This window comes from Saccoglossus kowalevskii, chromosome 9 (assembly GCF_978046115.1).
Source record: "Saccoglossus kowalevskii chromosome 9, keSacKowa6.1, whole genome shotgun sequence".
NCBI lineage: Eukaryota > Metazoa > Hemichordata > Enteropneusta > Harrimaniidae > Saccoglossus > Saccoglossus kowalevskii.
Window position 1 is genome coordinate 5142963 of NC_140649.1, and position 123633 is coordinate 5266595.

General features: G+C 35.4%; 2 protein-coding genes and 2 long non-coding RNA genes across 5 annotated transcripts; 2 read left to right on the forward strand and 2 right to left on the reverse strand.

The window, feature by feature from the left end:
* Nucleotides 1-50520: 50520 nt before the first annotated feature.
* Nucleotides 50521-51290, forward strand: LOC146738067 (uncharacterized). The gene is made up of 2 exons (XR_014930492.1): nucleotides 50521-50937; nucleotides 51033-51290. It is a non-coding gene; the product is annotated as an uncharacterized LOC146738067 (long non-coding RNA).
* Nucleotides 51291-59677: 8387 nt separating this feature from the next.
* LOC146738068 (uncharacterized) lies at nucleotides 59678-65439 on the reverse strand. Its single transcript, XR_014930493.1, has 2 exons — nucleotides 65351-65439; nucleotides 59678-59848 (listed from the first exon to the last, which is right to left on the reverse strand). It is a non-coding gene; the product is annotated as an uncharacterized LOC146738068 (long non-coding RNA).
* A 3911-nt stretch (nucleotides 65440-69350) lies between these two features.
* LOC102810051 (E3 ubiquitin-protein ligase HECTD3-like) lies at nucleotides 69351-107092 on the reverse strand. 2 transcript variants are annotated; one of them, XM_085503075.1, is made up of 20 exons: nucleotides 106731-107092; nucleotides 94969-95138; nucleotides 93633-93861; nucleotides 90540-90655; nucleotides 87212-87322; nucleotides 85567-85649; nucleotides 85070-85172; nucleotides 84009-84071; nucleotides 83111-83269; nucleotides 82553-82658; nucleotides 80319-80436; nucleotides 79466-79569; nucleotides 79024-79146; nucleotides 77531-77620; nucleotides 76962-77168; nucleotides 76292-76421; nucleotides 75761-75835; nucleotides 74651-74729; nucleotides 72050-72121; nucleotides 69351-70522 (listed from the first exon to the last, which is right to left on the reverse strand). In XM_085503075.1, the coding sequence occupies exons 1-20, from the start codon at nucleotides 107022-107024 to the stop codon at nucleotides 70438-70440; spliced, it is 2517 nt and encodes an 838-aa protein (XP_085359201.1). In that variant the 5' UTR covers nucleotides 107025-107092; the 3' UTR covers nucleotides 69351-70437. The 2 variants fall into 2 exon arrangements, with proteins under 2 accessions (XP_085359201.1, XP_085359200.1); XM_085503074.1 differs by having other exon boundaries at nucleotides 85070-85193.
* A 51-nt stretch (nucleotides 107093-107143) lies between these two features.
* LOC100370336 (ATPase ASNA1 homolog) lies at nucleotides 107144-120261 on the forward strand. Its single transcript, XM_006825556.3, has 7 exons — nucleotides 107144-107478; nucleotides 109828-110033; nucleotides 114484-114574; nucleotides 115069-115219; nucleotides 116289-116396; nucleotides 116827-117030; nucleotides 118215-120261. Exons 1-7 carry the CDS (start codon nucleotides 107342-107344, stop codon nucleotides 118341-118343), a joined length of 1026 nt encoding a protein of 341 aa, XP_006825619.3. The 5' UTR covers nucleotides 107144-107341; the 3' UTR covers nucleotides 118344-120261.
* Nucleotides 120262-123633: the final 3372 nt, after the last annotated feature.

Consider the following 123633-nt stretch of genomic DNA (forward strand, 5'->3'; position numbering starts at 1 on the left):
GAAGCGATATGATAAACACACAAGAACAGCTGATTTGGAACCAGGAGATAGGGTCTTGGTCAGGAATTTGTCGGTGCGAGGAAAACATAAGATTGCAGACCGATGGGAGAAAGAACCCTACATAGTCATTAGACAGACAAGTCCAAACATTCCTGTGTATGAACTGCGACCCGAGGGTAGTGGTAACCATAGAACTCTACATCGTAATATGTTGCTCCCGTGTCACTCCTTGCCAGTTCAGTATCCTGATAGACCCATGCGTCAGTCAAAACAGAAGTTACCCAGGCAAAGAGTAGTGAGAACCCGCTCAAGGCAGAAAGACAGCAGTTCTAGTGATGGAGATGAAACTGATTCTGACTCAGTCGAGTGGGTGGTGGTTCCAAATAGAGTGCATGCCCGGGAGAACTATCCCAATAAAGCAGCAGAAGGACAAATCCAGCTGGCAGAATCTGAAGCTTGTAGAGGTATGGCCGAGTCTGAACCATTGTCATGTGAAACTGAGGAGATTGGTCTGATCCAGTCAAGTGGTAGTAGGGAGGAGCCCACTGCTGAAGAACCTGCACCTGATGGAGATTTAGCCAGTGATGTACCATTTGTGGGTCAGAGTGTGAGGAGATCAAAGAGAGCACCTAGACCACCTGTGAGATATGGGTATGATGAGTTTATAGCCAGTACACAGCGGTGTGATGGTGCGCCGAAGCCATCTGAGACAGAGAAATATGCGGTTATTAAAGGTGAACTTGAGGACTGTAAGAAGCAAGTTTGTAAGCTGATGTCTGAATTGGAGGCATGTCGTAAGACCAAAGTTGGAGATGTAGTTCCAAGCGCAACTGAATCCATCATGCATGTGCCAGTGTTGGAATCTAGTCATAGGAATGTATTGTCGCAAGTGAGTCAGTGGTTTGGTGTCACTACTCAGTGAGTCAAAGGCTAAGGCTCTCATCATGCTTCTAGTTGAGACACCATAGTTGTCGTTTGGCATCTGCTCTTTATGTGAGAGAAGAGGATAAAGGATGTTCTGGAAGTAGATGGGATAAAGGATGTTCTGGAAGTAGATGGAAGTGGAACTTCGGAGAAGCAAGATGAAGAAGGGGGTCCCAGTTCCTTTTACTTTAAAATACCAAATTTAGCACACTTGGAAGTATATGGTGTTGATATTTGCATTTTTGTTGTATGTAAATTAGCTTCTGTTGGGGAGATATTGTTAGTTTTTTTTATATAATTAAGTCAAAAGGTCTAGCCGTCAGTGTGAAGATGAAGTTGACATGAAGATAACTAGTCAATGGCAAAATGAGAAGATAGTGGTGATGAAGAACAAAGTTGTTTTCTCTGTGAGAGTTGTCGATCGATGGTCTTTGACTTTTTTTGTCAAAGATTAATGCGGTCGGGGACGACCTTGGGTTTGGAGGAGGAGAGTGTCGCACCCATAGTTTTCTCTTGTAAACTTTGGGGCAACAGTCGCTTCCTGTCCCTTGTTGTGAGATTGTGTAAGTTGTTGCCACATTGTTTGTAAGTTTGTATGCTGTGCTCAACCTTGTGTGATAGTGACATCCCCCGTTTTCATGAATGGTCTCGCCCATCATCGGTTGTTTACTTCTAGAACACTGTCATGTGATCATGGCGAACCTCGTAGGAAACAGTGGAATCTGTACAAAGTTGTTATGAATGATGTGACTCGCGCATAGCAATGGGCTGAGTACGCTTCAACGCTAGATCAGAACTTAGCGAGAGGGACGAACAGCGCGAGAATGAAGGAACGAACATCGCGAGGAGGAGGAAACAGGAGAAACAGCGCGAGGACGGGGGGAACGGGTACAAAAACAGTGGAAGGACGGGTAGCAACGGAAAGGCTGTGGGGAAGAGTGAGTGTTGGACAGGCTTATCGTGACACGAACACTGCGCAGTACATGATTTGTATTGTTTGCGACAAGTGCTTGTAGGAAATTGAGTCGGACTTGGTTGTAATACAGCGCAACGTATGTACAGTACGTGTGTATGAAGTCTAGTGTGTGAAATCTTGCTGTTCCTGTGGTGCCGTATATTGTTGTTTTGCCTCGCTGTGACAGAAATCCCCCAGGAAATCGCCGTTTATGTGTTCTGACGTGGAAAAGCAGCTAAAGACCGAATAGTGAACATTGACTTGTGAGTTATTTATCAGTGCACTTATTTCTGTTTATTCAGACTTTTCTTGGGTTATTTCCCCTTTTTTATTTGTCACTGTGTGTATCTGTGTATGCGCGTGAGAGACGTCAGTGTCTTGTTAGCTCAAATGTCAGTTTGTTGTTTCTTATTGCTTGCATTTAGACGTTGTACTAATATTTGGGGTCACTTGTGTTAGGTGGTGACAGTATTTGAGGAAATTTTACCCATTTGTGTTTAGTTGGGTTTCTCTTAATATATTTCTGTGCCGCGCGAATTTCCTTTTGCGTTTATCGATTCCACTTTTAGCCAGCTGACATTATACGTAGCAAGACTACCCGTATGTGTGAGTGAGTGGCAACAGGTTGCACGCTATTCTAAATAGTGTGATTTCCTTTATTTATTGACACAAAAGTAATTGTATTTCATTCGAGTGTGGCAAGTTTACTAGTCTGAACATAGCCTATTTATGTGTACCTTGCCTACATTGATATTATTGAATATAGCCAATTTATTGTGTACCTTTAGTGTGTATTTCTCATTATATTGTCACCTGTGTTATGTACTTATAGCAGTGCAAGGCTTGTTGAAGTGCATTTACGGTGATATTGAACTTGGATAGTTGTTATATTGTTATATTATATTGCCAACATAGTTATTATTGACTGCTGCATAGTATCTAGCTATGAGCTGAGTTTTGCTGTGCATTTTTATACAATGTTTGTGTACTATTGTGTATGAAATTTAACACATTTTGTTGATATTTTGCCTTATTTATTAAATGCTCATGTTGACTTGTAACTGAGATTTTGTTGTCAGCCTATTGCTTCCTGTGCTGTCCTGTATCTGTTTTGAGTCATCACCTCAACCCATCAAAGCATTTTTGAATACCGACTCGTGACACCACGAATCGCCCCTGAAGATAAAATTCTATCGTATACTCTCACCAGTGGGGTCCCAGAGCTAGCTGGCCCTACACCAACAGCAGAGGAAAGAAACGAGAGGTGTGACATATTACATGTGATTTTCAATAGAATCATTCTTGGCATTCCACAAAATAATTATAAATCAATCTGTTTGTAACTCTTCGTAATTTTGTTTACCGGTATCACGGTTACTTTTTTAGTAACCGTGCCGGTATTATTAAAGATGTAATATGGACGAGAAATTGATTTTTTCTCACGGTCGTTTGATATTACATGCTATAGAAGAGATTGTAATGTGATTTATCAGAATCTAAAAGCATAACTCTTGTAACGCACTAAATAATATTCGTTCAGTGACACAACAAAACACGATTCTACGGTTTGATATTGTACGTACAGGCAAAATCAATGTAAATACAAAAAATGTAGCGTCATAGGTTGATAATGCGCATGCGTTATTACCACATTCGGAGCAAACATGGCCACGCTGCAGAAAACTAAAGGATGGCCTTTCGTAATGAGTCCGTTAAAAACGCACCATCGCGAGAAGGAATGTCAAGAAAATAAATATCTTTGACGACATAGAGCGATGGGCCATGAATAGGTCAGAAGTGAATTTGCAAACCAATTTGGGGTAGTGGAAGATTTTTTTATGGATCGGTAAGTTGACTAATTATATATATATATATCAGTTCTTTTTATTTAGATCATGGCAATTTTTTGGTCAGAGCGCCCTCTAGTTTTGTGGAGAATCATGTTCATTTGGAATGCTCTGATTGGATGGAAGTTCAAGCCTAGCAAGGTGTGATAGAATTGGCCTGTTATGTTCAGATTCAAATAAGCATGAACCACTAATTTGACAGGGAAGTGATACTTATAATGCAGCAAGCTGTTCTAATTGCTGTTGTGGTAGAGTTTTTCTATTTTCCTGTCAAATGCATTTATTGGTCCACTGAAAAATGAAAATAATGTTCCCTGTAACTTAGACTCTTATTGATCAAGGCATTTTAAAAATCATGGGTGTTAACTCCCCTCAAGTTATGACCCGTTGTCCCCTACAGAATAATGGTTGCATCTAATATTAAAATAAAGATGGCGGAGTATAGCGTTGATTCATCTCGTTCTACTCTGGATTACTTGGAGTCAATAAAGATCCTAGAAAGTTAGTATTTATATGCCTGTGTGTTTTTTGTTTGTTTGTTTTTTCACTGTCTTTGACTTTCCCAGTATGTTTGTTGCTGTTGACAACAATTCAGTCCTCTGCCAGGCTTCAGTCAATGTTTTTCTTCACTACCTACCCAACTCCTCGTCGGGCACTATGTAGCTGGTGTGGTATATTTATCACAGACAGTAGGGCAATTGTCACATTTAGTGCTCCAAGAAAATATTCTCTGTCCATGTGTATTTATATAAATAGATGCAGTTTCTTTGGCTTGAATAACGATCACTGGCTTCGTACATACAGGTATACTGGTTTACCTGTTTCTAGTTGAAATATAGCCAATCTTATTAACCAAGACAGTTGGACATTTGCCACATGTCACAACACTCATTTCCAAGTGCCATAGCTTGAAACAAGTAGTCAAATCTGATATTGGCTGGAGCTTTAGTTTATATGGACATGGTAAATGGCAAACTAGATGGTCAGAAAGTAATAAAAATAATCACAGCTTTACTCCACCCACCCCACTATGAAGTAAAAGGCTGTTTATAAGGCCATGTATGATGGTTTCATTTTTCTTATGGAAAACAATTTTAATTAAAAACTTCTATGCTCCTGTACCCAACCGTGGGGGTTCATCACACTAAACAACAGGTGTCACTATTACTAAGATAAATGTACTTTTTTTTCATTAAAATTACTGATATATATATATATATATATATATATTCTGCAAACAACTACTTGGTGTTCACAAAAGAGCAAGTAATATTGCTGTTAGAGCAGAGCTTGGTAGTTATCCCCTAATTACTGAAATTTGTACCCAAATGTACAAGTTTTGGTTCAGAGTAAAAAATAACGAATGTAGTAATATAGTACATTGTGCTTATCAGTCAGAGTGTACAATCAATAGTAATTCATGGGCAAACTTTGTTAGCAAACTACTTGAAATAACTCGATTAAATGAAACATTTTTAGAAACAATCTTAAAAGAATTTACTATGAAAAAATTTGGTTGCCAACTCTATCCAAAAAGGAACATAATAAACTACGTATTTACAATAAATACAAATCAGATTATGAATTTGAACCATATCTGAATAAAATTAATAATTTAAATCACAGAGTAAGTGTAACCAAATTTAGAATTTCAGCACATAAATTACCAATTGAAAAATTAAGATACCAAAAAATACCCTCAGAGCAAAGATTTTGCACACTGTGTTCTGATCAGTCTGTTGGTGATGAAATGCATGCTCTTTTTGACTGCAAACTGGATGAAATTGTAAAGGCACGTAGCTACTTTTGGAATACTCTATCATTATACAATGATAATATTTTAAAATTACCAAAAGAAGATATGTTTGTGCATATTATGGGAATAAAAGACAGTTTCATTGCCAATAGTCTAGGAAAGTTTATTAACACAATTTTACAATGTAATACCTAATAGTTGTTAGTGTTATCTGTTTTAACATTTTATTGTATTTTTTATATCTGTATTTCTTGTTATTGTGTTGTTGTTGTTTTTGATTATTGACCATGGTTAATGTATTCCCAATTCATTTATTTGAGTCAAATAAAATATACTATACTATACTATACTATATTAATTAATGTTCGTATATTGTTGTGAGTTTTGTTAGTGAGTGCATGTTTTCTTTGTTATGTAACTATTTTAATTCCTTCCGAAGAGTTTTAAGCGTTCTTTAATAAATTGCCAGTTGCTTGTCACCGAAATATGCGACACCGACAGGACAGTAGTGGTCTATTGAGCGACTGCCCAAACCACAGTCAGCTGGCGCACACGTGATAATAAAATAAATACGGTATTTACTATATGGGGGCCGCCATCTTGAATGACGCATAAAACTAAATAAGAGACAAGTTGTGAAATGCGTTTTTCAGATTCCTACAAATCAGGACAAAAATACTAATCTTTCACAAAAATACGGTCCGTTGGGGTTATATTAAGCCAACCGTTAACAAAATTCGTCATTTTTGTGTTGAAAAATCCCTTGCATACGAACACCTAATTACGCGAAGAACAGAGAACACTGAACCGGGGTATTTGAAACCGAAATTGTCATCTAAGCGTTAGGCCGTCGCTGATTGGCTGCTGAGCTGGAATGCCAATTTTTAGTTTTAAATACCCCTGGAAATATAGTATTTATTTTATTATCACGTGTGCGCCTGCTGACTGTGGCCCAAACCGACCATAGACTGACATGTTTTTTGAAGTTTGAAGCATGTATCTGTGTTAATTTTGGTGTTTGAGATGAGAATACTCTGTTTTTGCTGTTTATATTGTCAAGTAACTGATTGTTGATCTAAATGTTATTTGTATTGTCTACCATCACAGGTACATATTATTTATGCTTTTACATGGGTTGGCGGGGACAGTTTTAGGTGGCTTGCAGTTTCAATTCTGTATTCAAAGCAATCTAGTCAAAGCTGAATAAATAAACTAGCAAGCCATGTTGTTGGACCCTCCAGTTAAACTACTCGTATGATGTTGTTACCTGGTAACATTATTATAAAAAATATAGTATTGCTTTTAAGGCACAATGCTTTTCTTGCACTATATTTTCCTATGAAACTTGTTTGAATCCTACATTGTTATAAATAGTTAGTTTGAATGATGGCCTCATCATATCACTGTAACATGCTGTCTCAGTTTTAATGAAAATAAACTAATCTTACTTTTTAATTAATTTTTTTCAGACAATATATATTCAGAAATAAAGCATATGGCATACTGCTAAGATTCTTAACAAGAAAATTATCAAAGTAGGTAGTCTAGTACAAATTTCTGTCTCTGTCTGTCCGTCCGTCCGTCCGTCCGTGCCAAATCTCATTCAACCACTATCTTTTAAGTCACAGGATGGATTGCCATGAAACTTGAAGCACAGTTGCTATATCATGATCACATGGCTTTAATAAGTAGATGTTAGTACCAATCTATGCATGTTAATTAGCTAATTTACATAGTTTTACTAATCAATCAGTTTTCACAAGGGCAGTCCATGTTTGTGTCTGTGTATGCGTGCATCTGTATCAAGCCATATCTCCAACATGCTTAGGCTGAACTTTACACATATATTATACTAGATCCAATTCTAATTAAGTGATTAAAATTTTACAGATATTAGTATATACATAGATGACCTTCCCCCATCCTATGCTATGATCTTCCAACCACATGCTGAAATCTCTACCCTCCCATCTTATACTGCGATCTGCCCTATCTATGCAATGATATCCTCATCCTACCGGTAATACAAACATTCAATAATGGTTTAATGTGCATGGTAATACTTTGTTTCAATGACTTCTCCTTGACATTACTTCTCCTTTTTGTGCCCTGAAATGGGAATGCATCCAAATAAAGACAAAAATTACAGACAGTTTTATAATTGTTCTCATTACAGGGAATATTACATCATGTAGGCAATGAACACGAGGGACCTTGACATGAGTGCCACCATGTCCCCTCAACAGAAGAAGCTAGTGGTGATGGCGAGTGGTTGCAGAGAGGAACCAAGGCACTTGATGCATTGTGTCATATTGTATTTGAAGAAGATACCCTACTACTTGAATGCTAGGTGAGCTTAACAATCAAGATATTTTGAACAGGTCTATACATTATTAAAAGGAAATTGTATTGATGAAAGTATGAAACTAAAATCACTTTTTTTACTACATTTACAGGGAGATATTGCAATATGCCAGTAAATGGTTAGCATGTATACACCCTCCCAGTTTATAGAGCAAGAAACCCTCTTGCAGCAATCGTCCACAATGTGCATTACAATAGGGAAATCAAGAAAAAACAGAATGGTGAGTACAAAATTAACTTTATATGTCCCTGTCGGACATAGTCTTAAACTGCAAGTCACTTTTTTAGCTCTGCTGTTGACAAAGTCAACTACGTGGAGCTCTTCATATTACTGATTGGCGTCAACATTTTATATTTTTGCCTTGCCCGTAGTGTAAACGAAATGTAAGGTATAGTAAGGGGAAGATTTTGGCATTGTCTCCGTTGTTGTTGGCATTACTTGTGGGCACATTAACTCGAGTAATTTGTACCCTATCAGATTCAAATTTATATATGTTATAAACAAAAGTGTAAGGATAACAAAGTTCAATATTGGTGCACTTTACATGCATAATTATGGAGTAATTATTGTAGTGCACAAACAAATTTCAAGTTCTACAGGTCCCGTAAATCGCCTAATTAATGGCTGACACAGTAAATAGATTACTCCAGGAAGTCATCCTCTCGTCAATGCGTCCTTCCACACTAATTGAACAAAAGTCTGTTTTCTGAATCACGACTCTTTATTCCATATAAGAATGTAGAATGACGATTAACTGAAATGTAACACAAACACAATAATAAATACATATATAATAATAAAATAAAGTAAATGTAGAATGTCTCTTCCAAGTAACATAATATCCATATGCATGCATGGACAAGTGTAAGTTCTATAAATAGCTCTGAGAAATACAGTACAACTATTACACAATGGTTCTACTGAAACCAACATAGTTTTCTAACATAATACTATGTAAAATAAATGAATAAGTATAATCAAACTTATTTAAATCTACACTGAAGTCTTGATTGTTCTGGCTATAGTGAAGTTGTTCTCACTTGAAATCAATGAATGGAGCAGTAAACAGTAGTTTCGTTCACGTTAGAGATCTCGGCACAAGAGACAAGGGACAGAGTCGGCACTTGATCTTGGTACTGATAGATGCTTGGGACCTAAACTCAGAACGTGCCGAGATTTGCTGCCTGAACGCTCGGCACATACCGCAATCACGCCTTCAGTGGTAAATTTAAGAGAACATATGCTGATTCATACTAGTATGAAATGATGATGACAGGAACGCAGATTTACTAGTATATGGCTAGAAGTAATGAAAGCTGTAGTAATGAATGCAAACCGTCGTCAGCGACACATATTTATGTGCTGCTGCAACCGGTATTTTCTCGCAATGCTACATTGATGTGAACAAATAATTGTGAACAAATGGATCTAATTTCAGTAGAGCAATTATTATGATAATCATATGCATATTGTTTTCCATGTTTGGGCCAAATAACAGATAGAACGATTAAGGGCGTGATTTGGGCACAAGCTGAGTCTGTCCTAAGTGGGTCCCGAATAACGTGAACACAACTGCTGTAATCTATCTGCAAACACAAAGGATTAAAAATATCGACACGTGCCGAGATCCTGTAACGTGATCGTAGTAAGTGTATGCTATATTTACACCATACTGGCACTAAAATTAAACCGTAAAAAGAACATGTGTGAAATCACTGAACACTCACCATGTTTGTAAACCTTCCTAGGCAATCAATTCCCAGTGAAACGGTTTGCAATAGCAAGATATTGATGGATCTCAAAGGCGTACATTTGTACCTGCAGTTGGTTGAGTCACACTGCCAACCCATCTGTTTTTAATCTCAGATAAGAACTAAGCTTGACACTATGAATAATTTTAACCAATAACTCATGGTGGGGCTATTCACCACATGGTTTTGTACGTGCCAATAACTCTTGGTGGCGCTATTCACCACATGGTTTTGTCCAAGCCAATAACTCTGGGTGGTGCTATTCACCACATGGTTTTGTCCAAGCCAATAACTCTGGGTGGCGCTATTCACCACATGGTTTTGTCCAAGCCAATAGAGACGGGTTCTCTTGTACCAAAACCACCACCCCATACCACTCCTAGCCCAATTTAATTGCGTATGTCCCTTCTAAGGACACCTATAGTTATCTAGAGGGGGTATAGGGAAGAAGGCTTATTACTGAAACAAACGTACACTAGTACAAGTTCGTACTAAAACAAACACTCAATTCTGTCTCAAACCTCAAAATAAGCATAGCTCTAAACCTATTTGATAAATTGATAGCACCCATCATTAGCTATGGGTGTGAAGTACGGGGAGAGGAAGTCACTAAAAATAGCGATATTATTGAAACTGTTAACTATTCTTTCTTCTGATTACTCCTGAGGGTTAAAAAAATGCTACTAAGCTTGCAATCTTAGTGGAAATGGGAAGATACCCTCTTGCCATAAAAATTATCACACAAATAATTAAATTCTGGCTCAGATCAAAACTCCCATAGACGCCCAAGTTAATAAAAAGCACCTTTGATGAAGTCAATACAGTAAAAACTAGGTGGACAAGAAATGTCGACAAAATAATCAGTGACATAAGGCAATAAAACAACAAATAAAAAAAAAAGAAACCACACCAAACCAAGACTATCTCTGCTTTACTGAAAAAAAATTATAAAATAAAATGGAAAGAAGCTCTATTTGATGACAACAGAGCAAATGGTGGAACAAACAAATTGGCAAATTATAGAACATTCAAAACACAGTTTAAAATGGAAAAATGTTTAATAACAATGAGTAATATTAAACTGAGACACGCCCTATGCCAGTTCAGAATCTCTGATCACAAACTTCATATTGAAACTGGCAGGCATTGCAGAACTCCAAGGAATGAAAGGGTATGTAAACACTGATAAAAAGCAGATTGAAGATGAGATACATTTCCTTATGGACTGCAGTCTGTACAATACACACAGAATTGAATTATTCAAGTACTGTAAGGAAATTATACAAAGTTTTAGAAAGTTAAATGAACTAGAAAAATTCAATGCAATCATGAAATATTGTTCAGGAATAAGAACTGCACAATACATACAAAAATGTATGCAAATGAGATGTGAGCAGCTCCACCAAAATTAAAAATATTCTTTCCACCATAATTATGACTCTAATGTGATTTTATTACCTCTTAATAATATTAGCTAGTGTATTGTATTGTACCGTATAAGTTTATTATGATCTTTTGCGTGTTTGTAATATTATTTAGCTTTATTTAGCATTCTGTGTAGTTGATTAACATTACTGTATCTTAGTGTAGTTTATTTTATTTTATCTTATCTATTTTTATTGTTATATGACCATAGAACAACTCACTGTAGTTCGTTTTAGTGTTGAATAAATAAATTATTTGACAAATTAATTTATTTTTTAATTCAGCTAATCCTTGTTTGAGGTAGTGATGTCTGGGGGCATTGAAGCATGTACTGTTCCAATGTACTATTTAACATCTAGTATGTTAGCTTGTAGCATTTAACTGGTACAATTGTATAAAACCATTTTAATTCCTCTCCAGGAATTTGACATGTTTCAATAAATGTAAGGTTATCCTGATATTACTTGTTCTAGACCTGAGTGTTTTTGGGTAAATTTTTTTTCTAAGATTGGGGAACACAGCATTAAAGAACTGGGTAATATTCTTTCCACATTAGACGTAAACAAATTTCACTGGCTAACTCAGGTGACTGTGTATTATTGTTGTTGTTAAAACAACACTTCATACCTTTGTAATTTTTAAAAATTATTATCGTGGTATAGTAGTGGTTTATACCCCGGTACAAGGAGCAGTATAAATTTGATATCTTAGAACATAACATGTTTCTGTTTTAGCATGTTTGGTCTTATATTGCTTCAGTGATCAAAACATTCAATCCCATTCCCATACACAAGACAGAACCTATATTTCAAAACTGTGATTGGAATAAACATTTTTCATGATGTTGAATAGTTCCTTAAAATAAAAGAAAGACAGTGATTGGTGTGCTTACTACAGGCTAATTACTGCAATGTATTTTACAACAACTTTCTTTTGGTAACCATCAGGTGCTACAATTTTGTTCTCAATAATGATCAATGTATGTTTCTAATTTGTGTTTATTGAAAATCAAATTATTTTACTAATAGATGTCATCTCTATTACTTATAATAAATAAAATGTGGCTAATGATTTTTATCAAATTTACCACTGCATGTACATAAATCAGATTAAATTATTACCAGTAGCTGATTTGGATGGCTGATAGACAGTATGAACCTAATAAAATGGTCCATGATTTAACAGTAGAATGTATAGTTTCCTTTCTCAAACAAGTGAATTTTTAACCTAATGAATATTTCTATTTAGTATCCACTGGAATTCAAACCAGTGAATGTTTTTTAAATACACACTGCCCTCTATGGGTTGCTTGGAGAAAGATACAATATAATTTGAACTAATTGAAATTGAAGATTGCATAGCAATTGTTAGTTTTCTAGAAGTTCAAGAAAGATTAATGTCTGATAATTGTAAATGTAGTTCCACCTTGTTCAAATTCCACCATTTAAAATCATGAAGTGAAGAATATCATTTTTCAGGCATGCCTTAATATATTGTGTGCACCACAGTTTTGGAATCAGCTGTCCTGAAAATTCATTTATTTAATATTTTAATCATTCATATTGTGAAAGGTGCAGCATTTGAATATTGCATAATATTGCATATATAAATACAATATTGTATCTTATTGTTCACATTTGTCCAGCCATCCCTTTGTGCTAGGCAGCATTATTCAATTTTTGAGACTAATTGAATCCCACATCCCAAATGCCTGGGTTGAGATTTCTCATGGAAGGAATATTGTTTTGAAATAGAAAAGTGATTGTGTTTACGAATCATTAACATACCATTGTAGCTATCGGTATATAAGGGGATTATTAGGTTTGGGCCAATTGATATTTAATGCAGTTTACCAGACAGGTATTTTAATTAGTTAATTAGGCAACCAAGATGACCTCCCTTGTCCACATAACTATATACATGTATTTTCAGAAAGCTTATTGTATGAATTTTAAAATTTTGTAAGTATTTTTTTTATGGACATTGTAGTTTGAAATATGCACAAAAATGTTTGTTTTTTTTGGTCAAAAGTGATTTAAAACAAATTCGCTTCTAAACCATGTCTCTGTTTCCTGTCAAAATTGGTTTACGGGTACATCTGTTTACTATGAAGAAAGTTTCGTCTTGAAAACTGTCTACCTGGGCAGCAGCTCAAATTTCACTAATTCAAGTTTATGCATAAACGCCCAGGCTAGTTGTCTGTACGATTGTTGTAACACTGTTCAACCAAAAACAATGCCCCGACGGCGTTTTGAAGATAAACACATTGTCAATCATTTGTGAAAATTTCAAAACAAAAGGTCAAAGCGTAAAGTTTATAAGAGATAATTGCTAATTTTTATAGTTAAGTAAAAATATATGCTGATTTACATTGCTATTGGATTTAACAGAGTTCCACTAATGATTTTAATTTCAAATTTTCACAGAATACAGATGTTCATACAATGCCATAAAAAATTAAAAAAAAGTGAAATTTGTCAAAATTTGCAAAACAAACTGCATCTCTACCTTAAGAGGTGTCAGAATTGAAAAAAAAATAAATGCTCGGCACCATCTAAAAAAAATTTGTTATATATATATATATATATATATATATATATATCTGTCAGATTTGTTAAATTCGAGTAAAAATATGGAAATTTAGATTTTAAGTGAATATTTTTGGTAAAAAATGTTATTTTCAACAACTAGTTCGAAACCGTAAGTCCAAATGCTTTCATATTTCCAGCAATGATACGTTGGATGGTCAGATTTGTTAAACTGGTGTCAAAATAAGCAAATTTGGATTTTTAGTGAACATTTTTCTCATTTTTGGTAAAAAATGTTATTTTTGACAACTGGTTCAAAACCGTAAGCCCTATTTACAGAGGGCTTTCAACTAAATATAAAACATAATACAGCTTTAAAGTATACTTTGAATATGTAATAGCACAAGTGAGTTAAGTAACTGGTATTTTTGATGAAAAATGCGATGATTATTCTGCTTATATCAGGTCCCTTAAATTGCACACATAATAATTTGGACGGTCATTATAAATAGAACATTGATACAGTCATTAGAAACAACTTTTAGATCTTCTCAGCTCATTTCAGAAGCCACCACATATATGGCACAACAATTGATCTTGCATTCAGCAATGTCTTATGTAAAACTGGAGTAATTGACTTTCTTATACCTGATCATAAGATTATTACTGCACAGATTTATTGAACATTTGTTCTTGGGTGTAACAAAAAAATTACGTATATGTATAACGTATCAGGAAAGATAACATTTCAAAAACATGACCACAATTTTCAAACAAAAACATTTTTTTTTTTCTCGACTATTTCGCAGGTTTTTGCACATCCATGATTTCTTAAGTTTAGCCTCAATGATGTTTGTCCAATGAAATGCACTATCCTTATGAACACTATAAAAGTTCATAATTGCAACTGCAAAAAACTGCAACTGCAATGTTTTCTAAATGACTGACTATGAATATTACAACCACAATGCCACTTCACTGATTCTTGTTCCATGATAATGAAGACAGCGGACCTATTTCGACTTGTTTTTCAGTAGATTAATGAATTTTTTTCACAACACAAATCATCACTGTGTACATGTTATGCTATCAAATCACATATGCAATCTATAAACGACAACCATTACAAGTTTTGAATATTATGGTAACATCCATGTGAAATATAGGAATCTGAGTCTTTGATTTGCACAGAAGATCTGAAGTTTGTGGACTCTTGGTGATACATCACTCAAAATAGGGAATAATATATAATAGCTTGTGTTGCATGCTCGTAGAATTATGTTTTTTGATTATTTTACCTTTTGATCTTGAAAATTAAATTATGTAGTTCCTGATAATAAAATCAACGAAGATCCCATAAATTTGCATGCACAAAGTTTCTTAAAAGTGGGAATAAATATAACCACAGTTTGGCAGTGCCATATTTACAATTAAATAATTGTATTTAATGTATTCATGGTCATTAAAGCGTGGTTGCTACGCATTCCCTGTAAACAAATGTGTATTTTACACGTATTGTGTATGTCATGAGTTCCATATTGATTAGGACAACTAGTAGTTTGACCAATCATTTTCATAAACAGATTAAACAGCAAATACAGTGTTTATGTTAGCAACATATTTCTTAAGAACATTTCCCATCATTTCCAATGCTACTGGTACTACCAGTACTGCAGAATTTACAGTTGATGGAAAATGTCACTGATATTAAAATATCCAGGACTGCCTCTGTTCTGGAGTACTTGCCAAGACCAACTCAAACTCTCTTTATATTCATTTTCACAACTCTAACCAATTACAAAACAGTAAAAAGACTCTAGGGCGTAACTTTCAATCATAAAGCCAATCATACTAAGTACTGAATACGTCATATCTTTTGATTAAACGTTCACTACATTAATAACTATGGAAACCAACTGTCAGAATAGCGGCGGTTATCTCGTAATTAGTTCCAAATCACTGAGCCAAGTTCCGTCCAAAACTTCAAATAGGCCTAAACGATGACAGACATAACACAGCAATTCAGCTAATAATCAGCTAATTAAGTCTGTCAACAGATACGCAAAAACAAATTCATGACATATGAGCGAATATCTCCACCTCAGATCCCGGCCTCATATCCCTAGGTAACTGTTTTATTCAAAATAAACAGTGAGGACAGAAATGGTACTTTGGTATAAATATGGGTATAGATTTTGCCACTATCCAGTTATAAAATTGGCCACACTTTTGAGCACTCAGGGGCACTTCCCTACCCAGCTATGTATCAACTGCCCCCCCCCCCCCGCGTGCATGCCCGTGAATGTGGTTATGCAATAGAAAGTAATGTCTACACGTAGGGTTATTCAAATCGAGAAAACAAAATACAGTTATATTTTTTCCGACATATAAGATAAACGGAAAAGAGGTTACTAATCAATCTTCACGTTTTATATTTTTGTAATTTCTTCTGTGAATCTCTCCGGCGAACCTACCAGCGAATCTCCGGTAAGGTATACTTAGTAGTACGTGACGTTCAGAATTCCCCCGCCCTGAATAATCGCGAAGAAGAGACTGACGTGTTAACTGCATAAATATGTATAATTTCCTTCCTGAATACAGAACTTAGTTGATCTAATCGTTAAGGCGTATGATACATTTTGATGTGAGTTAATTTGTAATGAATAGTTCAGCCAAACACTGAATTATATCATGATGGTGGTATGATGAATTATATTTTTTTTCAAAATGATATTTCTGGATTTCATAGAAGTATACTTTCATTTTTTGGCCGGCTAATGTTGGATGTGCAAACCTCATTCGGGAACATGTATATTCGGTGTTTAGAATAAAGATGGGCAAAATGCTAACAGGGCAATCGTTTTTATTGATGTGTTGAAATTACGCCAATAGGGTATGCTTTTGATGTTTTTGTTAATTGAATGTTTTTGTTGTTGTTGTTGTTGTTTTTAAAAAATTGTGTACATAATTGAAATTTATTTAAAAAGCTGAAGAACCCTTGTATCATCAGAGGGACTGTGCATCATCATAAGAATAGCGGATTTTGCACGGAATAATGTTTACTTTCTCACTTGACTGAACGCTTAAAACCCACAATAATGAATAAACTTTATAAAATAGTCGGATGGTTGAGGTGATATACTAGTATCACATGGATATGTGTAGTTGTAGTCGGATGGGTGGGTGATATACTAGTATCACATGGATATGTGTAGTTGTAGTCGGATGGTTGAGGTGATATACTAGTATCACATGGATATGTGTAGTTGTAGTCGGATGGGTGGGTGATATACTAGTATCACATGGATATGTGTACTTGTAGTTGGATGGTTGAGGTGATATACTAGTATCACATGGATATTGTAGTTGTAGTCAGATGGTTGAGGTGATATACTAGTATTACATGGATATGTGTAGTGTAGTCGGATGGTTGAGGTGATATACTAGTATCACATGGATATGTGTAGTTGTAGTCGGATGGTTGAGGTGATATACTAGTATCACATGGATATGTGTAGTTGTAGTCGGATGGGTGGGTGATATACTAGTATCACATGGATATGTGTAGTTGTAGTCAGATGGTTGAGGTGATATACTAGTATCACATGGATATGTGTAGTTGTAGTCGGATGGGTGGGTGATATACTAGTATCACATGGATATGTGTACTTGTAGTTGGATGGTTGAGGTGATATACTAGTATCACATGGATATTGTAGTTGTAGTCAGATGGTTGAGGTGATATACTAGTATTACATGGATATGTGTAGTGTAGTCGGATGGTTGAGGTGATATACTAGTATCACATGGATATGTGTAGTTGTAGTCGGATGGTTGAGGTGATATACTAGTATCACATGGATATGTGTAGTTGTAGTCGGATGGTTGAGGTGATATACTAGTATCACATGGATATGTGTAGTTGTAGTCGGATGGTTGAGGTGATATACTAGTATCACATGGATATTGTAGTTGTAGTCGGATGGTTGAGGTGATATACTAGTATCACATGGATATGTGTAGTTGTAGTTGGATGGTTGAGGTTATATACTAGTATCACATGGATATGTCTAGTTGTAGTCGGATGGTTGAGGTGATATACTAGTATCACATGGATATGTCTAGTTGTAGTCGGATGGTTGAGGTGATATACTGGTATCACATGAATATGTGTAGTTGTAGTCAGATGGTTGAGGTGATATACTAGTATCACATGGATATGTCTAGTTGTAGTTGGATGGTTGAGGTGATATACTAGTATCACATGGATATGTGTAGTTGTAGTCGGATGGTTGAGGTGATATACTAGTATCACATGGATATGTGTAGTTGTAGTTGGATGGTTGGGTGATATACTAGTATCACATGGATATGTGTAGTTGTAGTCGGATGGTTGAGACGATATACTAGTATCACATGGATATGTGTAGTTGTAGTCGGATGGTTGGGTGATATACTAGTATCACATGGATATGTGTAGTTGTAGTCGGATGGTTGAGATGATATACTAGTATCACATGGATATATGTAGTTGTAGTCGGATGGTTGAGGTGATATACTAGTATCACATGGATATGTGTAGTTGTAGTCGGATGGGTGGGTGATATACTAGTATCACATGGATATGTGTACTTGTAGTTGGATGGTTGAGGTGATATACTAGTATCACATGGATATTGTAGTTGTAGTCAGATGGTTGAGGTGATATGCTAGTATTACATGGATATGTGTAGTGTAGTCGGATGGTTGAGGTGATATACTAGTATCACATGGATATGTGTAGTTGTAGTCGGATGGTTGAGGTGATATACTAGTATCACATGGATATGTGTAGTTGTAGTCAGATGGTTGAGGTGATATACTAGTATCACATGGATATGTGTAGTTGTAGTCAGATGGTTGAGGTTATATACTAGTATCACATGGATATGTCTAGTTGTAGTCGGATGGTTGAGGTGATATACTAGTATCACATGGATATGTGTAGTTGTAGTCGGATGGTTGAGGTGATATACTAGTATCACATGGATATGTGTAGTTGTAGTCGGATGGTTGAGGTGATATACTGGTATCACGTGGATATGTGTAGTTGTAGTCGGATGGTTGAGATGATATACTTATATCACATGAATATGTGTAGTTGTAGTCGGATGGTTGAGATGATATACTAGTATCACATGGATATGTGTAGTTGTAGTCGGATGGTTGGTGATATACTAGTATCACATGGATATGTGTAGTTGTAGTCGGATGGTTGAGGTGATATACTAGTATCACATGGATATGTGTAGTTGTAGTCGGATGGGTGGGTGATATACTAGTATCACATGGATATGTGTACTTGTAGTTGGATGGTTGAGGTGATATACTAGTATCACATGGATATTGTAGTTGTAGTCGGATGGTTGAGGTGATATACTAGTATCACATGGATATGTGTAGTTGTAGTCGGATGGTTGAGGTGATATACTGGTATCACGTGGATATGTGTAGTTGTAGTCGGATGGTTGAGATGATATACTTATATCACATGAATATGTGTAGTTGTAGTCGGATGGTTGAGATGATATACTAGTATCACATGGATATGTGTAGTTGTAGTCGGATGGTTGAGGTGATATACTAGTATCACATGGATATGTGTAGTTGTAGTCGGATGGTTGAGGTGATATACTAGTATCACATGGATATGTGTAGTTGTAGTCAGATGGTTGAGGTGATATACTAGTATCACATGGATATGTGTAGTTGTAGTTAGATGGTTGAGGTTATATACTAGTATCACATGTATATGTGTAGTTGTAGTCGGATGGTTGGGTGATATACTAGTATCACATGTATATGTGTAGTTGTAGTCAGATGGTTGAGGTTATATACTAGTATCACATGGATATGTCTAGTTGTAGTCGGATGGTTGAGGTGATATACTAGTATCACATGGATATGTGTAGTTGTAGTCGGATGGTTGAGGTGATATACTAGTATCACATGTATATGTGTAGTGTAGTCAGATGGTTGAGGTTATATACTAGTATCACATGGATATGTCTAGTTGTAGTCGGATGGTTGAGGTGATATACTAGTATCACATGGATATGTGTAGTTGTAGTCGGATGGTTGAGGTGATATACTAGTATCACATGGATATGTGTAGTTGTAGTTGGATGGTTGGGTGATATACTAGTATCACATGGATATGTGTAGTTGCAGTCGGATGGTTGAGACGATATACTAGTATCACATGGATATGTGTAGTTGTAGTCGGATGGTTGGGTGATATACTAGTTTCACATGGATATGTGTAGTTGTAGTCGGATGGTTGAGATGATATACTAGTATCACATGGATATATGTTGTTGTAGTCGGATGGTTGGTGATATACTAGTATCACATTGATATGTGTAGTTGTAGTCGGATGGTTGAGGTGATATACTAGTATCACATGCATATGTGTAGTTGTAGTCGGATGGTTGGGTGATATACTAGTATCACATGGATATGTGTAGTTGTAGTCGGATGGTTGAGATGATATACTAGTATTACATGGATATGTGTAGTTGTAGTTGGATGGTTGGGTGATATACTAGTATCACATGGATATGTGTAGTGTAGTCGGATGGTTGAGGTGATATACTAGTATTACATGGATATGTGTAGTTGTAGTCGGATGGTTGAGGTGATATACTGGTATCACATGAATATGTGTATTTGTAGTCGGATGGTTGAGGTGATATACTAGTATCACGAGGATATGTGTAGTCGTAGTCGGATTGTTGAGGTGATATACTGGTATCACGTGGATATGTGTAGTTGTAGTCGGATGGTTGAGATGATATACTTATATCACATGAATATGTGTAGTTGTAGTCAGATGGTTGAGATGATATACTAGTATCACATGGATATGTGTAGTTGTAGTTGGATGGTTGGGTGATATACATGTACTAGTATCACATGGATATGTGTAGTTGTAGTCGGATGGTTGAGATGATATACTAGTATCACATGGATATGTGTAGTTGTAGTTGGATGGTTGGGTGATATACTAGTATCACATGGATATGTGTAGTGTAGTCGGATGGTTGAGGTGATATACTAGTATCACATGGATATGTGTAGTTGTAGTCGGATGGTTGAGGTGATATACTGGTATCACATGAATATGTGTATTTGTAGTCAGATGGTTGAGGTGATATACTAGTATCACATGGATATTGTAGTTGTAGTCGGATGGTTGAGGTGATATACTAGTATCACATGGATATGTGTAGTTGTAGTTGGATGGTTGAGGTTATATACTAGTATCACATGGATATGTCTAGTTGTAGTCGGATGGTTGAGGTGATATACTAGTATCACATGGATATGTCTAGTTGTAGTCGGATGGTTGAGGTGATATACTGGTATCACATGAATATGTGTTGTTGTAGTCAGATGGTTGAGGTGATATACTAGTATCACATGGATATGTCTAGTTGTAGTTGGATGGTTGAGGTGATATACTAGTATCACATGGATATGTGTAGTTGTAGTCGGATGGTTGAGGTGATATACTAGTATCACATGGATATGTGTAGTTGTAGTTGGATGGTTGGGTGATATACTAGTATCACATGGATATGTGTAGTTGTAGTCGGATGGTTGAGACGATATACTAGTATCACATGGATATGTGTAGTTGTAGTCGGATGGTTGGGTGATATACTAGTTTCACATGGATATGTGTAGTTGTAGTCGGATGGTTGAGATGATATACTAGTATCACATGGATATATGTAGTTGTAGTCGGATGGTTGGTGATATACTAGTATCACATTGATATGTGTAGTTGTAGTCGGATGGTTGAGGTGATATACTAGTATCACATGCATATGTGTAGTTGTAGTCGGATGGTTGGGTGATATACTAGTATCACATGGATATGTGTAGTTGTAGTCGGATGGTTGAGATGATATACTAGTATTACATGGATATGTGTAGTTGTAGTTGGATGGTTGGGTGATATACTAGTATCACATGGATATGTGTAGTGTAGTCGGATGGTTGAGGTGATATACTAGTATCACATGGATATGTGTAGTTGTAGTCGGATGGTTGAGGTGATATACTGGTATCACATGAATATGTGTATTTGTAGTCGGATGGTTGAGGTGATATACTAGTATCACGAGGATATGTGTAGTCGTAGTCGGATTGTTGAGGTGATATACTGGTATCACATGAATATGTGTAGTTGTAGTTGGATGGTTGAGGTGATATATTAGTATCACGTGGATATGTGTAGTTGTAGTCGGATGGTTGAGGTGATATACTGGTATCACGTGGATATGTGTAGTTGTAGTCGGATGGTTGAGATGATATACTTATATCACATGAATATGTGTAGTTGTAGTCGGATGGTTGAGATGATATACTAGTATCACATGGATATGTGTAGTTGTAGTTGGATGGTTGGGTGATATACATGTACTAGTATCACATGGATATGTGTAGTTGTAGTCGGATGGTTGAGATGATATACTAGTATCACATGGATATGTGTAGTTGTAGTCGGATGGTTGGGTGATATACTAGTATCACATGGATATGTGTAGTGTAGTCGGATGGTTGAGGTGATATACTAGTATCACATGGATATGTGTAGTTGTAGTCGGATGGTTGAGGTGATATACTGGTATCACATGAATATGTGTATTTGTAGTCAGATGGTTGAGGTGATATACTAGTATCACGAGGATATGTGTAGTCGTAGTCGGATGGTTGAGGTGATATACTGGTATCACATGAATATGTGTAGTTGTAGTCGGATGGTTGAGGTGATATACTAGTATCACGTGGATATGTGTAGTTGTAGTCGGATGGTTGAGGTGATATACTGGTATCACATGAATATGTGTAGTTGTAGTCTGATGGATGAGGTGATATACTGGTATCACATGAATATGTGTAGTTGTAGTCGAATGGTTGAGGTGATATACTGGTATCACATGAATATGTGTAGTTGTAGTCAGATGGTTGAGGTGATATACTGGTATCACATGAATATGTGTAGTTGTAGTCGGATGGTTGAGGTGATATACTGGTATCACATGAATATGTGTAGTTGTAGTTGGATGGTTGGGTCATATACTAGTATCACATGGATATGTGTAGTGTAGTCGGATGGTTGAGGTGATATACTAGTATCACATGGATATGTGTAGTTGTAGTCGGATGGTTGAGGTGATATACTGGTATCACATGAATATGTGTATTTGTAGTCGGATGGTTGAGGTGATATACTAGTATCACGAGGATATGTGTAGTCGTAGTCGGATGGTTGAGGTGATATACTGGTATCACATGAATATGTGTAGTTGTAGTTGGATGGTTGAGGTGATATATTAGTATCACGTGGATATGTGTAGTTGTAGTCGGATGGTTGAGGTGATATACTGGTATCACGTGGATATGTGTAGTTGTAGTCGGATGGTTGAGATGATATACTTATATCACATGAATATGTGTAGTTGTAGTCAGATGGTTGAGATGATATACTAGTATCACATGGATATGTGTAGTTGTAGTTGGATGGTTGGGTGATATACATGTACTAGTATCACATGGATATGTGTAGTTGTAGTCGGATGGTTGAGATGATATACTAGTATCACATGGATATGTGTAGTTGTAGTTGGATGGTTGGGTGATATACTAGTATCACATGGATATGTGTAGTGTAGTCGGATGGTTGAGGTGATATACTAGTATCACATGGATATGTGTAGTTGTAGTCGGATGGTTGAGGTGATATACTGGTATCACATGAATATGTGTATTTGTAGTCAGATGGTTGAGGTGATATACTAGTATCACGAGGATATGTGTAGTCGTAGTCGGATGGTTGAGGTGATATACTGGTATCACATGAATATGTGTAGTTGTAGTCGGATGGTTGAGGTGATATACTAGTATCACGTGGATATGTGTAGTTGTAGTCGGATGGTTGAGGTGATATACTGGTATCACATGAATATGTGTAGTTGTAGTCTGATGGATGAGGTGATATACTGGTATCACATGAATATGTGTAGTTGTAGTCGAATGGTTGAGGTGATATACTGGTATCACATGAATATGTGTAGTTGTAGTCAGATGGTTGAGGTGATATACTGGTATCACATGAATATGTGTAGTTGTAGTCGGATGGTTGAGGTGATATACTGGTATCACATGAATATGTGTAGTTGTAGTTGGATGGTTGGGTCATATACTAGTATCACATGGATATGTGTAGTGTAGTCGAATGGTTGAGGTGATATACTAGTAGCACATGGATGTGTATTATATGTACATGTCGAATATTTTGTCTTTTATGCCTTGATGAGTCTGTCACAGGGTTCACAAAGAATCACGTGTAACTGCCCCTTAAAAGAAAAATAACATTGCATACTCTGAGGTTAGTATTAAAGCCAATCGGCGAATTTTGCAGGGGCTTCTTGCCAGTAGCCCATATTCTCGAAACCGTGGCGAAATGAAACATTAAGCTCAGTGGTTAGTTTATGCATCTTTTAAATGTGGATTCCAACACAGTTTTGATTCACAGTGCATTCGGCAATCAACTGCAAGTCAGTTATGTGAATATGAATTGCATTGAGCCGTAATGAACAAGTTGAAATCGCATTTAACGGTTGAAATATGATAATTCTTAAAACATCTACATTTCTATGAAAGGCATCTGTACTCTATATTGTTTTTTTTTATGTAACTGTTGTTGTATTTTCTGATTTAGTAGTAAGTGCAATGTATATTTCATTAAATGAGTGAAACAAAGACGTGGAATTCATCACCTAAACTGAGTATAATAATTTGTCAAAATAGCAATAGAAAATAATATTTCTTTGACATTACCCAATCTCATTTAATATACTTATTAGACAACAGAAAGACAGACAATATGCAGGGTTACATCCTTAAATGACGATTCACCGTGAATGGAAGGGGTTCACTGCCAAGTTGAAGCTCCTTGTGTTTGAGAGGTATAGGTACATTCTGCGCTACAGAGTTCTCATTTCAAACTGTTTAAGCCCTCTTTTTAGTGTAATGTAGAACTATGTCTTATTATGACAACACATCTTCATCAAAATGTCGAAATTTGAATATCCATTTTAGTACAATTTACTCAAAATGAAGCCTGAGTTTTAAGACCTTTTCTAATATAAATAAGAAGTGGAGTTTAGAACACCTATTAAAACATACCATCTTACATATTTCGACATTGATTTTGCAAATAAAACATTCGCTTGAATGGTATCATCACATTGAAATAAAATTTGCACTCTGAGAGAATTTATAAAGCGTTATTAGTGTACTGGAAAATGCCATTCTCTGTAATAGCACGGACTGTGACAAAACGTGAAACCGTGAGTTCTATATAAGTTTGTTGAACGTAAATAATTCCATTACAGCATTAAAACATGAAACTTAGTGCTAATGGTCAATTCAAATAATGGGTCAAATATTTTTTTAGTCTATGAAGACGAATCATGTATATTTTATGTAATAGATTGAGTTTCCTGTCACCCAGATTATTTGGAAATCTGTTTTTCAAAGCTAAGTTTAGATAGCACCGCAGTTCTATTCAACCCACACATTTATAATTATAAGCAAACGCTGTTTAATTTTAGAATTATCTTGCAAGCATCATTGTTTGTTGTCATCAGAGTACTTCACTAGGACCTACAGGACTCTATAGTAAACATGTCGCTCTCCATGACCAACTTCTACAAAGTACCGAAAAATTTAATTGTTGAAAACATCACTACCGGTAAGTTGAAGATTATGAACTGGAACTCGAAGGCCTCAAAACACATTCTATGCCCAGGAATATAACGGCACACGGCGTTTGAATCAGTCACAGTACCAATCGTTACATCGCGAGTCATCGAATAGTAGCACCGCAAACCAAGGGTCATTCAATAACCAAACACTCCCTTGCTCTGTCCGACTGTGTGCGACCCGAGTCCACGTCGCGAGCTCAGGTTCTATTTACGAAATACCAAATATATTGATACTAATGGGCCCGGCAACGTTAAATTATAATGTGCCACAATGCCATTGAACAATCAATACGTCACTTCCTGAGTCCTATTCGTGAGGTCGTATATGTGAGGTTCTATTCGTGAGGTATATAGCGTGCGCATACATCAATTGAGCCAATAACTCTGGGTGGCGCTATTCACCACATGGTTTTGTCCAAGCCAATAACTCTGGATAGCGCTATTCACCACATTGTTTTGTCCAAGCCAATTACTCTTAGTGGCACTAGTCACCACATGGTTTTGTCCTAGCAAATAACTCTTGGTGGCAGCTATTCACCACATGGTTTTGTCCAAGCCAATAACTCTGAGGGGCGCTATTCACCACATGATTTTGTCCAAGCCAATAACTCTGAATAACGCTATTCACCACATGGTTTTGTCCAAGCCAATAACTCTTAGTGGCACTATTCACCACATGGTTTTGTCCAAGCCAATAACTCTTGGTGACGCTATTCACCACATGGTTTTGTCCAAGCCAATAACTCTGGGTGGCGCTATTCTCCACTAGTTTTGTCCAAGCCAATAACTCTGGGTGGCGCTATTCTCCACTAGTATTGTCCAAGCCGATAACTCTTGGTGGCGCTATTCACCACATGGTTTTGTCTAAGTGTGCAATGAATATAATATAGCATAGCATGCAGTAAATACAAAGAATGTAAAAGCAATTAAATACACAAAATGTTGATTTGGCCTTAACAATTATTTTTTGCAGTTAAAAAATAATTATTGTGAAAGCTTTTTTTAGTTGAAGAAAAGTAATTTTAATGTTCTGAAATTCAATCTCCCTAATCTGTATCAGGATTTAACCTGAAAATCTATGGTGTAATAGTTTTGAAATCCTTTGGAATTTTCCATTGTTGTGTGATTACATTATACATTTTCGTCTTTTTGGAACCAGTGCCATCATAAGTTCATTATAGAAAAATGCCTTTGTTTTTATTCCCCGTTCGAATGTAGTCCGAAAACGGGGACTTATGTTTTGACCTCAGTGTGTCCATGCGTCTGAGTGTGTGTGCGTCCGTCCGGACCTGTAGTATAGTATAGTATATTTTATTTGACACTAAATAATATATTTTGTTACATTATCTGTGGTCAAAAGACATTAAATATAATAAAACACAAGTACACACACGAGACAAAGAAAATACATAAATAACTAAAGTCTAAGTAAAATTACTTATAGTAAAATAGTATCTTAGAAATGCCTGGACCAATCACAATCAAACTTCACACATACATCATACATGATACTATACATATGCACGTCAATTTGTTTCACGATCTGATTCAAGATGGCCAAATGGTGGCCATTTTTGTGCAAAAAATCATCAAAATCAAGCATTTCTCGGCTGTTTATAGATGGATTTTGTTCAAACTTGGTATATACATTAGACATTATAGGACCTTGATGCCCATCATTTTGTTACTCCAGTTAATATTTAACCTTTGTGTGAAATCACTGTATGGTAATTAGATCTGTTCAAAGTTTATTTTCAAACACATTTGTCAACATTTGACTTCTCAAATAGCTGCAGTGTTTAAAACCTTTACCCTTGTCCTTTATATGTATTGGTACTATCATCATTTTTGTAGATTACTTAGTTATTTTTTTAAACATTATAACGTTATTATTCCCTGTTTGGACGCAGTCCAAAAATGAGGACCTATGTTTTGACCTCTGTGTGTGCGCTGTGCTTCCATGCTTCTGTGCGTGCGTGCGTGTGTTCGTGCGTGCGTTAATTAGTACATTTCTCGTCAGCCCTGGGATGCATGTAATTAGTACATTTCCCGACAGCCCTGGGATGCATGTAATTAGTACATTTCTCGTCAGCCCTGGGATGCATGTAATTAGTAGATTTCTCGTCAGCCCTGGGATGCATGTAATTAGTACATTTCTCGTCAGCCCTGGGATGCATGTAATTAGTACATTTCTCGTCAGCCCTGGGTTTCATGTAATTAGAATATTTCTCGTCAGCCCTGGGTTTCATGTAATTAGAATATTTCTCGTCAGCCCTGGGATGCATGTAATTAGCACATTTCTCGTCAGCCCTGGGATGCATGTAATTAGTACAATTCTCGTCAGCCCCGGGATGCAAGTAATTAGTAGATTTCTTGTCAGCACTGGGATGCATGTAATTAGTACATTTCTCATCAGCCCTGGGATGCATGTAATTAGTACATTTCTTGTCAGCCCTGGAATGCATGTAATTAGTACATTTCTCGTCAGCCCTGGGATGCATGTAATTAGCACATTTCTCGTCAGCCCTGGGATGCATGTAATTAGTACGTTTCACGTCAGCTCTGGGATGCATGTAATTAGTACAATTCTCAACAGCCCTGGGATGCATGTAATTAGTACATTTCTCGACAGCCCTGGGATGCATGTAATTAGTACATTTCTCGACAGCCCTGGGATGCATGTAATTAGTACATTTCTCGTCAGCCCTGGGATGCATGTAATTAGTACATTTCTCGTCAGCCCTGGCATGCATGTAATTAGTGATATTTGTTTTTATTCTCAGTTAATATAATATACAATTTCTATTTACATTTAAAAAAGGAATATGACTCGAGTCAGCAATTCGGAATAGTCATGATATTATAATGTTATATTCATAAAATGAAATAATAAAATATTTTGATGTCTTTAATGATTATCGTTCCGGTTAACTGCATGTTCCTCAGTGTTCATATGTATAGTTCCAGGTTAATCCAGTAGTGGCTCCATGTCGGCTTAGGTAATGTAGTCTGGGAAGACAAGTTCTTGCTGTTCACCAAGCGTTGCCAAGGCGTCATTTACGCACCATTGGGATTTGAATATATTCAATGACCGGGTAAGTACACTGTATTTATACTCGGATGTTACTCACGATTTGATTCGAGCCTTGTAGCATTCTAGGACATCAGTTTGTGATAGGTCTTTAATTTTGTTGTAACGAGTTACATGTATAGCAGATTTTAGAAGTGTGAGCACATAACAGTATAATCGGTGAATTATGGAGGGTTTTTTGTTTAGCGTTGGTCCTAGAATATAATGTATCAGTGAGGTAGTATCCTGAGATAAAAGTTTGTTTGCAAATATTTTGAAAAGTGAAAAGGCAGGCCCAAGTCTTGGACAATCCATGAAAATGTGTACTAGGTCATCTAGGTCATTGCAAAATACGCATTTATTCGACTGTTGAAAACCAGAGTTATATAAGAAGCCGCCTGTAGGATACGCTCCATGGAGTAGCCGCCACTGGAGATCACCATCTTTTTTTGTAGTTGGTGTAAGATAGCAATGAAGAAAATTGGGCTTTTCAGTTGGATGTAGAGCCAATATGTCTTTCCACACAGTTTCATGGCGTGTTACATATTTTATATAGTAATTTTTCCTTGTGAGGAATTTATAAATATCACCTTTTTCTTGTTTGTATAGAGCACAATTTAAAAGGATGTCATTGTCATCGTCTCGATAAACAAGCTCTAGAGAGTAGTTGCGATATTCAATACATATGTCATCAGAAGGAAGAGATTGATTAATAATGGTTATCCACGTTTGGGGTATAGCTTTTCTTATCAAATCTAGAGCTATAGCAAGAACTCGTTTAGAGTAGATAGGAACAATTTCGTGGAGTTCGTCAATTTCTAACCAGTTGTTTCCACCATATCCTAGCAGGTCGCCGATTTTTGTAATTCCAGACTGGCTGAAGTGAAGCAGGTCAAGCGGCCTGTTTTGAACTGGATGTAAAACAAGTGAATTAAAGAAAAGTGGTTCCTGGGAAATATCCTGGTATGTGTCTGGTTCGTCTTTTCTAATTGTGTTAATTGATGACCATGCGTTTATGAGACTAGAGTAAAAGTCAGGAATAACAGTGTTGAAAACAGGAATATCAATAATAAACATTTGTTTATTATAATTCAATCCATGAATAGTTTTAAGAAAATAATCCGTGAGGGTGAAACATGGATGTTTTGACCCAGCATAAAGGTATCTTTGGATATATTGGAGACGAAAAGCTAGTATGCGGGTAGGCAAGTGTATTAATCCATGACCGCCCTCACTCGGTATCATATACACAGAAACTGACGAAACCCAATGACGTCCTTGCCAGAAAAAGTTTAGCAGTATAGTTTGAAGATCAGTACGTTGTTTCCATCTTCCAACCCAAAGGCCTTTTGATTTCAGAAAGTTGACACGCGAATTACTCGCATTTTGGTACACTCGTAACCATTTGTCTAGCTTGGCGAAATCGTCATTTTCAGTGAGAAAAAAGCTCACATCATCCGCATAAGCAGTCATAATGACACATTTACCATTAGAGTTTCAGACGTTGATACCTCGGATATCGCTTTCTGTTCTAATTTTATGTAACAGGGGCTCTATTGCGATTGAGTATAATTGACCAGACAATGAGCATCCCTGTCGTATCCCGCGTTTGAAGTCTATAGGGCTGGTAAGTGCATTGTTAATCCTGACCAAGCTTTGAGTATTTGTATAAATCAGCTTGATGTAACTGATAAACTGATCTCCAAAGCCAAAGGCTTGCAGGGTGTTAATTAGGTATCCATGGTGAATCCTATCAAATGCCTTTTCCTGATCAAGCGAGACGATACCGAGAGGCAAGTTATTACTATTGGTATAAGATATTACGTCTCGAACGAGATTGATGTTGTCAAATATTTGTCTCCCTGTGATGGAATATGTCTGATCTTCATGTATTATAGTTGGTAATGCAGGTCTGAGTCTGAGTGATAATGCCTTGGTAAGTATCTTATAATCTGCGCATAATAAACTTACGGGCCTCCAGTTTTTTAGTTGGTTATTGTTTCCATTTTTAGGCAGAAGAGATATTACAGCCCGGCGGCACGATAATGGCAGTTCACCGTCTTCGATCGAAGCTGAAAGTACTTCAAGGAGATCATTGCCAAGGACGTTCCAAAAACGTTTATAAAATTCTCCAGGGAGCCCATCTATTCCTGGTGTTTTACCGTTAGATAGTAGTTTTACGGCAATGGTTAACTCTTCATGAGAGAGGGGGGCATCAAGGTCATCTTTCATGGATTCATGGAGTTGAGGAAGATGGGAAAGTATTTTATTTTGAGAGTCGCTACATATTGTATCAGGTGAGAAAAGGTTACAATAAAAATCACGGACCATTTTTCTGATCTCAATTTGAGACTCTGTCAATGACCCGTCATTTCGTTCAAGCTGACTTATAGCTTTTCGATTTCCTTTTTGCTTTTCAGTGTCATAGAAAAAGCAGTAGGGGCGTCGCTCTCATTGAGGTATCTGTGTCGTGCTCTCACTGCTGCGCCCTTCGCTTCAGATTTAATAATTTTTTCGAGTATTGATTTCTTTTCTTGTAAAATGTCATGTAATAGCGGGTCTTGTTCAGCTTCGCGTTCAATATTGTTAATCTCGCTGTGAAGATCATGTTTAATATGTTTAAGGTTAGCACTAAGCTTTGTGCTGTACTGTTTCGTCAGCTCTCTGATATTGTGCTTTCCAATGTCCCACCATTGTTGTATTGTTTGAAATCGTGATTTTTCGTTTCTCCAGTGTTGCCAGTATTTGTCAATAATGTCACAGTAATCATTGTCGTTAAGTAAACTGGTGTTAAGACACCATACAGGATTACGTGTATTTATGTGTTTAAATGAGATACAAATTTTAACAATATGATGATCAGAAAAATTAAAATGTGGATAAATTGAACAATGTTTAACACGGGAAATTATAGACTTTGAGACAAGGAAGGTATCAATGCGCAATTTACTGTCATTTCTTGACCATGTATATTGACGAGAACTACGATTTAAGTAACGCCACGAATCGGTGAGTTTAAAGCGAGACAAGATACCTGAAAGAAACTTTGACGAAGCAGGGTGGGGCTCGGGGCTGTCAGCTATATCAAGTAGATGATTTAGAGTGCAATTTATATCCCCTCCAATAATAACAGGATCATTATTTAATCTGTTTAAGAAATGTTTTAGAGTTTTAAAAAAGATCAGACGCTCATTTCCGTTTGTGGGAGTGTACACGTTTATTAAAAGAACAGGTGTCCCGTCAATATGTACATGTACATGTAGCATATGTCCAGGTACAATATTGTTATGATCAATAATGCGGAATTGTTTATTAGGATTGAACAGAATGGCGGCACCCGCCGAGTGAGAGTTAGCATGTGAGAAAAAGGATTGTCCTCTCCATACTACTTGCCATGTTGATTCATCTGTGCGGGTCGTGTGAGTTTCTTGAAGAAAGTAGAAGTCACATTGGTGGTTTATTTTCAGAAACTCAAAAAGCTGATATCTTTTTAAGGAATTCCAACATCCGTGAACGTTCCATGTCAAACCAGAGAAATTAGTCATGATTAAGAGAAAAGTAAATATCGTGCACCTTTGGCAAGAAAACACAAGACATATTTACGCCCGTTTCTGAAAACCAAGTAAGAAAAAGACCAGGGAAATCAAAGTGAGAAAAACATAACCAATCATCGCAAAAAACCAACGGAGCCATAATTGCTGACCATATGAAAAAAAAGAGGTAAGTTATAATATACTTTATTAATAAATTATTCATGTGTAAGATATTAGTTACTCGAAAAATACGAGGAACAGACATGATGAGAAGAACATTGTCAGTTTATTTAAAATAATTTTATTTCTTGACATAGATGGTGAAAAAATCACACATGAATGATAAGATGCTAAATAAGTATGCAATATAGCCATGTTTATTTTATTAATACAAGTCGTTACAAACAGCATTATGTCTTTTTCTTCTTTACCAGTTTTGGAATGCCACGTCTTTTATTTAATATACTAGCACTTGGTTTTCAGTAGCTTCGTCAGTATTATCTTCTTCTTTTTGTGATATTTTAAGGTGGTGAGATACAAGCTTTGCAGTCATGCGTTGCACTCGAATCTTTTCTTTATGTGGCATCTCGGTGTTCTTACGCACGTGATTAATGGAACGAATAAGTGTTTTCAGGTCCGGGCAGAAGGCAGTGGCATGTTCGACTATTCGTTTAGAATGAAAGGATTTTTTCAGGAAAGATAAAACGGATTCATTCGAAAGCATCTTGCCGTGCGATTTAATATCATCAGGTAGTATTTGAGAGAGGTCAGAAATGTCTGACGCAACAGACTCTCGCTCATCCATGTCTTCATTTTGTTCAGTAGGGTTGTTGAATCGCAGTCGATCAAAAGAATCAAAAGGATCAACGAAGGTAGTAGGAGAACAAGGGAAAGAAGAGATAAAGGTATTACCCGAAGGTGTTGAAGTTGAGGGAGGGGTTAGTACCTTCTCCTCATCGTTGTTTTTATCTTTTTTAGTAGCTTTGTCAAGGACGTCATCGAGAAAACTTTTAACAACAGCTGCAGATTCATCTTGAGTTACGTCATAATTGCCTCTTTTTCCAGTACCTACTTTGTTTTCTATATTACGGTTATTTGCATGAAAGTGATCTTGACGTGTCGAGACTTCAATAACATCGTTTGGGTTTTTCGCTATTCCGGTTTGTGTTTCGTTTTCATCATTATCTGTGGTTACTGTAGTGTTATCGATTTCCATGTTGTTTTCATCATCGATATTGATTGCTGTTTTCGACTGATCGTTTTCATCACGTTTTTCGTTGTCACCAGTTTTATTAGTTTTGTTTATGTTTTGATCGTTTTGATCGCCACGTGTACTTGGTCGTTTATCAGTTAATGAGGTGTCTTGTTCCCTACAGTTACGCTGTATATGTCCTTTTTTGACGCATTTATGACATATTATTTCGTCCGTAGACAGGTATATGCGGTAATTTCTTTCTTCATGCACAACATTTAGTGCGCCTTCTATTTTGTCATCGCACATCATATATACCTGTCTACGGAATGATTTCACGTGTCTTAAACGTGGGTTTTTAACAGCCGAGAATGACTCTAATTGAGCTAACCACTCGACCATATCTTTTTAATTCGGCTTCAATAGTATAGTCTGGTATGAAGGGTGGTACGCCAGATAAAATTATCTTTGTTGCCGGTTTAACCAGTGGTTCGATCTCAACATGCATGTCGGCAATCGTGCAGCCATGCATGCACGCCTTTTCAACAGACGCAATTGAGTCTAAAAAACACAAAACCATTCCATTTGCACGAGATGCAGCAACAATATTTTTAGCATCAACAATTTCAGCAATGCTAGATACATATGATTCTATGGCAACCCCATAAATTGATTGACACCTAATGCCATGTTTGCGAGTCAAGCCCTGAAAAGGGCTGCCACGTTGGCTCGCCGTGATGGCAGCCATCTTGGTTTGGCTGCCGGCGTGACTCAGTCACAACCAAAAATTAAAACCAACCAAATAAATGACAGATTTATGTCAAAAAGAATAATAAAGTTAACACAAATAATCACGATACCTTTACGGATCCTATTGAAACAAAGAGGAAACTCAGTGAAGACTCCTCAGGCAGAAAGAACGTGAAATTGTAGGAGCTCAGTCGTACATTACTCGTCAGCCCTGGTATGCATGTAATTAGTAGATTTCTCGTCAGCCCTGGGATGCATGTAATTAGTAGATTTCTCGTCAGCCCTGGGATGCATGTAATTAGTACATTTCTCGTCAGCCCTGGGATGCATGTAATTAGTACATTTCTTGTCAGCCCAGGAATGCATGTAATTAGAACATTTCTCGTCAGCCCTGGGATGCATGTATTTAGTACATTTCTCATCCGCCCTGGGATGCATGTAATTAGTACATTTCTCGTCAGCCCTGGGATGCCTGTAATTAGTACAATTCTCAACAGCCCTGGGATGCATGTAATTAGTACATTTCTCATCAGCCCTGAGATGCAAGTAATTAGAACATTTCTCGTCAGCCCTGGGATGCATGTAATTAGTATATTTCTCATCAGCCCTGGGATGCATGTAATTAGTAGATTTCTCGTCAGCCCTGGGATGTATGTAATTAGTAGATTTCTCGTCAGCCCTAGGATGCATGTAATTTGTAGATTTCTCGTCAGCCCTGGGATGCATGTAATTAGTAGATTTCTCGTCAGCCCTGGGATGCATGTAATTAGTACATTTCTCGTCAGCCCTGGGATGCATGTAATTAGTACATTTCTCGTCAGCCCTGGGATGCATGTAATTAGTACATTTCCCGTCAGCCCTGGGATGCATGTAATTAGTTCATTTCTCGTCAGCCCTGGGATGCATGTAATTAGAACATTTCTCGTCAGCCCTGGGATGCATGCAATTAGTACATTTCTCGTCAGCCCTGGGATGCACATAATTAGTACATTTCTCGTCAGCCCTGGGATGCATGTAATTAGTAGATTTCTCGTCAGCTCTGGGATGCATTAATTAGTACATTTCTCGTCAGCCCTGGGATGCCTGTAATTAGTACAATTCTCAACAGCCCTGGGATGCATGTAATTAGTACATTTCTCATCAGCCCTGAGATGCAAGTAATTAGAACATTTCTCGTCAGCCCTGGGATGCATGTAATTAGTATATTTCTCGTCAGCCCTGGGATGCATGTAATTAGTAGATTTCTCGTCAGCCCTGGGATGTATGTAATTAGTACATTTCTCGTCAGCCCTGGGATGCATGTAATTAGTACATTTCTCGTCAGCCCTGGGATGCATGTTATTAGTACAATTCTCAACAGCCCTGGGATGCATGTAATTAGTACATTTCTCATCAGCCCTGAGATGCAAGTAATTAGAACATTTCTCGTCAGCCCTGGGATGCATGTAATTAGTACATTACTTGTCAGTCCTGGAATGCATGTAATTAGAACATTTCTCGTCAGCCCTGGGATGCATGTAATTAGTACATTTCTCGTCAGCCCTGAGATGCATGTAATTAGAACATTTCTCGTCAGCCCTGGGATGCATGTAATTAGTACATTTCTCGTCAGCCCTGGGATGCATGTAATTAGTACATTTCTCGTCAGCCCTGGGATGCATGTAATTAGTTCATTTCTCGTCAGCCCTGGGATGCATGTAATTAGAACATTTCTCGTCAGCCCTGGGATGCATGCAATTAGTACATTTCTCGTCAGCCCTGGGATGCACGTAATTAGTACATTTCTCGTCAGCCCTGGGATGCATGTAATTAGTAGATTTCTCGTCAGCTCTGGGATGCATTAATTAGTACATTTCTCGTCAGCCCTGGGATGCCTGTAATTAGTACAATTCTCAACAGCCCTGGGATGCATGTAATTAGTACATTTCTCATCAGCCCTGAGATGCAAGTAATTAGAACATTTCTCGTCAGCCCTGGGATGCATGTAATTAGTATATTTCTCGTCAGCCCTGGGATGCATGTAATTAGTAGATTTCTCGTCAGCCCTGGGATGTATGTAATTAGTACATTTCTCGTCAGCCCTGGGATGCATGTAATTAGTACATTTCTCGTCAGCCCTGGGATGCATGTTATTAGTACAATTCTCAACAGCCCTGGGATGCATGTAATTAGTACATTTCTCATCAGCCCTGAGATGCAAGTAATTAGAACATTTCTCGTCAGCCCTGGGATGCATGTAATTAGTACATTACTTGTCAGTCCTGGAATGCATGTAATTAGAACATTTCTCGTCAGCCCTGGGATGCATGTAATTAGTACATTTCTCGTCAGCCCTGAGATGCATGTAATTAGAACATTTCTCGTCAGCCCTGGGATGCATGTAATTAGTACATTTCTCGTCAGCCCTGGGATGCATGTAATTAGTACATTTCTCGTCAACCCTGGGATGCATGTAATTAGTAGATTTCTCGTCAGCCCTGGGATGCATGTAATTAGTACATTTCTCATCAGCCCTGGGATGCATGTAATTAGTACATTTCTCGTCAGCCCTGGGTTTCATGTAATTAGAACATTTCTCGTCAGCCCTGGGATGCATGTAATTAGCACATTTCTCGTCAGCCCTGGGATGCATGTAATTAGTTCATTTCTCGTCAGCCCTGGGATGCATGTAATTAGTACATTTCTCGTCAGCCCTGGGATGCATGTAATTAGTACATTTCTCGTCAGCCCTGGCATGCATGTAATTAGTACATTTCTCGTCAGCCCTGGGATGCATGTAATTAGTACATTTCTCGTCAGCCCTGGGATGCATGTAATTAGTACGTTTCACATCAGCCCTGGGATGCATGTAATTAGTATATTTCTTGTCAGCCCTGGAATGCATGTAATTAGAACATTTCTCGTCAGCCCTGGGATGCATGTAATTAGTACATTTCTCGTCAGCCCTGAGATGCATGTAATTAGAACATTTCTCGTTAGCCCTGGGATGCATGTAATTAGTACATTTCTCGTCAGCCCTGGGATGCACGTAATTAGTACATTTCTCGTCAGCCCTGGGATGCATGTAATTAGTAGATTTCTCGTCAGCTCTGGGATGCATTAATTAGTACATTTCTCGTCAGCCCTGGGATGCCTGTAATTAGTACAATTCTCAACAGCCCTGGGATGCATGTAATTAGTACATTTCTCATCAGCCCTGAGATGCAAGTAATTAGAACATTTCTCGTCAGCCCTGGGATGCATGTAATTAGTATATTTCTCGTCAGCCCTGGGATGCATGTAATTAGTAGATTTCTCGTCAGCCCTGGGATGTATGTAATTAGTAGATTTCTCGTCAGCCCTGGGATGCATGTAATTAGAACATTTCTCGTCAGCCCTGGGATGCATGTAATTAGTACATTTCTCGTCAGCCCTGGGATGCATGTAATTAGCACATTTCTCGTCAGCCCTGGGATGCATGTAATTAGTACATTTCTTGTCAGCCCTGGGATGCATGTAATTAGTACATTTCCCGTCAGCCCTGGGATGCATGTAATTAGTTCATTTCTCGTCAGCCCTGGGATGCATGTAATTAGAACATTTCTCGTCGGCCCTGGGATGCATGTAATTAGTACATTTCTCATCAGCCCTGGGTTTCATGTAATTAGAACATTTCTCGTCAGCCCTGGGATGCATGTAATTAGCACATTTTTCGTCAGCCCTGGGATGCATGTAATTAGTACATTTCTCGTCAGCCCTGGGATGCATGTAATTAGTACATTTCTCGTCAGCCCTGGGATGCATGTAATTAGTAGATTTCTCGTCAGCCCTGGGATGCATGTAATTAGTACATTTCTCATCAGCCCTGGGATGCATGTAATTAGTAGATTTCTCGTCAGCTCTGGGATGCATTAATTAGTACATTTCTCGTCAGCCCTGGGATGCCTGTAATTAGTACAATTCTCAACAGCCCTGGGATGCATGTAATTAGTACATTTCTCATCAGCCCTGAGATGCAAGTAATTAGAACATTTCTCGTCAGCCCTGGGATGCATGTAATTAGTATATTTCTCATCAGCCCTGGGATGCATGTAATTAGTAGATTTCTCGTCAGCCCTGGGATGTATGTAATTAGTAGATTTCTCGTCAGCCCTGGGATGCATGTAATTAGTACATTTCTCGTCAGCCCTGGGATGCATGTAATTAGTACATTTCTTGTCAGCCCTGGGATGCATGTAATTAGTACATTTCCCGTCAGCCCTGGGATGCATGTAATTAGTTCATTTCTCGTCAGCCCTGGGATGCATGTAATTAGCACATTTCTCGTCAGCCCTGGGATGCATGTAATTAGTACATTTCTCGTCAGCCCTGGGATGCATGTAATTAGTACATTACTCGTCAGCCCTGGGATGCATGTAATTAGTAGATTTCTCGTCAGCCCTGAGATGCATGTAATTAGTACATTTCTCATCAGCCCTGGGATGCATGTAATTAGTACATTTCTCGTCAGCCCTGGGATGCATGTAATTAGTACATTTCTTGTCAGCCCTGGGATGCATGTAATTAGTACATTTCCCGTCAGCCCTGGGATGCATGTAATTAGTACATTTCTCGTCAGCCCTGGGATGCATGTAATTAGAACATTTCTCGTCAGCCCTGGGATGCATGTAATTAGTAGATTTCTCGTCAGCCCTGGGATGCATGTAATTAGTAGATTTCTCGTCAGCCCTGGGATGTATGTAATTAGTACATTTCTCGTCAGCCCTGGGATGCATGTAATTAGTACATTTCTCGTCAGCCCTGGGATGCATGTTATTAGTACATTTCTCGTCAGCCCTGGTATGCATGTAATTAGAACATTTCTCGTCAGCCCTGGGATGCATGTAATTAGTACATTTCTCGTCAGCCCTGAGATGCATGTAATTAGAACATTTCTCGTCAGCCCTGGGATGCATGTAATTAGTACATTTCTCGTCAGCCCTGGGATGCATGTAATTAGTAGATTTCTCGTCAGTCCTGGGATGCATGTAATTAGTACATTTCTCATCAGCCCTGGGATGCATGTAATTAGTACATTTCTCGTCAGCCCTGGGATGCATGTAATTAGTAGATTTCTCGTCAGCTCTGGGATACATTAATTAGTACATTTCTCGTCAGCCCTGGGATGCCTGTAATTAGTACAATTCTCAACAGCCCTGGGATGCATGTAATTAGTACATTTCTCATCAGCCCTGAGATGCAAGTAATTAGAACATTTCTCGTCAGCCCTGGGATGCATGTAATTAGTATATTTCTCATCAGCCCTGGGATGCATGTAATTAGTAGATTTCTCGTCAGCCCTGGGATGCATGTAATTAGAACATTTCTCCTCAGCCCTGGGATGCATGTAATTAGTTCATTTCTCGTCAGCCCTGGGATGCATGTAATTAGAACATTTCTCGTCGGCCCTGGGATGCATGTAATTAGTACATTTCTCATCAGCCCTGGGTTTCATGTAATTAGTTCATTTCTCGTCAGCCCTGGGATGCATGTAATTAGTACATTTCTCGTCAGCCCTGGGATGCATGTAATTAGTACATTTCTCGTCAGCCCTGGCATGCATGTAATTAGTACATTTCTCGTCAGCCCTGGGATGCATGTAATTAGTACATTTCTCGTCAGCCCTGGGATGCATGTAATTAGTACATTTCTTGTCAGCCCTGGGATGCATGTAATTAGTACATTTCCCGTCAGCCCTGGGATGCATGTAATTAGTTTATTTCTCGTCAGCCCTGGGATGCATGTAATTAGAACATTTCTCGTCAGCCCTGGGATGCATGTAATTAGTACATTTCTCATCAGCCATGGGATGCATGTAATTAGTAGATTTCTCGTCAGCTCTGGGATGCATCAATTAGTACATTTCTCGTCAGCCCTGGGATGCCTGTAATTAGTACAATTCTCAGCAGCCCTGGGATGCATGTAATTAGTACATTTCTCATCAGCCCTGAGATGCTAGTAATTAGAACATTTCTCGTCAGCCCTGGAATGCATGTAATTAGTATATTTCTCATCAGCCCTGGGATGCATGTAATTAGTAGATTTCTCGTCAGCCCTGGGATGCATGTAATTAGTATATTTCTCATCAGCCCTGGGATGCATGTAATTACATGTAGTAGATTTCTCGTCAGCCCTGGGATGTTTGTAATTAGTAGATTTCTCATCAGCCCTGGGATGCATGTAATTAGTACATTTCTCATCAGCCCTGGGATGCATGTAATTAGTAGATTTCTCGTCAGCCCTGGGATGTATGTAATTAGTAGATTTCTCGTCAGCCCTGGGATGCATGTAATTAGTACATTTCTCGTCAGCCCTGGGATGCATGTAATTAGTACATTTCTCGTCAGCCCTGGGATGCATGTAATTAGTACATTTCTCGTCAGCCCTGGGATGCATGTAATTAATACATTTCCCGTCAGCCCTGGGATGCATGTAATTAGTTCATTTCTCGTCAGCCCTGGGATGCATGTAATTAGAACATTTCTCGTCAGCCCTGGGATGCATGTAATTAGTACATTTCTCGTCAGCCCTGGGTTTCATGTAATTAGAACATTTCTCGTCAGCCCTGCGAAGCATGTAATTAGCACATTTCTCGTCAGCCCTGGGATGCATGTAATTAGTACATGGCCATACTAATATCCAACAGACTGGCCATACTGACGTCCAACAGACTGGCCATACTAACATCCAACAGACTGGCCATACTGACATCCAACAGACTGGCCATACTAATATCCAACAGTCTGGCCTTACCAGCGACCAACAGACTGGCCATACTAACGTCCATTAGACTGGCCATACTAACGTCCATTAGACTGGCCATACTGATGTCCAACAGACTGGCCATACTAATATCCAACAGACTGGCTATACCAACTAACAACAGACTGGCCATACTAACGTCCATTAGACTGGCCATACTAACATCCAACAGACTGGCCATACTAACGTCCAACAGACTGGCCATACTAACGTCCAACAGACTGGCCATACTGACGTCCAACCGACTGGCCATACTGACGTCCAACAGACTGGCCATACTGACATCCAACAGACTGGCCATACTGACGTCCAACAGACTGGCCATACTGACATCCAACAGACTGGCCATACTGACGTCCAACAGACTGGCCATACTAATATCCAACAGACTGGCTATACCAACTAACAACAGACTGGCCATACTAACGTCCATTAGACTGGCCATACTAACATCCAACAGACTGGCCATACTAACGTCCAACAGACTGGCCATACTAACGTCCAACAGACTGGCCATACTGACGTCCAACCGACTGGCCATACTGACATCCAACAGACTGGCCATACTGACATCCAACAGACTGGCCATACTGACATCCAACAGACTGGCCATACTGACGTCCAACAGACTGGCCATACTGATGTCCAACAGACTGGCCATACTGACGTCCAACAGACTGGCCATACTGACATCCAACAGACTGGCCATACTGACATCCAACAGACTGGCCATACCAACGACCAACAGACTGGCCACACTAACGTCCAACAGACTGGCCATACTAACATCCAACAGACTGGCCATACTGACATCCAACAGACTGGCCATACTAATATCCAACAGACTGGCCATACTGACGTCCAACAGACTGGCCATACTGACGTCCAACAGACTGGCCATACTGACGTCCAACAGACTGGCCATACTGACGTCCAACAGACTGGCCATACTAACGTCCAACAGACTGGCCATACTGACGTCCAACAGACTGGCCATACTGACATCCAACAGACTGGCCATACTGACGTCCAACAGACTGGCCATACTAACGTCCATTAGACTGGCCATACTAACGTCCAACAGACTGGCCATACTGACGTCCAACCGACTGGCCATACTGACATCCAACAGACTGGCCATACTGACATCCAACAGACTGGCCATTCTGACATCCAACAGACTGGCCATACTGACGTCCAACAGACTGGCCATACTGATGTCCAACAGACTGGCCATACTGACGTCCAACAGACTGGCCATACTGACATCCAACAGACTGGCCATACTGACATCCAACAGACTGGCCATACCAACGACCAACAGACTGGCCACACTAACGTCCAACAGACTGGCCATACTAACGTCCAACAGACTGGCCGTACTGACATCCAACAGACTGGCCATACTGACGTCCAACAGACTGGCCATACTGACGTCCAACAGACTGGCCATACTGACGTCCAACAGACTGGCCATACTGACGTCCAACAGACTGGCCATACTAACGTCCAACAGACTGGCCATACTGACGTCCAACAGTCTGGCCATACTGACATCCAACAGACTGGCCATACTGACGTCCAACAGACTGGCCATACTGACGTCCAACAGACTGGCCATACTGACATCCAACAGACTGGCCATACTGACATCCAACAGACTGGCCATACTGACATCCAACAGACTGGCCAGACTGGCCATACTAACGTCCAACAAACTGGCCATACTGACATCCAACAGACTGGCCATACTGACGTCCAACAGACTGGCCATACTGACGTCCAACAGACTGGCCATACTGACGTCCAACAGACTGACCATACTGACGTCCAACAGACTGGCCATACTGACGTCCAACAGACTGGCCATACTAACGTCCAACAGACTGGCCATACTGACGTCCAACAGACTGGCCATACTGACATCCAACAGACTGGCCATACTGACGTCCAACAGACTGGCCATACTAACGTCCATTAGACTGGCCATACTAACGTCCAACAGACTGGTCATACTGACGTCCAACCGACTGGCCATACTGACATCCAACAGACTGGCCATACTGACATCCAGCAGACTGGCCATACTGACATCCAACAGACTGGCCATACTGACGTCCAACAGACTGGCCATACTGATGTCCCACAGAATGGCCATACTGACGTCCAACAGACTGGCCATACTGACATCCAACAGACTGGCCATACTGACATCCAACAGACTGGCCATACCAACGACCAACAGACTGGCCACACTAACGTCCAACAGACTGGCCATACTAACGTCCAACAGACTGGCCATACTGACATCCAACAGACTGGCCATACCAACGACCAACAGACTGGCCACACTAACGTCCAACAGACTGGCCATACTAACGTCCAACAGACTGGCCATACTGATGTCCAACAGACTGGCCATACTGACGTCCAACAGACTGGCCATACTAACGTCCAACAGACTGGCCATACTGACGTCCAACAGACTGGCCATACTGACATCCAACAGACTGGCCATACTGACGTCCAACAGACTGGCCATACTGACGTCCAACAGACTGACCATACTGACATCCAACAGACTGGCCATACTGACATCCAACAGACTGGCCATACTGACATCCAACAGACTGGCCATACTGACATCCAACAGACTGGCCATACTGACATCCAACAGACTGGCCAGACTGGCCATACTAACGTCCAACAGACTGGCCATACTGACATCCAACAGACTGGCCATACTGACATCCAACAGACTGGCCATACTGACGTCCAACAGACTGGCCATACTAACGTCCAACAGACTGGCCATACTGACGTCCAACAGACTGGCCATACTGACGTCCAACAGACTGGCCATACTGACGTCCAACAGACTGGCCATACTAACGTCCAACAGACTGGCCATACTGACGTCCAACAGACTGGCCATACTGACGTCCAACAGACTGGCCAAATACAGCTCGTTCTTCCCTTAAGCGGGACTGTAGAGATAGTAATAGCTACCTGCTTTCTAATGTCTGGAGAATCATATATTATTATAACCAGTCATTGTGTACAAAGTGTGAATAATACACCATGCTTATTTGTATATTAAATAATGCATTATATCTAAACGCATCTTATTATAAAGTTTTCATGTTTCAGTAATCACTTCATAGTTTTATACAATATAGCATATTGGGGAATGTAGAACTCCATGTTACTCTATTTATATTTTAAAAACATATTTAATTTTAATAAAATTTTATTAATACTTGTTCATAGAATGGAAGAATTGAGTGCACAAAGAAACGCTGCCCGAAGTTAAACTGTGAAACTACAGTTAGTACAGTTGGAGAGTGCTGTCCAATATGCTTAGAAGATATATGCAGTATAGCCATTTCTGATGATATCATTTAGAAGTGGTGATGACATCAGCATTAACTGTGTACAAAATGGTATTTAGTATTTATTATGAAGGTGAAAGGTGGGAGATGAATGATGGTTCCTGTTCAGAGTGTATTTGTAGGGTAAGTATCTCATTTCTGATGACATCATTGAATGTGGTGAAGACATCAGCATAAAATGTGTACAAAATGGTTTGATATTGACCAGTGCAGTGCACACTTAAAAAGTTTGATTGCATGAAAAAAAGATGGGCAAGGTTATTAGCATATATTCAAAAAGGCAGTTAAACACATATTACAATCTGAGATGAGAAAGACACTAGAAACAGCATGCGACAAACATTGAACATTTCTTTTTAGAAATGCACCTTTGGAATTTTGCATCTCAAATTGTGATCTGAACTAAAATTGCCAATTTCTTTATTTTTGGCTCAGTTCAATATTGTACAGCACACCTGATCTTGTTAACATGTAAACACTTTAGGCCAGCAGAAAAAAATTCTCTGTTTCTCGTTTCATGGAAATTTTAAAATGAGGCGGCGATGCAATTTTTTTTTTTTTTTTGGAATACTGAGCTAATATGGGGGGAATTTGAGACAAGTGCATTTTGGAATGCGCGCGGAAACGAGAAACAGAGATATTTTTTTCTCAGACTTACCATTAATAGATTTGTTTCTGAAAACCAAAGCAGACTGCTACTTTGTATGTTACATGTAAACTATATGTCTTGTAATTTCAGAGAGGCAGAGTGTGCTGCTCATTCAAGTCATTATGCTGAATCTCGGGAGGGTTTCCATGATAACAGTGAAAGAGGAAATTTTTTTATTTACTAAATATGATTAATTTATGTACAAGACTGATTTTCGTATTGTATAAATATTGTATCAGTGTTATTCTTATTTTGTAAAAAACAAAAAATTCTTTATATATGTATATATATATAGAAGATAATAGTCATTTACATTTTGCTGCGAAATAGGAACTGTTTTTCTAGATTGCAGTGTCAGATTATACACAGTAGAACTCCTTTTCTTGTCAAGAGTCAACTCCAAATCATTAGAGCACCCTTAAATTGAAATTTCTCATACCGAAAATTCATCAGTTTCTAGTGGTCTTCTGAATAACTGTAGAAATGTGAACATTTTGTGTTTCAAAACTGATTCACAAGATGTAGGAGATTTATAACTCACCAGCTCTCTGAACTTGAAGTGTGGTAGATTTACGGCGACCTTGACTGTTGCGCAGATCAACGAGTACAAACTGGGACGTTACCAAGTTTTAATTAAGTAATTTTCATGTTATTGAAAGATATCGAAGGAGTCACCGGCGGTAATCAGTGAAAGTCGCGCCCAGGATTGGATTGTGGGAAAATCAATGTTTATCAACACAAATGTCGCACATGCGCAGCGTGGCGACTATCGCGCTTTAAGGTAGAAGCCTACTCATAAATGCAATTACCCAGAATTTATTCATTTTCCAATAAATTATACTCCCGGGCAACACAAGATATTTCAATTTAAAAAAAGAGTTTTTGCCATTTTGTCAGTATTATAAGCTTCTACTACAGGTTTCTATGGCATATTATGTCATATCTCAAGGCATGTTACTGAAAAAATCATTTATTTTGAATGATCAGACACTTTTTATACTGCATTATTTGAAAAATCTGGGTTTTAAAAAGTGTCAAAAAATGCAATTTTCTCAAAATACATCATTGTAACATGCACCATGAGTTAATAGCCCAATGATTTCACATAATAAACTAATGAACATTGACCAACTTTCCCAAAATTTATGAGCAGGTTTCTACTTTAAGGTGTCGCAGTTTTAAAGCAATTTCCTATTTATATACCAAAGATCACTGTCAAAGTATATTAATGTAGTATATATTACAGTCATTTCTAAAATGTAAATTCAGGAATTATGTATGCGATTATTTGTTACAAAAACTTCCCATGGTAGTAGGGTATGTTTTATAGACCTCTTCTGTCTATAAACAAAATTGAGAGCTAACATTCCATAGTTGTATTGGTTGACAGTATTTGACTGCAAAGATGGAGGTAGTGATAGTGTTTTATTGAAGCACAAAATGGGAGTCTTTGCAGTTAGTGTGTCTGTGTGTGTGTGTGTGTGTGTGTATGTGTGTCCGACTGTTCCACTGCTATCTCAAGAACCATACATCGGTTTTTGATGAAACTTGGTGCATAGATGCTGTGGGCCAATGCGCAGATTTGATTAGGTTTTGGTAAAAATCCATACTCGTTAATTACCTAATTTGCATGATAATTAGCTAATTTTTAGTGGTTCCATGACTGTTCCACTGATATCTAAACAACCACTCATTGGATTTTGATGAAACTTGGTACATAGATGCTCTGAACTGATGCTAGGTTTTGATTAGTTTTTGGTAATAATCCGTGGATACTAATTACCTAATTTGCATAATGATTAGTCAATTTTCGGTTTTTCCACTATGATCTCGAATACTAATCCTCACATTTCAATGAAACTTGGTACATAAATGTCATATGACACTGCACAGACCTGATAGTTTTTACGGTAATATCAGTACATATAATTACCTAATTTGCATAATTAATTAATTTCCAACTTTCACACTGATATTTCAGGTACTAATCATCACATATCAATGAATGTTTGTACATGGATGCTGTAGAAAAATAGACAGACCTGGATTATTGTGGGTTAAAATCTGAACATATTAATTACCCAATTTGCATAATTAACCAATTTTAAGCTTTCACACTGATATCTAAAGTACTAATTATTCCATTTTAATGAAACTTAGTACAAAAATGCCCTAGGACAATGTACAAACCTAATTAGTTTGGGTTAAAAATCTGTTCATATTAATTCCCTAATTAGCATAATAATTCATAATTTTTTGGTTCTAATCACATTTCAATTGAACTTGGTAAATAGAGTTTTTGTTACATTGCACAGACCTCATTAGTTTTACACTCAAATCTGTTCATATTAATTTTCTGATTTGCATAATTAGTTTTCAGCTAAGTAATTTCAAATTATATTTAATGTGAATCCAATACTCTCAGCACATGGGAGTTCTTTCTAAGCTTTCTTTGATTATATTTTATTACAAAAAAAATGATGTTGTTCACAGCATGCAGCTATTATATTGGGTTCTATTGTTTTTAATATTGTTAATCTTTTCACCACTGGTTCCCTCTTTTCATCACAAAATAGTCCCATTTATATTCTCCACTCTTCTTCAAAAGATTTGGACAAAAATAGCCCAAATTCTTTTGAGTAAAAACTGAAAATTTACTCAAATTTTGTCTGTTGGCTCTAAAATTAAGGTTCGTTTTCAAAAAAATTGAAGAAGATATAAAAAAAAGGTGCAGACAAATTTGGTGTCTGGTGGTGAAAAGGTCACAAGTTTTTTTTTACATTTGTCTGCAGTCTGAATTGATGAATAGTAATATATTAAAGGGTTATTTTGGTGCATTTGATGGATAAAAAAGTTGTATTTGTTATATCCCGATAACATTTAACTGCTAAAAAGAGTTTCATTAGTTTACCAACCAATTGCTAAAGAGTTGTATTGGTTGTCAACATCACTTAAAAATGTTTATTTGATGTAGGTTCTTTGTAGTTTTTTCCAAATTCTTACACTGGTTTCTATGGTGACATTATTTATTTATATCTCAAAGTTTTCTTGGGGGCATGAGATAAAATGTACATACTCGTATACAATGGGAAGTTATCTCCCATAATGCAATGTATATATATTCACAGTAAAATGCTCAGTTGTGCAAAACTTTAATTTGGCTTTGAATCTTGTTTTTAAGAATATTGAAAATACTAGTGTTAGCTAAGGACCCTTTTCCTTTGGTGTCACATTAAAAAATTGAAACTTATTTTCAGCTGGTTATATATTAGCTTATTATTGCTGAAATCATTGACTTGGAATTAGTTATTTTTGTTTTGAATATTCAGTGTTAGGGGCACAAATATAACATGTGTTTCTGTTTTATTTTATGATAATGTCTGTTCTTAGCTCAGGTTGGTTTTATTCAATGTGTATGTTAATTTATTCTGTCACTGGTTTGTTGATGTTACTCTAATTCCATGTACATGTAGGAATATATTTTTCGAAGAAACAATATTAGTTTTTATTGACAGTGGACTGAACATTGATAAATGCCCCAGAGATGGGAAATGTGAATACTGCTATGAGAGAATTGTTGCTTGGAATGACACGTTCTGGTGTAACATGGCACTTAACCAGACATTGCACAGTTCATCATTTTTAAAGTCATTAGATATTTTTTCATAAATATTGGATTTGAAAGTATTAGTTTCAGCACTGCTGTACTAAACACAATTTCTATATTTGCACTTCATGCTAAATAATCTTTGAACCTTTTCACCACCAGACTTCCTCACCCAAAATTTTTCTGCACTTTTTTCTCATATTCTTCAATGTTTCTGGAAACGAACCCTAATTTAATTAGTTTGAGTCAAGTTTCAGTTTTTACTCAAAAAAATTGGTTATTTTTGCTTCAATCTTCTGAAGGAAAGTGTAGGCTATAAACGGGCTACTGTAAAATGACTAATTTTCACTGGGTTTAAATTTCGCTGATTTAGCATTTCAGGCATATTCAGTGGGTTTTAAATTCATGGTTTTATCATTTAGATAATGTGTTCTGTGCTAAATTTTACATATTCACTGGGTTTTAATATAGTGCATTTTCCAGTCAGGGAAATAAGCAAAATTAAAACCCAGTGAATAATTAACCTTTTTACAGTATTTTGTGAATTTGTAATGAAAGAGGGAACTTGTGGGTTTATGCCATGACGATACAGAAAATTAAACACAAAAAAATCTGGGTCACCGAACAAATTTTCAAAATGCAAAAGTTCAAAATGTCATTTGTTTCTACTGTGAGATAATATCTCAAAAAAGGCTTAAATCTTAATTATTGAAACATTGCTAACAAGTAGTGCTATAATTGAATTCAGCTCAAACTTGCTATTTTCCCTGCCAACAATTCAGTGCAAATATTTTCACATTTTGTAAAATTTTCAGTAAATTTTATCATTTTGGACCATACAGTCAGTTTTAGATATTGCTTTTCGTTTTTGATCAAAAGATTTGTCAATTTTTACCAACATTCTTTGTTGGGGAGAAGCAAACTGGACAAAACTATTTTGTAGATGGAACCAAAATTTGACAATGGTGCTCAAAATGCGAAACCACTGGTTTATTTGGTCATCACCTAATATATTCCACTACATTACAATAACAGATTGTTTGATTTCATTTCATTTACCACAAGTGAATCCTCAACCAGTGTATTCACCACATACCTGTCAGCCTGTCAACTTGACTATTATTTTTCTCTGTTTTTTTTTTCTGTTCTTTGACAATTTTGTCCAATGCCCAAATTTATTCTTTTAGCATATACTTGACAGGCACTTTCAAATACCCTTCCTTCAACTATTAAAAAAAAAATGTTGAAACAAATGAAATGGTATACAGAATGAGAAAAAAATGTCCTTCTATTCAATAGTGGCATTACTTGTGATTTCAAATATTCTAGAATCAGAGATCAAGATATTTTAACTTGCAAGAATAGTGTAGTGTTGTGAACAACCATGATATACTATGTATATGTTTGTTTTGTCTATTTATAAGCATAGTGTAGTGTTGTGAACAACCATGTTATACTATGTATATGTTTGTTTTGTCTATTTATAAGCATAGTGTAGTGTTGTGAACAACCATGTTATACTATGTATATGTTTGTTTTGTCTATTTATAAGCACAGTGTAGTGTTGTGAACAACCATGTTATACTATGTATATGTTTGTTTTGTCTATTTATAAGCATAGTGTAGTGTTGTGAACAACCATGTTATACTATGTATATGTTTGTTTTGTCTATTTATAAGCATAGTGTAGTGTTGTGAACAACCACGTTATACTATGTATATGTTTGTTTTGTCTATTTATAAGCACAGTGTAGTGTTGTGAACAACCATGTTATACTATGTATATGTTTGTTTTGTCTATTTATAAGCACAGTGCAGTGTTGTGAACAACCATGTTATACTATGTATATGTTTGTTTTGTCTATTTATAAGCATAGTGTAGTGTTGTGAACAACCATGTTATACTATGTATATGTTTGTTTTGTCTATTTATAAGCACAGTGTAGTGTTGTGAACAACCATGTTATACTATGTATATGTTTGTTTTGTCTATTTATAAGCATAGTGTAGTGTTGTGAACAACCATGTTATACTATGTATATGTTTGTTTTGTCTATTTATAAGCATAGTGTAGTGTTGTGAACAACCATGTTATACTATGTATATGTTTGTTTTGTCTATTTATAAGCACAGTGTAGTGTTGTGAACAACCATGTTATACTATGTATATGTTTGTTTTGTCTATTTATAAGCATAGTGTAGTGTTGTGAACAACCATGTTATACTATGTATATGTTTGTTTTGTCTATTTATAAGCATAGTGTAGTGTTGTGAACAACCACGTTATACTATGTATATGTTTGTTTTGTCTATTTATAAGCACAGTGTAGTGTTGTGAACAACCATGTTATACTATGTATATGTTTGTTTTGTCTATTTATAAGCACAGTGCAGTGTTGTGAACAACCATGTTATACTATGTATATGTTTGTTTTGTCTATTTATAAGCACAGTGTAGTGTTGTGAACAACCATGTTATACTTTGTATATGTTTGTTTTGTCTATTTATAAGTTTGTTTATTGATTGATTGAAATAAGTGTCACAGTAGTTGAGAAGAACACAGGGTTAGCAAGTGTTGTTACTGATGCTACAGGTGCTCGGTATGTTTCTCTGATAATAAAAGAAATATACAATAGGGATCGAGAGATCGCCCGGCCCTGTAACCATTATAGTATACTGATGCTACAGTTTTTATTTGCAAATCTGTTCTTTATAAACAAGTTGTTTATCATGTTCCAAAAATAATTACCCCTGAATAAACTTTCTTTTAACCTAAACTGTATTCCAAATCAGTGATTTTATTGAGCTACTTATTTTTCTTCATACTCCATTTTTTGTACCGAGACCTGTTTATTTGTTATATTTTGTATAGAACGATTGTGACATTAAGCATTTGTGTATTATTTAAGTGTATTGTGCAAAAAATAAACCTTGAGATTAAGTTGGCTTTTGTTTATTTTATTACCTCACCCCCATTCTGACTATAATCGGCCTGGAACAAATACTAGTAAGTTCCCATTCTATGGCTAATCAGTGTACAGACTGCTACACCTCTGACAAGAGATTCAGTATTAAAACATACATGTTTCACTGTAACTAGGTTGAAATCCCGTGCATTTTCGTCAATTCACAACTAAATAGGGGGACAAGGGTTATTTTCGTTCAACGTAATTACAATATTTTTTTGTTCGTACAACGTAAATTGAAAAAATAAATTCCGTAATTCTGTAATCACAGGCTAAACGTAATCAATCAAATATTTTTTTCGTACACTGTAAAAATGTGTCATTTTTCTCCCCTCTAAATAGCGAGTGTAGAACTACTACTACTGTTTATTGGTGACCCGTTCGCTCATGATTGGTTCGTCGGTGTATGACGTAGTTTGAGTGACAAGTCTCAGCAGGAACGTCACCGGGCAATTTTCACGTAATGACGCATGAGGGCGATACATGCTATAACAGTCTCTCGGGCATTACTGCCCTCACTTGAAATGGCTTCGGCATATCGTTACCACGCCTCCCGCGATTGAAAATAAGTGAATCTTTATTAGGCCCGAAAACTGTCGACAGTCTAATAACAGTGGTACAGAATATAATACGCATTTTCGAGTTGCCTTCATTAGCAATGGGCTTACCATTGAGCTTTTACCTCTGCCTTGCACTTTCGGCCTCTGTTCTCTGCTCCCCAGGCAGCAATTGCACTTCCTAGTCGGATCACATAGTAACAATGAATATCATTGTTAGGACAGAAAGAGTGTTTCGCATTTGGGGACTAATGCCACCAGGAAAACTGAACATTGTACACGAGAAATTTACTGAGTGGACACCCGGGAGTGGTCACAAGGCTGATTTTGAGCAGTACACTTGGTGAACATGTGGAGTGATCAGGATAAATCTATCTATTTGAGTGGTGTTACACGTAAACATGGCTTGTGTCACACTTAAATTCATGCAATACTCTCTGCCAAACTTAATTATGGGAATTTACATTTATTTGGACAGAAAATAACATTAAACTACTTCAAATAACCCAAATCACGGTTCCTAGAATCATCACATGTACTAGAAAATCTGAGCATATTTTCCCAGCTTTACAAAAACTCATCACAGTATCGAGTACAAATTTATTCTGCTTGTACGGCCTTGTTCCAAACTACTTCTGTGTCCTGTATTTATATATACTCCTGCGTTTCGTTCTTCGTTCTTTCAATATAAATTGAAAACATGGGAACATGCTTTTTCAACTTTGGAACATCCTTCCATCTGACATGCCTCATGTCACTGATGTCAACTTATTTAGAAAAAGTCATTGAACAGAGATTAGTTTCAGGGGCGGATCTAGGATTCTGGAATAGGGGGCGATAAGTTAGCCTAAGGCCAAGTTCGCATGCGTCGATGGTGCGAAGCCCTGTTGGTTGTTAAAAATAGGGGGGCTCGGCCCCCATCTAAATCCGCCAATGAGTTTTGCATTCCAGTGCATTATAAATGTTTATGATTGATTGATAGATTTATGTAGCGGAATAACTGGCAAGACAGCACAAGAAGAATGAGAGCTTGCAGTCCCACAAAAATGTAAAGGATGCCATGGATGTACAGCCACAACTGTAAAACATGTTTAAATAGCTATACTCCATTTTAGCGAATTTGACTCAATACATGAATTAACTGAATCTTAATTTAGCTAAAGTATCAAGAATCTCATGTGAGAATATAGTTTATTTTAAATTAGTGACATCTTGAATTAGCAAAATTACAGATTAGCTAAATTAGCTAAAATAACATGCTAGCTAAAAAGACATTTTTTACAGTATGCTCCCAAGACTGTACTCTACTGCAGCCATTGCTAAATGAAAAATCATTGCATTCTATGTAAACTCAAGTAAACAACTTGACTTGACAGACGCCAAACTACAAACAGAAAGTGATAGAAAAAAGTGGGGAATGAGATATTTAACAGAGTTTAGAAGAAAATGATAACCCAATCCGATCATTGATCTGTCAAACCAAAAACCTATTTGAAATTCGATCACAGGGTTGTGAACTTTTTAAACTATATCAGGGGAAACCACTGAACGTGCCTGCAGTTTACTGTAGTAAATACAGTACAATCTCAGAGTGTACATACTTTCTAGTATTAACCCTGCAGCCACGCATATTACAATTAAATAGCACAACTTATACTCGTTAATAAGTCACGTGACCGCAGTTCAGTACTGTGCATAATATAAATATTAACAACTTGATTCATAAACTATTCTTTTAATTATGTGGCAATCGTGTCCCACAGAAAATGTATTATAGGAACACTTTTGAAGTCATAAACACGGGAGGGGCAGTTGATACATAGCTGGGTAGGAAGGTGCCCCTGAGTACTCAAAAGTGTGACCATTGTTATACCTGGATAGTGGCAAAATCTATACCCATATTTATACCAAAGTACCATTTCTGTCATCACTGTTTATTCCAAATAAAATTTGCTCTATTAGAAGAGCATCTCCAATAGAAGCACATGTAAGCCAACAGTTGCATTGTATATTGATTTATTAAAATATGTATTTTGACCATAGAAACACTTCTGTCACTTACACATAAGAGCATATTTATTACCGATCTTGACCAGAAATAAGACCGATACTCATACCTAAAATCCAAAAAACGAGACCCATTTCAGGGGCAAGTTCTTAGGCAAGTTATATGTACCCCCCCCCCCCACCGGGGTCATAAATCTTGTTTTTTCTGATATCACCTAATTTTTGAGCACGTCGTTTTCCCTAAATATGAGGTATTAATTACATGTTGCATAGACTATAGTCAACAAAAATTATTAAAACGGTGTAAATGTATACACAATGGTAATGCGCTATATGTTTTGCTCAATATTAATAATTATATTCCCCCGAGTCAGTAGCATTAATTAGCTGATGTGCCGCCCTCTACGTGCACAATCGACATGTGTTAGGAGTTCAAAGGGTCCTTGCATTCAAAAGGGTCCCATGTCCCAATGAACAGAAGCTTAGGTGGTACTGCATAGATACTGTCTGATAGCATATTTAATTCATGTTACTGCCTGCTCACCACAAATGCAGGCGTTTTACACATAAACTTCACTTTCTGAGGTTGTCTAAAAGGAAGATAAATGAAATTTGAAGACATTTGAAAAGAAATATGAATACTTATACAAAATCTGTTCATGTTAAATATGTAAATTAGACTATTTCCATATTCATTCTTTAGTAAATTGGGATTATCTCATGAAAACTCAACGGATTTGAACCAAATTTGATACGGGCGCTCATTGATGTTATTTGCAGGCAATATTACTATTGGGTAATTTACATATGTAAATTAGCCAATTTGCATTTTTCACTAAGTTTGGATTCATTCATCAACAGATTTGAACTAAATTTGGTAGGGATATACATTTAAATCATTTCTATGGCCCCTACTTTTAGAGATAATTTGCATATGTAAATTGCTTCATTTGCACATTACTAAATATGGATTATCTCAACAACTCGACAGATTTGGACGAAATATGATAGGCACATACATTGATGCAGTCTGCATCCATATTACTAGTGGTAATTATCTGAATATGCAAATTACAATACTAATGATTGTTTAATTTCATGAAAAATGGTGAATGATAAATGTTTCCCCCATTTTCTAGAGATAAACTATGCATGAAAAACATATCTGAATATTTTATTTTAAGTATATCAATGAGCTAACTAGAACAATCTTGAGTTTTGACATATTTGGTACAACTGTAATTTTTTGAGCTTCAGTACAAGATTTTTATTTCTGGTCTCAATACCCTTTCTATGATTTGTTAAACTTGCGATATTACGAGGTTTTAGAACGCCAAAAAATGATGCTTTTTAACTTCGTTGAAAAATAAGAATTTCAATGTAAACTTATTTATGACATTTATTGAAATCTTAAATTACATAACTGTAAGATATTGCCAGTATACTTTTGAATGTAAATAGGATACTTTTGAACTTCCATTTATTTATAATTAATATTAGTAGACATTTATTGAAATCTTCTACTACCTAACTAAGATATTACGAGTATACTTTTGAATGTAAATAGGATACTTTTGAACTTCCATTTAATTATAATTAATATTAGTAGACATTTATTGAAATCTTCTACTACCTAACTAAGATATTACGAGTATACTTTTGAATGTAAATAGGATACTTTTGAACTTCCATTTATTTATAATTAATATTGGTAGACATTTATTGAAATCTTCTAATACATAACATTATGATATTACGAGTATACTTTTGGACGTAAATAGGATACTTTTGAACTTCCATTTATTTATAATTAATATTAGTAGACATTTATTGAAATCTTCTAATACATAACATTACGATATTACGAGTATACTTTTGAACGTCAATAGGATACTTTTGAACTTCCATTTATTTATAATTAATATTAGTAGACATTTATTGAAATCTTCTATTACACAACTGTAAGATATTATGAGTATACTTTTAAATGTAAATAGGATACTTTTGAACTTCCATTTATTTATAATATTAGTACCGGTAGACATTTATTGAAATCTTCTAATACATAATATTACGATTTTACGAGTATACTTTTGAACATAAATAGGATACTTTTGAACTTCCATTTATATATAATTAATATTAGTAGACATTTATTGAAATCTTCTAATACATAACATTACGATATTACGAGTATACTTTTGAACGTCAATAGGATACTTTTGAACTTCCATTTATTTATAATTAATATTAGTAGACATTTATTGAAATCTTCTATTACACAACTGTAAGATATTACGAGTATACTTTTAAATGTAAATAGGATACTTTTGAACTTCCATTTATTTATAATATTAGTACCGGTAGACATTTATTGAAATCTTCTAATACATAATATTACGATTTTACGAGTATACTTTTGAACATAAATAGGATACTTTTGAACTTCCATTTATTTATAATTAATATTAGTAGACATTTATTGAAATCTTCTAATACATAACATTACGATATTACGAGTATACTTTTGAACGTAAATAGGATACTTTTGAACTTCCATTTATTTATAATTAATATTAGTAGACATTCATTGAAAACTTCTATTACACAACTGTAAGATATTACGAGTATACTTTTGAATGTAAATAAGATACTTTTGAACTTCCATTTATTTATAATTAATATTGGTAGACATTTATTGAAATCTTCTAATACATAACATTACGATATTACGAGTATACTTTTGAACGTCAATAGGATACTTTTGAACTTCCATTTATTTCTATTTAATATTAGTAGACATTTATTGAAATCTTCTATTACACAACTGTAAGATATTACGAGTATACTTTTGAACGTAAATAGGATACTTTTGAACTTCCATTTATTTATAATTAATATTAGTAGACATTCATTGAAAACTTCTATTACACAACTGTAAGATATTACGAGTATACTTTTGAATGTAAATAGGATACTTTTGAACTTCCATTTATTTATAATTAATATTGGTAGACATTTATTGAAATCTTCTAATACATAACATTACGATATTACGAGTATACTTTTGAACGTCAATAGGATACTTTTGAACTTCCATTTATTTATAATTAATATTAGTAGACATTTATTGAAATCTTCTACTACCTAACTAAGATATTACGAGTATACTTTTGAATGTAAATAGGATACTTTTGAACTTCCATTTAATTATAATTAATATTAGTAGACATTTATTGAAATCTTCTACTACCTAACTAAGATATTACGAGTATACTTTTGAATGTAAATAGGATACTTTTGAACTTCCATTTATTTATAATTAATATTGGTAGACATTTATTGAAATCTTCTAATACATAACATTATGATATTACGAGTATACTTTTGGACGTAAATAGGATACTTTTGAACTTCCATTTATTTATAATTAATATTAGTAGACATTTATTGAAATCTTCTAATACATAACATTACGATATTACGAGTATACTTTTGAACGTCAATAGGATACTTTTGAACTTCCATTTATTTATAATTAATATTAGTAGACATTTATTGAAATCTTCTATTACACAACTGTAAGATATTATGAGTATACTTTTAAATGTAAATAGGATACTTTTGAACTTCCATTTATTTATAATATTAGTACCGGTAGACATTTATTGAAATCTTCTAATACATAATATTACGATTTTACGAGTATACTTTTGAACATAAATAGGATACTTTTGAACTTCCATTTATATATAATTAATATTAGTAGACATTTATTGAAATCTTCTAATACATAACATTACGATATTACGAGTATACTTTTGAACGTCAATAGGATACTTTTGAACTTCCATTTATTTATAATTAATATTAGTAGACATTTATTGAAATCTTCTATTACACAACTGTAAGATATTACGAGTATACTTTTAAATGTAAATAGGATACTTTTGAACTTCCATTTATTTATAATATTAGTACCGGTAGACATTTATTGAAATCTTCTAATACATAATATTACGATTTTACGAGTATACTTTTGAACATAAATAGGATACTTTTGAACTTCCATTTATTTATAATTAATATTAGTAGACATTTATTGAAATCTTCTAATACATAACATTACGATATTACGAGTATACTTTTGAACGTAAATAGGATACTTTTGAACTTCCATTTATTTATAATTAATATTAGTAGACATTCATTGAAAACTTCTATTACACAACTGTAAGATATTACGAGTATACTTTTGAATGTAAATAGGATACTTTTGAACTTCCATTTATTTATAATTAATATTGGTAGACATTTATTGAAATCTTCTAATACATAACATTACGATATTACGAGTATACTTTTGAACGTCAATAGGATACTTTTGAACTTCCATTTATTTCTATTTAATATTAGTAGACATTTATTGAAATCTTCTATTACACAACTGTAAGATATTACGAGTATACTTTTGAACGTAAATAGGATACTTTTGAACTTCCATTTATTTATAATTAATATTAGTAGACATTCATTGAAAACTTCTATTACACAACTGTAAGATATTACGAGTATACTTTTGAATGTAAATAGGATACTTTTGAACTTCCATTTATTTATAATTAATATTGGTAGACATTTATTGAAATCTTCTAATACATAACATTACGATATTACGAGTATACTTTTGAACGTCAATAGGATACTTTTGAACTTCCATTTATTTCTATTTAATATTAGTAGACATTTATTGAAATCTTCTATTACACAACTGTAAGATATTACGAGTATACTTTTGAATGTAAATAGGATACTTTTGAACTTCCATTTATTTATAATTAATATTAGTAGACATTCATTGAAAACTTCTATTACACAACTGTAAGATATTACGAGTATACTTTTGAATGTAAATAGGATACTTTTGAACTTCCATTTATTTATAATTAATATTGGTAGACATTTATTGAAATCTTCTAATACATAACATTACGATATTACGAGTATACTTTTGAACGTCAATAGGATACTTTTGAACTTCCATTTATTTCTATTTAATATTAGTAGACATTTATTGAAATCTTCTATTACACAACTGTAAGATATTACGAGTATACTTTTGAATGTAAATAGGATACTTTTGAACTTCCATTTATTTATAATTAATATTAGTAGACATTCATTGAAAACTTCTATTACACAACTGTAAGATATTACGAGTATACTTTTGAATGTAAATAGGATACTTTTGAACTTCCATTTATTTGTAATTAATATTGGTTGACATTTATTGAAATCTTTTAATACATAACATTACGATATTACCAGTATACTTTTGAACGTAAATAAGATACTTTTGAACTTCCATTTATTTCTAATTAATATTAGTGGACATTTATTGAAATCTTCTATTAAACAACTGTAAGATATTACGAGTATACTTTTGAATGTAAATAAGATACTTTTGAACTTCCATTTATTTCTAATTAATATTAGTAGACATTTATTGAAATCTTCTAATACATAACATTACGATATTATGAGTATACTTTTGAATGTAAATAGGATACTTTTGAACTTCCATTTATTTATAATTAATATTAGTAGACATTTATTGAAATCTTCTCTTACCTAACTGTAAGATATTACCAGTATACTTTTGAATGTAAATAGGATACTTTTGAACTTCCATTTATTTATAATTAACATTAGTAGACATTTATTGAGGGCACTTTTGAACATCATGTTTTATAAATTATTGAACTATTCGTGAAGTAGACGGGGAAACAAAACACCTAAAATGTATCATTTGAGAAAATCATTTATTCAAGTTAACATTAAACACACATTTGCAAAACAAAACAATAATATCAGGTTGCATGTATGCAAGGTTCAGGAGGGTCAGGATCTGACAAATTTCCACCAATCCGGTCCTCATTACAACTCCTTAGTTAATTGGTGTACTGCATTTATCCTGTGAATAAAAAGAAATGTATAATGAACCTTAATTTAAACCGTACAGAAATATACTACAACATTTTATTTTGTGCCAGCTTTCTTGAGAAGTAAATATATAATATAAAACATGCAATATATATGCTCCTAATGCAGATATCAGAATAGCTTGTTGACATACGGTTACTGCATATCTACTACTTAAATATTAAGATTAGTTATCAAGGTACAATTGGAACAAGAATTTATTCATACAAAAAAGTTATAAGTTAAAGTGAATTAATGATGCACAGATTGACACCAACAACTACATTGTAGTTAGATCTTATATAAGTGCCTTAAATTATCTGTGATTTCATCTGGATATTAGAAATATAATTTTCAGTGTTCTGGTTGTATGTGGCGATTTTGTTTTGAGATATTAGCACCAGAAGAATTCATTATAATGCAAATTTTCCTGATTAAATATGCACAGATTTGTAACAAAACCTTTCGTTTGTTCCATACTATCCGATTGCCGAGTTTTGTCTGAATATGATCACTGGTTCTAGATTTATATTTATATTTATTTATTTCACCAGTATACAAACAAAATATTTACATGTTCATGTACGGGACAAAATTGTATAATACTGGTGGGGACCAAGGAAATAGTCCACATGGACTAGTCTAGTCCATGGCGCTTAATATTAAATAAAAAAATTAAGTCGTCATAAAAGTCACAGTAAACAAATAAAAGTAATGAATTAAATAAATGAGATCAACCAGTAAATAGTATAATCAATCATCACAATGAATGAATGATATTAAAATTATTTAATAAGAGTATTCAAATTTGCATACTTTTAAAATGAATATGCTCTATGTACATAGATAAATATCACTCACTGAGAAGCATTTTCTTCAGCTCTTGTTTGAAAATGCTTCTACTGCCCATGCTTTTTAGGGTTGGGGGGGGGGGGCAGAGTTCAGATGTTTAATAGTGGCGTATTGAAAATTATGTTGTGTAATGGTTAAACACATGTAAGGGACAGTGAAGTTACCAGTAGACCAGATGTGGTTGGATAGGGATGATAAATGTGCTGGGGGAAATAATCGCTGACACCATGGACAAATCGATTTGTTTTGAGGTCAAAATTTGTAATTGTAATTTGTAATTTATTCATTTAAAACAGTACATCCATAAATGGTTTTTCATGCACAGCATATAGATATAAAATTTTACATAAAATTGAACAATCCACTGCAAAAATGACGAGAACACAATAAAGAAATGCATAAATAGGGTATAAAATAAAATGACTACGAAATAATATGATAAAATTGCAATTAAAAATAAGTCATTGAAAATTGCACAGTCCCCCTAAAATTTTTCAAAGTTCTCTTTGTGCTTGTCATATTAAAGCGGAAGAGTTGTCGCGAGCGTGTCCTTGAAACTTGAGTTCCAAGTGGCGTATACAACAGATTGTTTATTTACATCAAAACACGTGTTCTGTGTAGTAGTAATATGGCCAAAAATAAAAACAGTCGTTATTCGGCCATCTATGATCTGATTATGAAACACACTGATATGTATGATGTATGCCAAATACAAATGAAAATGGTACATAAATTGTTGAAATATAGTAGTAAGGCCAAAAAGTCAGATGGCTGTCAATCGACCATCCTTTACCAGATTTTGAAACAAATTGTCATGGACATACATCCTAACATGTATAAAGTACAATGTACATGTATGTGCGAAATTTGAATGAAAACTGACAGAGCATGTCCAAGATACCGCATAAAAAAAAACAAGATGCCTGCCAGTCAACAATCTTTGATCCAATTGCGAAATAAATCGTCATGGACATGTATCCTAATATGTATAATCTATGTACCAAGTTTGAATGACAACTGACAAAGCATGTCCAAAATACAACATTTTCAGAAAACAAGATGGCTGCCAGTCGGCCATTTTGAATCGAATCACGAAACCAGGGCATGTGCATATGCCCCACATAAGGTACTAGGCACATGCAAAAAATGAACGGGATCAGTCCACAGGATTCTGAAATATGACTCTGGACAGAGGGACACACGGACGGACAGACTCAGGAACTCACGGACGGCCAGGGACATGTATCCTAACATGTATGATCTATGTATTAAATTTGAATGAAAACTGACAAAGCATGTTTAAAATACAACATTTTCAAAAAACAAGAAGACTGCCAGTCAGCCATCTTTGATCCAATTGTGAAATAAATCGTCATGGACATGTATCCTAACATGTATAATCTATGTACCAAGTTTGAATGAAAACTGACAAAGCATGTCCAAAATACAACATTTTCAAAAAACAAGATGGCTGCCAGTCGGCCATTTTGAATCGAATCGCTAAACCGCTGGGCACATACAAAGAATGAACGGAATCGGTCCATGGGATTCTGAGATATGACTCTGGACGGACGCACAGACGGAAATTATAAGTCCCCGTTTTCGGACTTCGTCCGAACGGGGACTAAAAACATAGCAGTCCGAAAAAACGATAAAATGCATAAATGGGGTAAAATATGAATTTACAACAAAGTGGTAAGATAAAATTATACAATATTGTTAGCAGCTGTAGTAATACATTTGTAAGTGAGAAAACTAAACCCCTTTTCAGATAGAAGTTTTTAACAAGCAGCCTCTCGGTTGAGATAGCTTCGCTGTTAGCAATGCACATTTCAATTAAAGAACAGAAGATATGATTAGAAAATGAACAATATGCATAGTATCAATGCAATGGGACTTGTTTTCAACAAGAATTCAAAAATATCATTTTTCACCATATATGATTGTGGTTTTTAACAAGAAGTCGAAAATATCACTTTTACTAAAAATGATAAAAATATTCATCAAAATTAGAGAATTGAAGTGTCATCATGAAATGAACAAATTTGAGAGTGGTCCACATGTAGTACCTATATATGTAATATCAAAGCAATTAGACTTGTGGTTTTTAACAAGAAGCCGAAAATATCACTTTTTACCAAAAATGACAAAAATATTCACCAAAATTAGAAAATTGAAGATATCAATACAAAATGAACAAATCTGAGAGAGATCTACCCAAGGTACATATACACCAAGTATCAAAGCATTCAGGCTTGTAGTTTTCAAGAAGAAGTCAAAAAAGTAAAACATTGACAAGAACGACGGACGGACAATCACTCATATGATAAGCTCCGCTCGACAAAGTCGACAGCGTTGCTAAAAATCATCCCCCTTTTCATACAGACTGCTCAAAATTTAAATCCCTTCTGACCGCACATGTATGTGTTGCATCCGGTTAGTTATACATGTACAGTTTCCAAATAGATAAAATGCTATTTACAGGTAATGGTGATTTTGTGTGTTAAGTTCAATAAATCACTTTGTTCAAATGTCTTAATATGTAAATAAAACAAGAAAACCATCAGAGATGGTTGATTCCCAAGCTGTTCATGGAAAATTGGAATCATTCACTAGCAGTTACAGCTTTGGGTACCTTACATGACTATAAGGCAGTGTATGCTATTTTTAAATCTGGTTGATTACACTGAACAAATCTGTATGTAGTTGCTAGAAATTTTTGAACTCTTTGTTCTTGCAATTTAAGTTAAACACTGAAAAGCTTTAGTGTGAATAGAGAGAATTTGTAAATTGAGAGCAACAGTTTTAAAAATAAGCGTGACAGTCAATACAGTTTGGAAAAAGTCAGCATAGAAATGCCAGACACAATTTGGTCTATAAGCATTAATATATGCAAATGTATGCAAATTAGCACACACACAATATGTTGTCAGAACCAGAACCATAAGTACACTAACCATACCAAGTTTGGAGCAGATCAACATAGAAACACCAGATACGACTTTGTCCATGAACATTAATATATGCAAATAATATTCAAATATGCAAATTAGTACACACACTATATATGGTCACCACCGGATCAATAATTACATTAATCATGCGCTAAGTGTGAAGAATATCAGCCATGCCAGAGATATGACTTCATCCATAAGCATTACAATTTACAAATATGCAAATTAGCACACACACTATATGATGTCAGCACCGGACCCATAAGTACACTAATCATACCCAGTTTGGAGAAGATTGGCATAGAAATGGCAGAGATATGACTGTTCGTACACTTGTAACCAATATGCTGGACCAAACATTGTGAAAAGGGATTGTCAATGGAGTTCCAACCAATCATGCAGATAAATCAGTAACGGAAACACAGACGTGCAGATTTGCCAGTTAGAACCTTCGATAAAAGCGAGCAGGTCGATCATGAAATGTACATGATTGTTTAGACAAAATTCAATCAGATCAAAGGCCGCGCCTTTGGAGTTTAGATACATGTTTCGCAGGCAGTTGGGAGATACCACTTTTATGACAGGCATGGAGATGCGCAACATGTGAGAATTGTTTAACTTAAATACAACATTTTCTGTTTTGTATACTATGCTGTTGTAAATATGTGTTACATAATAGTGTACAGTAGTGTACGCCTGTGTTTCCTTTGCTGTATTGTTTCTAAATTTCTCTAAAAAATGTTTTTTAAGTTTACTCAAAAACAGTACTTCAAAATAGTATAAATTATAAAAATATGATCATACAAAATCTTGGATAAAAGAATAAAGTGTGTACAGTTTGTGTTTTTTCTTAAATTAAATTTATTATATAAAATGTTACAAACAGGTTCTCATTCTTTTTAAAACAGAATAAAATAATAAATTCATAGTAAACATATTTTTCTTTAGATCTTGACCAAATGCAGACAGAAAATGTTACATCAACAACACAAAACATATGGTAATGTTCAGTATATACTTTTATGGGGTACAAATTAAATAATTTTGAATAAGGTCACAGTGACCTTTAAATTATGATAAGACTTGTTTGTAACTCAAACATACTTGCCCTCCTTTGGGTAGAGGTATTACAGTGTATCAATTTATCTCGACAAGTTAATAATGCGTATCATTGTACATTCGATCAATTGGAGGCACACATGGATTGACTTGATGGGGCTTGCGTTGCCAGTCTGCTTCTAATTTTCGTGTTCAGAGCTGTACGACGCACAGGCATATTTTAAAAAAATCAGATTTCTCAAAACACATTACCAAAATTACAAAAACACTGGAGACAGCACCATGCAGATTGTCTATCAGGACACGGATGTTTTTTACCTCCATGATCAGGATAAGTGGCGACCGACTAAACTGCGACGAGCTGTTTGTCGGGCATATTTTAGAAGCAACATGAACAATTTATATGCTAGCTATGATTGCTGATTACATTGTATCTCCCAATTCATAGCACCCGGACTGCAGCTCACACCATCACATCACAGCACTAGTAAACTAGCACTCTGTCTTTGGCACTGGAACCATCGTCAGCGACAACTGTCCACGAAGCGATTACAATCATGAAACACCTACCTCCCATTATTTAGTATTTGTACATATTTGTTAACAAATTGAATGCAATAACTACTCACCTTTTAGTCGCAGTGATGTAAAATAGCAATCTATGTGGAAGATTCGGGACGGTTCAACAGCAACAGAACGGCCATTGATTTCCGGTAGACAAATTTAAAATTTTCCCATGATGCCATTTTCATACTCCTCAGGCTAGTACACGTGAGGCTAGTAGTCAATTATCGACGGGTTTTTTCGCACGTTTGAAGAAGTAGAACGGGGTTTCCGACGAAAAAGAGTTATTAATAATAAATAGAGTCTCGCAAAAATAAGGAAACGCCAACAGTATCTGTTGATAATATAAAGTTAAACAACTTTCTGCTAAAATATGAATGTAAGAGTCATAAACTAGTGAGTAATTAAGATATAAAAAATATACAGGGGAGACTTTTGAACGTAAGGGTCCTTTGAACTCCTAACAAACGTGGTATATATATGTAATTTATGTGTGAAGTTTGAAAGGTATGTCAGAGATACGGCTCTTGAACGGAGAACTTGAATTCGTTAAAACGATTCGATTATCGGTCGATAATCCGATAAAGGGCCAGATTTGGGCAAACAAAATTTGACTGAAGCGTGTCAATGCACGACTGAAACCCACTTCCGCAATTGCAAAAATGCTTTATTTTGTTGCATTTTAACATTAAAATGATCTAACGAGTGTATTTACATATATGTAATAGTCCAGACATGACTGAGATTTAGGTGTGAACATGCACACAGATGAAAATATACGGTACATTTGAAGGAGAACTAAATAGTGACTAAAAGGATTCCACATGTAAATTATTCACAATTGTTGGTCCAAACTTGGACTGTTCATTTAAACTCCTAAATCTGCTTACATCGCCAATCAAATAAACAGGTTTTTAATTAGTAAATTATAATGCGAAACACAGATAATCAGTAAAACCTCTATGTGAATTGCTGGACGACAATTGACAAGTATATACACATTTCTGTGGAGTACATAACAACATAAAAAATATGAACTATCTGCTAACCTTCAATTAGAAAGCTTTAAGGTAGCGAGAAAACAAAATTTCCTTTTTTTCTAAATTTTTCAAAAATTTATAAAACTGTTACTTTAGACCGTGATACATCATCCAAAGACGCTGCTCAAATGTGTGCTTTAAACGCTAACACAAATAACTACAACTGTAGTTTCGTGGATATTTGCGTAATGTTTATCTGTTGTTGACGATTCTAACATAACGGGTGATAAGCTTTCTGTCGCAAACAATGAGTGTTTATCTTACGCCCACTGTCAGGACTATTGTCAGTCAAGCCCTAGTCGGAAAAACATGGTCATAACTTTGAGCAACTTACTTTGTTTTATTTTTCCAAGCCAATATTCTATTTCACTTTGATTATAAAAGAATAACGAAGTAAATTGTGCAGATTGCAGAGTAACAGGAAGAAGCACAGTCTCATCGTCATTTTCCCACCAAATGCCTTCCATGCTCGCTGCAAGCATAGAGTGTATATTGGAATGATTTGGAGTTTATATGCACTTCTATAAAATTGCAAAATGCAATTAATTTCATTTTCAAGGAGTCAGCTGATCACATAGCTGAATTAAAACTGAATGTTAAATAGGTACCGGGTACTAAAGGAAACCTACAATTAGATATTCATTTATGAAGGACATCCATAACACAGCTTTTTATGATTTGGCTTCATTCATGAGAAATTGATGCCAGCACAGAAAATACACACAATAAACAAGCTCATTTTTTTTATTGCCACTTTTATTTGAACCAAAAGTTGTGTGTTTAATTACATACATATGTACAGCTGTATAATAAGTATTGCTTGTCCAAGAAACAAGCTCAGCAAATCGGCACCAAACTTTTACAAAAGAATACTATAAGATAACAGTCTGTTAAAGTCCATGATATAACAATAAAGAGCATTTTCATGAAAGTCAAGCATGTTATCAAAATGATTATATTCCCAAACCGACCAATTCTGGTTACAAAAGCTACATACATATTTAACTAGAAGTCTTAATATATACAACAGTGAATAAAGGTTCATTTCAAAAAGCATGCTTTTTATAGTAAATTATAAGGTGTACAAACCCTACATGAGTTAAGTATATGATTTATCACTGAATTGCATACTGATCAGGCATTAAGTCATCACCAATGTGAATGTACAGTGATACGTCCTAATCACAGTGTCAACAATGTGTTTTCACAGAATGTGTCATGTCAGGTTAATGACCTTCTGTTGACTATGGTAGCCATCAGGTCAGTTTGAGATTGCTCTGGATATAGTGATTAGAACAACTGACTCCACGGTGCGTACTAAAGTTTACCCACTTTTATTTCTAATTAACGTTAACATTACACAAGCAAATTTATATTATTCAATTTGAGAATAGTTACGTTTAGAAAAGTAGACTCATACAAAAGTACAAGGACCATATATGTAGTTGTTTTCTAGTGGAGCTAAATTATACAAGTTTCACACAAATATCTAAATATTATGGTTTACAAGAGAGTCCTGACATATTTACACATAGAATGTGAAAAAGTCTGCCGATACATATACTCAACAGTTCTTTGAAACAATATAGGTGATCAGTTATTCTAATCATACAACAACCAGGGCAATCTTGTCGACAAAATCTTAGTGAATTTCACTGTAATATTCAAATATAGATTCAAAACACTTCGAGATTTCCCAGAACATAGATTATAAAACACGAGCATCATAAATTATGATTGACTCACAAACATATGAACAAAATGTTTAATATTATTACGCTTGATTATTTTACTCCAGCAAAAATACATTGTACAAAACAAAGGAAAAAACGTATTATTCAGTTACGTTAAGCAACTTGAAAGATCCCCAGACATTGGCTACTCAACCTGAATTGGTAAATGTCTTGTTTACTGCTTTTTGATAATTTGAAAAGGAGTGCACAATCATAACTGTGCAAGTGTATGTTCTTCTGGTTAATTCTCTGTTTGGTTGCCGTTCAAATATCCTTTGTTTTTGTTGTATTTACCCTAACTTACTTTCTTCAGAACAGCATCTAAAAGAGCTGTGTATGTGTTCTCGTTGCATGGTACATGTGATCTCCACAAATGTACACGTATTTGCATACCAAATGTTGATTTGTTTATGAAGGTAAGTAAAGAGATAAGTGTATTAGAACTAATTATTTTCCAAATACGAAACACCATGCTGTAATGAACTGAATCAGACTGCTTTAAGTTTCTGAATCTATCACATCGATTTCTGACACCGTTTTTAACAAGGCCATTAAAACAGCTCACCAATGCAAATCTGACAATCAATAAAAAACAAAAAAACACAAGTCTTTCAAGAAAACATAAGGATGTAATAATTGTCAGGTTAAAGTTACCCAACGTGGGGTATCTAATTAAAGCTGCACGATACAATACAAAGTGTAAATGTCATATATAATAAAGGTTAAAAGTAAAACCTTCAATAACCCACATATACAAAGCATTTAAAATATTAGACAAGACTTCCATAAAAAACAGCTCGTCTAGTAAAACAGTATCAAATTTGCAAAAATAAAATAACTGTTTCAGGCATGCATTTTTGTTAAAGTTATTCCCCAGGATTGCCAACTGTTAACCCACATAACCACCACCATTGCTGGGCCAGCAATGCAATGATCCACAGCTATGTGTCATAGTATGTTTTCATATCTGAGAAAACAAAGATCAGTCTAGAACTAAATAAACCAGTTACAGATCAATAATAATTTACTTTAAAATTGCTATTAAATCAGCACTGTTGTCAGAACTGTGTATTCTATGGACTACGCAATATATGCAGTATAAAACATAAACACTGCGCACGACTAGGGATCATCGTTATAACAATATGTTATCATTACAAAAAAAACCTTAACTGCAACCAAAGCTCAACACATAATTTTGATAATTGTTTGAATTGACCTTGCATGTAAATATGTAACTGGTTTTCAACCGATCTTTATAAAGCTGCACACTATCAATATGTAAACATTAATTTTTGTTTGCCCCCCCCCCCCACTTAGACGTATACGCAGTTCCGACGACAGTGCCACTTCAATTGAAAATCAGATACAACGTTGGGTTTTGAGGATGTTTAAAGTAAAATAAAAGCATAGTATCAAACTAAAATACCATACATCACACCAGGAACGACTACAAAAATATTATTTTTTACAAATGCTATTATCTGTGTGTAATACAGCATAGCGCGTGTTTCATTGCCACAAGATGTTTTGTTCTACAATATACAATTATCAGAATTTGACAATAAAAAACAAGTTAGCAAGTGTAGAATTGTCTTCAAATCAAATATGGTATTGCAGAGAATATTTTGTTGAGAAGCACATCTCACAAAGTTCAATCATGAAAACATTAGATACAAGAACTATGGTAACAGGTTTTAATGTGAACTCCTGTGTAACAGCTGCAACTCAATCTTTGACAATACTCAGAAAAAAACACAAACATTTTGTACAAATTGGCTAAATTGCAGTTGAAACCAGGATCATGGTGGATAAATTAAATCTTGTCAATAAAACAGTTTTCAATCTCTGGCAAGTCTTTTCCCGATTTCGCACTCCCCCCTCATATATGGTATCATTAATTCCACCATAAAGATTACAATCACCTTTGAGATGTACTCTGATTAATTAGAATTCAAAAACATGGCATAATTGCATTCATTAAATGCAGCAATATTTATAATAATTATGTAACATCAGTCCACAGTATGATCCCCCATACAGGCAAAGTCATGATGTTAGTGTACTTTTACTTTACTCAGTAGTGGCAGCTTGCCTTTTCATGACTATCACATAATACAATTATAGTAGTCTCTTTGTAAACACATGAATTACATGTCAGAATGTGTATGCATTCGTTTCATGAACCAGCCAATTTTCTCGTTATCGTTTTTAAAAATTACATGCTACCCGTTGTTAGTTCAAGCAAGATCAACACACACACACACACACATACATACATACATACACGACGCTAACAGTTCTGCGTGAAGGGATACTGAGCCTTGGATGATATAATTTACCCAAATCTTAGGTTTAGTTAATATCCACAATGCATCACTATTCATCCCATGGGCTCATATCTGTATCTATGGCAACACAGTTGTAAGCAGCATACCTCAGTTTATCCTCAGCAACTCTGGCACTATGCAAGATAGAAGACATAATTAGAATATGACATATGTTAATATGCTAATGAGCTCATTAATATGCACATATCTGTACCAGAAGTATTCACATCTACAGCTGACAAAAGAATTCGTCAATGACCAAATATCTATAACTGGGGGGCCAGCATCCATGTTCATCACAAGAAACCAACTAAGAAACACACCTTACACAGAATAAATGACTGTTTAACACAACTACCGTTAAAATCCTATTATAAACCGCATACCTAATAGTAACCGCACCCCCGATTTCGGCTTCAGTGTTAAAGAGTTCTCAACAAAAATTGAAAACATGAAAAGTACCTATTACTAACCGCACCCCCAATTCAACAAGACCGTGACTGACTTTGTTTCAACCAGCTGGTACATTGTTCCTAATCCTATTCATTTGTTTCGATAACGTGAAAAAAAATATTCACACCTCTTTATTGTTCAGTAGTGTTAGGATGTCAAACACGCAGTTAAATGCTTTTTTTCTTGCGACAACTTTTGTCAATACATGGAAGGTACCATGGTCAATGCTCTTTATGAATATGTCAGTGTGTCGCAAGTTTTCGACAATGAGCTGTTATCACCGAAAAACTCATTTTCAATGCTCAGTTTATCTTTCGAAAACAACTAATTTCTTGATTTAAAAAAAAAGTCATGTTGTTTTCCCATGCAAATCCAAGCAAAAAGATCGCACTACATTATCGATAAATCCCTTCCGGGTTTCGTTCACCGTGAAGTCGGTGACCTGTCATTAACATATTTAAATGAACTAAGGTAATTTGAACACGTGGGCACCATCCAGCATTTTGATTGGTTAATTAGTGACTTGACCTATCCGGTCAAGTAACATCTCATGTGCATTCAAACTACATGGCGGATGTCGTATTGCGTCGATCGTTTACATGTGACCGAAATAATTCGCTTACGGTGAAACTAAGTTGAATTTGACTTGCATTTGATAACAATTCAACGAATTTATTTTTCGTGCGTTATTATAATCACTACTGAATAATAATCAACAATTTCAACACTTAAGTTATTCACTTGTGAGCCGAAGCATGGCCGGATTGTGTTACCGTACCCACAGTACCGTACTTTTTTAGTGCTTGTTTTTATTTGAAACTCCTGCCAGAATATACTTTCCGTTACAAAGAAAGTTAAAAAAATAAATGCATATTACATTAAATATATATTTAATATATTAAAAATATATTAAGTATTTTTTTTCATGTGAAAAGTTTTTTTGTGACGCTACGTGACGATTGTCACTCTTCCCCGATATCTAAATTGGAGTTAGCTTTTATTCAAAAGATTGTACAGTGTATTGTTTGTTTTGTGCAAGTGATGTGAGAAAAAAATGACCACGCCCATTTAGTGATTGCAATATGTACATAATAGAAACCGCATCCCGAATCGCGGTTACCGAGGTAGAACTTAGTGAGTGAAACATAGTAATATGCAGTAATATTGTACAGATGAGTCTTGTATGATTTACAATGGTTGTCCCTTACCTGGAATAATTGGGTAGATAGAGAGTGCTTGAACAGGTGGAAGATTCTGGTAATGCATCAACTGAATCAGACCTATAATTAGTAAAAACAAGTCAAGATATATGCCACGTACATGTACATTTACACTTATGAAGATTAATTTGAAGCATGTTCTCTTTCCCTAGTAACTTCAAGGCATTTCTTAAAACAGTGTTACTATTTTTACACTACATTGTAGTTGTGATGAACCTATTAATTTTTTGGACATGATGTAGGTAGATTGGCTCAATGAAAATATGTTGTGCCTTTTCAGAGTCTTAAATGGGATTCAACACCAAATGGGTTTGGTGTGTTATGATAAATTGCCAATTTGACCAAAATGAACACAAAGTTAAAAAACAATGTACCATACTGCTGACATTTCGTCTATCCATGAAGGCTTTCACCAGACAGTATATTAAGGGAAGAGTAGGAAATCAAACGAACGGTGCACCGCAGTGGTGGTGGGTGCTCGCCGGTCGACCGCATTTTATGCAAATTTATGCATAGATTCCATGACGCCGGCTGACCGCGGTCTTCCGCGGTGGGCTCGCACAGCAATTCACACTTATTGTCAAGACCATTAATGAACACAAAGAACTGGGAAATTGAAAAGATCACAAAGTTCTAATGAAAAATTAAACCAATTTGGCTGAGCCAAAAGCTAGGAAACTAGTCTATAATAGTTGACATTATTTTATTTGCCTGAGCCTTGGATCACAAAATCACAAAACGAACCAGAAAGGCGTAGAAATCAACAATATATATAATATGATCGCATTATTTTGTGAATATATATCATGCATGGTCTCAGAAAATGTTTAGAAAGATTAATGTTTCGCGTAGACCAAATATAATCACGCATAAGTATAAATTCAAAGTGTTTTAATACATTGGTGAGAGGTCGCATTTACGTGAACAAGAACATGCACTAAGAAGGAAAAGCAAGCCAAAGTCGAAACGGGGTGTATCATGGACTTGGTACAACATGCGCTGCGACAATTGAGTAATCGTCGACATCATTTTGGGACACATCAAATGATGCTGACATCAAGTGTGTGTTGACCGAAGTTTGACCCCAAGTCACGCACTGAACTGGCACGTTACCTTAGCAACCCTTTTCTTTCTTGATCCGCGCTTCGATCTCGTAAATTTGTTATTATATCCGGCGGTACTGTAATAACACAACTTGTATCCAACTCTGTATTGGCTTTGAATATTTCAACATCGTTTACTTAGTGTGCTGCTTTTCTAATAATGCAAATATGTTTACAGTATTGCACGGGCTCTAAGTATTTCAACTTTGCAATGTATTGCTTTTATAATAATTACGCAAACTAAGTTATTATTATTTATTCGCGTACATTTTGACTGAACTCTAATAACCACGTGTTTGAATTACGTGCGGCAGTGGGCAATGACCTCAATGAGTTCACACACTGACATTTAAATTCGGGCCACCCAGTTTGACGTAAAACGATATAGTTACTTAACATTTGTTAAAAAAATCGGTAAACTCTCGCAAAGAGTTAACTGAAAAGCAACGTCGTTTTTGACCAAAAAAAAAAAAACCATGTCAATACAAGATTATGTGTGCGAGGTTAGATTTATAGAACGTACATGACCGCTTAACTCTGTTTTTTTTTAATAATCATGTCGCACGTGAAACACAGGAGACATTTTAGTTCGTCCATTTCTTGTTTACCGATCTTGAACTTTTTGTCTGGAATGCGATACAGGCAAAGAATAAACATTAATGATACCCACCGTTGTCAAATCAACAAGAGGCTCGAATCAGGAAGGCTCGGCTATTTAAAACTTCGTAAATAACATTCTTTTCATGTGGTAGACTTTATTCAAGTGTAACAAACTTAAGTGAAATGTATGGAGGAGTCGTAGTACTCGTACCTTCGAAAGTTACGACTTTTACTCTTGGAATTTGTGATAAATACATGCATAAAATACAACATTGTTTCACGCAACAACAATTCGTATACAGCATTGGACTTATGGATTTTTATATTAATAAAATACGTGGGTCGATAATATTACCATATGCTTAGTATTTCCATGCCAGCGATGCTCGTAACCTGCTCGATTAAAAACAGCTATTTGAAACAAAGACTCATGAAATCACAAAGGAAACTGTTAAGTACGTATTTCACACCTTTTCTACGATCATGGTTGCAACCGATACCGATGGCCACCGCGGTAGAGACCCCTAATTATAAGCAGTCAGCGGCTCTCCCCGGTGATTACCGCGGTGAACCACCCGTTTGATTTCCTACTCTCCCCTAACTAACATATTCCTTGTAATTCCATATTATTCCAGGGAAGTGTTCAGAAACAATTACCACAGTGTGGCATGTGTCAAAGTTTAAGTTTGGACTGAAGCAAAGTAATTTAAAGTGGGAGGGTCGTCACCTGCGCATGTGTGATAATTGAGTCCCAAGCGACGATAACAACGCACACTAAAAACACAAAGGCTCATGGGTAGACTCTATGGCCGTCTGCCACATGCGCAGGTGATGACTCCCTCGTTTTAGGAAATCAAAATACATTTGTATATAAAACAACACTTGCCTTTTATCAGGACATATATACAATGGAGCTGGTAGTCTCCTCCTTCCAGTAACAAACCGAAGAAAGCGACTCCTATCCTCTGTACAAGCAGTAAGAGATGGTGATCAGTTCTATGATGACTACATCAAATTTACACTAAAGTACACTGGATTTAAATATTTCAATTCCCACTTGTAAAGTGAGTACAATGTAAGCCCATTTTGAGTGTAAAAATGGCACAAATTGACTATATTATAACATGGAGATAAAAAGAGAAGGAGTCACAGCCAAAATAATCCTTCTAAACTTCTTTTGTTTTAACCAAGTTTAATCCCATAATTCCCTTTGTCTTATCGTCCTTTCACCCCAGGATCGTCGCCAACGCGTCATTTACTCTCGAGCGTTGCTGCGCACAGTACACATTCCAAGGTCTTGTTTTATGGTGTCGCAGTAAATGTCAAAGGACATGAAGCATGCGCAGATCTTTTATACGTAGAGAAATCGTGTTTGTGAGAACGGGAAAGTTGGAATTTTGAAAATCAGAGAATTTCTTGTTAAGTTTATGTAATTTTTCGTTTTTCAGCACATTTTCCGTTGTAGTTTTGAATCAGCAATATTGTAATGTTCCGAAACCTTGCTAGTACTGTTTTTAGTCCACAATAAAGCTCATTTAATGATCTTTGCAATGGTGCATGGCATGGGCCGCACCGCGTTGTACCAGAGACTGAATTTTGAGGTTCGAAATGACACTCGTGCGCGTTATCGATCGTCGCCATATTTGTTTATAAGAATTTGACAGAATTGTCACGAAAATCACAGAGTGCCGCCGAAGGCGTCCGTAGTATGCTAATTCACGGTAATCCTCACTGCGCTTAGAGGAAACTGTCCTCCTTGATCCATTCGGCAAATAAACTCCCTGATCTATGTACAAACAGTGGCGACCATCCTGGTACCTTTGATCTAAGCTTGGCTGTGACTCCTTCTCTTTTTACCTCCATGATTATAATGAATCAAAATATAATACAGCTTGATCCATGGCAATTTTAAAAGTACAGTTGGTCAGTGCAAATATGTCATCTACTGTACAAATTTTCATCCCATATTTTAATAATGTCTGTCTGTAACGCTTACCATTGGTGAAATTTGTCATAGCTTCCCAAAGAAATCTCACTCTGGTGTCAGTTTGTTCAAGATCTTCGTAATAAGCTGAGGGATAGAGAAAACAATGAGTAAAAGTCTGTATGTTGAAATTATAGTTTCTGTTTCTCATATTTTTTTGGCATGGTTTGGGGAGAGACTATAAATGTAATTTACTCACAACAAACGTACATTTTTGAAATTCAGTGATTGAAATGAGAGACTTATTCACTGTAGGTTACACTCAACTTGTTGCCATTGGCAATTATAACTTTATATTGTTATACAAGTTTATATTGTTACATTAAAATAATATCACAGAAGCATGTTTTCTTTGAATTCTTTTTTAACGTAATTTTAATCTTCAACCATTATTTCATGGAGAAATAGCATTTATTTGCACCTGCAGACAAAAAGCTTCTAAGGTACTCAAACACATCGGCTGCTGATGCTGTTTTCTCCCATTTATTTTGGCTATTCATGGAAGCTTTTAACAGGCTATGTGTTAATATTAGTAATTCTTACTTGTTTTCTTGAGGGCTTCCACTGTGATTTCAGGATCTCCACATATCCTCTTTTCTAACTCCTGCCACGTCAATAAATCTAACGCAGCTTGCGGTATAACCTTTAACAAGCCTCTTCTAATCCCGTCAATCTGATGAAACAAACAGCAACACAGGCCATACGTGAATATTCATAAAATAAAGAATGATGTGGTGATATAGCACCCTCACAATGCCATTTTGAATGGGAATTTGAATGTTTTACAATCAGAATCTGTTCTTCACTGTAATTTCCTTTAGCATTGCATTCAGTGTCAACCCTCTTCTCACAGATTTAGGCAGTGCACTCCATGCAAGTTGTTAAACCATTGCTTACATTTTTCAAAAGACTATGTTTTAAGAATAGGCAAACAATAGGAAGTCAGTATTTTTCCATGAACTATGCATATACATTTATATTTAAACACACTTTTTCAATTATGACTCAATTAAATAGTTGCCCTAATTGGTCAATTTTCACATGAGTTAGAATTTTATGAACTAAAAAAAAATTTGGACACAAATATCAGAAATGTAACTTGTTATGCTTTTTTCGACCCAAAAAACTATCTGGTAACTATTAAGACTAAAGTTTCCATCCATTATGTTACCATCAGCAGATTGATATGCCCATGATGTTTTAACAGACTAACCTGTTCTTTACATTCTTTCATTCTTAGTTCCTGCACCTTTCTACAATAGTCTAACCTGTCTTCATATTGCACATTTACATTGCTACCATTATCTATTAATGATACACCACTGTGATCACTAAGTACTGTAGTATATGTTAGTTCTCCAGCAAAGCTGTTGTCAAATGTCTCTTTCTCCATAGTTTCTATAGTTTCAATTAATTTCACCTGTAGATGGAGAGAATGTACACATAATCTGTTATCATATACAGTTGTACCTTGTTTTGCCCGGCACATCAACAATTTTCACTTGCACACTTGACTGTTTGTCGCAAAGTAAAAAAAAATGTGTAATTAAGAAAAAAAATAACAAAATAGTAAAATAGTGGAATGATCACTTATATCCATTTTTTTTAATTTGAAAAAAACAAACAATAAAACAGATGCTAAATTACTTTTGTAAGAAGATGGAATACTACTCTAATAATCCTTTAAGTTATTTTTATTTGATGAAAACTGAAAATAGTTTTGGACATCAATATTTTCCATTCTCGGAATGTGAATAACTGAATAATGAAATATAAAATTACCTCTGATGCGTCCACAGTAATGAAATCCCTTGCCCATGTTACTCTCTCACCTGCCAACTGCTTCCAAACAAAAGAAGGCAATGCCAGCACCTGATGACAATCATTATAAAGCACATACATTAGATTCAGAACAACAACTGTGTTTTGTTAAAAATACATTACAAAGTCTGGTTTTGTTTTAGTGTTTAAAACATTCAATTTTTGTTATGTCTATGTGTGGATAAACTATTAGTATTGGCAATGTCAAGTTTGTTTGCAACATAATATGTAAAACTAAGAAACAAATTAACAACTAAATGGAATCTTTTTATTGCCCTCCAAACTGGCCAAATGTTTGGTTATAGAAATGATTTCTTATTGTTTTGGAAATAATTTTTTTAATGTACATTATATCAAGACAAAACCTGTATAAAGAACAGATATGTTTTGAAATTGTTTTTCAAAATATACAATCTTTATTTATCAGAGTAAAACTCACAAAAGTACAAGGTAATAGAGATTAATGTTACCCATGTTTAGTGAACCTCCTTAAATTAGTAATTACCTCCTTAATTAGAACAATACAGGTGTAATGTCTATGTAAATTTGGTACCGAGTCCAGTTTTAATTATATTTATATAATTACATTTTGTGAATAGCTCAGATGAAAATCTTTGCAAGTTCACTGAGCACATATGTGGGCCAGGTGGAACACTGTATATGGTCATGTATACACATATGTGGGCCAGGTGGAACACTGTATATGGTTATGTATACACATATGTGGGCCAGGTGGAACACTATATGGTCATGTATACACATATGTGGGCCAGGTGGAACACTGTATATGGTTATGTATACACATATGTGGGCCAGGTGGAACACTGTATATGGTCATGTATACACATATGTGGGCCAGGTGGAACACTGTATATGGTTATGTATACACATATGTGGGCCAGGTGGAACACTGTATATGGTCATGTATACACATATGTGGGCCAGGTGGAACACTGTATATGGTCATGTATACACATATGTGGGCCAGGTGGAACACTGTATATGGTCATGTATACACATATGTGGGCCAGGTGGAACACTGTATATGGTCATGTATACACATATGTGGGCCAGGTGGAACACTGTATATGGTTATGTATACACATATGTGGGCCAGGTGGAACACTGTATATGGTCATGTATACACATATGTGGGCCAGGTGGAACACTGTATATGGTCATGTATACACATATGTGGGCCAGGTGGAACACTGTATATGGTTATGTATACACATATGTGGGCCAGGTGGAACACTGTATATGGTCATGTATACACATATGTGGGCCAGGTGGAACACTGTATATGGTCATGTATACACATAGTAAATTGTAAAATGGAGCAATCTCGTAAAATATTTAGTAGAATGGCTTTCTCTTTAAATCTGTTCACGAATTGTCATAGTTTTAAAGCCTGTACTAATCAGATTAAGTTTTGGTGAAACATTCATACATACCAAATGTTCTTTACTACGAAGGCATCCGCCCATCAACTGTCCAATCCATTCGTATTTAACAAACTGTTTGCAGGCAGGATTTGGTATATATACATCTCTGTTAATGTTTGAATTATCTTGTGACTGAAAATAACAGTTAGTTTTTATTTCATATATCACCCTAGTAGAATTAAAAAGCCATAACAGTATGGTATAAATATAGCAAATAGTATAGACAAATAATTGTAAACTCCTCGTAGCTGCTGACATAGAACATAAAGCAAACATAGATTACACTGCATGGTAAATATCCATGTTAGATGAAAAGTACTTGAATCAACGCTCGCATACAACACCTAGTTAAAACATCACGGCACATCTTCCCCTCAGCCACTAGACATCCCATGAAATGGATGTTTAATACATGTAGAAAGCATAGAACCTTTTTGCATCCCTGTATTACCTGATTGGGTGATCTAATGAAGAATGGCAAAGGTATTGGTATATCAGCAACAGTTGGACACAACTCATCTGACATGTCTGACAAACTATCCCGAAACCCGCCACCTAGAAAAAACAAAATCTGTTAGAATCTTGGGTAGATCAATACGTTCTTCTATATAAATAAATAACAGGCTTAATGAGCATTATAATCTAATCAAGTACATGTAGCAGCAAATATCAAGTACATTAGTATTAATGTTACTGGTGAAATAAAATTTCAATTTCAATTCAATTTCAATATTTGCACTACAATTGACCATGCTGGAGATATTTTTTAAAATGTGTCTGATAAACCAATAGGGTATCAGCTACATTTTAATGTCATAAACATTGATTTGAATAACTGGTTACCTTTGTTCCAAAATGTTATCGATTACTGGCAGACTTTTGTCTATAGTTAACCCCAAACCCGAATCTTACAACATGCAGAATAATCTCAATGACAAAAAACTGTTTTTACTGTTAAAGTAAAAGTTGGGAAATAATCAGCCAAGATTAAAATGATAACAGCATTCAGTGCTTCCAATATGGTACTGGTTCTATTAGAAGCATATATCAACCAAAAAATGCATTTAATGTATGGTAGATCATTGAACTAAATTATTTTAATCAGATACTAGTATGCAAATCTGTAATATACATATGCACATGTGCTAAAAATAAGGTAATTGTAGTTGTGTGTACATTGTTATGAGAAAAAAAATGACACATTACTCATGCAGATACAGCAATGAGAGGGTACACTCTTGTACAAGGCTGACAAAACACAGTGCAACTCAACAGACAAGGTACCTAGGGATTTTCATACTTGCCTTGATCTATAATTCCTTCTGATAAAAATTTACATTCCCACCACTGGTCATAACGCTGTGGCCACCTAAAATCTAGAGCTTTTTCATATCTATCACTCGGCTTTAATCCTTCGTAAATCTACAATCAAACAGAAGATAAGAAATGAGATGATGCCAACAATGTAATACTATCTAGATTATAATCTGCCACACAAGTAAGGGAATTTGTATATCAAACTCTTGTATTGTTTCAGCATATCCCAACCCTCCATTCACTAACTCCTTTCATATTTGTATTTTAAGAGAGAATGTATGCTATTCGTGTAGTTTTGACACGTAAACATATCTTATGTCAAAATTTGTCTTTAATAAATCATTTTCAGTATTAGTCAACAGTATGTGTAGTTTGTTTGGTTATTGGCAATCTGTTTTTTGGAGAAAAAAAAAAGTCAAATAATATGCATAGCAGCATTTTTCCTGGAACACCATGAAAATATATTTTGTCATTTAATAAAGTATGCTAATAAATAGCATACTTTTTTATAAAATATTTTCTGTGCCTAGCGTGATACAATGAATGTTATCGGCGTCTGTCTATGCAGACTTTGTGTAAAGTGAACGGGCTACAGCTGCACAAGAACTGCAGAGCTATGAGCTCATCTTCACATCATAATGGAATTAAATGAAATGAAACTCCATCACTTAGCAACAAACTTTTCACAAGACAGTATTTTAGAGTAATCATGGATACTTATCAATGATATCACCATACCTACTCCTGGAAGTAAACCAATACACACAGGTTTGGTTCAACATAAAACATAAATGGACACAAGATGTAGTATGGGAAGGGATACTAGATCAGTAATACCTGAGTAAATATAACAAGATGTGGTATGGGAAGGGATACTAGATCAGTAATACCTGAGTAAATATAACAAGAAGTAGTATGGGAAGGGATACTAGATCAGTAATACCTGGGTAAATATAACAAGAAGTAGTATGGGAAGTGATACTAGATCAGTAATACCTGAGTAAATATAACAAGATGTGGTATGGGAAGGGATACTAGATCAGTAATACCTGAGTAAATATAACAAGATGTGGTATGGGAAGGGATACTAGATCAGTAATACCTGAGTAAATATAACAAGATGTGGTATGGGAAGGGATACTAGATCAGTAATACCTGAGTAAATATAACAAGATGTGGTATGGGAAGGGATACTAGATCAGTAATACCTGAGTAAATATAACAAGATGTGGTATGGGAAGGGATACTAGATCAGTAATACCTGAGTATAAAATATAACAAGATGTGGTATGGGAAGGGATACTAGATCAGTAATACCTGAGTAAATATAACAAGATGTGGTAAGGGAAGGGATACTAGATCAGTAATACCTGAGTAAATATAACAAGATGTGGTATGGGAAGGGATACTAGATCAGTAATACCTGAGTATAAAATATAACAAGATGTGGTATGGGAAGGGATACTAGATCAGTAATACCTGAGTAAATATAACAAGATGTGGTAAGGGAAGGGATACTAGATCAGTAATACCTGAGTAAATATAACAAGATGTAGTATGGGAAGGGATACTAGATCAGTAATACCTGAGTAAATATAACAAGATGTGGTATGGGAAGGAATACTAGATCAGTAATACCTGAGTAAATATAACAAGATGTGGTAAGGGAAGGGATACTAGATAAGTAATACCTGAGTAAATATAACAAGATGTGGTAAGGGAAGGGATACTAGATCAGTAATACCTGAGTAAATATAACAAGATGTGGTATGGGAAGGGATACTAGATCAGTAATACCTGAGTAAATATAACAAGATGTGGTATGGGAAGGGATACTAGATCAGTAATACCTGAGTAAATATAACAAGATGTGGTATGGGAAGGAATACTAGATCAGTAATACCTGAGTAAATATAACAAGATGTAGTATGGGAAGAGATACTAGATCAGTAATACCTGAATAAATATAACAAGATGTGGTATGGGAAGGGATACTAGATCAGTAATACCTGAGTAAATATAACAAGATGTGGTATGGGAAGGGATACTAGATCAGTAATACCTGAGTAAATATAACAAGATGTGGTATGGGAAGGGATACTAGATCAGTAATACCTGAGTAAATATAACAAGATGTGGTATGGGAAGGGATACTAGATCAGTAATACCTGAGTAAATATAACAAGATGTGGTATGGGAAGGGATACTAGATCAGTAATACCTGAGTAAATATAGCATTTCTACATTCTATATCAAGAGCTGGATTCACTTTATGTTCTGCTGCTATTCTTCTGTTGATGTATAGCTTTGGCATACGATGTGGTTTGCTGGGGAAAAAAAACAATAGTTTAAAGAAAATCATTACCAAAATAAAATTTAGTGATAAAGTGCATGTAATACATGGGTTATGTTATACAACTGCTATACATGTATATTTAATGACGGATGTGGGTAACTAGTAAAAATCTGAAAAATTTTAAATCACTACAACATCTCTGAGTTACGAGACCATATGATTGGCTAGGTACATGTATATTTGTTATTGCATTATTCAGTTGTACATGCTATATGTATACACACAAAGGTTCACCCCAAAAAAGTTGTGAAGGCGTGAATGCATGTTAATAGAAACTAAGTTGTAAATTTCAGTCACATGACCAATATCCAACATGCATGCATCCGACGCAGAGAAGCTTAAACGACAAGATGCAATTTGTGAAAATTATAGTTGTGCCATAGGCGAAGAAATGACCCTCGATAATATCCAACCTGTACTTACCACGTTTCTGACTCCCTTAGAAAGGTATCAATGAGTGCTAGCCTTTTCTTAGACAACGGTAAGAGTTGTCGTACTACTTCTAATGAACTAAATGAACCCACTGAGAATTCCCATGCTGGGACTATGTATTCTATCACACTGTCTAGTAGTCGTATAAACCTACAAGTATAAGAGAAATTCAATGATTAACATAGCAGTCGTATCCTATAAGTTTACTCATGCAATGGTTTATTTTTAGAGAATCAACTCATGGCCTTGTTTCAGATTCCATAATTTTGTCTCATTTCACTCATGTACACATATTCACTAGAGTTGCTACTGAGATCTGAATGAGCAATATATAAACAAATGCAAATTTATATTATTCAAAGGAAAATGTTTCAAGCTTGGCCACGTTTTCGGATCAAAGAACAGAAATTGTTGAAAACATCTATTCTATGTCGATAGTTTTACTCTATTATTTCCTTCGTTAATAGATTGCTTTAATGTTAACCAGTACAATACAAAATATAAAGTGGTATGACTAGCAAATCACTTAAAGAGAATTTCATGTAAAAAAATAATGTATTTTTTTATACACACATTGTATGGGAATACAAATATGAAGCTCTTAACAACCACCCTCTAATGCTAGTTTACACCAGTGGATGTATTATAATAATGTGTAATATGAAGCAGAATTCAAGAGTAAGTATTTAATAACAAAGACAAATCTAACATGGCATAAAAAAAACAAAAAAAAACAATTGTTCTTGTATTTTGTCACTAATCTCCCAAAAAAATATAAATGAAGATATATGAGGGAAAATGTAAGTTTATAGTTCAAACAGAAACAATTCACACAACAACCTTTGTCATTTAAGTGTCCAAGCTAAAACCATAAAATTAGCATACATACCTTTGTAGTGCTAGTGATCGCCTATAAAGAACCTCTACATCAATTAATTCTAACTTGGGGTATCTAAGAAGATATAAAAGAAACATTATAGTTTGCTTTTGTTTTTAGTAGGCCACAGGCGACACACCACCACCAACAATGTAGTTACTGTAGAATACTTTATTTTCGCTTGCAATTAATTTTCGCTATTTTCGCTGTAGGACTAATTCAGTGAAAAAAATCCAGTGATTTTTTCCTATATTTCACATTCAACTCGTCGAAAATCAGTGAAAATAAATTCCATATAAAACACCCAAAAAGTCTTTTCAGCGAATATTAATTCCAGCTAAATAAAGTATTTTACAGTAAACCTTGATTATCCAATTTTTTTTTGACATGCAAGTATTCGACAGATATATAAATAATAATTCATTTAGATATTCAAGATTTGACTGCATCTTTATGGTCTCCAAAACCACAGTATTTAAAACTTGAGACTGCATTACAAACAAAAAGTGGCCAAAAGCAACTTAGAAGTTTTTGAAGTTTAAATAAAATGAAAACTTGGCTTGAAAAAACTACAACACATCTAAACCGAATCTCAGTTTTTCATGTATCAGCAAATACAAATACAACAAAGAAATTCAACAATATTTCCAGTTTCATGGGTGTCCAGTTTTCTGCATGTTTTATTGAGTAAGAAGATAAAAAACAATGATGTATAACAGAGCTCCAAACAAATCTAAATATATCCTACACACCCATGAAAACTTTGTTTGAGGAAGTACACCTTAGACTTTGGACTAAACCTAAAAAGCTTCAGCCATATAACTTATCTGTAAAATACTTTATTTTCGCTTGCAATTAATTTTCGTTTTTTTCGCTGAAGGAATAATTCAGTGAAAACAAAATCCAGTGAATATGCCTTTTTTCCTATATTTTACATTTAACTCGTCAAAAAGCAAGGAAAATAAATTCCATATAAAACACCCAAAAATTCTTTTCAGCAAAAATTAATTCCAGCTAAAATAAAGTATTTTATAGTAACTATATACCACACAGAGATAGAGAAATATACTGACCTTACTAAATTATCTGATGCAAATAAATCTCTACTTAATCCCAAGTCTCGCTCTTTAGTTGATTTAATTTTTATACCATGGATTCTTGTATCTACACCTTCATCTGAAGAGAACAATAAATTCACTGCCATTTTGGAATATTAGACAGAAATACGATGTTAACAGAGTACGCTGAGTACAGGATTTGGTAGAAATAAAAGTACTTTGATATTAAGTGATCAAGGGATAAGAGTCTACACTTGTTTCCATGGAAACAAGATATTGTCATTTCTCCATAACTTACTCAACATTTTGGTGAGAGAATGTCAAAATTTAGACGGATAGTTAGCTCTAAATGAAAAAAATAGTGAATCCCTAAATTTATGTTGTGTGATAAAATGCACACTAAATGCTTAAATTGTGTAGCAAGAAGTTATCACATTGCACATATGAAGGATTCAGCAAACTGAGAGATAAGGCGAATGATTGAAAACATTTCTCAGGTGTTTAATTGTTACCTTTACATTCTTTAATTCTTATTTCTATTATTGGATAGTGTTCTGTCATGTCTTCCAATATACATATATCACCACCTGTAGACCTGGTAGAGAAAAAACACAAATTGTACATCAGTAATAAATGTGGCTGACCAAGTCTGAATAAAATAAGAAACTGTTGATGACACTGTTCAGGGGACATTTCAAGCAGTAATTTTAGTATCCATGACAGTCACTACAGCAATATCAGCTATCCATAAACAACTAAAGCAAGCCATGTATGGCACAGTCTCCATTAGTTACCAAGTTTAAGATATATTGTTTACACATGTAGTAATATAATTTTAACATAAACATGTCAGAAGTATGGATCCAGAAGATGATGCTTGATTATGGTGATTTGTTAACACTGAAATGATTGACATTCAGTCATCTTCTATCTGATGTCAAACGAGTACTTTTTCATATTGAGCAGCATGACCATTGAACAGCATTAATTAAAACAAAATGGCTGCCAGTCAGTCAATGTATATACCAAGTTTAAACACAATCCATCTGTAAACCGCCAAAATTCGAAATGCTTGATTTCGATGATTTTCAGCACAAAAATGGTCGCCATTAGGCCATCTTAAATCAGATTGTGAAACAAATTGATGTGCATATGTATATGATGTGCATATGCATTGCTTTATTTATTTAAACTTTCTAGATATTTTATATAAGTATTTATGTATTGGTCTTTTGTTTTATTTATTTAATATTTTTCGAATTTTCATGATTATTGTGCATGTGTATGCGTGCGTGAATGCATGTGTTACATTTACATAATTTATGTTGAGACAGTTGATGTCCAGTGTATATGCGATTTTTTTTCTTGTTTTTTATATGTATCTAAAACTTTCCACACAAGAAATTTGTTATAGCTATTATAGTACTCATTACATGCTTTAACTATGTCTTTTACATCTTAGCTTATCACTACTTTATTATATATCTTGGATCATAGGTCACAGACTAGACTAGCTTGAATAAGCTATTTCTGTGACCCCACAATGTATACACTGTTTCTGGCAAAAATTTTCATTTATTCATTCATTCATATTATGTATGATGTAAGTGTGAAGTTTGAATGTAACCGGTCCAGACAGAACGTCCAAACACATAACCACACACACAGAAGTCAATCCATAAGTCCCTGTTTTTAAGCGGCATCCAAATGGGAACTAAAAAACGTGAAACGAATAATTAACCATAACTCTGCACCTTAGCCTCCATAAAATTTACTACACTAGATATTAGGAGCAATCTGATTGGCTGAACATTTTTCTATTTCAATTGTTTTGGTGGAACTAAAATACGCCACTTTCTTAGAAGAAATTTCAAGGTAATAATGAAGGAGGTAGTAAGCTGGAACATTATAACTTGAAAACTCAAAATGTGGCAGACAGGACTAATCAATTTTCACTGACAGCTCTTGCTACAGTTCAACACAAGCTTTCCTCTCAGTAGAATCACCCACTTGACATTTTTAATTTATCTAGCCACTTCTCGACTTCAGTGAACAATTTACATGAAGCCTACAATATGAAATTAATCCCTTGTGGTAGATGAAAACCATCTTTTAAACAGGAAATTAAAGAGCTATTTGTGAACCAAAGATACATACATATTGAGTCTCATGTCGTTTAGTTTCCTGAGTTCATCCTCGCCTCCCATCACTATGATATGGCTCGGCATATAGTTATCATCCTCTGCATCTACAGTGACGAGTAATTTTCTGTTGAAATTAAAAAGAAGCAAACATGGGTTAAAGTGAAATGAACTATTACATGTAAGGTTAGTATAAGTAATGAATCATACCATCCATTCATATTGCATCACAGTGATATTGACAGTTGAATTTGTAAAATAATCTGAGGGAAATTAATTAAGTAAATTAAAATTTCTCAGGTTATCAAGTGCAGAATGACGAGTATGGATGGTTTGTTTGCAGCGTGAGTGACAGAAATTAGATCAGATTCATAAAGGTGATGATCTGTCATTTTACGTAGTGAAGCCATACTTGTCTTACACCAATTGATACGAGTATTTTTATTGATTGGTGTTGGTGAGTATGACTTAGCATAGTCAATGTGTAACGATTAGTCTCTGGGCAAGCTCTGCTAAACTATGCTAACTACACGACTATTGTAATTATTTAATTAGTAAGTGATACATGTACAGTATCAGGTAAACTTATCATATGAACAATTCAATTGCCAAAAAACAGTAGAAATTGTAATTTTCCGGAACCAAATTACAAATCACAACTAATTTGACAAGACATACATGCAGTTATGGACACAAATGGTGTTTGATGACAAATGTTTTTAAAAAACTGCCTGACCAGTGCAGAAGCTCATTTATGGAATACTGTAAAAACATTTAATTTCGCGCATGTTTAATTTCACGGTTTTGAGCTGTCCAAAGATTTTGCGGATTTTCGAAAAATAAAATAAAGGTTCACACCACATGAAGCAGTCAGTCAATGTCTTGTTGATTTCCGACACGTGCAGTCTCCAACAGAACAGTTATTTCCTGCACGCCTACTAGTATTACACAACAACTATTTGCAGCTCATTGCAGTCTGACATCTATTTACTGTATCCTTTATTTTAAATACTAAGTATTACAGTGTTCTCCCCAGGAATTTAAACCACTGTGGCGGACTAATTTGCATATCATTTGCATATCATTTACATAATAATAGAGATTGACCAAAGCACATTTACATCCACATAACAAACAACATATATTTTCAAAAACAATGTGGCACATATGTTTTTGTTTCATACAGTGTTATAAACACTATTCTTTTGGGATATTAATGAGATCAGACACAGTGCAAATATTTTTTCTATTGGAGTCAAAATATTATGTTTCACAATTTAGAAGAGTTTGAATTTAAAGATGAAAAATTGTCAAATCGAAATGGAAATGCTGCAGACTATTAAAAACAAACAAACAAATAAATTGTAAAAGGCTAAATGAAACGCATTTGAAACGTTTCAGCCAGGAATATGTTCTCGACTTCCATGATCTTATTTACTACAAAAACATTCTCCTTCAAAAAATTGTTCATTATTCGTACCATCAGCTTCTACAACGTTTACATTTACAGTAATGAACAAACAAATAAAACTTCCAAACAATCATCAAAGTTACGACGTGACTTAACTTACTTCGCGATGTTATACACCGGTTATACCAATAATTCCTCATACTCAGTCATGCCATGAAAAAATGTTACTTATTTTTTTATATGAAATAAACGTAAAATTTGAGCAATTATTTTTGATCACTCGATCGCTTCGGTGAAAAACAAAGACCGCCATGATAATTGTGACATATTAGTTGACCGGCATGTGTCCTTTGACCAGATGGGTCAAAAACGCCATTAACCAATCAGAATATGTTAATGCCGGCAGAACCCGAAGTTTTCCGAATGGTAGTGATCATAAAAATTACATTGCGGAAGTAAAGCGATGTCGTAGCACGATGTGTTGGTATTTTTACATGATTCACGATGATAAAAGTTCAAATGTATTCTACCCAATCACGTAATAAACACGTTGTTTTTTTCTTGAGTAGCGTAAACAGATCGTGAACTCCGCTTTGCCCATGTTATATCGGGGTGGAATTGATTTTGAAAAAAATGTTAGCTTTCAATCTAAAGACTGCGTCGATCGTTAAAGTATTTACTTACGAACAAAGAGGTGCTAATTTTACAAAATTAACTTGTATTGTTTATAAGCCACTACCACATCGTGCGACTACGTCTATTGTTTACAAATTATAGTCCACGTCTGGCAGGATGCGTGTCGGTCGATACGTCGGACAATAGTCCTGGTCGGAAGCGTGGCAAGATCCCTGATAGCTACGTATTTCTTTCTATATTTCGTAATACAGTTCACAGGATGAACAATGAAAGAAGCACTGTGGCGGTCTTACTAATCACTGTGGCGGCTCGAGACCACAGTGGCGGGCAGGAAAAGCAGCGTGGCGGCCCCGCACACAAATTGAATGCTGGGGAGAACACTGAAGTAAATAACGTGTTTGCAGACAGTCTAGAAAGTTATACAAAAACAATCATCCCATTGAAAACACAAGTGTTAACCATCGATCAATGGAAAAATGTTTATACAAATAAAAAAAAAATTCACTTGATGATAAATAATACTTATATTTAATGTAACATGCATTCACTTTTTTAATTTTATTGGTAAGTAATAACGAAAGTATATTCTAAAAGAAGTTTCAAATAAAAACAAATGCAACTGCATTGCTGAATAGCAAATGATCACGATAGCGCAATCCGGTCATGCTGCGTTTGACAATTGTTGATTATTACTTAGTAGTGATTATTAATAACGTACAAGAGTAAATTTGTTGAATTTTTATGAAATGCAAGTAAAATTCAACTTAGTTTCACCGCATGTAAATGCTCGATGTGATACAATATCCACCATTTTTGTCTCTAACAAGTTGACCTGATAGGTCAAATAGCTAAACAACGAATTAAAATGCTGGATGATGCCAACGTGTTCAAATTACTATAGCTCATTTGAATATGTTAATGTTAATGAACGCAAAACAGAAGAGATTTGCTGATGTTTTCAAAGATAAACTGAACATTTGAAGACTAACATTGTTTACGGTGATAACAACTAATTGTCGAAACGAAGCTTTACCCATTCACGCTAACCACAATAAACATCGTACTCTTGAATAGTGTTGTTTTGACTTGGGTATTGTGTTCTACATTCCAACGTGGAACAGAACATATTCTTCTGTTAGAAGAACACTGATTCACACAACACATAAACATGTGATAACACCAGGTCAGGTCAGACATGATATATCATAAATTCCACCCTGTTTCATTACTGTAGCCCCCCCCCCAATTTTATTACAGTTTTGCTAACATGGCTAGATATAGTACATATTGATCTTACTTGATTATCGTTCCTCTCTTCATTTTTAATCGTATCCAGTGTTGCCCTTGACTACCATCACTTTCCCAGTACGTGTTAGAATTACCGTCTGTCAAGCAGGCTGCACTGTCATCTTCCTGGACATGGTGATAAATTAAAACTTATGTCAGCCAATAGTTAGTGAAACAGCATCAATATAGTGTTATAATACCACTTTAAGTCATGTGACCCATTGTTTAACTACTATTTCTGTAAATCCATTGTATTCATGCTAATTGTAAACTGGCCATACCCAACTATTGAAAAAGTTGGACGTTTTCGGGAATTGACGCCTTCAAATGGTTTTTCGAATGAATGCGTTAAACTATCCATGATGAAATGTAGAAAATAAAATCTTTTGTACTTTTTATAAATTAACCTATGTTCGTGGGACAATTTCACTTACCCAAAAGTGTGTGTGTGTTTACAGATATAAACCCCACGTTTTTATCGGAATCATGTAAATTGCAATTCACTTTGTTGTAGATTTTTATATCTGTAAACCCACACTTTCACATGATTTTAATACATACATGTAGATTGAGAGGTATGCATAACTTCTGTGTTCAGGCTGGGATTACTAACACATAAATATTACCACAATTATAGCATTTACTTCTCCTTCAGGCACACAAAGGTCAATTTGAACATATATTACCACAATTATAGCATTTACTTCTCCTTCAGGCACACAAAGGTCAATTTGAACAGAATCTATCGTTTACTACCTCAATAAACCTTAGATGCAAAAAGCTACAGAATCTCATTGAGAGAGAAAGAGACACACTTGTTTTCTCCACTCAAATAGCGTTCCATTTTTTTTTCAAAAGTAAGTAATTAGTCTTTAAGTAACAAGTACAAGTCTAAATTTCACATTAAAATGTTGTAACAATATTACATTTTGCACATTTTCATGTATTTTTGATGATTTCTTTGTTAATTTTAGAACTAATGGACATAAATACACATTGCCAACAAAAGTTAAACATTATACATGTATGTATTTACTAGTATTTTGACAAGAATCTCATTTGAATGCATTAATTATTTACTATTACAAATGTAAAATCAAAGAAAGCTTAGAAAGAACTCCCAAGTGCTGAAGGTATTGGAGTCATGAAGTACAAATAAGGAATACAGTATTTACTATATTAGAAGCACATTTTCATTACACATAAAAGCATTGTATTTATTCAATGCAAAATCATTGCAATATGTCTTATTTTGATCATGGATTTGTCATTGTCCTTTATTTTTACAGTAAGCACATGTGCTTCTACCTAATAGAGTAAATGATTAGGGTGGTTCCAAGTAGCCATTACTGTAAAATACTTTATTTTCGCTTGGAATTAATTTTTGCTATTTTCACTGAAGGAATGATTCAGTGAAAAATAAAATCCAGCGAATATACCTTTTTTCCTATATATTCCTATATTCAACTTATCAAAAATCAGTGAAAATAAATTCCATACAACACCCAAAAAGTCTTTTCAGTGAAAATTAATTCCAGCTAAAATAAAGTATTTTACAGTAATTAATATGCAAATTATGTACGGTAATTGGTATGCATGGATTTCAACCAAAAACTAATCAGGTCTGTGCATTATCCCAGAGCAGATATGTACCAAATTTCATTAAAATCTGATAATTGGTTCTTGAGATATCAGTGGAACAGACACACACAGATAATATAGGTGATTCCAGTGTTTCATAATAAGTGCTTTGTATTAATAATTGTACTTTAAAATAATATTCATAAGATATGTCTACGTCATAACTTTGTTAAAGTTATTGTTAGCATATTGTGTGCGCAGTGCGCATGCTTCGAGCCCTTTTTCTGCATTCCACAACGTATGCGTCATCAAAGTGAGGTCAATTGCAGATTACATTTTATACAAGGTAATGTTCAGCACCATCAATGAGGTTTGTCAATTAACCCTCAACATTGTGTTCATATTCGAAGAGCACACATAAGCGAGGCTACTAGATATATGCACCAGCTAACAAGCCACACCAACCTAGCAACTGCTCAGATTTGTACACACTCCCACCATGTCTTACATGTTTTTATTCAAAAAGATTTTAATAGCTAAAACTTTACTTTATAACATGATTTTTTTTTTATAAATGGTGTTTGAAATGGAAGATTCTGATATGTATGTTATCATTTACCCACCGATTAGTATTTTTACAGTAGTTGCTGTGTTAATTCCTGGATAACTCTTTCTTCCTGAAAGATGAGACTTTATAACCTTTCCATTCTCTATTTATTACCCACACACCATGCCACCTGTTTTTATTCATTTTCATTTCAGCTATATAATTACATCACATATTAATCACTGATATATTTCATTTTAATGTCTGTAACCCCAGAGTTTAACTTGTGCTTATTAGCGGGCATTCAACCTATTAAATAAGAGCGGAAAATTCATAACATTTTTCTGTTTCAGAAGTGTGATATAATTGGTGATTCAAACACAAGTTCTCAACTTTTGGGCTTTTTTTTACCTAGTACAAAATATTTTGCTATAGACAAACAGAACACATGCAAAAATGAAATTATTTTTCATAAAAATAAGTATTTGTCAAAATTTTTCAATAGTTCAGGACAGCAATGACTATTCATTCCGTAATTACAAAAGATTTTTTCACCATATGTACCCCAAAATTTTGAGATACATGTATGAAGAAACTGTTTTTTACCAAAGAACCAATGGAAAAACCAACATTTCCATGTTTGACATTTTTTTGTGTGAAAACTAGTTCAGTAACCATGGCTTTTTATCTGGATTTTGTAAAGAAATCTAGCCAACCACCTTAAAATCCCAAACCATTACAGACTTCAGCTACTCTGATTGCATTCACAAGTAATGTTTACATCAAAACACAATTAACAGGAAATTATATTTGGCTTAAACTGCCTTGAGTTTCTAATGACAATATATTACCACCATAAATGTGTTACCTTTAATACATTACACATATGCCCAGAATATTCTCTGTGGACATAAAATTGACCCAAACTTAATTTAATATATTGGAAATACGTGATGAAGCAATTAAGATACTTACACACTGAGATGAGACATCAACAGATTCAACATACTGGCTCACACTGCCAAGGTTCTCATTACTCTGATGAGTATGTTCACATAAAAATTTAGCTAACTCGTCATCATATTCTATCGTCCAGTTTGTTGGAGGACTCTGTAATTTTTTAACTGCTGCTTCATTGCAGGATGCAATTTTACAATTTCGCTTCAATAACAAAGAATACTTCTGCTCGATCACACCTTCCCAGCTACAAAAAAAAAAGTTTAAAGCATGTACATTATATCATGGACAATTCCGTAAATCTGGGAATTGTTTGTGATATATGTGTATAAATTGAGGACTTGATGATTAAGGTTGTTTGTTATAGTGTCACAAAGAAATTGATAAGTTTCTCATTTTTTACACAATGGGAGATCAATTTTATTATCAATATTAAAAAACAGGGGTCCCCAACCCTGTGTTCACCATGCCAAATTTGCATAATAATAGAATATGTTAATGCCCTGTCTATTAGTCATTGTCATACACAAGTGTGTTCTAATGTTTATCCTAGATGATAGTAGGGGAGAGGGGAGGAGAAAGTTAAACATGACCCTTCCAAATATAAATGGGTAACTGACCTATTTTAAAATGTATTCATGTATTAATAGTTTGCCCTACATTATGGTAATACTTGTGACGTAGAAACTGCAACAACCATACTCAAGTATAGGTTATGTTGATTCCTTAAAACATTAAGATTTTCTATCGTTTTGCACTGAGATTCACGAGTTATACTTGATACAAACAGGAAAATAAATCCCAGGAAATATTAAATGATGAGATAAACTTTATTTATAAATGGCCGCCAAAACCTCATTGAGTGCCGAGTCACATGACTTCTTTTTGCCTAGTTTTGTTCCATACTCTGTCATAAGCGACAATGCATGTGCATATAGTGTAGATATATGACAGATATGATGTCTGATGTATGAGTGAAATTTAAACTTGTTAGGCCTAGGAATGTCAGATATATTGATTTGAAACTGCATTCTGCATTTCATTTGAAAAATAAAACAGTGTGCATCAATGTATTATTGTGCTTAATGTACATGTATGTACAAAGTTTAAAACATACATGTATCTGTCTATGCATGACTGAGATCTTGTTTCAGAATCCTTAAAAATACATGATTTTGATGCATTTGGCCATCTTGTGTGAAATACTGCTAGATACGGATGAACACACACACAGAGGTCAATCTTAAAGTCTCAACCTTCATAAAAAACCACTTGTTTATAAAGCCAATTTCAATGAAGTCCCTTAAGTGATCGCTATACACAGGTTTGACTATAGCAGAAACACAATTCCTACCTCTTTATCAGCTTTGGATGTGCTCCAAACATTCGTTGATGTACAAAGTTTGGCTGGGGATCTTCAGTTATGGTAAGAGATGCATCATCTTCATTACTCGTTTTACTATCAAATAATAGTATCCAGGCTTCAGAGAAATTATTCACGTTGAAATACTCATCCAGTGTTTTCTGTTAGAGATGAGATATGAAGTAAGCTATAAAGGAATAACTACATGTACCATGAATTTACATGCATGTGTTAGTGCATGTACATGTATGGTACTGCAGCAGAAGAAAAACAATACATATAAATAACAATTTTTTCACAATTTTGATTTAGTGAGTGTTCTCATCAAGTTTTAAAATCACAAATTTTCCAGTAAAACAAATTCAATTTTAAATTTACAGGGATTTAAATTTCATCGGATTTCACTAAATGGCAAAATTATAAAACCCAGTGTATTACGATATTCCGAAATGGGAACATTGTATTATTACAACATTCATATTTTTGTTTGTGTATATTATACTGTAAAGGGGGTAATTATTCACTGGGTTTTAATTTAGCTTATTTCGCTGACTGGAAAACTGCGCTAAATTAAAACACCGTCAATATGTAAAATTTAGCATAAAACACATTATCTTAATGACGAAACCGTGAATTTAAAACCCACTGAATATGCCTGAAATGGTAAATCAGTGAAATTTAAACCCAGTGAAAATTAGTCATTTTACAGTATTATATTAACTGTACTGTTAATATAACAAATGGTAGTCAATGTATGGTGGATGCATTTCTCACATAACTACTATAAGAGCAAATATAATTGTACATATTAAACTAATATTTTAAAGAGTTTTCCAGAGTAAAAAATGAATCACACAAACATACACATGTAGAAGTTAACAAAGACAAAAACAGCGATGGACACACAGTCCAAAATAACCATTCAGCAAGACTTAGCTTGCTCATCTTCATTTAATTTCGAATATTGAAATGGCCACCATTTGACCATCCTGGATGAATCTGACAGGAATCAGATGTGAATCTGAATCCTTTCCCAAGTCTAGGCTAACAGCATGATACTCTCAGATGAAAACGTTTTACAAACACACAGGAATGCAATTTACAGCTCTATGGAATAAGTTCTCCAACATTTTGATTTTCAAGCAAGGAAGTATGGGTAAAATCTGACATCATAAACACTGTTGCAAGAAATACTGATGTGAAATACCAATTCAATTTTCAGTGTGCATAATACATATGTATAAAATTATAACAAGAATGTTGCAAAAAAAAAAAAAAAAGTAAACAAATTTCCAAAAAAACATTTTGGTTGTTTTTGTCCCTTTTTTACAGTCAACAGGTTATACATTATATACAACCTGTATAAGCTACGCTCATCAATGAATTTGAGAATTAAGTATATAGTAGAAAAAATACATAAATTCAAAAAAAATATATTTTCAGTTTTGTTGCCATGACAACTAATTTATAGGTATGGTTGGCACAATGTTTTAAACTATAAACAGAGGTACATTACTTGGGGTTTGCAACCGCATAGTACTGTATGGTGACATGTCAAGATCCCATTCAAGTCTCATTTCGTAGATAGCGAGACTGATGCTACAACCTTCTGACGTGACATAGGCGGTTTGTAATAAAACAATAAAACATCGAAAATGGACAGAAAATATAGTTATCGTAATCCGTCATATTGTGAGTAGCGATTTTGATCCACTTGGACATCCCAGTATCCTAGTTACCTCGGGCATGCGCATTCTTATTTTTCTGAGTTGGAACGCTTATGCGAGAGCAAGATTGAAACGAGATCTTGGTATCATGTCACTGTAGTTGCAAACCCCAAGTAATGTACCACTGCTATCAACCAATTAGAAGTTATAGAGGACATTTTCTCAATTGTTTACAAGAGTGACCATGATGCAATACTTTACCCATAATCCTTTGCTAAGGAATCAAGATGGTGGATTACATATACCCCGTAAAATCTGTATTAGAAGCCGCATCCCTAATAGAAGTCACACCCATTCTTTTTTGAATAATTGAGAACCAAAAATTCATAATTTCTCATATGTGTAGGTGCTCTAATAGAAGCTGCATTCCCTCTAATGCATTATACCATTTTAATAGAATCCACAGTTTCCAATACAGATTTTACAGTACTGAAGAAAAGTTGAATATCTGAAGATTGGGAATGTGATATAAAAAACTGTAAATTGCATCCTGCATTTTGTGGAGCTATTTCACCTGACAGCAATATGTTGTTAGCCTAGTCCTCCTAGATGTACTGTTCAATCAAAGGAAATTGCCACAAGACAGAAATGAACTAGCGAATTATGGAATACCGAAAATTGAGACAGTAGGTGGTCAATTTAGACATGACAAGTTTGATGATGGTGAAATCCACAAAGCAATAATTACTTTTGAAGAGCTCCATGTCAAACACATGTAGCAGCACTTCAAGATTATGCTGTATGGATTATGACAACTTTGTTTTAATATTTATTTATTTATTTATGTGTTATTGTACAATGATGAAGTGTTTCAAAACATATCCAAAATATTTGTTATTGCAGCTGTAATTCTGGTGCCGTCAGTTCCCTGAGAACATGGGTTATAGCATACAAAACCGCATTAAACTTCAAGAAGAAGCCGTGTCAATGAAGATGTTACAAGAATAAAAGATCTAATGATGATCACAATGGAATAGCCTTCAGTTGAAGACTTCGATTTTAGATTCGATTTTTAGCCGTGTTATCTTGCAAACAGTAGCATCACAATACATAATAATGACGCTATTGTACACAACTGAAAGAGATTTGTGTTATGGAATTAAGGTAGAGATGCAGTTTATTTGGCTTGCTTATTAATTGAGTAATTAGACAATGAAGATGGTATTATATATCCAACATGTTATATATTTTCTGAAAGCATATTATACAAACTTTGTAAAACTTGTCTTTATTTTTAAATATCCAGAATGCGTTTTTGATTTTGGGTCAAAAATATGCTTTTTTGGACAAAAGTGGTTTAAAAAAAATTAGCTTAAAAACTTCAAGTCCGTTTGTGGGTAAAATTACATCACTGGATACCTTGGTATACTACTAATTCAAATGCGTCTACTCATCTCTCTAACGGCTTTCAAAGTCGCACAGCATGACCTCAAAGTTCACTCTTTTCTATTTTTGCATAATTTATATATCCATGTTAATTGCAGACTTGTTATTTTTGTTCCACTCGCCGTAATAAACTGTCCGGACGCATTTTGAAGGGGGAACACCTTGTCAAAAATGTGTGAAAATTTCAAGGCAAATGGCCAAAGCGTCTATCAGCTATTTTAATTTAAAACCCAAGAATTCACCAAAAATAGAAGACGAGAAAAAGGCTAATTTGCATATTTGCGCGTTAAACCGGGAATTACTGCTTTGTCATACATTGTCATACTTTCTAGACTATTGAAATTGAAAGTTAACGTATAGATATAGACATTTTATGTAAAATCGTTGGACCAGAACAACTGCTCTTGAATATATAAATCAGAAACACGTCATTCATACCAGTGTTTTGATGGGGGTCGGTAAAAACATGTGGCAATGCCCAGTAAATATGACGTCATCTCATGAATTATTAAACAGGGGGCGGTCCTAGGAAGGTGACCTTTTATCACGATCAAAACATCATGGCTTCTCTTCGATGTATTTTCAATAAAAAATCTACGAGTATTTCAGAGCCTATGGTTTACCGTGAAGAGTACAAAGCGGGATATTAAATTATTTATCCTTGATGATTTTTATGTAGTATTGAGAACCAACTCCAGGAAGCGAACGCACAATAATGAATAATCGCGTAATCCTAGAATCGAAACGCGAGGCACAGAAGTTTTGTTCATCGTTTCCAATCCCATTTTTCCCACTGCAACATATTTGTTAAAAGAAATATTTGAATTCTGTTAGTTTTTTAAGGAGGCATTTTTATATTTTTTCCGATTTTGGCAACGCCTCATTCAGGGATTTTCTAAGACAGTCGCAGACAATCAGCGCACGGATATACGTACAAAACATGCTGTTGTACTACCGGCGACGGTCGCCTGCAAGAAGAGAGCTCCAGCTCCTAACGTAAAAGTTTTAAAATTTCGACCGGTTTTAAATAATTTGTGTTGGAAATCTGACATGTTTTAAGAGTGCAAAATTAAGGTGCATTTTCGAGCGGTCGAATTTTTCTGAATAGAAATCGGCAAATGAAAAAAATAGGAGTGCTAAACAGTGTGCTTTGTTAGTTTAAAAAAAATGGAATGTCCGTCAAATTGACGTAAACTTCCCCATTTTTCACGAAAAAAGCAAAGGTCGTGGCCGAGTTGCAGGCTAAAAAACTCAAAAATCAAAACAAAATCATCAATCAGTAAGTATTATGACAAGGAAAACAAAACATCAGACGCGGAGAAGCGGTCAGCGCGTCAAAAGAGTTGTTACCGTAATGTATCAAGTTACCTCTCTCTGTGATTTATTTTTCATTGAAATTATTTGGTTGTTTTCAATTAATTTTAGCGTACGTCTGCAATTTATTTTAGCATTGTCAGTTGTTTGCTTCATTGAATTAAACGGAGTTCGTCCGGTTGCAAACAAAGCTGTCTCGCACCACCTAGCAAGACTTGCGAATGATCGAAGTACAGGTACACATTGGACAAAAGATACACAAAAGTTTGTATCTCTTCGACCCAGTGCAATATATCCGGTTAGAAAAATAAAATGGGACTTTTAAGGTGTATTTTGGCGTCATTTTCTAAGTTTTACCGTAGTCATTGATGTCTATTCAAGAGTATGTTGTTTATTGTGACTAGCGTGAATGGGTAAGCTTTGTTTCGACAATGAGCAGTTATCACTGTAAACAATGTTAAATTATTCTTCACATGCTCAGTTTATTTTTTGAGAACAATTATTTAAAAATAAAATCTCTCAGTCAATCAGAAACTCGGATTCATGCCTTCAGGGAAAGTCATGTTTGGACGCTCACATCGATTTTGTTTTTTGTTCGTTGAGCTGATGCCTTCAGTATAGCTTTTGCCTCTTCCGACATAGAAATCATCTGAATCTTCTTTCTACCTCTCTTTCTTTTCACACCACGCATAATGTAATGATCAAAATTAGGAAAAAACGCTGAGGAAATATAATGTTTGGTTTGCTAGCGAGCGAGAACTGATTTGAGAATAATTGCACATGCGCGTGAATTGAATGAACTATGACCCGTACAATCTCGATTTGCATATTGTCAATCAAAGGTCCTGTTATTTGGTTACTCATGCAAATTAGGCAATTGGACATAAACACTGCCACGTGTGAAAATAAACAGCAATTTTAACGGTGTTCCAATAAGAATTCATTGGTCAAATTTTCACAGAATGTTCTTTAAATAAAAATCTATATAAAAAACGAAAAAAACTATTTTTGATTGAAATTCACAAATAAACTGCATCTCTACCTTAACACAATGATTACGAGGACACGTCTTAAGCTTTTTACCACCAGTTCACACTTTTCTTCACAAAATCACAACACTTTTCATCAGCAGATTGGCACAAAAACAGCCAAAATTTTTGAGGAAAACGAAAAGAACAAAAAAAATGGCCGAAAGTCTGGTGATGAAAAACAACAGCACATAATTGATTAGGATGGCAATAAGTAATCTAGACCTATGTACATAATGTACAATCACTTATTTTGTTACAAATTTTTAGCAGTTATATCTTGGACATGTGCTTCCATTTTTATTTTACTCTTTGCTTGTTCATTTTGTTTTACACATATATTGCACCAAATCTTATGCAAAAGAAAATGGTTGATACCTAATGAAATACACAAGCAAAATAAATCTAGCAGAAAAATTTGGGTTTAGGCATGGAGGTAGAAACAGAAGGAGTCACAACATGTTTAAGCCTATTAAATTTCGTTTGTTTCTAATTGAGTTAATTCTCCTATATTGTCTGTTTAAGCACAGTCCCTCTATCACCACTCTGGAAACGCTTAGTATTCTATTGTACTAACCCTCGTAACGGGCAAATAAATCGTCGACACCTTACGCCAAGTTATCCCGAAAATAAACTCCCATTGATGTAGTCGTGCATATCATTAACCCACTGGAAGTTACCATGATACTTAGCGAATTGGGTCATTGGGCATGTGTCATTACCAGCACACGAATCACCACATTACCATGTGGAAGGCTTACGGTGACTTTGTCAAATTCGACGATTGATTGGGATTTTGTTTTAAAAGACGTCATTGAGGAAGAAATCCATGAAGTGCATAAAGATAAACCATGTAGTTCAACCAGTGCCGAAAACATACCGGAGAAACCTTTTACGAGGCATGATTGCCACGCCCACACGCCTGTCAAAACTCCACAACTGCTGTCTGAACGTAAACAAAATTTGTCTATGAAATTAAACTCCTTATTACATCCCAAACAGAATTAAACCACCCCATTAGTTTCAGAAGTAGTTTCTTTAATCACCAAATAAAAATGGAATTGGAGAATCACCCCATTCCCTTGTAATAGTATAGTACCACGCTTCGCGGAGAGCCGTTACAAGCGTTAGCCAACTAATCCCGCCGATTCACATGTAAAACAACAGGCGTTTCCAGACCGGTGATAGAGGGACTGTGGTTTAAGCGTCCTTTGAACCCCATGATCATTTCTGAAACTTGCGTTCACTGTCCTAAATTTACTTGCGCAATGTGTCTAAAAAGAATGCCATTGTTATGACAAGTTTATTCATGTTTGAATTTTTTAAATCGGTCGATTTAGCAGTAATTTATGTTGTTTTTCAGTTTTCTTGTGGAATTTTAACGGCTGTTTTGGCAGGGTTGCACTAAATTGGCCCACTTATGTCTTAGTTTAAATTGAAGCCTACTTTACAATCTTTGCAATGGTGTTAAAACTATGTCCCTCCGGAGTACTCCGCGTATGCAGTAGACGACGGAAACTTGAACTGTTTCAGGGGTTTTTTTTCGTTAACAGTATTTCAAGACTTCCGGGTACATCTTTCGCTATTATCCAGGCGCCACCGTTTTGAGACAAAATATATCCTCTTCAATCACGACTTTTTCAATTTCATTTACTTCAGTTGAATTGAAACAATCATCGCCTTCGCAAATGTGTTCCAGTGACGCCATTTTAAACAATGACCTTTGGCCAGAAGGTTTTTGAATATTACCGAGGACTCCAGAACTACGTCCGTAATGCTGATATCGGAAATATACGGTCAGTGTACAACAATTGAAAATTAGATTTTAGCGATTAGTTTTTCAAAAAATCTTCACATTGATGTGCTCTGAATACATCACATATTGCCAGGGCTTTTTGTTTTTCGGGTAACCGCAGCTTCTGGCGTGACGATGTCACATACGAAATAATAACAGTCTCTAAAAACTGATGCATTGTTTTCCGTATTTTTTACTTGCCAAAATGCTTGCCGTGCTGAGTGAATGTGAACTGCAGTAACAATAGCGATAATCCTCGGACGTGTGTTGGCTAATGGAAGTGTAACACTCATTTTTAATGTGTGAATTAGTAACAGGCATTGAATAATAAAATTGAAATAACTCGTCTGCAAGGAAAACATGAATTAGACACAATTTTCTTTCACGCTAAAATTTCATTGCGTGAAAATTCCCCGTCCCACAGTATGTTAATTCGATAACTTGTTGTTTGCTGCTAGATTAACAAGCAAACATTATAATCACTGAGTAAACGGCGGAAATGATCATGAACCTTTGATCTTAAACCAGTTGTGACTCCTTCTGTTTATACCTCCATGGTTTAGGTCAAGTGCCCTACTGTGCGAGAAGAATGAGCAATGCATCTGTGGGTGAGAATAATCTATGCAACTATGGTAGGTATTATCATACATGTATCAATTCAGCGTCTTGTTTCAGCAGTTCTGATTGGCCTATGTTATGGTCAAAGAGCTGCAGGTCCATGTTTAAAGTAAACACGTACTGTAGTTTGCTGTCAAGAAATATCACTTAAGGTAGAATGTTCTACATGCAATATTTTGTGTCAAAATCTGTCTACAATTTTTCATTTTAGTATTACCCAACAAGAAGTGAAGTTTTTTGGTTAAATCTGTTTTTTTTTTTTGAGAAAAATGGCAAAATAATATGCATAAAATGTAATTTTAGCAGCAGTTTCCATAAACCACTGAGAAAACACCTTTTCACGTTAAAAACACCACTAAAAATATTGTCAATTTTGTAATACTTCTAGACATCATAAAGTAACTTGTAAAACACTATATATCTTTTTTCAGTAAGAGTTCCTTAAGGCCCCCTAACTCATAACCATAATTCTAACCGTGCCCGCTATTGCCCCTCCCCAAATTTAATTGTATACATACATGTATATACTCCTCTGCAGGACAGTTATTTAGAGGGGCATATAAAATTACATTGGGGGGCTGGATTATTAGGATTAGGGGTGAGGGGGCCTTAAGGAACGCTTTCCTTTTTTTCAACATATTCACCGGGCAAAATTTTGAGATAATGAGATATATCAAACAATGGTAAAATGCCCTAAAACAGACAAAACATGTTTTTTTCACTCGATTTTGTACATCAATTTTTTCTGAACCGAGAACAATGACCCCAAAACTGACCATATTTTTACTTTTGTATAGCATTCTACCTTAAAATGACACTTGTTGACACATTTGCCGTCCAAAACAAACCAAAAACATACTAATACTATTACATTGGATATCAATCTATAATTTTTTCCACTCTAATATGTGAATTTAACTTACGCATGACAATATACTACATCTGATCACTTTCAAAATTATGTTGCACAAACTGGAAGATAACAATGTTGCCAGGTGTAAAACAATTTATTTTCACTGACATTTAAATTACATATTTCGATGTTTTGAGTACATTCTCTGTGTCTTAATTTCACAAATTTTTTAAGGAAACTTGTTTAATTTAATTCAGCGGATTTTACTTACATGTATCAGTGAAAATTAATGCATTTACAGTATACATGTATCACATTCTTGGCCAATGGTGGGATACATAACATGTATAATGTATTATACAGTCAAAGCTTGATTATCCGAACACCGATTATCCGAATTACGGATTATCCGAACATGTTTCCAAAGTCCCATATGAAATTTATTTACGGAACAACATTTTTTATCTCCATTGTTGTTAACAAAAGAGTTGAAGAATGGGGTTCTTGTCACCTCTTTGTTTTGACGGACTTGCTAAGTTACGTCTTTTGTTTACCATGATGAAAGTCGTGTTACCGACACACGCTCGATCATCGCGTATTTAGCACGTCCGTGCCGGACAGTCATTTGATCACAGTCGGTTCTTTTGCTCAGCGTGAATAAAATAATTCACAGGTAAAAATGTTTGACGTGCACAATGATTTAAAACGAGAACATTTTCTGGAATATCATCATTCAATCAACGACTTTGTCACGAGTACGATCTACGCTTATACCTACGCTATTCTACGCTATTTTACCATGTCATCTATGAAGAGAAAACGTACACCACTAACCATCGAGCAGAAGAAGGAGATTCTACAACGACTAGATAAAGGAGAGAAAGCAGCAAAGCTGGCACAAGAATACAACATCGGACGAGCAACTGTTTCGGACATTAAAAAAGCATGGCCAATGATCGACAAATTTATAAGTCACAGTGATACAGCGAGTGCTCTAAAAAGAAAGTCTATGAAACCGGCAAGAGACGAACAACTCGACCAAGCTGTGTTTTTGTGGTTTTCACAACAGCGTGAGAAGGGAATTCCGATCTCTGGTCCGATGCTACAAGAAAAAGCTGCAAGTTTGCACGAGCGAAACCATGCCGATGAAACGCTACCCCCGTCAGATCACACCGTATCAAGTGGATGGTTGCAACGATTCAAAGATCGGCATGGCATTAGACAACTCAGTGTCCAGGGTGAAACGATTTCGGTAGATGACGGTGTTGTCGAAGAATATCTTCAGAAACTGCAGGTCATAATACAAGAAGGAAATTATGAACTCGAACAATTGTACAACGCCGATGAGAGTGGTTTGTTTTGGCGTGCTTTGCCAGACAAAACATTAGCAGCACACGAAGAAAAACAGGCAGCCGGCCACAAAGTTCAAAAAGACCGCATCACAATTTTTCCATGCGTCAATGCTACCGGGACTCACAAATTACCACTTGTTTACATCGGGCGTTATGCTAATCCACGCCGTTTTAAAAACTGTGACAAGAATTCATTTCCAGTGAAATATAAATCTCAAAATAAGGCTTGGATAACTTATGATTTATTTTCATCGTGGTTTCTGAACGAATTTGTACCGGCGGTGATCTAGGATTAGGAGTCATTGCCGAGAACGAACTTGATGCATGGATCAACTGTGACAACGACACTGGGTCAGAGACTTTCACTGAGGACGAGATTGTAAAGACTGTAGCCGAAAATCAAAAAGACGACATTGAAAGTGACAACAACGAAAAAGAAAAACATGCCGCCCAACGCACCAACACCAGCAGTTCCAGTGACTGACGCAATCGACGGAATGCAACTTTTTATTGACTGGTATGAAGGTCAAGAGGACATCGATGCAGTGAAACTGATGCAGTTACGACAAATGCTTTCATTCGCAAAATCAAAAAAACAGAAAGTGAAACAACAGCGCCTGGATCATTTCTTTGGGTAACATTTACGAACATTTTGCACGGACTGAAACTGAAACAATATTGACAAAAGTCGACTCTCACATTTTCTTCGTGGACACGTATTATTTATTTATTTATTTATTTTACAAACGTAATAATTAACAAAAATGTTCGTTAACAACGATTTTTTATTAATATTTACAATGTAGAATTGTAATACACATTAATTAAATGTAATGTACATGTATCAATAAAACATGAAATCAACGTACACTCTATTGTCCTTCATTTTATGTTAATTTTACATTCGGATCGTTCATCCGAACAATCAATTAACCGAACAAATATGTCACCGCCCACTGTGTTTGGATAATCGAGGTTTGACTGTACATGTATATGTACCCTTTGTTAGCTTAGAATTGGATGACATCATATAGATTAACATTGTGAATATTTAGTGCTCCCACGATTTACTTTATGTGTAGACCTGCAACTATTTCCTTTTCTGTAACATTGTGCAACATAGGCCAACCAGAGCTGATAAAACTGCAGCAAATCACAGTCCTTCATATCATTAGAATATTGGTACTTGCATGGCAATTGCTAAAAAGAAATTTGAAGATTGAAGGTCTATTTAAAGAAATACTCACATTGGCATTAGGTTTAGGGTACAGCATACCAACCTTACAACTTTCCATAATCCTAAAGCCAAGACGCATTAAATTAATTGGCCAAATGTTAACTCTTAAATCTCTTACATGTAAGTCTTATCGGGGATTGCCTCCCTGCATGTTGTGATCTGACATTTAGTTTCAATTTCGCACGAAAATCGCACGTGCATGCTCAATAATATGTTACTCATTTATATGAAAATTAATTAATGTTGGCGTTTATCAGGTTCAACTCTTTCGAAAACTGGTATGTCGCCTCACTATTTGAGTTTTACACGCAAAATGGACCGACCATTCTAAGAAAACGTGACGAATAGCCCCGTGCAACCAGGAAGTGATATCCGTTATTTACGGGCAGTCACTTTCATAATGTAAACCATAAATCGGATATGCTAACTTGAAAGATATATACCTTTGTAAGCTGCAGCCATTGTCCCTGGTTATTACAGTACTCCTCGCCACTTACGTGCACCCTGACCGATTCGTTAAGGCAGATCTCGCCGCATTTCTTACTGTTTTTACTCGGCTGAGAGTACACAACAAGCTTGTTGCTCGAACTCGAGTTCCATTTGTAAACTAATTCAGCGGAAACGAAGCAAAGCGAATCTGGCAGTGATTTGTTATCCCTGAAACATTCGATACATTCTTGAAGGCATCGAATCCTGGCAAGTCTGCTGGTAGGAAGGTCCTGCACTTGACTGCTCATCACGGAAAACTTCGACGACTTCGTCGATTTGGGGCTGGCTTGATCATAGGGTGCATAGGGACATACAGACGTATTGCAACGCATGCGTGATCCGGTATTCCTCAAACCAGAGCTGATGAAACCATTGCGTAATAACTCCTTATTCACAATATAAAGAATTAACATATACAATTAAAATATGCTTTTAAATTATTCTACGAGAATATATAAAAGAACTGAGTGTTAGATTTGACTGTATTTAAACTTTCCAATTTCTTCGACAAATCAAGCAGGAACGAGCCTGGAGCTCGCGTAAAGCTTCCGAACTCGTTTCCAAAATGGCAGCCTCCAGTAATGCAGTCAGCGATGGTGAATTTGAGCCTCTTGAGCCATCTTTGAGAAATGTCTTAGATCAGACGACACTGAGATGGGTGTTTGTCGGAGGAAAGGGAGGTGTGGGAAAAACTACGTGCAGGTGAGTAAGACGATATCTACGTAATGGTACATACAGAAAAAAAACACCGGGTCGGCTGAGTGAGGTGACGTGTCCCGATTTAACGTATGTAGCTTCTCGGCGATATTTTTGTTGACGTTGTCATCTACGTCCACGTACACCAAACATTCACTATGCGTAGGTCAGATTCACCCACTCGTCTCTTAGATACGGATGAACAGTACACGTATATCATCCGCTGGACTCCACGAATTCGCACACACTGCCGGGTCACATTATTTTTGAGTGATGCAGACGCTGTAGTATTTAAATTTTGAAACTAAACAGAGAGGCTCATTTAGGGGCTTCTTGAATTATAATTGCGCTTCCATACATGATACAAAAGCAGAAAATGGTATTATTGAAATCACCAGTACAATCATTTTCATTTGAAAAATGATTTGCGATTATGAAAATTTGTTGGTACATGATTGACTGATTGGTTTCTGTTTTTTTGTGAGACAGTGGGTATTCGCCCACAGCAGTGCAAATAGTATGCCTGTTTCTACTCTTCACATTATAGCATGTCTATTTCCACTATTCAATATTTGTTGCAGCAATTCGAATAGCATGTGATATCCACTATTCAGTATTTGCTGCAGCAGTGTGAATAGCATGTCTATTTCCACTATTCAGTATTTGCTGCAGCAGTGTGAATAACATGTCTATTTCCACTATTCAGTATTTGCTGCAGTAGTGTGAATAGCATCGTCTATTTCCACTATTCAGTATTTGCTGCAGCAGTTTGAATAGCATGTCTATTTCCACTATTCAGTGTTTGCTGCAGCAGTTCGAATAGCATGTTTATTTCCACTATTCAGTATTTGCTGCAGCAGTGTGAATAGCATGTCTATTTCCACTATTCAATATTTGTTGCAGCAATTCGAATAGCATGTGATATCCACTATTCAGTATTTGCTGCAGCAGTGTGAATAGCATGTCTATTTCCACTATTCAGTATTTGCTGCAGCAGTGTGAATAACATGTCTATTTCCACTATTCAGTATTTGCTGCAGCAGTGTGAATAGCATGATTATTTCCACTATTCAGTATTTGCTGCAGTAGTGTGAATAGCATCGTCTATTTCCACTATTCAGTGTTTGCTGCAGCAGTTCGAATAGCATGTTTATTTCCACTATTCATTATCCTCTACCGCAGTTTGAATAGCATGTCTATTTCCACTATTCAGTATTTGCTGCAGCAGTGTGAATAGCATGTCTATTTCCACTATTCAGTATTTGCTGCAGCAGTTCGAATGGCATGTTTATTTCCACTATTCATTATCCTCTACCGCAGTTTGAATAGCATGTCTATTTCCACTATTCAGTATTTGCTGCAGCAGTGTGAATAGCATGTCTATTTCCACTATTCAGTATTTGCTGCAGCAGTTCAAATAGCATGTTTATTTCCACTATTCATTATTTTCTACAGCAGTTTGAATAGCATGATTATTTCAACTATTCATTATTTGCTGCAGCAGTTTGAATAGCATGATTATTTCAACTATTCATTATTTGCTGCAGCAGTGTGAATAGCATGATTATTTCAACTGATCCATTTTCATTATTCACTGTTTACGTTAAAACATAACAAACAAACCAGAAATGCATTGTAATACAATGTACCGGTACCTCTCATTCCTAACACCGAATTTTCACCCGCTTAAAAAAAATTAAAAAAGAACACGTGGTACAAGGGGTACAAGATGACCTGAAAAATTTTGCAAAAGATACAACAACCCAAGCACACCACATCCCATCGCATTAGTTAGTTAGTAATTATTTGAATGTGACTGAGCGAATAGTGGTTATAGACATGGCCTAGCTGAGGGGTAAATAGCCATTTTGTTTTGGTAAACCTCCATGATCTATTACTGTTACTGAGACTTCAATATAATCCAACATACACATTTTTATATGCTTTATCCACATTGATCCACTATCATTATAGCACTGGAATCACGGCATTATCAATGTGGGTCTAATTTATATTCAGTCAATGGCTACCCGTTCAACACCACCATCGATCCTGCTATGGCAAAATTAGATGGATTCACAGCAAATTATGGGGCACTGTTTCAATCAAATATATTCATCAAACACAACTATGAACTGCCAGAAACCTTGATTTTTCCATGAAAAACTCAATTATTCAAATTTGGCAAAATTTGGTTAAAATATCATGTAAGGAGGAATCCTGAGGGTACAAGAAATATAATACAGTGGCAAAACAAACCACTCTTATTGTATTTTTCTGAGTACATGTACAATGTATAAATTAAAAATATTCTCTGGGTTGTATAGAATTTTCTTTTTTACTTTATTTACACAGTTGCAGCCTTGCTGTTCAGTTGTCAAAAGTTAGAGAGAGTGTACTGATAATATCCACAGATCCCGCACACAACATTTCAGACGCTTTTGATCAGAAGTTTACCAAAGTTCCCTCGCCTGTAAGAGGTTATAACAATTTATATGCAATGGAAATTGATCCCAATCTTGGATTATCAGAGCTTCCTGATGACTATTTTGATGAATCAGGTATGTGTATTTTAAGATCTAATGTAAATGTAACATATGCTGTTGTGAGGGCTCCATGTGATATGGAGTAATGGTACATTGTATTAAGTTAATTAAACATGAGAATGATTCAGTACAACATATCTGTATTAATTTGTTCTTATACAAGCCCATCTCTAAAATTGTGTTTTTGGTGAGATACCATACTCACACTGACTCCCAGTTATGTAAGTACATGTGTACTGTAAACTGCTTTATTTTCACTGTTAGAAAATCTTGCAATCTCATGATTTTATGGCACTCGTGAAGATGAAATTTTGTGAAAGTCACAGACACTGTGTCTTTAGGACCACAGGGAAATTTTCACTGCTATACAGTTTCACTGACATGAGAAAATCACAAAAAATTGTCGTTTGCAAAATTATAGCAGTTTACAGTATATACTTTTGATTTGCACATTGTTTAATTAATTAAAATTAGTATGGCAGTCATTTTTGACTCCCGTGTGCGAAGCACAAAAGGGAGTCTTTGCAGTTACCCTGTCTGTATGTCTGTATGTCTGTATGTATGTATGTATGTATGTCACTTTTTTTGTTCCACCGTTATCTCAAGAACCACTAATCAAATTTTGGTGAAACTTGGTACATAGATGCTCTGGGATAATGCGCAGAGTTGATTAGGTTTTGGTAAAAATCTATGAATATTAATTACCTAATTTGCATGATAATTAGCTGATTTTTAGCTGTTCCAAGACTGTTCCACTGATATCTAAAGAACCACTCATTGGATTTTGATGAAATTTGGCACATGGATGCTCTGAACTAGTGCGCAGATTTGATTAGTTTTGGGTAAAAATCTATGAATATTAATTACCTAATTTGCATGATAATTAACTGATTTTAAGCTGTTCTATGACTGTTCCACTGATTTTTGAAGAACCACTCATTGGATTTCAATGAAACTTGGCACATGGATGCTCTGAACTAATGCGTAGATTTGATTAGTTTTGGGTAAAAATCTGTTAATATTATTAATTACCTAATTTACATAATGATTAATCAATTTTCGACTTTTCCACTGATATCTCAAGTACTAATCATAACATTTCAATAAAACTTGGGACACTGCACATACCTGATAGTTTTTAGGGTAATATCAGTACATATTAATTACCTAATTTGCATAATTAATTAATTTTCAGCTTTTGATATTTCGAGTAGTAATGATCACGTTTCAATGAAACTTGGTACATAGTTACTTGAGGACTGTGCAGAGACCTAATTAGTTTTTGGGTAAATATTTGTGCATATTAATCACCTTATTAGCATAATTAGTTAATTTTCAGCTTTTCACCTGATATCTCAAGTACTAATCATCACATTTCAATGAGACTTGCGACATAGATATTCTAGGACTATGCAGAGACCTGATTAATTTTGGGATAAATAATTGTGCCTATTAATTACCTAATTTGCATAACTAGTTAATTTTTTGCTTTTCTATGATGTCTAAAAACCACTCATTGGATTTCAATGAAACTTTTAAATAGTACCCATCACATTTCAATGAACCTAAGACTATGCACCATATTAGTTTTTGGTAAATATTTATGCTTCTTAATCACCTAATTAACATAATTATTTAATACTGATATCTCAAGTATTGATCATTACATTTGAATAAAACTTGGTACATAAATTCTCTAGGACAATAGACAGTCTGATTAATTTTGGGTTAAAATCTGTTCATATTAATTCTCTAATTAGTATAATAATTAATATTTTTTTGGTTCTAATCACATTTCAATGAAACTTGGTACATTGTGCAGACCTTATTAGTTTTACACTTAAATCTGTTCATATTAGTTACCTTATTTGCATAATTAGTTTTCAGCTATTCCATCAATATCTCAAGTATAAGTAATTTTGAATTAATTTGTAATGTGTCTCCAAAACTCTCAGCACACGGGAGTTCTTTCTAAGCTTTCTTTGATCATTTTTGTTCTTTTGATTTTTGAAAATTAACTTTTATCAATCTAATAACCCAATCTGATCAAAATTCAATATGATGTGATTTTTAAATTTCATACACTATTTGCTTTGTAGAATTATATGCACTTACATCAATGACATCTTTGGTCAAATAAAGTCAAACAATGATTCATTATACAATAAATGCAATGATTTTGTATATACAGTGGCCCCTCGCTAAGTCGCGGGTGTTGGGATCCAAGCAAAAACCGCAACTTATCGAGGGCCGCGACTTACCGAGGGACGTCGTGAAAGAGGGAGGTCGTGCATTGAAAAACATATAAAAAGCACATATAAACCCTCGGTTTAGTTAATTGATGTATCATCACATGTGTCAGGCAGTATTCGAATAAAATCATGATTATGTTTGCTGTAAACATTGCGTTGATTATTTTGTTTGTGTCTGATATTATGTGGGCCGCTTGCTGTTGCTTGCGACTTCGACGGTAACAGCTTCCAAACATGTTCATCAAAATAACCACCTTCATAGATAATTTCTCTCAGTTTTTCGGGAAAAGTTCCGACAGCGTCAATGTTCCCAGATCGAGCTTCGCCTTGGATTGAGACTGCGTGTGTCGATAGCGTGTCTTCTTTGCCATCGCAAGAACCACCCTGAACTGGCCTTAAATTCAAAGTCGTCATATCTGAGTTGTATGCTTTGCATTGGGTGATGGGACCAGATAGTGGAGTTCCGGCAGACCGTTCTTAAAGAAACGTAAACAGCTTTATCGGTGTCATCATTGTCGGACACTTTCGCTTGTTTTTCTGTTCAGTCCCGCCTCTTGGTCAACTTTGAAAACAAATTTACTTTTCATTGTTTACCCTCCCACGAATAGTGGGCTCAACCACGTGCAACCCTTAACTTGGTTTGACACGGTCGATCGCCGTGAGTTTATGGTGTACGAACAGGCTGTATAGCTTTCGCTTTGACATGCTGCTCAATTGAGAAATAGAGATCAGAATTCTATGAATTCAACTCATTGTAGCGAGTTTTTGTAGAGGTATACCAAAATGGGATCGGCCAAGAAGTACGTACGGTCACTACTCGACACCCCTGTTGACACCTTGAGTAAGGCCACTGTCACCCATTGCGTCTCAGCAATTGACGGACAGTGGGTGTTAAGTTGTCTCTTTAACGGTTAGTTAAAAACACTATGCCACGAAACATTAGTCTTTGTACTTCAAAATTGCTGTCAAAACACAATAGAAATTTTGGGAGCCATCCAAGTACCCGCGACTTAGCCGAATCGCGACTTACCGAGGCGCGACTTAGCGAGGGGCCACTGTATGTACTTCTATCAGAGATGCATTTATGAAAAGGCAAATATAGTAATTTATATTTTATTTTTCTTATTTTGTGATATTTTAACTATTATTGACATTCTCCATTACCAACTGCTGGCAAATATGTTAAAATAAAAAAATATGACTAAATAATACCTGGTAATAGACCATTTTCCGTACACTGCGAGAATCACGCGTTATGCGGGAAATCGAACGTAAAAACAGGACAAACAAAGGTCATGGCGTCGTAGTGGCGTCAAACATCGCGTGGGATTCGACAAACGCGAATGTATTTTGGGGACATTTCCATGCTTAATAATGTGCTGTCCACATTTGATGATATGCAATTTTGATTAAGTAAGGGTATTCGGAAGCAATATTCCTCTGTCGAAATAAGGAAATTCGAGTTCAAAATCAAATCGTTCGATTTTTGCGGCAGACGTTCGACGCGCGTCTTTCATGCATCTCGCGAGATCTCGCAATTGTACAGAAAATCACCTATTAAATATATATATTTTTAAATAATACATGTGTGCCAAAATGAAAATCATAATTAAAAAAATCCTAATTTATTCAGATTGAATATATCAATAACCTTGAAAAAGTTGCATAACTCAGATATTGAGTGTTTAAGTATGGTAATGTTGGGACAACTTATGAATTGTATTCTCTTCTCTGAAACTACAAGGCATTGTACAGTTTTTGTTTGAAACACATTGTCCAGTTTTTCCCTGAAGCCGCAAAGCATTGCCCGTTCTTGTTTGAAACCAGCTTTTGTACTGTACATCAATGACTTGTCAGATATAAACTAGAAGTTGAATTAATATTGGTATTTTGGTTATATCATTTACTTTACATATATTCAGCATATTCATGGATTGACCAGTGAAGTGTTTAACTCAGTTCACGTAGATTTAATTCAGTGGATTTCATTTATCTGTGAAAAAAGCTAAACTCAATCCAGTGAAGGGCATAGTTCAATTTTTGTAGAAATGAACACATGAAATTTTCTCCCATTTTTTTTTTTGATCAAAACTTGTAGCTAATAAGAAATTATGTTCATCTGATCCAAAATTATAGAAATAATAGAAAATTACATAAAAAAAAATAAAAAATGAGGTTCAAGGAGGTAAACATGCTTAATTTGTTTCATTCAGATCCTGTGAATGTTGGTAAAGCTATGTTTCAAGAAATAATGGGAGCATTCCCTGGTGTTGATGAAGCGATGAGTTATGCGGAAGTGATGAGGTAGGTGTGAAATAAGAAATAACACTGCTCAGTGCATTCCAAAGTGTTTCACAAGCAGTTGGAATTGACTAGAACATACCATTATGCAACAGGGTTTTGACAGGATGTTTGATTCTCAATTTCTGCTTACTCAACACAGTGGCTAAAGTCGAGCTAGGGTTGAATTAGTTATATAACTCCAGTCTACTGTAGAAAATGGGAAAGAGTATGCAACTTCCGTATAGTGTATCACTGTATACTCGAATATGTCTTGTTTCAGAATAAAATCACACAATACACTCACCAAAACAGCAGTCTGCTTGATTGTTAGACTACTATTTATCCAATTATGCGATTTTGTTGGTGTTGTTTTGCCAGTTAATGCAGAAAAATTGAATTTTTTGAGTGTTATCGAGCAACTCAGTGTGAAAAACAGCTTAGGTGTTGAGTTAATTGAGGTTTAATTGTAATGTGTGGGTGTAATATATGAATTATAAATTCTTTCCTTTTTTCAGGTTAGTTAAGAGTATGAATTTCTCTGTTGTGGTGTTTGATACAGCACCCACTGGCCATACACTCAGGCTCCTTTCATTCCCGGCAATCGTTGAAAAAGGTTTAGGCAAAATTCTCCGGCTCAAATCTCAACTAAATCCATTCATAAATCAGGTATGTTTGTGAAATATATTTTTTTTAGTGCTCAGAGGAGAATTATACCAAGATTGAAATGCACGAGATGACACTTAAATGATCAAACTAAAAGTTCTGCATCAGAAATATGGAGTGTGTATGATTATGTGTCATAGTGTCATAGATTTTGGTTGTTATGGAAACTTAACAGAGTGGTAAACCAATTGTATGCCTTACAGGCTGTTATTTGGTTGAGTGCTATGCTGTTACAAAAAGAATGCTGTTTGGTTTAATCTTGAAAATGTTGGTTAACCCTTCAAGTGTCAAAGTCAACCATGCAAATACACTTCCATATACGTACATGTATGATATTTAAGACATGCCTGGAGGAACACTTCAACCTTTGTACTTGTATATCATATGCACTCATGCAGTCAGATTGTCATCCAATCAAAATTACACTACACTACACAGTAATTTTTAAATGTCTGAAACCAGATTTTGCACATGTCTCATTTTTGAACTTATGAAGGTCTGAAATTTTAAACCACAAGCATTGTTTCATGCATGGCTTGTTTTTCTTATTTTTAAACAATTATGAATAAAATTATCAGAGCAATTAGTACATAGAAATGCATATAAATTTTTTCAGGAAAAATTATGCCACTCAAAATGTTAATGTGAGAGTCGTACAAATGTATGATCTTCAGATGTATATGAGATAGCCATTGTGATTACTCCTATCCATATACTTTTATGTCTGTTTGTATCAGTAGCAAAAGTCAACTCTGGCATAGATAAACACAATGCAATGTGTGGTGTATAATTTGTCTAGTTGTGCTGATACATTTGTAGCACAGTAGTAGTACATTTACACACATGTGCTCCACAAATCAGTGCTCACAAATCTGAACAACTTATTTTGTTGTTTTGTACATCTTGCCTTGGTAATGGACTTCCAGATGGATGCTGCCATGGAAACTTCAAGGAAACATAGTTCAGACCTAGGAACAATTTCAATTCAAATTTTTAGCAAAATACACTGAGGATGGGTTTACATCAAATTTGCTGAGCCTTTTAACCATTTTTTGTTGTTTCTGTGTTTCAGATGAGCAGTCTCCTTGGCATGGGTGACATAAGTGCTGACCAAATGACAGGTAGAATAGAAGAAGCTTTACCAGTGATAAGACAAGTCAATGAACAGTTCAGGAATCCTGTAAGCATGCTGGGAAATTTCTAGATATACTGTTCTGATCTGATCCAGTTAGGAATGTAGTCTGTCAAAGCCTAACATGATGGGTACTTGCTGACTGGCTATTACTTACATAGTCACATGTACATGTGTTTACCGTATGGTCTATTAGACTCAGAAAAAAAAATTAGAAGTCACTCGTCAATTTGTTCCCAAAAATCTATGTACGTGATGACCATAAACTTTTTCTTCTCGGTTGTAGCAAACCTTGTACATATTTATTTTTCACAAATCATTGCTCAGATCCTGTCTACATGACAGTGTGAAATTTGCTTATTTGCATAAATATGTATTGCTAGTAAAAATGATGGAACTCAAAGCGTTACTACAAAGGTCCCTCTCTATGTTTGTATCTCTGACGATATATTGACTCTGTGTTTCATTTCAATTTCAGGACCAAACAACTTTTGTATGTGTGTGCATATCAGAATTTTTATCCTTATACGAGACAGAAAGGCTTGTACAAGAACTAACAAAGTGTAAAATTGATACGCATAATATTGTTGTAAATCAGTTACTGTATCTTGATCGAAAATGTCCCACAGCGTGCAAGATGTGTTCGGCTCGGTATAAACTTCAAGCAAAGTATTTAGATCAGGTACGTACTATTTATACTATAATAATAGTTTATTATCTGTTTTCTGTGAGACCCCTCGTTTCACTTGAAATGGAATGAAAAAACAAGACGAACAACGGTCATAGTAGCGTCAAAACAGTATTTTGGGTATACACATTTGATGATGGTCAATTTGAATGAAGTAAAGGTATCGCAATGACATATTCTCCTCTCAAAGATCAGCATTTCTACATTGTACTATGAAAGCAAGAGATTTCATTTCTAAATCTAATCATTTGAATTTTGGAGCAGACATTCAACATTCGTGAGATCTCGTAATGAATGAAAAATCACATATTGCTGTCAGTTTCCTTCTTCATAAAGGGTGATTGTGATTGGTCCACATCTTTTTGATATGGGTCACTTGCAGCATATATTATACATTATTTACCACACATTAAAACAATGTACTGCGTGGTCACCACCATCCTTTAAATGTTATGTGAAAGTACTGAATCAACAAAATTGCAACTATATTGAGAATACTGTGAGGATGGAATGATAAAATTAGGAAGACATGACTCCTATATATGAAAACTAGCTGTATTGCCAGAACACTGCAGAAATAAGTTTTTGGTGAATCATTTTTCTGTATGTTGGCAGCCACACTCCATCGGCCATATACCGTCAGTCTTATGTACTGTTGCTTATACACTGGCAGTCATACCTGTGGCTATATGTCATCGGCCATACACTGCCAAGAAAAATGGCAGCTAGTCACTGTTGACCATATACTGCTTGCTATAAACCATCGGCCTCACACCAACTGTCGTACATCGTTGGCCATAAACTGTCTACTATATACAGCCATACACAGACAGTTATACCATCAACCATACTTGGCATTTATAAACTGGCACCCATACGTCGCCATATACTATTTGCCATACACAATCAGCTGTACACAGACAGTCATACATTATTGGCCACTAGCAGCTCCAAAGCATTGGCCTTATACCAGTGCCTGTACAACAGCGGCTACACACTGTCGGGAACAGCCGTATATTGGTGACCATACATAACTGACCCTATCCTCTACCTACACTCTGGTGTTAATCAGATTACAAAACTCAATATATTGATTATTATAGATGCTTGCTCACCTGGAAATATTTGAACATGTCTCCTACAGTTTCACTATGTTTACTTTTTCTTTTCTGCAACAGATTGAAGATTTATATGAAGATTTCAATGTAACAAAGTTACCATTACTTGACCATGAAGTTAGAGGGGTTGACATGATAGAGAAGTTCTCTAAAAATCTTGTTACACCGTATGATCCAACAAAATCATAGAATTCACATTTTCTTCTCAATAAAAATATGCTATCTAATTTATTAGAGTCAGAGTGAACCCATGTACATTGACACAGTTACCCTGTGTCACCAGTCACTATAGTTTCACACACTTTCTTTCATTAAGGTAGAAGCCTACGTATTTTGAGAAACTTGTCCTAATATATTTCAAAAATTGCTATTTTTAGAACACTTCCATAGAGCACAATGTTAAAGAAAAATTGCATTTTTTGACTCTTTTTAAAACCCAGATTTTTGAGGACAGCAAAAAGTACCCCACCATTCATAATATATTATTTTTTCAGCCTATGTCACAATTTGCCTACAATTTGAGATATGGCATATCTCTGCCATAGGTATGGTAAAAGCACTATAATACTGAAAAAATGGCCATTATCCATTAAAATACAACCACAATTTTCTCAAAAATTAGGTCAATATCCTTACATTACCCGTACCGTAAGTACAATTTATTAGAAAATGAATAAATTCTGGGTATTTGAATTCATGAGTATGCTTCTACCTTAAGTTACCATATCTTCTGTTATAGAAGTGCTCCTACAATAGATGCACAATGTTACTGGGTGGAATATTGAGTACAATGTACACGCACCTTCCACTGGAGCCAAATATGCCAGCTATTTTGGTGGTACAAATTGGTAGTACAAATTGGTATTTTGGTATTATTTTTGTTATTTTTCTTCAGCCTCGTAAGATAACCATGTTTATCGAAAATTTCCCATAATGCAACTTCAGTTGTTGCTTGAAAGATCTCTTCGTCAACTGCTGTTCTTCCTCAAATCAGTCATTATGTAAGGTGCAAGTGGACACACACAATTGAGCAAGAACAAATTAATGAAAGTTGACTCAATATAAATTCATCATTTCAAAAAATACCATGGTGAATATTTTATGAGGACAATTGATATTGATACGTATACCTCTGGATTCCATACACAACTACATGTGGCATATAGTATGATTTAGAGAATATATAAATCAGGGAATATAGTTCTTAAAATGTTGCAGTCTTTTTTAGAGAAAGAATGTTAAAAGTTGACAAAACCATTCTATTCTTGGTGGCTCTTATCGGGGGGTGTGTGTGAAATGTATTGTATTTGCATTGCATTGCCCTTAATTGAAGGTTTTTTTCAGATATCTCAGTTGGTTAACCATGTGATTTCCATCTATGTGCATGTCTTAATAAATCACCAAACCATATCACTGAATTACCCACTACATTGCACCTGCCTATTATTGAGAACCTATGTGTAAATATGTGAGCTTTCAATTTGATGTTAATTGTAAATAGCCCCCTCCGTAGACTGCCTCAAGTCAATTGCAGACTCCAACTCGGTAGAACATGCTTAGTTGACGTAAAACCAATTTTCAATGAAATTTTTCTCTAATTCACATATATTCCCCAGCTTTTTTGTAATTTAAAAACAAGTAACAATAAAAATGTTGCCATTTCCCCCATAATGCATTGCCCAGAAAGTTTGTTTTATTCTTTATTATTTTAAATTATTATAAAGTGTGCTTTTATTTAGATTTTCTGGAATTTTGACAAAAACCTTTAGAAAAAGGTATGACACCTGTATTTATAACTGATGTTTATGAAGATTGTGACAAGAAGCATAAATAATTTGTTCTGAGCTTAACTTTGTTTTCATCTCACAATTTTATCTTCTACCTCCCAATATTAGTTTACAGTTGAAGAGTGACATTTTTTCCTGATTCTCTTCAGTTAAATATGTTTTGCACAATATTCTTCATAAACTACATGTAGATAGTACTGCCCTACAGTGTGGAAGGTTACGTTATGATGTTGAGTGGTGAAAGGGTTAACATTGATATTTTGTACATATTAAAACTGGCAATGGTTTACACGACTATAAAATACTTTATTTTAATTTCACTGAATAGGCTTTTTGGGTGTTTTGTATGGAATCTATTTTCACTGATTTTTGATGAGTTGAATGTAAAATAGGTCTGGATTTTATTTTTATTTTCACTTTCACTGAATTCTTCTTTCAACAAAAATTGCGAAAATCAATTCCAAGCAAAAATAATTTAAAAGTATTCTACAGTATTCCATTATGCTTTTTTATACTATATTATAAATTGATCAGTTTTGTGATATTAGTTTGTGGGATTCTGTGCAAGGTTTTGATTGTCACACACTGTTCCAAAGACCCCAGTGAAGTCAGAATTACATGGTTTACCAGACTCGCAAAAAAATAAAGTACTAGTAGTTTACAGTAAAACGATCTAAAAAAGCATGGAATTGTTCAAATTGTGATAGAAGTATGAAATTTGGTACAGGTGATCTGTTTGATATGGAGATTCATATTCCATTGAGACCCACTGCAGATCTGGCCTGTGAAGACTGATTTTTTGTGTAAATATTACATTTTGGTCAAAAATTATAACAAATATAGTATTTAGAAATGTTTAAATTATAATACACTCGTGAAATTTAGTACATATACACATTTGGATGTGACAATTCATATGAAATTTGAACTATCATTGAGCTCACCTTTAACAGCTATCTTTTGGGGCAAAAACATCAAATTTTGGTTCAAAAATATGAAAATAACAAATAATTTACAAATGTTTGAATTGTTTAGAACCATACAATATGGTACAGGTATGCACTTTAATATGTAGATTCATATTTCATTGAGATCAATAGCGGACATTGTTTGTGATGACTGATTTTTGGTTTTAAAAAATAACATTTTAGTCAAAAACCACAAATACCAGATTTATAACTGCCCCAAGTATTATAGAAGCATGAAATTCGGTACATACATGCATTTTGATGTGGCAGTGCATATGACACTTAAACCTGCATTTGACTCTCCTCTGAAAAGTGGGTTTTGGGGTAAAATGTGGAGAATAACAAATTAAATGTGTTTTTTTTATAATTGTTCAAGTGTTATAAATTTCATTTGTAAACTTCATCTGTAAATGCAGATTTGTATAAAAATGCGACCCAGAGTGCAAATGAGAGTTCCGCGAAAAAATCACTTTGAAAGACATTGAAAAATAACCTGAATATAATAAGTATAAACACCTAGAAATTCACTAACGTTTTTTTGACACAAAGCATGTTGGACAACAACATACTACATACTACATGCATATATGGTGAATAATAATAAATATAAACATATTTAAATGAAAACGCAATCCTGGTTGTTGATGCCATGCAACAAGAGCATTCATATCAGTTCTACAGTTGATTGAGTCATCTTAGCTTGACACTATTTAATATTAGTTGTTGCCAGAAGAAACTGCGCATGCGCTTAGTTGCTCTGGGAAACAGGTTTGCGTTGTAGTCTCCGTGTTATCAGATGGATCAGGAAAACCCAGTAAAACAAGAACTTTAATCCAGAATATTCCATGTACGTGTATATTGTACCATAACAAATAATTTGGTTTACAAGTTTTATAGTTTATACTAACATTCTGGTAGAATTTGCACAATAGTTATGCAATCATTTTACTTGTAGGTGAAGATACATTTTAAGTTAGATATCACTACATGACTGGAGAGTAAAATGGAACTCGAATCCTGTCCAAGTACAAGTAGCCAGCGAAATAGTCAAGACCCGAGGGGGCTACTTCCACATTAAGTGGGTAGGGGTGTGCAGCCCACCTCTTGTCAGCCTTTTCCGGTATTTGGCTTTGAATATAAGGACCTGTGTAAAAGTAAATAAATGCTACACACTTCTAAACCAAAACATTGATAAATAACCACCCACTTCTAAACAAAATAACGTGAAATGACACCCCAGTCGGGCGGCACATACCCGTATTGCACTTCTATGCAAGTAGCTCCCCGGGAGTCAAGATAGAACCATCCAGTGGCATGTATGTGTCTTGTGCCAAAAACAGTCAGATGAAAAGTTAATTTGTCAGTCTAACCGCAAAAATAAGCAAGGTTCAGGATATCATACACTGTCTGAGAATTTGTCTGGTTTTCATAAGCTAGGAAATGTACCTATAAACATTAATATAGGTAAACTTGATGAAGGTCAAGGAATTGAGGCTACCTTGAGAAGAAATGATGCAAAATGGCACAAGTCATGCTACAATAATTGTAGCACCCTCAAGCTCCAAAGTGCACAAAAACGAAAGTGTTTTAGCACATGCAAACCAGCCGTGCCAGTATGGGATCATGGGTTTCTAGTGGAAATAGGAAAACAGTGTGTTTTTTCTGTGATGAACCTGGAGGATCCATACATTGAGCATGTACTCTTGACTTGGACCACAAGGTAAAATAGTGTGCCACAGAACTAGGAGACAGACAATTATTGGCTAAATTAGCTGCTGGTGACATGCATGCATTAGATGCCAACTACCATTTGAAATGTCTGATGGCTTTGTACAACCGAGCTAGGCGCACTTGCAAGCAAGCCAAGTCAAGTGCAATACAAACGTTAATGGAAAGTATTGCTTTAGCTGAGATAGCGTCATACAATGAAGAATCTAGGAATGATGGGGAAGACACCACTTGCATATTGTCAGACATGGTGAAACTTCGAGATTGAAACAGAATGGGGCTTATGTTCCTAATGGAGTTAACTCTTCAAGACTGAAGGAGCAACTGCTTTCTCAAATCCCCGATCTCAGAGCATATAATGAAGGTAGAGAAGTCATGCTTGTCAGATCTGACACAGAAGCCATGTATCTATCAAAGGCTGCTACTATTGTGAGGAGGGAGATACTCAAGAAACAGAAATGCTTTGATGGTTCATTTGACCCTGAATGTCAACATAATGCAGTATCTGACACATTACTTGCTCTTATAAATATGATACTGAAAAGACCTGCCATACACAATCAGATAGACCACGAGAAAGTTGATGCGGCTTTAACATTGTCTCAACTAAATCATGTTCAATGCTGTTAATGGAGTGAGATATCTTAGTACACAGGCTAGGCATCCTGCTGACAAAGAAACTCCTCTAGCTGCATATATCTTGTATTAATGGTTCATGCTGAAACTCGAAAGAGAACTCTCGTGAATAAGCTTCGTAGACTAGGACTATCAATTTCTTATGACAGAGTTCTTCAGATATCAGCTGACATGGGCAATAGTTTATGCGCCTTGTATGAAACTGAAGGAGTGGTATGTCCACCAAAACTAAAAAAGCAGATATTCACCACTGGAGCAAGAGATAAAATTGATCATAATCCTAGTTCACGCACATCCAAGGACTCATTTCACGGGCAAGCCATCTCCCTAACCCAGCATCAAAGCCAAACATTACAGCGA

Excerpts from the sequence above, each read along its gene's own strand:
- LOC102810051 (XM_085503074.1), bottom strand. The coding sequence starts at position 107,024 with ATGAGCAGTCAAGTGCAGGACCTTCCTACCAGCAGACTTGCCAGGATT. Across the intron at positions 80,437-82,552 it reads GAAATGCTATATTTACTCAG|ATTTACGAAGGATTAAAGCC; the intron begins GTATTACTGATC and ends GTTTGATTGTAG. Across the intron at positions 79,147-79,465 it reads TCATTAGATCACCCAATCAG|TCACAAGATAATTCAAACAT; the intron begins GTAATACAGGGA and ends TGTTATTTTCAG.
- LOC100370336 (XM_006825556.3), top strand. The coding sequence starts at position 107,342 with ATGGCAGCCTCCAGTAATGCAGTCAGCGATGGTGAATTTGAGCCTCTT. Across the intron at positions 114,575-115,068 it reads AGTTATGCGGAAGTGATGAG|GTTAGTTAAGAGTATGAATT; the intron begins GTAGGTGTGAAA and ends TCCTTTTTTCAG. Across the intron at positions 116,397-116,826 it reads ATGAACAGTTCAGGAATCCT|GACCAAACAACTTTTGTATG; the intron begins GTAAGCATGCTG and ends TTTCAATTTCAG.